The sequence below is a fragment of the Castanea sativa genome, chromosome 4, assembly GCF_040712315.1.
Source record: "Castanea sativa cultivar Marrone di Chiusa Pesio chromosome 4, ASM4071231v1".
NCBI lineage: Eukaryota > Viridiplantae > Streptophyta > Magnoliopsida > Fagales > Fagaceae > Castanea > Castanea sativa.
Window position 1 is genome coordinate 24,268,212 of NC_134016.1, and position 144,179 is coordinate 24,412,390.

At 35.9% G+C, this 144,179-nt stretch overlaps 4 protein-coding genes across 5 annotated transcripts; all 4 read right to left on the minus strand.

Moving 5' to 3' along the window:
* Positions 1-6,102: 6,102 nt before the first annotated feature.
* On the minus strand, positions 6,103-10,853 carry LOC142632014 (uncharacterized protein At4g15970-like). The gene is made up of 4 exons (XM_075806437.1): positions 10,553-10,853; positions 7,259-7,624; positions 6,510-6,991; positions 6,103-6,269 (listed from the first exon to the last, which is right to left on the minus strand). The coding sequence occupies exons 1-4, from the start codon at positions 10,769-10,771 to the stop codon at positions 6,245-6,247; spliced, it is 1,092 nt and encodes a 363-aa protein (XP_075662552.1). The 5' UTR covers positions 10,772-10,853; the 3' UTR covers positions 6,103-6,244.
* Positions 10,854-20,544: 9,691 nt separating this feature from the next.
* On the minus strand, positions 20,545-25,276 carry LOC142630790 (sucrose synthase 6-like). Of its 2 annotated transcripts, none has more exons than XM_075804841.1 (15): positions 25,133-25,276; positions 24,663-24,795; positions 24,421-24,575; positions 24,077-24,269; positions 23,829-23,947; positions 23,524-23,740; positions 23,310-23,405; positions 23,036-23,209; positions 22,820-22,936; positions 22,464-22,630; positions 22,145-22,369; positions 21,482-22,048; positions 21,265-21,403; positions 21,000-21,187; positions 20,545-20,832 (listed from the first exon to the last, which is right to left on the minus strand). In XM_075804841.1, exons 1-15 carry the CDS (start codon positions 25,231-25,233, stop codon positions 20,703-20,705), a joined length of 2,721 nt encoding a protein of 906 aa, XP_075660956.1. In that variant the 5' UTR covers positions 25,234-25,276; the 3' UTR covers positions 20,545-20,702. The 2 variants fall into 2 exon arrangements, with proteins under 2 accessions (XP_075660956.1, XP_075660957.1); XM_075804842.1 differs by having other exon boundaries at positions 25,109-25,228.
* A 5,922-nt stretch (positions 25,277-31,198) lies between these two features.
* LOC142630857 (protein argonaute 1) lies at positions 31,199-38,856 on the minus strand. Its single transcript, XM_075804909.1, has 22 exons — positions 38,631-38,856; positions 36,737-37,431; positions 36,439-36,647; positions 36,191-36,340; positions 35,960-36,093; positions 35,731-35,840; positions 35,460-35,566; positions 35,220-35,358; positions 34,985-35,101; positions 34,644-34,751; positions 34,467-34,538; positions 33,888-34,010; positions 33,635-33,800; positions 33,243-33,502; positions 32,995-33,137; positions 32,708-32,770; positions 32,569-32,632; positions 32,323-32,458; positions 32,164-32,237; positions 31,975-32,069; positions 31,738-31,769; positions 31,199-31,554 (listed from the first exon to the last, which is right to left on the minus strand). The coding sequence occupies exons 2-22, from the start codon at positions 37,421-37,423 to the stop codon at positions 31,337-31,339; spliced, it is 3,207 nt and encodes a 1,068-aa protein (XP_075661024.1). The 5' UTR covers positions 37,424-37,431; positions 38,631-38,856; the 3' UTR covers positions 31,199-31,336.
* A 13,674-nt stretch (positions 38,857-52,530) lies between these two features.
* LOC142632614 (uncharacterized) lies at positions 52,531-53,487 on the minus strand. Its single transcript, XM_075806989.1, has 2 exons — positions 53,098-53,487; positions 52,531-52,998 (listed from the first exon to the last, which is right to left on the minus strand). Exons 1-2 carry the CDS (start codon positions 53,485-53,487, stop codon positions 52,531-52,533), a joined length of 858 nt encoding a protein of 285 aa, XP_075663104.1.
* Between the last annotated feature and the right edge of the window lie 90,692 nt (positions 53,488-144,179).

Genomic DNA, 144,179 nt, shown 5'->3' on the forward strand with positions numbered 1-144,179 from the left:
ACACCTATGTGCAATTCATAAAATTCGTGCTATGAGAAGGTGTAACATTTGCACAAGAAAAATGGTGTTAAAAATAAAAATAATGGATTTTTCTTCTCTCTTTTATATATATATATCCTTGTTCACAAAGCAATCTTGTGCTCAAAAGAAAAATATACAAAAGTATCTATTATGCTTAAATTATGATTGCAAATATTTTTAAGGAGATGTGAGAGTTATAGGATGTACCACAAGGGTGATAGTCCTCATTAAATGGTTATGATTATGATGTGAACGTTTATGGTTTTCTCATAACAATTTTTCCTCATCTTGTGTCACATATGCTTATTTATAGATGTTTTCACACACTTCACACAAGTCTTTGTTACTTTTGTTACATGTTCAAAAGTTGTGTGATTTGGCCATCTCAAGTGATACATGTGTTAGTAAAAGCATGCAAAACTGTCTAGACTTAATTTCTATATTAAAATTGGATAGAATGTTTAGTGTTGTATGCTTAAGAGTGTAATGCTTGTTCAAGATTGATGTTTGAAATTTTCATGGTTTAAATTTTTAAGAGTTGGTTCTTGGTGTTAAGTATTTGTGGTTGCATATGCTTCATGTACGTTCATGCTTGAAAAATCTATTTTTAAGCCTCTCGATACTTTCTCAATCTATCAAGCATTTCCTCAATACCTAGCTAATCCATCGAGCTTCTTAGGATGAATTCTAGGTTTTCTCCAAAGCTATCTTGATACCATCTTGATCTATTGACAAAATTTTTTCCAAGTTTCTTTTCGCTCAATACCTTCCTCGATACCTTTTCTATCTATCGAGCACTTTTTCCCTCAATAGCTCCTTGATCCATCAAGATATATGTATATATATGAGGATTCAGCCAGCTCATTTCAAACTCTCTCTCTCTCTCTCTCTCACACTTGGCTTTTCCTCAATCTCTCACGATCCTTCTTAACTCAAACCATTAAATCAAGCCTTCCAACCTTAATTTTGACCTTCTAACTCCATCATTTCATCGTTATGTGGTCTAAATCCTTTCTTTTTCTTCAAATTTCATGCATTAGACCTACATTTTCAACTTTTTTGAGATTTGGGGGGGGGGAGGTTTGTGAAATTTTTCATGTTTATAATATGGGTTTTGTTGTTTATCACCAATATTGCCATGCATTGCATCTCTATTGCACTTTTACACATTATCATGCATTTTCTAGGATTCTATGGTTGATTATGTTGTGTTATAGTGTTGGAATGACTTTTTGCCCTGTGAAAGTTGCTTAACACTCATGACACATGTTCATGCATTTCATGCATTGCTCTTTCATTCTTTCTATCTACTCATGTTTCCTTTGTTGTTCTTTTACTCTTCCTATGGCACCCAAAAGAGCATGTCCCTGTACGCAATCCCATTTCCCCCCTCTATTGAGTCTTCTTCTATTCCCTCCGCTATATGGTTCTATGATTCCAAATGTTGAAAGGAATTTGAGGAGAAATTTTCACTACGCCAACCTCACATAGAGCTTTAGATTCTCCTGTGTAAATTATTAGAAATTGTGGTACTAGAGACGTTTAAGTCTCATTGATGGGAGTTCCTATGTGGACCACCCGCTAACTATTCCGAGGTGTTTATAGAGGAGTTTTACTCCAACATATACACCCTCAATACCTCTGCACCCATGTTCACCACACATGTTTGAGATACACATATCTCTACTACACAAGAGCTTATCTTTGATGTACTCCATGTTTCTAGGGTAGAGAACCCTAACTACCCTGGAGCACTGGAGCTTGCATCCCTCTCTTGTGATGCACTAGCCTTTTTGTTTTGTGGATGACCGTCTACTTGGGGCCATATCCTAAGTATGGTGACTCATAATTTTTTCTGAAGGCCCTAGGCTTTTAAAAATGATTATGATGTTCGTCTTTACTCCTATTTCTCACTATAACACTATCACAGAGACTTGTGCTTGGTTTCTTTATTGTTTGCTAGAATGCCCATCCATTGACTTCCCATCACAGTTGATACTATCTATTCTAGATACACATCTTGATACTGCAAACCGTGAGAAACTTGTATTTCCCTCCACTATCACTCATATTCTCACTCACTTTGGTGTCAGTTTTCCTTCTATAAGCCACTTTCATGTCATGGGTACCCTTGGGAAGGGAATTATCTCTAAGAGCTCTTCACAGCTGACAGCTAAGGCTAAAGTGGCCTTCTTCTGGAGTAGAGGTTACTTTCACTGCCATTCTTGACTAGATGAATCTCCTCCAAGATGAGATTCGAGAGATGTAGACTTCACATGATCCTCATCTAGGACATCTTGCTAATGAGATGTATCAAATGAACACTCATATTAGACACATCGCTTGCCACCAGTCTCGCCTTGAGTGATGCCTCTTTAATTTCCTCTTTTGATGTTGATGATGATGATGATGATGATACTTCTGCTTCTGACAACGAGGCTACTCCTTCATAGTGATCCACCTTTGTCACTCGTGACAAAAATGGGGAGTAGTCGTAGAGTAGGTGTAGGCTTGTTGTCAGTGGATAATTTTTAGGGATGTAGTGAGGATTCTTGATGTAGTATGGAGGTTTTCATGTACTTATGGTGTTTGTAAACCTTTGACACACAGTTGGTCTTATTTTCAGATACACACACACACACACACACACACACACACACACACACACACACACACACATATATATATATATATATATATATATGTTGATGTGTATTTTCTTTATTCCACGTGTTATTCTTTTCTTTATCTCTTTCATTTGTTGAATATTTACATAACTTGTCTTATTTTATACTTGATGCCTTGATGTACTTTTTTAGTGTATTTTAGTTAAAGAAGGGTTGCGAAGTTATACTCATAAATGAGCTCTCGTCTTGCAAAGTTCTTCAAGAGTTCAAGATTTAGAGTAGGTCATTTTTTGTGTTATCTTAAGTAGAATGTATTTTACGACATTCAATATACTCTTATGGTTTTGTAACGAATTGCCAAAGGGGGAGGTTGTAAGAGTCATATTTTTAAATTGGCAGATCCCAAGACAAAACACACTTTATGTGTGATTGAGTCTTAGTTTCTATTTTTGTTCAAGACTGTAAAGTGGATATACAAGTGGTATTATTGAAGATACAAGAACACTCAAAAAACTGCTTAAGAAAGGCTAGAACTGCAAATCTCGACACTTGTTCGATACCCTTCAATCTATCGAGATTTAATGAATCTCAATACCTATCTCGACACCACTCGATCTATCAAGCTTCGGGTATTTTGATATTTCAAATAAGTTTCGGCCCATGATGGCAGTACTTTCCTAGGGTTTCATGTACTAGGGTTTCAGAGCATATAAAAACTATATTTTATAGTCGTTATCATACACATACAGAGATACATGCTTAATAGGAGCTACTGTGACTTTTTGTGCACCTTAGGGTTTTGTACTAAGTTTCTTCTAGATCTTCAAAGCACGGATTGAAGAATTCTGCCAAACCTAAACAATTATCAAGTTCCTATGGTGTTAGTCACATACTAGGTTCGTGCAAAGTAGAAGTCTCTACAAAAATAAGTCCAATTGAGTATTGGAGCTAACACTAGTATAGGTTAGTAGGTTCTATTGTAGGTAGGTACTTTGGGATATTCCAGTTGGGGTAAGATTTCTTATATTTGTAATTGCTTGATTCTTAATTAGTGGGTTCTTCAGAAGTGTTGACCTGATTCACTTGGTGGGATTTTTTGCATGCGAGGGTTTTCTTTATCATGATCAAATCACCGTGTCAAACTTATTTTCCGTTGCACTTAATTTAGTTTAGTGATTTGATTTTGACCTTATCTAATTTGCATATAATTTGACTAAGGGTATGCTTGGTAGACTATAATAGGCACTATAATATAATAGTTATTCCTCTAGTTTAGTTATTCAATACTTTGGTTATGTTTTTATTACAGGGGAATAGACATTCCTTATAGACAGACATTCTTTAAAATGAGGAATAACTATTCATCTCTAAAAGAGTTGTAATAGTTATTCCTTAGTAGGTGTATTAATTTCTAAAATTAATATATTTCCAAATAAATAAACTTTCCATATACACATAACAATTATGAAAATAAAAAAAAATTAGAGGACTAAAATAAAATTTGAAGAAATTTAGAGGGTCAGTTTTGCATTTTACCCTAAGTATTACGTTACAACATCATATATTCTTTGTAATACCTATTCCTATTCCTATGTAATTACCGTTACAATCTACCAAATGTGCTCTAATTAATCAATTTATATAATCGAATTCAATATATAACCCAACAAAATCACTCTTAGGCATGGGTGGCACTAGCCATAGCCCGGGGGTTCAAATGAACCGCATGACTTGACCATATATATATAATTTTAAATTTGAACACTTTACCACTAAAATAACCTTAAATATAATCCTCTTACCAATATCTTGGCATTAAAAAAAAAAAAAAAACACAACCTAACAACAAGCCAATTTAATATAAAACCTTGAAAGTAACAATTAGTTGTTGAATCTAAAGTGCTTTTAATTTGTTATTTGTTGAGTGAGGATTGAGTGCGTGAGACAGGCCAAGAGTGAGTGAGTGAAGACAAAAGCAAATCTTAACATAATAAAAAATTTCTTAGTATTTATTTGGGAAAAATTTATCTAACTTTTTGCTAAAAGTATAAAATAAGTAAGAAATCACATGAGACCTGCAAATAGTAAGAAAAAAGATGAAGTACTATGTTGGCTTATAATTAAGGCCCAAACACACTTAATACAATTACAAAGAACAATAGTTGTCAAAGTTGAGAAATGTTAAATACAAGAATTGTAAAGAGTTAAAACAAACTAATAGAAAAAACAATTTTGAGCAATAATAATTAAAAATCACTTAGTGATAATAATTAATATGTTTATTGTATTTGAAAACAATGGATGATTTCCAAGATTTTATCTTAGTAATAATAATTAGTATGTTCATTGTATTATGAAACTATATGCCAAATGAACTAATAGTTTATATTTTATTTTCTTGCTAATACTATGAAAAAATTTGTAATAAAGAAACATCCTAGCCCACAAGATTCATTTTTTATCTAAGATTTATCTTCTTATTGACCCCCCCTAGAAAAAGAAATGGAGCCGTCACTACTCTCAAGTTAGTAATGTGAGATTCAGTATCATTAGTAATAATCTCAAGTATGGTTTTTGCCCTGCTATATATGCACTTACTAATCTCAAGTATGGTTATAGCCTTGCTCTATATGGACCAAGGTTGAGTTAGAATAAACATGGCATGGAATGTTTGATTTTGTCTAATCATAAGTTCATAACTCAACAAGCATGTCAAAATATAAAACGATAACTTCAAAAATTAGTTAAGATATTAAAAAGTTTAAGAGGAAACAGAAACTTATAAAACTTAATCTTGCATAGATTCTTTTTTCTAATGAATAAAACATGCATAACTTTTGTTTTATGTATAAATTATGCATATCTTCCTAGAAGCTTATATATTTTTCAGTCGCTTGCAAAATCTTCCAAGAAGTTTCAAACAGAGAGAGCCCAAACCGTAACCGGTATATGTGCTGCAGCAGTAATTTTGAACATAGAGAGTATTTATACTTTGATTGCTTCCTTTTCTAAGAGAGCTTGGCAAAACAGTGCTTAAAAATGCTTAATTAAAAGCAAGTTCGAATGAATGAAGCAAAATGAAGTAGGCAGTGAATTGACTAGAGAATTAATTACATGTCTTTTTAATCAACTTGGTTCGGCCACTGCTTTTTAGTTTTTACTATTTGCGATCAAAGAGGAATGCTAGAGTTCGTACTAGTAGAATCAAAATTAAAGAAGCTGTATTGAGTCTATGATCATAGCAGACATCAGAGATTCATTATCATACGAAGAAAATTCTAGAACTTCATACCTGTGCTGCATATGGATTATGGAATGTTCACATAAAATTAAATGTTTTTTGGTAATGACTAATGAGTTAGGAGTATAAGTTTATTTTTTGGCAGCTATTTAAAATTTGAAACTGATAATTTTATTTGTTTGCTACCATTGAAGTAAGATGAGTATGGTTTATAATGCAACCTTCTTAATGATTATAACATAAAATAATTTACCTCTATTTTTTTTTTCTTTTTTTCTTTTTTGAGAACTATACAACAAGCGTATTGCCTGCAATTAATTATCGTTGCTTTGCCTTCTTGAGCCTCCAATATTCGTCATTTATGGTGACCAAAGGATGACCTTCATGATAAAGACAAGACGAAAATAAAGAAATAGTAAATTAACCACAAACATTTTAAATTTCCACCAAAAAAAAAAAAAGAATGTGACATTTATTTATTAGTATTTAAAATTTATAAAATTTATAAAAAAAAAAAAGGAAAAAGAAAAAAGAAAAACTAAGACCAAAATAGATCATTGGCCATATATAAGGGAAAAATAGTGTGATGTTATCGCCCACCTGAAAGCATAGCATACTACCTGCAATAATCTGGAACTGTCCATGAGGATGGTGATGATTCGTTGGTATTTGGGGGCAATGAAGTGAATTTGGTCCAATCCTCGAGCAAAATCTTAAGGTCATGAACTTTGTTGGGTTGACCAACGCAACAATTAGCATGCATTGTACAGACTAAGTTCAAATCTTTACTAGGCTCACAAAACCCACCAAAATAGGCAGTATCAAGGAACTTCATCCTTATTCCAATCTTCTTGATGAATGGGTGGCTTTTGATCTCATTCAAAACATCTTGATCGTGCTTGCCTTCATAATATTCTCTCGATTTGTACCAAAACTTGTAAAATGGAATTGTCCTGTTATTGGATATTACATAGGTAAACCCTCCATTTGGGAGGTTATTTACATCATCAGGGTTCCCTACGTATCTATCACAAGCAATCTGGAAATCCGCATTTGAATAAAATCGTGGAAATGGATCTCGGAACCACATAACATCAGCATCCTGGAATTTTTAAAACAAACTACTGTCAAATCAGAATTTGGCTCCATTAATCATATTTCATCCTAGCTAGACTTAACGAAAACAAAGCTATGAATTCATGCCTGTACCTATCTTCTTCTTCTCTTCAATTTTTTTGTCCCACAATATTTGTATTGATATATGCATTTTTTACCATCTAATTTTCCCTAAACCTAACCTTCCAAAACAGTCTTTCTTATCCAAAATAATAATAATGTAGATAGATAGATGCAGAAATTGAGTACGTACCGTGAATACAAAGTTGTATCCCATCTGAAGAATAGAAGCCAACAGATCAATCCTTGTCCACATCATCTTTAAGTAGTTCGGGGTCATGAAGAAAGCCTCATTTGTAAAATTGTCTCCTCTACTTCGAAGATCATAACAATGAGGATGTGAAGCTAAGCAACGAGCATATGCCTTATCGTCCAAGCATATTATTACCAAGTGATTCAAAAGCCACTTTGTTTGGCTCCCAATCCGAAAACTATGGAGAAAGAGATCTAATACGGAATTTGGTTCTGCCCATGCGTCATTTAGAGTTGTCAAAATAACAGTTCGGTCCTTCATTGATGCATTTTTTAGAACTTTATCCAACATAAGATCACCCACTTCCTGATACAGTAAATAAATTTGGTGTTAAGTGAGACCATTTTTAAATTTAAATATATCGAGACTAGGAAATATCAAAGTGGAAACAAAATATTCCATTCCTTTTTCCTGTATACTTTAAACTTCTGACTGAGCCAGCATATCATCATATATACTAACTTCGAGTGCAAATGTTGCATAATCCAGTCGATGGTGATTAACAAAGTTACCAGCTTTTGAAAATAGGGAAAAGAAAAAAAAATTGCTTATAACTTGATTGAGATTTTTTGTATGAGAAAAAAAAAATTGAAGATCCTTAATTAAATATAAAGCGTTATTAAGTGAATACGTTAGAAAAATAATAGACTAGTTTTTGAGGTCAATTATAAAATTGTAGACTTTTGATGAGGTCAATTATAGTATTTGTATTGGTTTGCTGACATGTTTTTTTTGCTAATTGCTAATAAATATTAAATAAACAAAAAATGCTTAGCTAGGAAACAGTAAAATACAATCAGACAATTCCCATTGGTCCGTTTCAAAAGCACTTTTCTGTTTTTTTTTGGTTTTTTTTTTAATTGATATTCACTACCTCCGTGAGTCTACACTCTACTCTACGCTTGAATACTGAAAAAGGGTGGTAGAAAATGAAAATTGATGCCTCTTAAAATTCCTATACACGTTTTTATCTTTAAAATGCCTATTAAACCTCTTTTCACTAATACTACAACCCTTGTTAAAACTTTCAAGTCTGTCAATAACAAATTTATGAAAAATCAATGCTTTTTTTCTTGTATCTAAGATATATATACATACATACACAATTTATAAGAGGATTCATTTTTTTAGACTAAACTTTTATGTGATTTAGAAATATCTTTAAATCTTACGTTTAACAGGAAAAAAACTTAAAAACAATCAATTAAAAATATATTTTCAACTCTACCTAAAATGCCTACAAAATAAGACACTCTCCTTCTTATAAAAATAAATAACACTATCCTACTAATTCATATCTTCAAAACAAACTTATCCAAAAAAAAACTAAAAAAAGTCTCATTGCATTGCATGCTCTTTAAAATGCCTACAAAATTTATACCAAACATGTAAGTATTTTATATTCTACATATATATTTTTATTTTGTACATTAGCAAGACGCATTCAGTGTTTTCATTGAATAAAACTTGGTTTTGTTCATAAAAAATTAAAAGATAAGGTATTGCCACAAAATTACAAAAATCTTCTCATAAAAAAAAATAATAATAAAATAAAAATAAAAAACTCTTAGACTACCACATTTATTGTGAGACCATAACAACAGCAGGAATTTTGTATATATCAAGAAATTAATAGCCGGGTTTAGTTTGGAGATAAGCATTGTTGTTATTGATAGGAAGGTAAAAATTGAAGGGAAAGGAGAAAAAAACTGAAAAGGAATTAAGTAGTATTCATCCCTTTTTTATTGTAAGTTTATCATAACAGCTGGACCCAATTATTAATTTGCAAGGATGAGTTTGAATTTGATGGGATAGGAGAAAAAACTGGAAAATAAACAGCAGTATTCATCCCATTCTTGGGTACATACTATATATATATATATATATATATATATATATAATTGTTTGGTTGAGATATGAGGCAAAATATAGAGCTTTTCTTTTTCTTTTTTCTTTTTTTAGAAAGGGGAAAAATAAAGAATTTTTTTTTTGAAGGTGGGGAAAATAAAGAGTTTGGCAAGATAAAATCACACCATTGTCTTGTCCCTTTTCTTTGTTTTTTACACTCAAGAGCAGGAAGACCTGATTCTCTAAAAAATAATAATAATAATAAAAGAAAAAAGAAGAACAAGGAGGACAAACTGAAAAGATACAGAATATACCTTAATGAAAGTTCTTGTAATACCCAAAAAGCCCTTACTTAAAAGAATGGACAACTAAGAAAAACACTTTTCTATTTGTCCTTTTCTTAATTTTTTTTTAATTTTTTTATAAGGGATTGAAACTCCCCTGGAGCCACTTGATTTAACAATTAACTTATTATTTATAAATTAAAATTTTCTTATTGAACAAACCAAACGCATGTCTCTCTCACTGTCTCACGTCATAAATCGTATTTCTCCCACGTTTCTAGATATGAACAGCTTCCCCAGTTTCACGTAAGGATTTTCCACAGCCAACAAATAAAAGCTAAATTTAATCCCAAAAAAAAAAAAACAAATAAAAGCTAAAGGATTTCACTTTTTCGATTTGGAGAACCAAAAAAAAAACTATTTAAATTAATAAAACTAAGTTAAGACTTACAGTGATACTTATATATATATATACCGTTTTACATGGTATATAAAATCAATTTACCCACCAAATATAAAAAGTATATATAATCGTTGGACAATCTTCTAATCATATTAGTGTTTGATTTTGATTCTATGAGTTGATTTAATCCTGTTCAGCAACAACAAAAAAAAAAAAAGAGTTGATTAGATCAGCACATTCGTTGCAAAGTGGTGATCGCTGCTTACACTCAATTGTTTCTCCCTCGTCCACTATTTTTTTTTTTTTTGTCACCTTCTAATGTTTTATACTATGCAAGGAATATTTGTGCCCTCAAAACAGAGAGATAAATGGATATAAGAGCAAAGTCTTTAATGGCGTCAACCTATTCCTTGGTTTCAAATAATTAACGCAAAAGAAAAATTAAACCCAGCTAATATCACACAAAATACTAGTGCTAAAAACAAAACAAAAAATGAACACGAAACATCTTCTTTTTTTTCTTTTGTTGGAGCATGTAATTTGTATAGTTTAAGAGTCTTATTGCTTAACTGATTACGTATTAATCTTAATTGAATTTATCCAAAAACTAAATAAATAAATTGGATAGCATTGGTAGCAAAGAGTAATTAAGAAAAAAAAAACATATATAGATAGATTGAGAAAGAAAAGGGAACTCACTGACGATGAGGATTCAGCAGAAAAAGAAGTATAGAAATCATAGGAGGTAGGCAGAAAGCTGGCAAAAGGATTGGCGTTGTTGTGAATAACTAAGGCTAAAACTGCTATTCCCATGAACAAAAGCGTGACCTTAACAACCCGCCGGACGACATGATTGTTGTTTTCCGAAATCAATGGCTGGTCTTCGTTTAAGCCCTCCGCCGAATTGCTCATAGTCATTGCTTATGTTCTGTGATGTGATTTTTGATTCTTTGGGCTAGCTACATGTCCGGTGGGTGCTCTTTATATCGCTCAAGTCAATTCTTTTTTCTTTTTTTTTTTATTTTTCTTTTTTTTATATGAGTCAATTCTTTTAGTTCTTAACTTCTTATAGCCTAAGTTAACTCTCTGCCTATTTTGCTTTTACTTATCTTCGGTTACTTCTAATCCTTCAAATTAGAAAAATTATTGAATCCTAAGATTTCATTTTGTAAGGATTCTCTCACATGTGGCTGGATCCAACCTCATTTATGAGGGGCATTAAATTATATTCATTTTTTTAACAAAGAACTCTCTGTTGCATGATAAGTCTTACTATAAATTAATAGATATAACCTATTATTTATTATTAAGGTTCCGTTTAAAGGTTAATCTTATGACATTTGTTTATTGATCAAAACTTTTAATACCATTTTTATGAAAAATATAAAAAGTTATTAAAAATGATCAATTACCTTAAAAAAGTTTTTAAAAATATTTCCTAAACTAATGTCCTCAAAGCATCCCTTAACTTATTATTATTATTATTATTATTATTATTATTATGTGATAATAATAAAATATTACTTGCTAATGTAATATATATTGAAGAGTGATGCTCAAATGTAATAAATATTGAAGAGTAATGCTAGAAATACTATAGATAGCTTACAATATATGTGTCACCAATCAACAGACGAAAAAAAAAAGAGTCAAACATTCATTTATTAAAAAGAAGTGATACGTTCATAGCTTTTTTTCAACAAATTACAGGTGGTTAGTTGTTATTAGCAGTAATTTGAACATATCATTAAAATTACTTTTTTACCTATCCAATAACAACTTATAATAATCTGTCACGTAGAACTTATTGTGAAAATATTATAAATATAGCATTTCTCTTTATTAAATAGTTGATATTTATAAGTCACATTCATATTCATATAAGTTTAATGATGTAAATTTGATAATAACTTAAACATTTTCCAATATTAAGAGAGAGAGAGAGAGAGAGAGAGAGAGAGTTGCAAGTTGAAAATAATAGTAAGAATTTGAGAAGACTTCCTCAGTTTTCGGTTACTTTGTCAATTGATGCTTGGAGTTTGCTAAATTAATAAGATAATGGTTTCCTATTCATTAAATATTATAATAAGTGGATAATTGACATTAACATTATTGAGGTCCCTGATGTTTATCTGGAGAAGTGAAAATGGGGGATTTGGAAGTCTCATTCAGGGGAGGGCTATGCCTATGCCTAAGACTAAGATGAAGGGAGTTTTCATGTGATTGGTAGTCAGGGCGAAGACTACAAAGAACTAAAAATGATTAAATACATACCTGATGCGGGGATTATATGTGTGTTGGACTTGGAGTTGGAGGACTAATTGCCAATTGGTGCGACTCAATCAAATCAAATGCCAAAAATAAAACGAAACAAAACAAAAACAATTAAATAAATAATTTGCTGAAATGGTGGATGCTTACAAAGTCTTGCTGCTTATCCAATAGTCGTAAAGTAAAACTTTTCGTATATTCTTTTCTACTTTATGAGATATATCTTATTCAAACCACATTCATGCCCTCCTGGAAATTCACTATGACAACTACTCATCAGTACCTCCTATTCAAATAATTATAATAAGATGTTGCCGATCCATTCTTGTCAATCATCTTGTCATTCTTGGCCTTGGGATATCCGATATCCTCCCATTCTTGCCCCTCATCATCTTCCCATCTTTTGCATTATATGCCTAACAGCATCAACCTCAAATCCATTATACCCCTTCTTCGTGTTGTTGTTTAGTTTACTATTATTTTTATGGTTATCAAAATTCCAATCTAAATCTTACGATTTTATGATTTTATGATCTCACCTGCCCAAAACGATCCGGATCTTTCAAAGATCTTTGCGATCATTCAAGATCGGTAGGATCGTATGATTCTAACGATCCCAAATGACCTTAGTTTCTTGTAATCTTCTTTAACTTAACAAAATGTTCAGTTGAACCTAAATGAAAAATAAAATCCCAATAGACCAAATTTTTCCACTCTAATGTAGAGAGTGTCAGTTGGACCCAAATAAAAAATATTCCAATAGAGTGTCACATTTTGAGATTTTTGGCCTCTTTAAATGATCCTTACAAATAGATGTAGTGATGTATGGTAATTATATCAATGAATTTATAATTTATGTGATTATTTAACATACCAATGTGTATTTTTTTTTCTCAAATAATGTAGGATCTTCCGATCCACGATCCGATCCTATGATCTACGATCCCGCCTACTTTTCACAATCCTACGTAGAATCCCGATTTTGACAACCTTGATTATTTCTACTTCTTTATTGGTATAGTAGTCTACCAAACCTTTTCATGTTGCTCTCTTTCACTTGTAATTCTTTATTTGATTAACAAGTAACAACAATTAATCAACTAATTATGTTTGATTAAAGAATAGCAACATACTCTTTGGTTTACAAATAATTGATTACTATATAGTAACAAATAATTCTTCATTCCTATAATTGAATGTGATTTGTTTTTGGGAAACTTATTTTTGAAGCATGTCATTTTGATTGAGAATAAAAGTTGTAGCCAAGTCAATGTGAACGTAAAATGGTGCAAAGTAATACAATTCAATAAGTTTAAAGACACTATTTTTCACAACTACTCATATGATTTATTGTAATTTTTTTAAAGAAGAATATTATCAATTGTAACTCATGCATAATAGAAGTGATATCCATGATAGATTCAAGAGAAAAAAAAAAGTATGTTGTTTAAACCCCAATAAATCATTTCAACCATTGTGAAAAATGCTGTCCTTGGCATTACATGGCACAATGATCAACACAATATGTGAAGCCCAACAATCCATAAAATAAGTCTTGGTTCACTTCTTAAGCCCATTTCCAAGCTAGAGCCCCAAAGTAGTGCATGTTATTCATCTTCTGGCATACGCTAGTGTTCGGTTGGTTAACGCCACTAAAGGACAGAACCGTTCTACTTCTATGTTATGAACAAAATGTGGATATGCAATTATACTAATGAAAATATCTTGGGAAACTTTTTTTTTTTTGGTTGTTAAATATGGAAATATTTCATAAACTAACCAACAATGCCTCAGGCACATTAGAACATATTCTGTTGCAATACAAGATCAAAATTGCAAAAACAGAATGACAAGAAGAGGGAGCATCATAGCGAAAAAAGCCACTAGTTAGATGACTCCCCCTAATAGGGATAAATCCCAAAAGCAGACGAATCCAATTTGCAAAAGCAATAGTAAGCATGGGTGACATCGTCGAGAGAGACGGTTTGGATAGCCCAACAGTCAAAGAACCTGTAGACAAAGTCATGTCTTGAATGGAAGGCAGAGAAATGGACGGACTTGACGGAGACGGGTGGCAAAGCCACTTGGCACTTGCATGGACTAAGTGGTCTCCAAGAATCTTAATATGGAAATACCTTGCATTCTATGCACAACCATAACCAAGGGAATCCTTGCAAGGAAAGGATCCCACGAAATACAAGCATTAATGAGGATCTTCCCTATAAGGAAATACCCTCTTCACCAAGAAATTAAGATCGATTCTACACTACTAAAAAAAACTCCAAAGCCTTCACAAATCAAGGTACGCATAACGATACCTTAGCTCTGGCATTCTAAAGTGATAGAAAAATTTCTTTTCTAACTTAACCTTCGGAGGGTTTTTGGCCGGTACCACACCGGTACTCCCTGCAAGGTTTTCTTTTTATTTGTGTTGCATAGGTTTCCAAGGGCACGTGAGGACTTTTTGGCTCACTGGCGATTTCCGGCATCATCACCCCTTATTCTAGCTATCAGCACAAAAGTTTGCTTCCCAGAAGCAGTGAAGCAACCAAACCTGAGGCAACTACAATAGAAGATCGTTGTAGTCATTAACAAGGGCAAACAGGTCCCCATTAGAATCAATATTGCTAGAAAATAAGGAAATGCTGCATCAAGCTCAAGTTCCACAGCCTAAGCATGAATCTCAATGCACAAAGATAAGCCTTTTCTTAAGGCCCATAGTTTGGCTACAATGCTAGAGGCAACACCAATGGGGTTAGGAAACTCCACCACCCACTACCCCTCATAGTTTTTTATTAGACCCCCACAACTTGTGAGGCCATTGGATCCCATCACGAAGTCATCCGTGTATTGTTGAAGACAATATGAGGTTGGTTTATTCCATTTAACTTTGTTGAGAGTTTTCCCCAACATCTACAGCATAGTACATACACTCTTTAACTTGCATATTAATAGGAACAACTAGGTTGGGATTAGCCACTTGTTGCTTGAAGGTTTTTCAATCCTACTGTAACCACAAGTTCTAGATTCCAAAAAGGAAAAAAAGAATTCCAAGGATGATCTTTAGTAAACACAAGCGAGCATGGGGCAGTGCACTCATAGACATATTAAGTTGTATGATTGATGTGACATGACATTGGTTACCATAGTCTAGAAGACTAGTTTCACTGGGTAATGTGGTTGTCTATCACCTTCCCATCGTGTAACTTAGCTTTCAAACCTAGATCAAGGGTTCATAGACTAGTTTCTTCTTTATGCAATGGTAGATTTTGTACAGTATAACTAGGTTCAAAACCATGTAATTTTTAGATTGTATCTAAGACCAATTCCTTGTAAACTCTTGATATAAGGGGAAAATGTGAGACTGTCATTCTAGGAGTCACCAATGTGACTCAACCAGTTCATATCGGTTTGACCCAATTAAGAAATTTAGTGGGCTAGGGGCACAATCTCTCACAATCACACACATGGGCTTCATTTGTGGGTTGTTTCTCTTGGTTTTGACACATGGGTTGAAGCTCTTGTAGTAGGCCTAGCTCTTGGGACTTGTTTTTTGAATTACACATGTTGATGTGGCTTCTTGGGCCTTTGCAATAATTTTTTAAAGGCTTTTTAATGAAATGACATAGTTGTCATGGGCTTTAACCATGTGCTTTGTCATGGGCTTAGGAAATAATTTTCCATGGGCTTTTGATATAAATTGAGATTATGGACCCAATTTTTGACTTGGCCCAATAGTGAGATAAAATGAGGTAGACATTGGGGATTTTGGACTTTTTTGTAATGATGGGTTTTCCGCCCAATTCTATAGTGAAGTATGAGATAATTTTTAGCGGCCCAAAATTATTTATGAAGGGTTTTTGTGTATTTTTAGTGATAAGGTAAATGAGATCCAATGAGGTTGGGATATGTGGCATATGGAAAAAAATTGTCTCTCAACACTCCCAAGATAACTGAAAAAAATAAAAACTCTCTATTCCTGGAAACAAATGATAAAGAATTACCTATGTCTTCACTTAATTAGTGACTTTATTTTCATTGAACTTCCTCTGTTTATCATTCATATAAAAGTGAAGAGTGCATATTATGTCTAGATTTGGTGCAAAACCCCTATTTTACACCCTCTAATTGCATTGTGCCACATCAATTTATTACAAATTAAAGAATAATCCTTACCATGCACAATCAACATATCTCTTTTTACTAAAATATTTTCTTCCTCAGCCTCTCAAACATCCAAGCCTCTTAAGTCACCGCCCCAAGCCACTAACGACCTCGCTAGATTCACCTTCTCCTTTGCCTCTTTCCCCTTTTATCTTCAAGTTGGACTGAGTGGAGTCCATCTAAGTCTCCCTGCTCAGATCCAATTCAACAACCAGATTAGTGTCCTTCAAAATCTATTTTTCCTTCACTCTCACTTTCTTAGAGAAAGGGAAAGGATTGAATGAGAAGGAAAAGTTGGGGAAGAGAGAGAGACACAGACTGAAAGTGACATCTATGGGCTACGGTAAAAAGCTCAAAGAGAGAGAAAGAGAGTTTTGGAAGAATTTAGGTTAGGGGTGGGGCAAAGCTTGGTTCCAGGAAAGCAAGATGTTATTGGTGATGGACAGAGCAAGGTGGTTGGTCGGATCCGTGAGAAAAAGCTAGAAGCAGATTTGTGATTTAGTGTGTTTGTGAGGACTAATTGTGTGTGGCACTACCTATTTTACAACTTGTAAAATGCTGATGTGTCATGCCAAGATTGGACTTGATTGAATTTAAACTCAAAAGGGAAACTGCATTTAATGGAGAAATTAGGTGAGAGGGCCTTTGGACATAGTGGCGCTCTGGAGGAGCTAAGGAGGAGCCATGCCCCCCCCCCCCCCTCTCCCTGTCGCTAAATTTTTTTAATTTTCCATTAATAGTAGCCTGTATAGATTATTAAATCAAAATTTTAAATAAAAATTTTCTTATTGGCCCCCCCTCAAATTGTGAAATTTGATCTCTAATTACATAAAATTTACCATAAACATTTATAACCATTAATTAACCCATCAAAAATTTGAAGTAATCCAGAAAAACCCAAAAACATAAATTGCTAGAAAAAAACCCAATAAACAAAATACTCATCAGATAGCCCATCCCTCAACCTATGGCTCTCCAAATACTATCAAAATCCAATTATTCTTAAACACATTCCAAATCACTAGAGATTAACCCAAAAAAAAAAGTCAAAAGCAAATTTGTCTACGTTATTATGTGGGAAAATTCTAGTGTCACGTAATTGTACAAAACTTTGGGCACAACTCACTATGTGGTGAGTTGTGAGTAGTAGAGGTGTGGATCCACATGGACTCTTTGAAGGAAATATACATGTTTAAATCTCATACAAAACATACGCATCGGAAAAACAACGGATCTACTTCATTCATAAATGTTAACATGCACTATGTAAGTTTCAAAATATAAGAACAAGAGAGTGTACCTTGGAGCGGTGAATTTCAAAACCGAAAATCAGAAGCACTTAGGAACACTTTCAATCTTTACTTCAATTCTCCTAACGCCCAAGATGTGTGGTCTCTTAATCAGTTCCAAAGGAAGAATGTTAAAGTGTCTAACACTTCTTACACCACTTCGCAATAATGTTCTTTTCAATTCTCTACAGAAAATTCTATATGTTTCTCCCTTTGTATCTAACTGATTATCTAATTGGGTTAGCCTTTTAGGCCTTTCCAATTAGGCTTAAATGTGTAGCTTGGAGTGGGACCAAGAAGGACCAATAAGACACTAGCTCCAATGGACCATGGGCTTTTCTGTCAACTCTTAATAAGTCTAAAATTACCATTAACTATATTTAATACCACTATATAAATATAGTTGCACTCTAAGCCTTATTTATAAATTATATCTCAAGACTTTATTGTACATGCAACCCTTTCATAAAATATTCGTAGTAACACAAAGTCATGAATGTAGACTGCTACTTTGTAAATTACTACATCTTATCCTTGAGTACCCAATTTAATCCTTTAAGTTATTCATCATATATTTATGAAATCCAATTTCATAAATATATACTCTAGTAACTATTTACTAAAGTAGTTAGGCCTAACATTCTAAATAATAAGCCCATTAAACTTATCTCAATGGAATATTTGGTATCTCTGTTAAGAGACTATGAATTTCATCTTGAGAATATATATTTCATCAACACTAAATGCGATTGCCCAACATATTGAGATTGTGATCGTTTCTTTAGACCTCATTCCTGATATATCAAAGCAACCTACACCTCATGATCAGGTCCATTATTCTCTCAGAATTAAGAGTTCATGTAAATATAAGTCATGGGTTTATTATTCATTTGATAGTCGTTAGGAGAATAATAAATCTCACACCGGTCCAATTCAATATGTTTTAACTCTTAAAACATATCAACTAGAAATCTTCATTTCCATGATCAAGACAAATCATCTTAGCTAATATGTTATAGTCTTCGTAGATGAAATGCCCAATTTCATCACCGACTACGAACTACAATTCTAAATTTACAAAGAACTTGTGATTTATATCTTTTGTGATTTTTCACATAAATCACATACTATGCATCTCATGGACTATATGATAATGTCCCAATATTCATGTTACTATTATTTTTAGATAATAACAAAACAATTTTATTAAACACAACATTAAGTCATACATAATGTCATAAATAATAACATACATAACATAATACAATAAGATTTAAGGGCACTAATCCTAACACTCACCATCACAACTCTACCATTTACAACCCGTCACGTGGCGAGTTGTGGCCAAAATTATGTACAATTATGTGGTCCTAGCATTGCTCTATTGTGTGTGTGATATGCACTTGCCTCTTACGCCACCAGTTGTTTCGCCATGAGTCCTTGGTTGTCCACTTAGCTTCAGCCTCCTACTCTAGTCTAAATCGGCAACCTCTAGAATATCTCTCTCGTTGTTTATCTAGTTACTGTTACTGCTAAAGACTAAAAGAACTTCAATTGACTTTCCAGATTCCAAATTAGAATAGAACCAATCAAGGAAATTTAAAGAGTAAAGTAGTTTACTCACTATTACTGTGTGTTGTTTATAATAATAAGAAAGTATATTGTGCGCTATGTGTTGTACAGTTGTTACTATTTTACTAGTACTTGCTTTTATAAGTTTTTCCAATTTTACAACTCGTGGTTTAGTGGCTATCTATCTAAGAGCACTAGCATCAAATGTGTCAAATGTCAAATATTTGACATTTGGCACACTAAATACTAAAAAAGCTTTCTCTTTTGATGTTTCAAATTCTAAAACATTTAGCATAGGTGAACAGTACCATTTCAAATTTGGAATGGTATTGTTCAAAAATTGTAAAATTTTTATTGTTTTTTTATATTCTCTCTTCTCTCCTAACCTATGGTTCATAAAAAGTACAATTTTTATTATTTTTTATTAGGATGAGTTTTAAGTAAATATTATTTTAATGTGTTGTATATATTATTATAATGTATGGAATTAAAGAATAGAACTTGTGATGTATAGTGTATTACAAAATGATGTACTAAAATAATGAAGTAGGCATTTTAATGTGTTAAAATGTCATACTTTTGCAATAGCTAATACTAATGCTCTAATAGTTATAGCGAAGTTTATTATACATTTATTTCACTTATCTAAATGGCATTTTACAGTTATTCTTCACTCAATTGTTTGATCACCATATTAGTTGTGACTCTGATATGGTGATCAAGACCCCATCAGTGAGGAGGAATCTCTTTTACCATTTGGCCATATCCCTACTTCAGCCAAAGCCAATAAGATGCTAGTTGTAGTATTGCTTTCTCTTATGTCCAAAAAATTAGTAATTCTATTGCTCACAACCTAACTAACATACTCGACATGTTAGAGGTTTTTTGATGTGGATGGAGGATGTTCATCCACACTTTTATTCTATACTCTTAGCCAATTATGGTTAATTTTCTTTAATGAAATTCAAAGCTTTCATTCTCAAAAAAATAAATAAATAAAATGTTTTCTTTTTTCTTTTGCTTTATTACTAGCTCACAAAATTCAATACTTAAGCGTCAAAGTATGAGTAATTTGCGGAGGAAGCCATTCGAAACAAATTCTAAACTTTAGATTTTTTTTATTTTTTATTTATATTAGATGCAAAAACTTTAAATGTTCCAACCAGTTGTATTTGTGAAGCAAAAGGTTAACCCCATGACAGATTGGTTCCTTTACCGTGTTAGGCTCTTTGTATTCATCATCATGTTCACTCTCCTCAGATTATTCGCCAGCTGTCACATCTGTTAATTTGCATCTTAAACTAGGCAAGATGATTATTATTATTATTATTATTATTATATAGCACGTAAGTATAATCTAAAATTAAGTAACCTTTGGAGGAACGATCCATGGACTGTGTACAATTGGCCACCCCATTATATTGCAGGCAAAGCGTTGAATAAGCAATTAACTTGTCTCAGATGGAAACAAGACACATTGTTATTATTATTATAATATTATAAAGAGACCTTTACAAATTGATCAAGTAATTTAAATGACCATTCTTGTCACTTCAGTTATGTGAATGAAAATCAAACTTCCTTAGGACGTAATAAGAGACAAAGAGAGAGCCAAGAATGAAGCACCACCAACTCCAAGGGCAGCGTGCTTGTGGCTGGCCAAGCTGCTTCTGGTCTTCTTTCCTGTGAATGAAAATCTGTTTTCAGTTTATGAAGATGAGCATATATAATGCTAAGACCATTTTGGTTTCAGCAATTAACCTAAGATCATCTATGTAATTTGATGGGTTTTAATATTATATCAAACCCATCAGTTTAAGTCATATATGAACTATATATATATAAGTTACCTGTCATGCTTTGGTGTTGGCTGAGGTTCAATTTTAGATGTTGACACTGGTTGCTGAGGTTTAGATATCACTGCTGGTGTTGGTTGTTGGGGTCCAGTTATTGCCGCTGGTGCTGATTGTTTGGGTGTAATTATTGCCGCTGGTGTTGCTTGTTGGGGTACTTCACTAGGGATGGGCACATTTCTTGCCTGTGACAAATTAAATATTACTTCATCAATTGTCTATGATTTGAATATGTCCAAAATAAATTTCAAAACAAACTTACCAGATTCCTGAATTGGAGATTGTAAAACATGTGAATGTATCTTTGTGTAGCTAGCTTCTGTTCCTTGTTCAATTGCCTCCAAAATCCGTAGATTGCTCCCATGTTCAACACCTTGTTTGCATAAATCTTCCATGTATAGCTGCAAGGCAAAAGTAACCAGATATAGAAAATGAAAACTCACCAGCAGGTTCTCTATATCCAGGCATAATATAATTACCATTCATATATACGCTGGAGTCCAGCTTTTGACATCTTGTTCCAATATTCTGCATCCATCTTGCATTTTTCAAAAAAATCAGCAATCTTATTGCTGGATTCATCTCCATTGTTGGGGTCAATATGAAAGCCTGAAATCCCATCAACAATAATTTCTGCTGGACCTCCTTGATTTGTTGCAAAGGTGGGTAATCCACAGTTCATTGCCTCGATGACTGTAAGACCAAAAGCTTCATAGAGTGCAGGCTGCACAAAAGCACCCTTTGTATCTGCTATACAGCGGTACAGCTCTCCATTGCGATATCTGTCAGTTTGAGCTGCTATCCATCTGATCTGGCCCTTAAGTTGGTATTTCTCTATCAAGGCATGCATCTTTTTTATTTCTGCAATTTCTTCTCTATCCTTCGACTTCGTTGGATCAAAAAATCCTGCTACAATCACAAGATTTACCAAACTTCTCAGCCTTTTGTTCTTTCCATACCATTCAGCTAATCCCGAAATGTTTTTCACTGTATCGAGTCGTGCCATTGAAAAGATGATTGGTTTCTTCCTGTCTGCCAAATATCCTCTGTTCCAAGCATATTTTAGTTTCAATATAAAACTATCGTGATAATACTGGTTATAGTGATGTGATGCGCATAAGATAAAAGGAACCGAGACTTACATGTGCTCATTGTTATCCTCCTTACTGTACAGCAATTCTTCAATGGCAGGGTGAAAAGAGGTTATCCGACTTTGTCTCTCCGTGTAGGGGAAGTATACAGATTGATCAGCCCCAGGGGCGGCGATGTTGAACTTTGGATCAAAGACATTGATGCCTGAGACCACCCGATAAAGTCCGGGCATGGAAAATGCTTCATGGCTTTCATATTGTCCGGGCCTATCCTTGCTGTAGAATAAACATTTCTTGAGTTAACAACATAACAGTCACAGTAGTACTTAGCCGTGTGTTTTTATTCAAGATAGTAATATGAAAGTCTCACCTTCCTGCAATTTCTTGATATGTGCTTGTTATGATGAAATCAGTTGCGTTCATTGAGATTATGTCAGCCGTGAACTGACATGAAAAGTGGTACTTGGTTTCTAATTCCTTCCATTTGGCATCTGAATCTTCATATTTGGTTTTTTCCAGGGCATGAGCAATAGTTCCCTGGGTTTTGAACATGTCAAAGTTCAGATTTAGTGTAAGACATGCCACAAGACACTTAAAGTAAGGCATAAATGAATCAAAAGTTCAAACTTGATCTAGTGTTTCTAAACTAGACAAGGTTATGTTTGTTTAGTTTATATATAGAAGACAAAATCTGATTAATAAAATCAAACAAAAGATGGACTAAACCTGAGTAATTCCAAGTTTGCTAGCCATCAAAGATGCAACCAAGTTTCCATCACTGTAGTTCCCAATAATGAGATCCGGTTTGCGTTCCATGTGTTCAAGGACCTTAGCAGTAGCATCCTAGTGATGAGAAGAAAAGGAAGAGAAGACAATAATAAGAAATTTTATTTGGAAAATAAAAGTTTGATGGAATAAATGATAGATTGATTGCAAATATGCCTCGGCAAATCTCTCAAGGTAAGGGTAAATATCAAAACGAGAAACCCATTGGCGGAGAACCCCATTCTGCGTCTTAAATGGGACTCTAAGGATGTGAGAGTGCTTAGTGTTGACAATAGGCTCCAACTCCTGGTTGCACTTTGTCCCTCGAGCATCTGGTATAAGCCTCGTTACCTGTAAAATAATAAAAGTTAAGAAAATTTAACACTAAACTAAAATTTGATCCTTTCATCAAATTACTGCTTGCAATCATTTGTAATTGTTAATAGCTTACCACAAGAATCTGAGGTTTCACAACAAGGCCTTGCTGCTTAATTCTGAGAAGCAATTCTTCCTCTAAAGCTCTTACTTGATCAAGAATGTAAACCACCTATTTTAAATTAAAAGCGACATAATAACCTTAGTCAAGGTTTTACCTTTACAAGATTTTAAACTTCATAATACATTAGCATTGTTATTGAATAATGATGATTGGATGCATTATAAACCTGGCCCCCAGTATCTGGCAATCCGAGGACATCTGACTGCCCAAAGTAGCCATGAGGAGAGAAGATTACAACATTGAATATGATGGGCAGCCTGCTAAAGAGTAACTCCAATTTTGCTGGGTCCGGTGCTTGGAGTACCTCAGAAAGTAGCCTTATTGTCTCCTTAACCCTTTCTGCTGTATCCCCCCATCCTTTCTCAAATCCCCAATCTTTAAACCTGATAGAAAAAAGTTTACTATCCAATGTCAACCTATCCATGGAATTTTTTTTTTTGGGGAACAAAAAAAAAAAGGAATGACAGAGACCTCTGCTCAAAATTCTGATACGGTGTGTCTTTCGGGAATGCAGAGACCAATAATTCAGCTTTAACCAGGGCATTTTGAAGCTTAGCCACTGTATCCAGATTTGCATTTATGATAAGATTCTGCAAAATTGGAACAGCATGCATAATCACGGTTTAGTTTCTATTACAATCTTTTCCACTAATACGTAATATATTGGTTTCCACCATATATTTTCTCCGTGAGTGCATATATGTATGCTATGTTTGTACCTCTCCATGATGATTTAAAGCTTGTAAGTACTCTAGCAACAACTTTGAGTAACCACACTTCCCATGTAGCCTTGAGGTCATGAACGTCGAGATGAAGCTGGCCCCATTTCCGATCGAGGAGGAAAGGGTCATTCGTGGAGTGGAGAAGTCAATGGCTCCAAAATCTATTTCCAATGCATTTTCATCGTTCGCCCTACACATCAAATTAATCACGTTCTAAAACATTTTGAGCAACAACATGGTATACCATTTTGTTCATATATATATATATATAAGACTATACTTTTGACTGATTCTAACTTATGCATATAATCACTCTAACCATTTTTCTAACAATTAATTACCAGTTCTCATCGAAGATGGTTTCTTTAAATTTCAAGTATTCCGAAGCAGAGATAGAATCCACTGTGAGATCGTTGGAGTTCACCTTAACGAATTCCCAGAATCCAGGATTAGGTCTCACAGCTAAAGCTACATATGGCGGAACGACCGCTGCCTCCTGTATATAGATGAAAAAGGTTTAAATGACCCTGTTGGCTGTGGTTGAGCGTATGTGCATGAAAGAGAGAGTTGATATAGAAGAAACCTGAGTAGAATTCAGGATGTAACCAAGTAAACCCTCCAACACCTTGCTTCTTTCGTGCTTGTCTTCTATTGATTTCTCCACTTCCTCCATTGTGTGTTGCCGTTTCATTAACCGTTTTCCCATTGCAACAAAACTTTTTTAACACCACAAGGAAATAAAGATCATATTCTTTTCTTTTTTGCATGGTTCAATGATCAATATATACACCCTTTTTTTACCTACCCAATTAATTTTAACAGTTAATACTTTTATGTTCAATATAAATAATGAACATTTTTTTTAACAAAATAGAAATTCTACTCTAACTCAATCCAAGTATATATATGTACGTGAAGCTCCCTCTTAAACCCCAATCTTTTCCTCTATGTAGTTAAGATTAAGTAGATACGGTAAGAATATAAAAATAAAAGAAGAAGAAGCAGAAAAGGAAGAAGTTTGTAGCTTACGTAGAATCATGTATGAAAGATTACCTAGCAAAACATCTCTTCATATGATAGCGGCTCTGCTTCAATGCATCAGGCATGCTCTCTGCAATAGTATCTGATCGCTTGAGGACTTGTTCAGAAGCCATTTTTTGCCAAAACTAAAGAAATACAATATATTCTCTTGAATTCAGAAAGTGGTTTTTGGTTGATGTATTTAAAGAGAAGTTGTGAGAGAGAGTGAAAGATATTAGATATGGGGAGGAGGAGAAGGAACATTCTTTGGTTCCTTTTGTGGGGAGAAGACACAGAGTGAAAGCAAGTAAGGAATATATTTATGCAGCAAATTCAGAGTTGGAGGAGGGAAAGAATTTTAAGGAATTTCTGGTTGTCCTTTAAGATGGATTACACTAAAATTTCGTATTCTTTTCTTCCCATCTCAATTTGGACGCTGTTAAACTTAAATGCCTTCATTTCGCTACGCACTACCCTTTCCCAATATTCAGAGTCATGCATCTTCTCTTCATGTTGTTTGTTATACACACTTTTATTCTGGCACATGATAATAAATTAATATTCTGCCATAAAAGAAAATTTTTATTTTTTGCTGAGTAGAAAAAAAAATACTAAAAATAATTAAGGAAATTATTAAAGGTTTTGCTAAGTAAAGAGGTTAAATGAAAGAATACTCTTATTTTCTTCTCATGGAATTCATCCTATAGCTATGACAAAATCTTAGGCTATTACAACTTTGAATAAAATGTAGGCAACACATTAGTCTAGGAACTTGGAATAACACATGCTAGACACCTTTTATTTTGAAACTTTATCAATCAACTCGTTATTATACATACTTGACATTATACATCCGCAAGTCATTTATATCGCATAATGCCATTATTTGTGTTGGATTTTTTTTTTTTTTTTGCTAGGGAAGATATTTATGTGTATAAACCCAGTTAAGTGGATGCCCAAAAGTTTTATTAAAATATATGGATATGTGGAGCGACTAACAAGAGGGACAAAGAGAGCATCAGCCACTACTTTCTTAGCGATCTGCTAGCATGCAACTTGAAGAAGTTTGGGCAAGTATACCTAGCTCCACCATAGAAGTGACAAAACCACTGAGGTTTGTATTGTTTCTTACCTACCGGATGAGCAGGCTACTTGAATTTGGTGTCACTTAGATCTACCTGGATTCTCCTAGTGGCTAGAACTTCTTCCTTTTGAACCCTTACTACACTATGGAAATAAAATTATTTATTTGTTGTAGAATATAAATAAATAATAAAAATTAAATAATGCCTTAAAATTTTTGCTTAAGTAGAAGTATAAATGAATCAATGGAAGGTTAAAAAGAATAATACATATCTTCCATTTAAAAAAAATTCTAAGTGTATGGCTCAATTCACTTATTGAAGAGAAACTTGAGGGGGGGAGGGGAATATGGAGTAAGTCATGAGATCAAGACCCACTAGTTACATGTACAACACAGCAAAAAATAATAATAATAAGAGTTTCAGTTGTATAGCTAATTAGATATTTGTGTGGTGTATAGAATGACACATGGCATGATGGCACTAATTAAAAAATGAGATGGAATGCTAAATGAAATAATTCTTAAAGAATTAATCATATAATAAGACCTCATGATGTCGCACATGATATTTTTGCTAAAGAAAAACAGTGTGTGCTTGTTGGTTGAATAGAGAATTTACTAAAAAATAATTAATGAAATAGTTAAAAGTTTCCCATTGTCAACTAGTAAGGGAAAGCTAATGTTTTCTACCTAGCTTTCCATCCTTCTTTCTTTTCAACTCAACCAAACATGGGGAGGAATGAGATTTAAAGTTGAATTGAGATCAATCAAGATTCCCCCCTTGGCTGTATACGTTGTGAGGATTTTTTTTTATTTTTTATTTTTACTTTTGATAGGCTGTGAGGGGTTTTTTAGGATGGTAAATTGCTAAGAGGGAGGACACTTGATCTAGCCATTTTGTTGCAGTGTGGCCGATACCGTACCGGTACCGGCCGTACCGGCCGGTACATACCGTACCGGCCAGTGCACCGGTACCGGTACACTTCTATATTGTACCGGAAAAAATACCGGCCGTACCGGCCGCGTACCGGCCATACCGGCTAATTTCGGGCAATACCGGCCGGTACCGGGCGTACCGGCCGGTATAGAAAAAAGCTTTTTTTTTTTTAGTTTTGTAATTTTTGAATTTTTGTAAAGGCATAATGGTAACTTATTTACATTAACTTCTTAGTATTATCTGTTTTCTTAGTATGCAATGAACAACTAAACTTTTCTATTTTTTATATTGTGTTTTTTTTTTCTTTTATTTGATACTAAAGTCTAAAACTATGAATAATTTGTTCTGAATTGAGGTAATGTTTTATAATAAACTTTTATATTTACTATAATATAAGTGAAATATTATATGTTTATAAACATGGTTCTAAAGATTTTGGTGTGTGTGTGTGTGTGTCTATATATATATATATAAAATAGCGGTAAACCGAAACGATACACCGGTATTGACCGGTATCCGAAATATATCGTACCGGTGGCCAAACCGGTACAGCCTCCGGTACGGTATTGACTTCCTTGTTTTGTTGTGGTTCTAGCTGTTAATGGATGGGAAGGATCTATGTGTCGTTAGAGTTTGACGGGTTCTTCCCTTTTGTGTTTGTGAGGTTGACATATCGTGACATTTTATTAGTGTGGTTTGCTCAATAACTAAGTTTTAAAATTTTCCAAATAAAAAAAAAAGTAAATTACAACTTTTACGTTGATTTTTTTTTTTTTAAAGCCCTTCACGAGTTAAGTCTTTTTTTTTTTTAAATATTTCCATTCTATCAATTTCTCTTAGTGATGTATCTATTAGATGTTAACTAAACTTGTAATCTCAACTGTTGCTTCAATTAAAATGCACCGTACCATTTAAAAGTTACAAGTCAACAATTAAAAATAGAAATCCCTCTACCCAAAGCATAACATAGAACCAAAAATAAAAAATATCTCCTGTCTCTATGATATGCTCCTTCTACTTCTCCTTCTCGTTTCCTCTCTTTCCTTCTCACTCTTTCTTCTCTCACACTCATGACGACGCAAGTGGTGGCAGAGTCAGAAAATTTTTCTAGGGAGGCCTATCAGATCATTTGAGTATATGATTCTGGAGTTGAAGTTGACAGACTACAGTTAAGATACTAAATAATACTGAAGGAGTCAATATCATTTTGCAAATCAATTTGGTTTGGTTAAAGAAACAAAATATTTCGATATCATTCAATATCGGTTTACCATTTTGGAATTATTTCAATATAAGTTTTATCCTCAAACTCAATGTGGTGAAATACTGAGAATTCCCACTTCCAAAACAGGGGTTGTCTCGGATAAACTCTTATGGAAACACTCGAGTTCAGGGGAGTATAGTGTAAAGAATGCCTATAACCTACTGCTTAAGGACTATAATAAAAACTCACACATTCAACTCAAACAATGTCAGACCCCACCAGAGGTGTGGAACTTAATTTGGAAGGTGAATGTGCCCCATAAAGTTAGTCTTTTTGTATGGAAGCTAATGCATGACAGTCTCCCTACCTTAGTCACTTTAAAAAACTGAGGTATTCCAACCAATAGCACATGCCCTATGTGCACGGAAGAGGAGGAATCTGCTTCCCACTTGTTCTTACAGTGCACTTTTGCTAGAGCCTACTAGCATGGATCTACACTAGCAGTTCACAACTCTAACTTAAGAGATTCTTCTGTGCAGACTTGGATTAGTAATATCCTGAACTGCTACAAGAAGTTGGACAAGATATGGTGAACTATACCCAAGCTATTTTCACCTACCTCTAGACTATCTGGAATCATAGGAATCTTGTTATTCACAAAGGCAAGAATCCAAATCCTATGGAAGTTATACTAACTACTCATAATTTAACTTGCAGGTTTCCAGAAGCTTTCAGCAAAAAAAGTATGCAGAGAAGAAGATCCGTTCAACCTCATTTTGCAAACCAAAACCTTGGAGGACCTTGGGATCTGTTAATCAAAGTTGTTGGACTTAGGAAAAGGACTAGAAGAGTTTCTCTTGCCTATGAAGCCATCAATCTTCAAGGACTTGCCATTTTCTCGGGTTGTACCAGTTGTGTAGTTGCAAATACTAGTGCAGCAACACAGGAAGCACTTGTGGAGGCAGCCTTGACAGCTAGAAGATTAGGATTCTTTAGATTTTTTTTTGTGTGTGCGCGCGCGCGCGCGTGTGTAGCAACAGTAGTATAGTTCAGGCTAGTAATTCAAAATGTACTACCAGTTGGTAGGAAATGACTATGGTTGCAGACCTTATAGCTTTACAACAACAAGGTCTTGTATGTAAAGCTTCTAGAGCCGTAGCATTGGGGGGTGTAAATACCCCCCAGTTGCCATTTTACAACCAAAGACTCAAAAAAGATGCTTTATTCGGGTATGAATTCTTATAAATTTTTAGAACATGTGAACAATTGGTTCTTATATATAGAACCAGTTGTATTAGCGTAGGATATAAAAAAATATTATTATTTTGTTTAAAATATCTCCAAGCTCTCTCTCTCTCTCTCTCTCTCTCTCTCTCTCTCTCTCTCTCTCTCTCTCTCTCTCTCTCTCAGTGGCGTTGGGCTTTGGTTTCAGGGCTTGGGCTCATATCGGTGGAAGGTGGCGTGGCGTGGTGGCTTGGGTTGAAATCAGTGGGTTTAAATCGGTGGCTTTCTCAGTGGTTGTGGGTTTCTGCAGGCATGGGTGTGGTGGCTTGGGTTGACCGATGCTGGCTTGGGTTGATCGGTGGTTGTGGGTTGCTGTTGTTGTAGTGTCTTCAGTAGTTTCGTGGGTTTGATTGATGCTATAGCCACTGTTGTTGGTACCTCCGCCTCTGCCGCTGCCGCCACTCAACTCAGCTCCTAGATTGAAGCTCGATCCTCGTGTTCATCTCATTCTCCATTTTTTTTTTCCCACAAAAGGATTTCCCTTTCTTGTCTTTTATTATTGTTTTTTGGAATTTTGGGTTCAGACCTGAGCTGCTAACATTTTTTTGTGTGATTTTCATTGTAAGATGTCTGATTGTGAACTGTGGAGTGTGTTAATATGATTTGGATCGGATGTGTTTTTTGTATGTGGGTATTCTTAAAAATTTAAGATTCTGTGGAATCTCAGTGATGGAGGTGGTAGTGGTGGTGATGGGTAGCTTTTGGTGGTTGGGCTGAGTATCAATGTAGGTAGTTGCTGACTTTGGTGATTGCTGGTGTATGTGGCGACTGCTGGCCATGTGCTTGATGCACAGAGATAGAGCGAGAGTACAAAAGAGAGAAGAGAGCTGTTTTTTTTTTTTAATATATTATTTATTGGTATAATTTATATTATTTTAATGAATTGTACCTAAATACAGATATTGAAATGAGATTGAGTTGTAAAATGAGAAGATAAAATAAATAAAGTACACATTTTAGGGTATAAAATACAACTTTTTTGCATTCTCATATGCTAATGCTCTCAGAATTCCCAAAACCATTTTGAGCTCAGTTTATTGTATAGCTGATCTAGCAGCAACCATTTCTAGACATCACAGCTGGGTTCTCCCAGATATTTTGTAACTGTTTGTCTTTTATTGGTATAAAAAAAACATTAATACATTTATTAGGGTCCATAACATTAAGACCATCAATATAATTCTTCAAAATATTGAAATATTTCCCCCTCGTTTCCCTCCGGGAACACTCTTTTTACTTTGCAAAAGAGTATTATAGCTCACCAATAGCACCCATTGAACCCTTGCTCACACCATGACCATAAAACACACTTCAAAATTCACCCAGTTAATGAAACCCATAAACCAGATAAATTTGCGAAGCACAATCACATAATTGCTTTTTCGCGCACTCTCACCTTTGTGCTCAATCACATAATTACGAAGAACAAACCCAACTTTTGCACTGCAACTATGCTCGCTCACAACTCACTAGTAACCAGCCTGCATCTAATCTGCTGAATAGCATCACTAGTCACTACATATACTTGGGGCAGCAATGCAAGGAACAGGAGCCCCATAGATGATAAAAACATACATGAAAACAGATCTCTTGGACAGTCAATAGTGAAAGACAATAAAATCCATCAGGGTAAATTAACAAACTGCAGTCCTAACTTTCACATAGATAAGTTTAATATAAAGCATTAGTTAATCTTCCACTAGGAAGTAGGATTAGGAACCAGCTAGCCTAACAGTAAAACATAACCCTCTTAACATTCTCTTTAAGTGCAGGTAGGGGTCTCACAGCAGCATTAGCACCTGGTGGACGGGTGCTTCGTGGACCTCCTCCGCCCATGCCACGTCCAGCAGCAGCACCACTTGTCATTGAACCACTATCTGACGTCTCTGGCTCCATATAGAACCGAGCTCGGAAAGCAGCAAGATGGGCATAGTACGCAGGGGGCACTGCCAAATTAAAGACCCAATCAATAAATGGACAGTATACAGAAAGAAAGAAACAAAAGTACCAAAAAATTAAACCAATAATCAACAGCAAAGGATAGTCATGAGCGAATGTGTGAGCAAATTTACAATACATATGCCTGTCTATCTGTGTGCACGAGAGAGAGAGAGAGAGAGAGAGCTCACCAATAGAAACAGAACGTGTACACCTTGCATATCTGGAAAGAAAGGGGAAAAAAAGTTCATATTAATACCGTTTTTAAGAGCAGGAAATCCAAAAAAAAAAGTCACTGCAACCAAAACCATATAAAACAATAAAAAATAACCATGAAGATAGTGGAGGTAACTCCTTTTGAGAGAACAAAAAGGAAAACAAAGAAGTCCACTGATATTAAAAGTTAAAACAACTATCATGGAACTTACGTGTAGCAAAGATTATTTGTAAGGGACTGCAGCCCATCAGCTGTAAACTTGTTCTCATCCCAGAGGACATGATAATGAGCTGGACGACTTGTACCCTGTTTGAAATGTTGTGTATCAGAATTACAATCCTCATCAGCAAACAACATAAATAAGCCAATATGGCTACAAAAGAATATATTAGAGCATAACCTGAATTCCAGCATGAGAACAAAGATAGAAATCAAATTCAGTTGGGTGACAAATCTTAGAGTCTACAACAGTACCTGTAAAATTCCAAAAGAGCTCTATATCAGTAAAATGGAATCATAGCGACATAAAATAAAATATTTTCAAATTCAACCTAGTTACCAGGCAATATGTTTCCACTCTTATCAACTGCATTACGGTCATGATGGTTATTTGCAAACAACCTAGTGTGATGGCGTTTTTGAACCACAACAAACGTGACAGGTGGTTGATAGTTTGGCTCCAAAGAAGCACATGCCTAGAAATAAGTCAAGCAGGGAAGATGGAATGAGCATGGCCCAAAGATTTCTTAACTTCTACATAAAGAAGCAACCAAAAAACAGTGAAAAATAGAAGACCAAAAAGTACCTTGCGAATAGCATCTAGCTCATACAGCAAAACTTGATAGAACTGGCCTTCACTCACACCATCCCTGCAAATAATATACTTTTTTAGATTTCAATAAAAAGAATCTAGGAATAACACAGATAAGAAAATATGACAAGACCTGTAAAATATGATTCGTTTTGGTTTCTGCCCAGTTGCTCTCCGAAAAGATATGAGTAGTTCTCTGTAAAAAATCGATAAACAAATAAAACTCAGACCTAACACCACAAAAGCTCCTTTGAGAAATTAAAACAAAACAGATATGGACAAAATCCTGTCCATCTTGCAGGATCCTACTACCCAGCCATGGTTTTAACCACCTATAGTCAAAACGGGGGGAGAGAGAGAGAGAGAGAGAGAGAGAGAGAGAGAGAAAGGGGGGGGGGGGGAGCAGAGGCTCAATCATACTTGATCATTCCACCAGAAACTGTCCCCCGAACAGGATCTTGCCATGTCTTGAATAGATCTTGGATCAGCTCTTGTCGATGGGCTTGTGCACAAACCAAACCAGCATACTTCGTGACTTCTGGCCAATCTTGAGAAGCCACAACCTGAGTTTCAAAAACATCATTGTATGTTAAGAGTTAACAGCAGACAGTAGGGAAGATTGAAATACAAAAGCACAAACCAGACAATAATAAACTGAATTAACATACAGCTGCAATCGATGGGCTCGAATCCTCTCCCGGATGAGGATGGGTTACATCAGCACCAAAAATTATAGTAGGCCGGTCACTGACTAAAGGTATACGCCTTGACAATGCATCAACAAGCACGGTATTCCTGCCCCCCACCTTGACATTAATCTTAAGTGCCACATTTGCCAAATATTGTTTACTCATTCTAAATACATGCTTTGTCAAGCAGCACTGCGAAACAAGTCCAAGATCTGTCTCACAAATCCGTTTCAAATCACCTGCACAAATTTAAAACAACATAGAGGGACCGCAAGACACAAATCAGTTTCCAGAGAAGAAAATAGGGCTCTCTTTTTTTTCTCTGAATAAGAGTAAGTGAACGTGATTCATGGATTAGTCAAGTTTCCAACCATAAAGAGAGCCGTTGTTATCTGGCAAAATAACAATAAGTAGGTCAAGCTCCTTCCCCTGAGGCTGGACTTTAGTCATGGCATCATGGTAACGAGTTTTCAGGACTCTCTCCACTTGATCAGGACGAGCACTCAATGGTGGAAGCACAGGTTCAGGATTAAATGCCTAGATACACATCATATTCAAAAGTTAATGGGACCAAACAATATAACATGTGTTTGTAATGATAATACAGGTCCCTCAGCACCATACCATGCCAGAAATGTAACACATTTGTGCAAGTTCATAGCAAAACCCACGGGCTACACTGTCTTGCACATTCCTCGAAAAATTAATGCAAATCCAGTTGTTAACTGTTCCCCCATTGACCATTTTCTGCAATAAAAAGATAACATAGAAAAATCATACCAAGACATTAATATTTCAATCATCTGACATGATAAAAAGTAAAACTCCAATAAAAGAACACAAACGTATAGCCAAAGCATTTATTTATGCGCGCGCGCGCGCACACACACACCCATGCATTCCCAAGCAATAAATAAATATGCATAATGCTGATATTAGATACAGTAAAATAATAATCAAGGCCTCATGCACAACAGGCCGATGTTGACAACACTATATTTATACCAAATCACTACTACACAAGAATCCCTAAACCATTACAAAATAAAACTCAAATGCAAAATATCCCCAAAGCTAATCTAACCCACATGCACTGGCATAGTCTCATGTCTAATCAATATACATTTGAACAAGACCTCATCATTGGCATATTGCATCAAGGTATTTTAAAATGCAGGAAGATAATTACAGTGCTAGAGATACCTTATTCATCATGTTCCATTGTCCAACTTGGGGCAAGCAATCCTTTTCTCTGCCTGTATCATGATACTTCAACTGTACAATGCAATGGACATATCCAGTATGACAATATTGAAGCTCATTTGAAGCTTTAGGGAAAATATTGAAAAACTAACAGTAAAGGAAATACAGATATAATACCCATGGCGCAGGAAGGATGCGAGCTTCAACTGAAGCCAGCCTCTCACTGATTTTGATTCCAAACTCCTTTGCATATGGGTCATTATGGTAAGCATTGTGTTCAACAGTCTGAAAAGTCGCAACATTAAAACATTGAGAAAACAAGCAATACACAAAAGCTTACAGCACATCAAAAGTTCTCAGTTACACTACTTAAACATAACATTGCATACTTTGGTGATCTAAGCATTCAAAACCAACAAACAAATTCAATAACGAGAAATGAAAATCATACAAAAGATTACCAAGAAAAAATTGCACACTCATGACATAAACAACCCACAATTTCCACATTAACCAACCTGCATTATATCACGCTCTCTCTCTTGAGGACGCTGACAGGTCACCTTCAGCAAAGCGGTAATCTGCCTTTCATTCAACCTCTTGGAGTACCTCTGACCCTCAACAATCTTGCAAACCTGATGACCAACAGCAACTTATTAGCATCCGCATCCATACAGTATCGGTTGTAGCTATCCATATGGACTGCATATATCCATTCCATACGAGAATTGACACTAATAATTATGAATTTACCTCCATAGGCAAATAATTCGGCCTCTGTTGATTCCCCACTTGCAGACAAGGCCATTGCGTATGTTGAATGGAAAAACCATAAGTTTCGTAAAAGTACTCAACTACAGATTTCATTGTACCCCTTTCATCAACAGGAAAACTATAGCAATAAACAAACAATGTCAGATAAGAAAGCTTATTTTAGAAAAACAATCAAACAGGATGGGTGGAGAGAAGACAACATAAGATACTTATACGCACGTCAGCTCTCGTGTTGCCTGTGAAGTTAAACCAGATATACGGTACTTCCTGCGCATATTTCCACGGTGAGTAACCTCCACTTTGACTCCTCGCAGAGCCTTTTTGATCTGTTCAAATAAGAGTAAAGCAATGATCAAGACGATCATAACATATAACTTGAACAGTAAAGTTCACCATTCAAAAACCACAACACATCCAGAATGTTTGTTGCTTGAAAGTCCACCAATGATGCATAACAATCACAAGACTAAAGCAACAAACAAAATCTAACCTTCACACGATCAGCATCAGACAATGGTCGGGAAGTGACATCCCTATTCAGCAGCTGTGTCACAAATTCAATTACTGGCAATGGCTCAATGAAAGCAGTAGAAGACATATCTGCAACATTGATAAATTGTCACCATAACAGGAAAACAAATTCTTAAGATCCTATAAAATGAAGGAAACAATTATAACAAAACACAGATGAAAAGGTGCTAGTGAAAGACATTACGTACCAATATTCAGAGACAATCCCATTTGAGTTGGACGAATACTTTGATAGAAACCACGCCAACTCTCCAAACCCTCACCCAATGGCTGCCTCCTTCCAAGATCAGGTGAATAAAATGAACGACCCACGGGACAGTACCTATGATCAATCACATAATATTATAACTCCAACAATTCAAAGACTTAAGATGTGCTAAAAATGTAATATTATTAAAGGTGAAACTCAAATTTATTACCTAGTAGTGGGCAATTCACGCAGGACAATATCAAGAACTTGAAGGGCTTCCTGGGGTGCATCAGCTTGCCTACCCTGCAAAAAGAGTCCTAAATGGTGCAGGTCCGCACGTGCAGCCAGTTTTATCACAACTTTAAATTCTCTTTCTCTCCTGCAACAACAAAATGACCATTATAAGAAATTACAAAAGAAAGAAAATGAAACTATTAGGAGGGGAGGGGGAAGGAAAGATGACACTCAAATATGAACCTCTGTCCACCCGATCCATCATCTTCGTCAATGAGTGGGATTTTAAACTCCTTCGATAGAAAAGGGAGAGGCCCAGCAGTATATAGACTCTTTCGCCCATCATAGGCAGGAAGCCTCTTTCCAAGATGTGTCTCCTTATATAATTTCACCAGTTGCTCCATTACCGCCCGGTTGACTCCTCGTGATGTCACCTCTGGTGTGATAGAAACCTAACATGCATTAAGAACATATATCAACTCAACTGAACAGAGAAAACACAATATCACAAACAAACGGAGTAAATGGTGAGGGGCCTCACATCATACTGGTGCAGATCTTTGTCTGGTAACTCCGCAAAGAAGTGGTTAGCCTTAACCATACATTTTGTTCCAGTGCTACCCTTGCCAGGCCGAAGGGGGAACCTCACTGATTTACTAGATGGTGGCACAGGTTGAATCGGCTGGGCAGGACCAGAAACTTCTTCGATTGTTAGTGTATTAAAAGATGAGACCACTTGAGATGACTCAGGTGGTTGGGAAGATGAACTAGCCTCAGATGGCAGCATGGACTGAGGTGGAATCACCCCAGGCTGATGTGGAACCTGGGTTGCTTGGTGCAGTTCGGGAACTTGTGGTCTGGATGGGCCGCCAGAAAGAGGTCCTATGCCACGGCCATTGTGGCCACCACCACTATACCCTCCGCGACTACCTTGCTGGGGTGGCCCTCCCCTTCCCCTGCCTTGATATTCAGGGGGCCCACCATACTGCTGCTGTGGTGGCATTCCACGACCACCACGACCCCCTCCATAACCTCCCCGACCTCCTTGAGGGCCCCAACCTCTACCCCCTTGGTATCCTCCTCCTCCCTGCTGCTGTTGCTGGGGTGGAGCACTCCTTTCAGCTGGGCGTTGCTGGGAACCCCGACCACTACTGGCCCCACTGCTTTCCTGTTGAGACTCAGAGCTTTCACCCCCACTAGGAAGCTCGGTTCGTCTCTTCCTCACCATGATGATGTCTGCACACCGAAACCCATAATACATTAGCACTGGCACAACAATAACGTATAACACAACCACACACCAGGACCATCAATGTCATTGTAGTCATAAAAGGAAAAAGGAATGTTCGTAAATTATAATAGGAGAAGCTAGTAAACATTATAATGCAATCACAGAAATACCTTAAATCTTAATCCAAAAAGATAAACCAATGTGTTCTACTGTTAAACACTTATTGCCTATGTAGTACTTCACTTATATTAATGAATTTCCCTTTTCAAAAAAGCAAGAAACAACGCAGTACCCATTCAATTATTATCCATATACATTCAAACCATCCATTAAAAACCACCATTTCTTTAGCACCCAAAAAGAGAGACCAAACCGTTGATAAAAATTAAGAAAATAGAATACATTCAAATAACAGAAAATGTGCCATTTTCACCAGTAAATATAGAAATTTTTCAAAAAAATATTCAACAAGGAAAGGGAAACCTCCCATAATATAAAGAGACCATATACTCTTAAGAATCTAAACATAATCAACCAAAATTAAATTTAAATTTAAAAACAATAATAATAACTCACCAGAAAAATAAAAAGCAAAGTGAAAAAATATATATGTATATATATATATATAAATATAGTACTATTTAACCAACAAAATCTCTTCATTAGTGCAAATACATAACCAAAGAAAAATCCCAGGTAATATACAGTCACATCGTACCCAACAACAACAAAAAACGAAGCGCCAAAACCCAAACCCCAACCTCCGAATCAAGTCACAGACCCACAAAATATATCCCCTTTTGTGATCCTTAAAAAAATTAGAGTCCAAAAATATCACATACACATCAAAGATCAAACATTAAAAATAATAATATATATATATATATATAGAATCAAGAAGCACATATATTTTTTTCACCTTGTATCGTTTAATCAAAAAAAAAAAAGACAAAAAGACGAACGGTAAAAGCAGATCGGAGTGAAAGCGTGGCTAAAATCACTCAGAACAACATCAAACACAGTGAAATAGGGCAGATCTACAGGCATTACCTAGATAAAACCAAATATAAACGGAAATAAACAAAATAAACAAATAGTCCTAAGAAAAACAAAGAAACAACTGAATATAAAACCAAACATTGATAAGACGAAGGAACATAAAACGTTAACAGAAGAGGAGAAACCCTAAAACCACAAATATTACCTCGGAAAGAAACCGCAAAAAAGATGAAGTAGAATACCGCTTCGTGTTCCGCTTGAATAAGTATATAAAAAATAAAGAATAAAGGAAAGCAGCAAACCTCTCTCTGCTTTTCACTCCAGAGAGCGAAGCAGTGTTTTTGAGAGAGAGAGAGAGAATTGAGAGATGGGTGAGTCACACTCACACTTTACTCTTTTAAATATTTATTATTAAGGTAAATTTTTTTTTTTTTTTTTAAAAAGAACATTTTTGAAAAATTAATGCCATCCACGGCGAGCCTCACTTCTCTCCTTTAAATACTTATAAAAATGGTAGTAATAATAAAGAGAGTGGGTAGGTCACTGAAAATGACCACTCAGTCCCTACCCTATTATTAGTTAGTAGTACTACTACTATATATGTGTATTTTTTATTTTCAGTAGTAGTACAAGTTACACAATCTCTATTCCTCTCGGTTTTGGGGTTTTGGACACATCGCTCTCGTTAGCACTGCACAATAGGCGCTAGGGTCTGTTTGTAAGATCATTCTGATCATGTAAAAATTTTACCATTTATAATTTTAGAACATTATTTTTACAATTTTTTTTAGAGTGTATTTGGTTGAGTGAAAATGAAGAAAAATAAATAGTAGAACCTGAGTGCTTTCTCTTCAGACCAACCAAACAGTTTCCTACTTAAAATGATGAAAAAAAAAAACTAAATGGAGAAAATGGATTACTTAATAGACAAAAATGCTCATGTGCACTTGCACATGGGCAATTCGACCCGATCTTTTCTTCTTTCTTCTTTTTTCCTTTTTGTGCTTTCATATGCATGTTGCCTCTTCCCTTTTTTTCTCTCTTTTTTTTCCCCCTTTCCTAGACATTGCCTTTTTTTTCTTCTTTTTCTTTTTTTCTTTCTTTTTTTTTTTTCTAGGTTGTGGATGTGATAATTGTTTTTTTTTCTTTTTGTTTAACTAGACATGATTTTTATTTTTTAATAAATTGGGTGATTGCTTTTTTTTGTCACTTTTTTTGTTTTAATTGGCCATCATTTTTTAACAAAGGTATATGAGTAAATTTATACAAACTCACTTTTTCCATCCCTCCACTTTTCAACTCCAACCAAACAAAAATAAGAGAAATTAAAATTTTTTTTTATCCTCTTACTTTTCCATCTTTCCACCATTTTCTTTCCTCCCACGTTTCCACCCCTCCAACTAAACAAACCCTAAGCATTGAAATTCATCTATTTTAATATAAGAACCTACCTTTTTTATTTTGCATACTCACTTTTCAAAAAACTCCAAATCAAATTATCTATTTTACACAAAATAAAAAAAGTATGAGAGGAAAGAGAGTTACCTAATCGTGATTTGTGAGAGGGTGAATGAACTATAGAGTACCATTTAATTTCTTTCAAAATTTAATAATTTGCGTCCATTATAATTTAATATTATTACATTTTCCAATCACAAAAAATCTAAGGGTGTGATGACAAAATTATTTCACCCACAAATGCATTATAATGGAAAATGTAAAAAGTATGTATAAATATATTCTTATATTGGTGGATAAGAATAAAAACTTAACCAATGTTTCATTTTTCTTCTATCATGCTGTCAAAACACAAAGTAGTATATGTCAAGGCTAAAAAAAAATTCAACCCAACTTAACCCATTATTAATCCACAAAAATATTGAGTTAAGTAAAATTTTGTCAAGTTAATTTCATTTTTCTTTTCTCATGCAGTCAAAGCACGTATCATATACAGAAGTAGTATATGTCAAGGCTAAAAACAAAACAAACAAACAAAAAATTCAACACAACCTAACTCATCAATCTACAAAAAAATTTAGTTGAGTAAATTTGTCAAATTGATTTCATTGTTATTTTCTCATGCAGTCAAAACACATATCATATGCAGAAGTAGTATATGTCAAGGCTAAAAGCAAAAACAAAAAATCAACCCAACATAACAATAAAAAATAAAAAAGATTTAAGTCAATATTGTCAAGTAGATGAGTTGGATGCAATGGAAAAACTAACAACATGAATTCTCAATAAATTAGTTAGGGTCGATAACACGTAATGTTTTACATTTGAAGTCATATTTTCAATTTGCTTCTTTAATTCATCCACATGTATGTTACTTTAATTTTTTTTTAAAATGAAAATAAATAAATAACCAGAATAAAATGTATGGAGAAGTAGAGTACCAAAGATGGAGCTGGTAGAACTCCTAGCAACTTGGTTCTTGGCAGCATCACCTATCAAGCGCTCATTGTCAGTGAAGGCAACATAGGAAGGCGTCATTCTGTTGCCTTGCTCATTGGTTATTATCTCCACATGATCACATTGGCACACTGTCGTGCATGAGTACGTCGTCCCGAGATCGATACTGATTACAGGACCCTCTTCTTCACCAACCATTCTTATTTTTAATATGAACACCACACACAATTTGTCTCGATTGTCTCTAAAGATGTAGATGCAAAAGAATAGTTAAGTCTTTTTTTCCTTTTCTGTTTTTGATTGGAACGGTTTGTGTTTTTGGTAAGCAGTAAAATTAACATGGTTTTATATGTAGTGTTTTTAGGAACTATCTCCACTTCCTAAAAAAGAGTAAAAATAAACTATCTTCCACTAACCCTGCAATTACACAGTTACCTACTTTTAAAATAAATAAAAAAACTCTTCCTCTAACTACTAAAACACAACCCCACTACCTTAAGACTAAGAAATGTTTTAAACTTTTAACCCACCTCTTTGGCCAAAAAAAGAAAACTAATACTCTAAATTTAGACTTTTTATAATTATTTTCTAATAAGTTACTACAAGTTTATCCATTTCCAATTGGCAAAATTTATCCATCAAATTCTAATCTCATTATATATAATATTAAAAAAAACACACCATGCCCATCAAAATTTTCATATGTAAAAGTTTCAAATTTATTACATACCCCATTTGTGGGTAACATTGAGTTTTTATTTTTTGAGAGAGTGGAAGGTGGTAAGATTGAATAACTGGTTGGTTGTATGTTTTAAATTATACATGGGTTTTTTTTTTTCTTCAAAAGATGGATAGTGGGAATTGGGATTGTGGGAAGGTTTTTTTTTTTTTTGTGGAATTATTTTTTGATGGGAACGGTGGGTTATTGGTAGGGGTGTCAATGTTCGACCCAACCCGCGAACATGACACGAACCCGACACGAGTTTTTTCGGGTTAGGGTTGGGCCTTAATGGGTTTGGGTCATAAACGGGTCGACCCGAAAGCGATACGATATGAAATGTGTCATAAGCGGGTTAACCCATGTAACCTGCAATAGACACGTTTGGCACGTTAATTTATTTGTGTCAACCCGAAATGACCCACTTAATACAACTCGTTTAACTCGTATAACAAATAAATATTCATTTTATTTTAAATTTGTCAAATACCTTTTATATCCAACATATATTTTAAATTTAAAAAGAAAAGTAAGTAATTAGAAAAATTTACAAATGATATAATTGGAAATTGAAACTTTACAAACCTTAAATCTCTAAACCTTTTTATAAATATCTTTTTTTTTCTATTCTTTTTTTTTTTTCCAGCCATCCTACTCTCCTCAAGCCCAATTCTCAAACTCAAAGTGTCAACTCTCAAACCGGTTATCTCTCTCTCTCTCTCTCTCTGAAGTGTATGTACTTCTTTTGGAATGTAAAGAACTCATTTCTAGATGAATGTTATATTTTCATTGAACTATATTATTTTGAATGTGGGTTAAAGACTTGAAGTGTATGCACTACTTTTGGGATGTAAAAAAATTATTTTTAAATGGATGTTATATTTAATATTATGCAGGTTTAAATGGGTTGTGTTACATTCGTGCTAACCCAACACAACTCGTTTATTAAGCATGTCAAATGAGTTGGGTCAGGTCAACCCGCCTAATTAACAGGTCGGGTTAGGGTTGAAGGATCATGACACGATTATTAAATGGGTTGTGTTAGGGTTGAGTCATTTAGTCGAATACCCCTACCTCGACACGACATGAACCCGACACACCAACCCAAATTGACACCCCTAGTTATTGGAGCTTTTCAATCCTATTTTATAGCAATGTTTTCGCAAGAGTTAAAAAATGTAATTTTACCAAATTATCTTTTAGTTTTGTCTCTACTTAAATCTAGAGAAATATGAGTATTTTGGAACCAAAAAAAAAAATCCGGTCCAAATAGGAGAAGCCCCTTAAATAGTAGTATAAATTAAAAAAAAAATTATATGCAAAGGGAATATTGTAGCAACTTTGCAAATTTACACATTTTTTAGCTTGATTGATGTGAGTGATTTTGAAAGTTGAATGTGTAAAATTGATACATTTTTCTATTTTACATCATTTGATGCAAATGCTCTTAGCATTAGGGGTATAAATTGCCCCCCCCCCCCCCCAAAATTGCTATTTTAGATCCAGATGCACCAAAAATTAAGTTTACATAGGTTGCTATTACTAAAAATTTTATACAACCTACTATTTATATGTTCGTGTACTTATTATATAATATTTTATTTTCTCTCCCTCCAAATAAATTTAAAAAAAACTCCTCTTTCTTCTCTCTCTTCTGACTCTCAATCTCATCTCTCTCTCTCAAAACTACCAGTCTCTTTGCCTCTCCTCATGCTGTTGATCTCTCTTCCTTTCCTAATGCCACCGATCTCTCTCAATATCACCTTGTTCGCCGATCTCTCAACTTATTTTGGTAAAATTTTATGGTTGATTTTAGGTGGTTGTGGGTTTGAAACTTGAATTGGTGGTCAAATATGTGGTAGGTTGCAATTTTATGGGTTGCTGTTGGGTTTTGGGTGTTGTAGTGGTGCTATGGTTGTGGTGGCTTGGAGGTTGTGGGTTACATGGGTTGTGGGTTTTGTAGGTTGCTGCTAGGTTGTGGAGTGGTTCACTAGTAGTGGCATGGTTGTAGATTGTGGTGGTATAGGGTTGAAGGCTGTGGGTTTTGGTAAGTGTAAGACGGTGGATTATGGTAATTGTTGCTTTGGTGTGGTGGTAGTTGCAATGGTGGTGTGGAAGAGAGAAGGAGATGGTGGCCAGTTTGATATGTGGGTGAAGAGAGAGAGAGAATATAGTGAAGAGAGAGAAAGTGAGTGAAAAATAATAATAATAATAAATGAATAGTATTGATTGTGATTTAAAAAATAAGAATTGGGATGTAGTGTAAGTTGTAAAATGGAATTGTAAAATAAATATAGTAGGTTTTTAAATGGTAAAATTAGTACTTTTTAAGACACCCAAATGCGAATGCTCTAGAGATGGCAATTGGGCTAGTTGGGTAGCTTTTAGGTCAAGTAATAAATGGGTTGGATATATAGTTATCCATTTGTTACCCGTTTAAATATAAACATTACTCACCCAACCTATCTAATCCGCAACCCACCCATTTAACCCATGATAAAATTAAAAAAAAATTAGACAAACCATTAATTAAATCTAATGAATTAAATTATAGACGACTAAAATCCAACTAACCAAATTATAAAAATAAATTTTTTAAAAAAAACATTTTGATTTTAATCGGTTAAATAGGAGCAAAAAAATAGTTCAAATCTCATCAATAAAAGAAACCCAATAAATCAAGAAAAGAAACTCAAATGAGTTTTCATCCAAATTACACATTCAATACAAACTTAAAAATTAGCTCTCTCTCTCTTTCTTATTTTTTCCTTCAATTTTTCTTAGCAACCAAACAACACACACAAACCTGAAATTGAAATTATACAAAAAGCCATGTTGGAGATCTACGAATTTGACCCTCCATTCTTCTTCGATTTGTAATTGTCATTTTATTTTTACATGTAACTATCATTTACAATACTTCCTCCATACGATTTCTTCTATTTTCTTTTTTTGAGCCTAAGTTTTCTCAGCAACCAAACACATTTTTTACAAAACAAAAAGAAAATAATCAGATAAGCATTTTATAGAAAAAATAGATCAACTAGATCTAGCTCCTCAAACTCAATCCAAACACTAAACTCCACCAAAGGACAATGCCATCGATTTGGGTTTCCTAGTGTAATCACATGCAAATGATCCAAACATGAATCTCGATCGATCTCCACAAGTAATAGAAGAAGCTGCAAACTAGTGTGAAGAAGAAGAAGAAGAAGAAGAAAAATGACTACAAGGCCAAGTTGTGGAGTTCACTCTCTCATTTATTGCTAGTACAATTCAATTTGAGAAGTTAGGCAGTGTTTGGAGGAAAAGAAAATTTTGAAAGGAAATGAAGGAAAAAAATGAGGAGAGAGAGGGGGGGCTGGAGGTATGACTTTTAGATTAGGTTAAGAGCATTTTGTTTTTTGTATTTTTCTTTCCTTTTAGATTTAGATTTTATTTTAGAAGTGAAAAAGAAAAAAAAAAAGGGTACCTATTGGATAACCGGTGGGTTTACCTATTAAGACTCGTTTAATTAGATTACCTAATGGGTCTTTAACCATTTAACTCAAATATTTAATTAGGTTGGGTCAAGACTCAAATTAGATGGGTAATTGATTGGTTAATGGGTTTAGGTAAAAATTGTCATCCCTACTGGACTCTGTTATAGTAGGATTACAAATACTGCCTCTCACTCGACCCCTTTGAGCAGGTCCCACTCTCATATCATTAATCCTTCTGGCAACTTTTACGTGTTTGCCCACCTAGACTTATCCTCCACTTTCAATGCTTATCTTGCTCATGTGCCATATCACCTCTTTTTGTTTTTTAACCCAACTATGTGTTTCAAGGATGAGAATGTAATTTGACACAACTTAACGAGGTTTTAGACTGGAAGTGGTAGAAAACAATAATAATATAATAAGTGACTCGCATATGTTATCAAGTTTTGGCCAAGTGTATTGTTGTAAAAGAACTATTTAAATGAATACATTCAACTTTATACTCTATTAATCACAATTTTAAACACTATTCTATTTTTTTCCTTATAAAATAACTATAAAAAAAAAAAAACAAACAAACACATAGCATAAAATGGAATAAAAATTGTGGGATACATGATTTATATTCATGACATTAGCGATGTTGTCTACATAAGTTTTGTAAATTGATTTGTCGTCAATTGTAAAATCTAGTTTAAGCATTTATTTATTATCTAGTTGAAGTGGTACCAATCACATCATTGTCACATAAAATTTGTAATAATTTTAACAAAATCCCTATACTTTTGACCACAATTCTCACTTTTCAAAATCAAACAAGGCATTGAATTGTCAAGGGAGTAGTTTGATGGTTCACTTGTTCAATTGTTGGATTGATAATTAATTTATTTTAGTGTGTGTGTGTGTGTATAAGTTAAAATAATTACTTAAAAAAGATAAACTATAAAGTAAGAGATGATAAATATTCAAATATTCAATCAAACAAATCAATATTCAAACATACCAAAAATTGAAATTAATAGGATATTATTTTTTAGAAAATGACTAAAAGTAGCATATTTGAATTGATTTTTAGAGTCTAAAAAATCACTAGTTTTTCATGATTTAATCATTTTTTTTATGAATCTGATCCATATCGAATTAAAATTTGTGCTTGATTTAACCACTAATTAGGTACAATTTTGATAATTAAACTTTTGGCCCTTAAAATTTGAGAAAATCTAACGTCGCAACTTTTGTACGATAACTTGTTGAAGTAGTCAACTATGAGTGGTGGAAAGTGGTAGATCCATATAATAGTAATTGCTCATACCAAAGTTGTGTTCATAAAAGAACATTTAAAATTGGGAGTTGTTTTTAAGTTTGGTTATTTAGAGCATTAGTATCAAATATTTGAAAAAAAATTTATATTTTAACACATCAAGACTTACATTTGCTACTGTAATATAGCATTTGACAATATACTCTACATTTCAAGTTCTATTTTCACATCTTAATCATTTATTTATTAATTCTCTTTCTTCTATCTCTTCCTCTTATTCTATCTCTCTATGTTTGAAACTCACTAATATCAAAATTAAAAAAAAAAAAAAAAAAAAGCGCCAAGCTCTCAAAACCATTCACAATCCATCATCTCCATAACCCATTCACAATCACAATTACCAAACTCATTCCAAAATCAACGATCAACCACGCTGATCTCCACCAGCTAATCTCATCATGCCGATCTCGATCTCCACCATGATGGGGGCTGATCTCTATAGACCTTATCTTTCAACTCTCATTTAACCTCACTTACATTGCATTAAATGTCATCACTATTTCATGTCTTTATGACAAGACTGTAAATTTGACCATTTGATCTCCAAATACATTTCATGAAATGAATCTTGAGGTCATAATGATCAAAACGATAGTTCATGAGTATTAATTAGACAACTGAATTAAAAGATATCAAAGAAACATGTTTTAATGATAATGTGCACTTACATTAATTAGGTCTTGACCATATGTGATTATGATCTTTTAATTTTAATTATTCTAATTTTAGTCCAAATTGAATTTAATGATGAGTCATAATGCTATTGGTTGAGGATAAGTTTTATGGTAAGGTTGCATGCATCCAATTTAATCTAAAGTCAAAGCATTTATTAATTTATGGATAGAATTCTAGAAATTGATAAATAAATAAATAGAGTTTTTAAAATTAATTTGCTAACCTTGAGGATAAAGAAAAAAAAAAAAAAAAAGTCAAAATTTAGGAGAATTAGATCCCAATTGAAAAGTAAAACTTACATAATGGAAAAGGAAAAGATCTGGAGGATCTGGGACTAAGTGCCGTCAGAACCTCTAGATTTTCTTCCCTTTTCAATTCGCCTTGCTCCCCACTCAAGTTGACTTTGATACCCACCTTTTTTCTTTAGAAAACCTAGTTTTTCTAGAGTCCCACATTGCCTCGAGATTCATCCTTAGCTCCCCCACATCTAGTATAAATACCCTTCTCTCCATTAGTTCCAAAAACACACCGAGTAAATCAAAAACTCCAAAAATTCTCAAAGCTTCCTCACAAACTGATATTTCTCTCTCTCTCTCTCTCTCTCTCTCTCTCTCTCTTTATAGTTAGTAGTAGGAAGGTGTGTTTATTGTTTTGGGCTTCCTGATCTCAATTCACTAGAGGCGATAGTTTAGACCACCTGATCTCAAGCTATGAACTTCCTACTTACAAATCCCCCTTTGCACGCACCCACACCCACACTTGTGAATTGCATGGCCCGTTTTCTCTTTCCTTTATGAGTGGCCAATTGGTTTAGGTCTAGAAACCAAAATGGAGGTTTATGTATCAAAGACTAAGTTCAGAGTTAAGTTATGGGGATGAAAAGGTGTTAGACACCCAACCCTACCAAGCATATATGTGACTGCACCGTCTCGCATGGCTTATTCCCTTAAAGGGAAGTATGCCTCAATTGAGTGGACTAGAGGCGAATATTTGGGAATTGCCACCTAGTTTAAGTCTAAGAACCAAATTGGGCATTTTGGGCCACTTACTTACATGCATAGGTCTACATACCAGATTGTGGGTTTGGAGTTTTGGTACGACTTGCGAAGGTGTTAGGTACCCAAAACTACCCGACTTGTGGTTTGGCCTTTATTATGTGTTGCTAGGCCATGTTTAAATAAAGAAGTTATTAAAAGAGCCATAACCTTGATCCTAAACATACACCATGCACTAAATGAAAATAGCTCAAATAACATGTTAAATATCACATCACAACAGAAAAGGGAAAACATCAAAACACAATCAAACATATATTAAATATGGAAAGTTGACAATTAAAAAAACACAAGATGAAAAAAATATCAAATTAAACCTAACATGGCAATATTGACCAAATAAAATATGGAAAAAAATAAACATAAATAATAACCTAAACTGAGTCAAATAGAATCAAAGAACGCATGGAAAATGATTAATTAAATAAAAACAAGAAATTTACCCCAATCTGGGTTTAGGGTGTGTACACATACTCAACCATGTGTACATATGGTCGAAATCATGCGTGCTTATACTTAATGATGTGTATGCATCCTTAGCACAGAACCTAGAAAAATCACATTTTTATAGATATAATTAACCAAACACAAAACAAAAGAAACACATGAGAAACCCTAAAAATAAATATGATCAACTACTCAAAATCAGATTAACATAGAAATTAACATGACAAGAAAAGGAACATGGAAATTAAACACAAATTTTAAAATAAACTACATTAAGAAAAACACATAGATATATCACAAGAAAGAAATAAAGGCAAAAACACAATCAACCCAAGACTAGATTAATACATGTTATAAGAATTATAAAAATCAAACAAAACAAATATAACAAGCTAAAGAAACTGAATCAAGAAACCCATGGTAATTATAATAAACAAAGTAGGAGTTCATGGAAAGAACACTTACTTGCTTAGGATCACAAATTTTAGGTTATTTAACCGACCCCTAAGTGCCTACAACACAGGAATTAGATTGAGAGAACAAAGATAATCAAAAGAAAACAATAGTTTAAGTAATCTTAACTCAAGAACAAGGAAAATAATTGAAAGGTTTTGAAAACGATTTAGAAAACTAGTTAATGCCTTCGTAAAACTACTAGAAAAAGGTTTTGAATTAGTAAAAAAATGTGCAGAAGTGTTGTGTTGGTGCAAGGTACCGACTGGCACACCCAATAGTGGGCCAACTCCTTGCGCTTTTCCAACGTGTTTTTTTGTTGTTGTTGTGTTTTTTGAAAATATTCTCTCCGTTTGAGACCATGAAACACTTTCCTAGTCAGCTACAAACTCTTGAAACTTATTTAAACCTGGTTAAGGACTGAGGTAGCTTATTTTAGCATCTATCCTGCAAGCACATCTTTGCATCAAGGTTAGCAAAACACAATAATCACAAGCAAGAGTTATCCATGGCTTACAACCAAAATTTTTCTCATTCAACAATTCATGATATCAATAGATGGGTTCGTAGCTTTGATTTTAGTACCAAGACCAATTTTACAGCCTACAAACTAGATGGAATCAAAACTTTGAGGAATGTCAAGATCAAGTGGGGTTTCCTCCGTGCTACTGTGAAGTTCTGGGATATTGAAGATCATGTATTCCGGTTTCAAACTACTAAACTTTTTCCCACAATTGAAGAATTATTAGCTATTCTAGGTTATGATCCTAGCAAGAAATACAGTTTCTTGTGATCCCAAGCACAAGGAAATTTTGCTTAATGCTTTAGGACTTCCTACTTCAATTACCAGTAGCATGATTGAAGGGCACATGGTGAATCTTTGTGCAGTTCTTTCAAGACTGATTGATAAACATACTCACAGAGTGACTGACAACATGTAGAAGAATTTTGGCTTAGCTCTTGTTTCATGGGAAATTTTTTACTTTGCTTTGGAAGAGTTGGTTTTGTGGATGATCGAGCCATAGGTATTATGAGTCAAATTAAGGTTGGTGATAATCTTGTTCCTTTGATCTTAGCAGAAACTCTTATGGGATTGGACTCTGTATTTCATAGTGGAGAGTCACAAAACTTTCTTAGGGGTCCCTTGGCTTTGCAAATATGGTTGATGGAAAGATTGGACATGATTGGCACGCCTATTGTTGCTAATTATGGTCCTGGCAATTTCCTTAGTAGGACTGTTCTCAAAATCGAGTGTCAAATTGAGAACGAGTAGGTGAAATTTCTGAACAAGAAATCCAGTGTCTCAATTCGCTGGAATTGTTATTGGTGGAAGTGCCCACTTTGTTGCGGTCTCCAGGATAAGATCACATCTTCCTAGTTGGATTAAGGAAAGCGAATTTCTATAAGGCGAATAGACTCTTAAGGCAATTCCAATTTAAGCAGGGAATGCCTGGTGGAAAAGGAAGAAAACCTTTCACGCCTGTGGACACAAATCCTACTTCTATAAGGAACATGTTGTTGGGCTTGGAGATGGCTGACCGAATGGATCAATATTTTGTTAAGGTTCACTTCCAAAAGATGACCACAAACTATTCTAGTTGGTTGGTGAACAAGATTGTGGACAAGGAGGCTGACATGGTTGTTATGAGAAAACAATTCCTCAAAGACAATTGAGAAAGGCACGAGGCTAACAACTACGAGTTTAAAAGGAGGGACAAAGATGACAAAATACTTAGCACAGATGAAATCAATGAACAACCAAAGGAGAAAAGACTAAAGAAAAAATGATCTTCTTATTTTTTGCCTTTGAACATGTTTATTAAAAAAAATTGATGTGAAATTCTTAGGTTTAGGACTTATTTAGGAATTCCAGGTTAAGGGTTCTGTTTAAGGTGTAGTTTTTTAGGGTTTGGTTTCTTTTTAAGGTTTGGTTTAGGGTTTGGGTTCGGAATTTTGTGTAATGGCATGGTTTAATGGAATGGTTGAATTTTGGGAACAACATCAATTTTTTTGCTTAATGGGTAAATGGTGGGTTTGGGGAAATTGTGACTAAACCAATGTTTGGTTGCCTATGTACCTCCTTGACAGAAGGATCAGGTCATCACGTAATTCAATTTATTTGCCTTAACTTTTGCCTAGGCCACCCTTTTGGGTTTTCAACCTAGCAGGATCTCTCACTATTTTTTTTTTTACTATCCTTTTGCGTAGATTGCCCTTTCGAATTTTCAACCTACCCTTTTTTTATTATATATTTTTATATTTTTTTTGGACAAACCTAGGAAATGAAATAACATAATTTACAACCACTTCAAATGTGGTATTTTCAGACTACCTCCTTAGACATGGTATTTCTTTAATTGATCCATGTTGGTTGGTTTAGTAATAGGGTTTGCATCTAAATCTATCAACTTTACTGCTCTCCCAGAGTATATTTGCTTGATAATATATGGGCCCACCCAATTTTGCTTGAACTTCCCGTTTGTATTTTGAACTAGGGCTTAGATTTCTTTCAGCACTAAATCTCCTAACTTCAAATCTCTAGTTCTTGTCAAAAAATTTCCTAAGCCTCCTTTGATAACCTTGAATGTGTTATAAGGTCTTGAGTCTCTTTTCATCCATCATGCATAATTGGTCGCATCTACTTTGCAACCAATCTACTTTAGGGATTTCACTCTCCAGTACTGTTCTCAACGAGCGAACACCTATTTCAATGGGAAGAACTACTTCTATCCCATACACCAATGAGTAAGGAGTGGCTCTTATGGAAGATCGAATTGATGTTCTATACCCCCAAACTGCATAGGGTAATTGTAGGTGCCACTCTTTGTAGTTCTTTGTGCTCTTCTTCATAATTTACCCTATGTTTTTGTTTGCAGCCTCAACTACTCCATTAGTCTAGGGACGGTAGGATAAGGATTTTGTTGGAAAAATACATGTTTGTATCGCATACTAAACATACGCAGTGGAAAAATAACGGATCTACTTCATTCGCAATTGATAACATGTACTATGTAAGTTTCAGAATTTAAGAACAAGAAAGCGTACCTTGGTGTAGTGAAATTCTAAACAATCTGAATAGAAGTACTTGGGAATACTCTTAATCTTCACTCCAATTCCACTTAACGCCCAAGAAGTGTGGTCTCTCAATCGGTTTCCAAGGAGAGAATAAGAGAGTATCCAACACTCACACACAAACCATTTCATTCCAAGTATGATCTTAATGAAAAGACCCTTATGAAAAGTCTCTTATAAAATTCTGTATGTTTCTCTCCTTATATATATGACTGATTATCTAATTGGGCTAACCTTTTGGGCTATTCCACCCATTTAGTGAAATAATAAATAGTAACAAGTATGAATTCATGGCCATTGGATGTTGTTGGATGAATCTTTCCAATAATATCTATTCCCTATGTAGAGAACGGCCAGGGTGAAGTCATGGTGTGTAATGACATAGGTGGCATGTGTTTCAGATCTCCATGGACTTGGCATTGATGGCATTTCCCAATATGAGCTGCGCAGTTTGCTTCCATAGTAGTTCAGTAATAACCTTGTCTCATTATCTTCTGTGATAGCATATGTGTATTCATAAGTGGCCTATAACTCGACTCATGAACCTCCTTAATTATTTGTTGTGCTTCCTTAGCAGTCACGCAAAGAAGATGAATTCCATCATATGATCTTCTATAAAGCCTCTCACCACAAATAATATAATTAGTGGACAACCATCTGATGGTCAATTGGTCATTCTTGTCTGCAGACTTTGGGTATGTCCCATCTTTGAGGTACTTTAGAATGTCTGAATACCATTCATCTTCTCCATTCTTTTCCTCACCTTCTTCTATTGACATGCAATAAGTTGGATCTTCTTTTTGTTCCACCACTATTGGTCTAGCTTCATCCTCCTTAGGTCCATCCATCATAGATGCCATTGTTGCTAAAGCATCTGCAATCTGATTCTGTATTCTTGGCACATATTGGTACTGAATCTTGCTGAATTTCGAGGCCTATTTTTGAAGACATTTATGATAAGGCATTAGCCTTTCTTCCTTGATCTTCCATCTTTTTTGAATCTGAGCAATTATCAAGGCTGAATCACCATATACTTCCAACTCTTTGACTCCAAGACCTAGGGATGCTCGTAACCCCATAATGTAGGCTTCATATTCAGTGGCATTATTAGTGGCAGTAAAGTTGAGCCTACCAGAAAATGGGATGTGTGTCCCTTTTGAAGAAATTAAGAGAACTCCAATGCCACTTCCACTTTGATTAGTTGCTCCATCAAAATACATCTTCCATAATTCTACCTCGATTCCCATGATATTCTCATCTGAAAAGTCCCCTTGGATTTCTTTAGCTTCCCCAGGTGAATAGTGGGCTAAGTGATCAGCAATTGCCCTCCCCTTTACAGACTTCTGAGTTACATATTTAATATCAAATTTCGATAGATTCAAAACCCATTTAGTTGTCTTCCCATCTTGCATAGGCTTCTCCATTAGATATTTCAAATGGTTCATTCTTGCAATCAATAAGACCTTGTAAGCAAGCATATATTGTCTAAGTTTGCGAGTTGCCTATACAAGTGCTACACATGTCTTCTCAAGTGGTGAATACTTCTCTTCATAAGCTAACATCTTCTTGCTGGCGTAGTAAATTGCATTCTCCTTTCTAGTCTCCTCTTGGTATTGAGCAAGCAAAGCCCCCATTGCTGTATCTGTAGTTGTGAGATACAACAATAATGACTTTTTAGATACCGACGGAACCAGTATTGGTGGTTTCATAAGATAATTCTTAATATTCTCAAAACCTTCTTGTCATTATTCATTCCACACTATGAGAACTTCCTTCTTGAGCTATCGAAAAATTGGTTCACATGTCTTGGTAAGCTGAACAATGAATCTGCTGATGTATTGTATCCTCCCTAAAAATCCTCAGATTTCCTCTTTAATCCTTGGAGGCTTCATCTCTATAATTGCTTTGATTTTGTTGGGTCAACTTCAATTCCCTTTTGACTTACTATAAACCCCAACAGCTTTCCAGATGTGACGTCGAAAGTGCACTTCTTTGGATTCAACCACAACTTATAGAATTGGATTCTTTCAAAGAACTTCCGCAATGCTGGTATATGCCCTTCACAGTGTTTGGACTTCACTATTATGTCATCAACATAAACTTTTACTTCTTTGTGGATCAAATCATGCAACAAAGTAGTGGCTGCACGTTGGTAAGTAGCACTAGCGTTCTTAAGGTCAAATGGCATGACCTTGTAGCAATACGTTCCCCATGGAGTAATGAAAGAAGTTTTCTCCATATCTTCGAGAGCCATCTTTATCTAATTGTACGTTGAAAATTCATCCATAAATGATAGCAAGGCATGACCTGTTGTGTTATCAACCAAGATATCAATGTGAGGCAAAGGAAAATCATCTTTCGGGCTAGCCTTATTCAGATCTCGGAAGCCTACACATATCCTCACTTTCCCATCCTTCTTCGGCATTAGAACCATATTAGCTAACCATTCTGGGTAGTTGACCACCCTAAAAAATCCTGCATTGTATTGCTTCTCAACCTCTTCTTTAATCTTAAGAGTCCACTTTGGCTTCATTCTTTTCTACTTCTGCTTGACTGGCTTCATGGTTGGATTTGTTGGAATGCAATGCTGCATTATATCTGTCTCAATCCCAGGCATGTCTTCATATGACCATGCAAATACCTCTTTGAATTCTATTAGCAATGCCACTAAAGCATCTTTCTTAGAGGAGGTTAAGGTATTGCCCACTTGTATCATTTTAGGTTCATCATTAGTTCCCAGGTTAATAGGTTGGGTTTCTTCTTTTATAGGTTCTAGATGCCTTTATTGTAATTCCTTATTATTAAGAGTTTCTTTACCAACTGCATAAGCATATGCATCTAGGCATATAGACAATTTTTATCCAAGTGTGTGCGCATGTGAGTATCTAATCATGTGGGTGCACAAATGCACATGCATGTGGAAATTAAAAAAATGGTTGAATGCTTAATGAGAATTAATGATTAATTCTTATGAAAGCTTGACATTTGGAGTGGAATCTTCATTAAGTTTTAAATTTTTTTCTGTAATAACATAACATCAATTATTAACACATGCTCTTAATCTTTAAATGTTCTTGATAGGCCAAAAACGTATTGACCCTTATGATGAATTAAGTTGATTAATTAGCCAAGTTATTAATTAATCAAATTAACATGCAAATGCGTGGTAACACAAACAAATCACCAATAAACTAAAGTATGCAGCGGAAATAAATGACACGGTGATTTGTTTACAAATGGGGAAAACCTACACGGTAAAAACCCCACCGGGTGATTTTAAGGTCACCACTCCTGAAATTCCACTATTATCACAACAAGCGGTTACAAGTAAAGGAATCCTAAGTACCTTACCAACCTACAGTTGAACCCTTACCCCAATACCCAATTGGACTTGTTCTGTAGTGACAATTTCTCATTTCAATGCATGGCTCCCAAGTACGTGACTAACCAATTTGATGCGCGGATCCCAGTACGTGGCTTACTCCTTTGCACGAATCCCAGTACGTGACTAAGTCCACAACAACCCTTTGATTGTTGTAGTTGATTTGCAGCAGCTTCACATAGAAACACCAATAAGATCTTCAATGTTGGTGCAAGAGATTTTCCTTGGTCACAAAACCCAAAGATGTACAAGAAACGCAGCAAGAACTCTTTCTTCTGTAGGAGGAGGCTAGGGTTTCAAAAAGAAAACTTTATGAAACTCTCTAGGGTTAGATGTTTCTTTTTCCACCTCTTTTAAATAGGAGCTTAATGGGCTCTCCTATTCCAAATAGGTTTACACAAGCCTTGGATTTTCCTAGTCCAATAAGAATTATACAAACCCATAAACAAATAGCCTTTTAGAGTAAAAACGTTGCTGGCTATAATTTGAAACCCGTAAGCTCAATCGATCGGGACATTTGTCGAGCTTTAATGAATCTCAACAGATCGAGCTTCTGTCGAGAAGGTATCGAGACCTACAGTTTGCACTTTTCTTGAGTAGTTCTTGAGTAATCTGCATGTCTTCAATTTAACCACTTGTAATGATCATCTTGAACCTACTTAGATTTACCCAAATACAAGTAAAGTGCGTTTTATCAAAAGATATGTCAATTACATAAAAATATGTCTCCAACAATCTCCCCCTTTGGCAATCCGTGACAAAACCACAAGAGTACATTGAATGTCCTAGAATACATTTTACTCAAGATTACATAATAAATAAGCCTAGTCTAAAAGATCTGAACCTTGGAAGTTGCTGCAAGAAGAAGGTTCAGAATCTTGACTTGGCTTTAACTTATCTTTCCTGAAAGGTACTAAACAAGACATATCAAGATACCATGTGGAAAATAATGACAAGTTAAATAAACAAGAAACATGTGTATAAAAAGAGAAAAGAAACAACACATGTGAGATAAAGAGTGAAACACATACATCATCACATATACCACTTGATAAGCATCATGTATGTAAAAATGGTTACAAAACCAAAAGATACACAACAAAAAACTTTCTTCCCTTTAACATGAAGTTCTCCTCCTAAGTCTATTACTCCTCCTGAGGAATGACATTCAATTTTTAAATTTCTCCCCCTTTTTGACACGATTGTCAAAGGGCATAAAAAGCCAAAAGACTTGACCAGAGATAGATAGAAAACTGATACAGAGGGAACGAGGAGAACAAGGAACCATAGACCTACAAGAGAAAGAAAAACAAGATGCTATGGACAAAAAAAAAATGCAAAATAAAGAAAAATGAAATGCATGCAAGGATATCTCGATCGATCGAGAGGTGTCGAGAATCTATCGAGAAAAAGCCAACCTCAATGGATCGAGAAGCTATCAAGAATTTATCGAGGGGACATAAACTTTCTCGATCAATCTACCTAACTATCGAGAGGTGTCGAGATTGCGATAAGATGCAACTGAAGAGCTCGATAGATCAGCCAGGCATCGAGAGGTGTCGAGATGGCTTAAAAACAGTTTTTCAAAGAGGAGAAAAACACAAATATGAATGCAATCAAACATGCAACTCAGCCAAAGATCCAACCAACATTTTAACCTCTCAATAAAAAATTAAACATTTAGCTCCCAAAAACTCACACACACACACACACTAAACAAGCTTAACCAATTTTATATTTCAAAAATAAGTTAAGACAGTTTAGTGAGCATACATCAACACATGTAAACCTTGTGATGGCCAAATCATATTGTACCTACACATGTATCAAAAGTAGCAAAGAATATTGCGTGTTGTGTGTGAAAACATCGCAAAAATGCATAAGTGTCTCTAAGTTATGATGATTTGAGCTATGAGAAAATCACTTTAACTTACACACAATTATAACTGTTTGATGGGGACTATCACCTTTAAGGTACATCCTATAACTCCCACATCTTCTAGAAAACACGCTTACAATCATATTTAAAGCATTTTGTTCTTTTAACTTTTATTTTCTTTGCATATTTTCCTTTATTAAGCAAATCATGCATGGGTATATAAAAGAAAGAGAAGAGATACCCAATTATGTTGAGCTTTTGACATTGCACTTTTGTTATGCCGAAGCATACAGATGTCATTGACATTGCACTTTTGCTATGCCGAAGTATACAGATGTCATATCATGATTGGCGGGTAACAGTGATGAGATGGTTATTTGTGCCTTTCTCTTAGGATTTTCTAGTTCTACCCGTCAAAAAGAATGATACGAGTGTTAAGTTCAAGAGATCGCTTAACCTTACTCATCACAAATAAAGAACCATAAAGCTCACTTGCTTAGTTGTGCATAAGAATGCTCATCTAAGTTACAAGAGGTACAAAGTTTAGAAAACTCTGTTTCAAATGCCATTTTAAAGTTCATAAGAACTGATGTACACATACACACACTATTTTTGTATTTTTCAATTTTTCAATTTTTTTTTATTTTGAAAACAAAATAAAGCAAAATTGAAAACAAACAAATAAAAACATGTTAAACAAAGCAAAACAATGCATAAAAGAAAGATGCATATGCATGAAAGCAAGAAAGGAAAAAAATGCAGATGCATGAAAGCATGATTTCAAAAGCAGATAAGAAATCAAGCAAAGAGAGTCCTACTATGGATAGAAAGAATTAAAGCAGAGGACAAACAAAAAAGAAAATTAAGTCTTAGGATCCTTCCTCACCCACACAGCACAAGTCTTTGGCCGTGAAGATGAAAAGGCTCATGTCCTAGTATGACTACTAAAGGACATAGAGGAATTAGAATTCTCCTGAAATTGAGTTAAAAAGCTCAAAACTTTTAATAACTCACCAAGAATAGGTACAGAGCCTTTAGACAAAGGATGAGACCTATTGGACACTCGCTTATGAGGAAACAACTTGAAACAATTAGGCCGAGTATGACAAAAAACCATAATGGTGACAAACATGAGTAGTTTTAGAGCTACTCGGCTTCCTAGAAGGAGGTCTAACCTTAGAGGTTGACAGAGACCTCAACTTCGGACAATTTGGCCTAATATGACCAATAATATGACAATGATGACAATTGGGGACAAATTTAGAATTTTTATTCAACTTAGGAGGAGTTTTAGACATAGGTTTAGAAACTTCAGCATTAACATCAGATTGTTTACCTTTGTCTATCCTAGCAATATTAGTCTTCAACTCTTCATTATTCCTTTTAAAGGGGGGAATATAAAAATATTTTTCTTTTGAGTTAGGCTCAACCATAAGTTTGGCACTAGGTACTTTTTCAACTTTAGTTTTAAATCTAGTTGCTCTTCCAAACTCTTAATGTTGTCCACCTGAGATGAAATTTGATTTTTAAAATTTTTATTCAAATTATTGGCTTCATCCAATTTTGCAATCAAATCATCTTTTTCAAGCTTGACCTTTTTAAATTTAGCTTTTAATTTTGTAGAACATTCAAGAGATTTCATACAAAAATTATAAAGCTTGCAATAGGCATCATGAATATCATCATCATCATTCAACACAAGATCATGCAAATCAAAACAATTAAGAGTTTCCATGACAACAGAGGTCAATGGATCACACAGCAAAGATTAAAACCTAATCAGAGTGTGCCTGCTCTGATACCACTTGATAGGCCAAAAACGTATTGACCCATTGTGATGAATTAAGTTGATTAATTAGCCAAGTTATTAATTAATCAAATTAACATGCAAACGCGTGGTAACACAAACAAATCACCAATAAACTAAAGTATGCAGCGAAAATAAATGACACGGTGATTTGTTTACAAATGGGGAAAGCCTACACGGCAAAAACCCCACCGAGTGATTTTAAGGTCACCACTCCTGAAATTCTACTATTATCACAACAAACGGTTACAAGTAAAGAAATCCCAAGTACCTTACCAACCTACAGTTGAACCCTTACCCCAATTCCCAATTGGACTTGTTCTGTAGTGACAATTTCTCCTTTCAATGCACGGCTCCCAAGTACGTGACTAACCAATTTGATGCGTGGATCCCAGTACGCGGCTTACTCCTTTGCACGAATCCCAGTACGTGACTAAGTCCACAGCAACCCTTTGATTGTTGTAGTTGATTTGCAGCAGCTTCACATAAAAACACCAATAAGATCTTCAATGTTGGTGCAAGAGACTTTGCTTGGTCACAAAATCCAAAGGCATACAAGAAACGCAGCAAGAACTCTTTCTTCTGTAGGAGAATGCTAAGGTAAACCTTATGAAGCTCTCTAGGGTTAGATTTTTCTTTTTCCACCTCCTTTAAATAGGAGCTTAATGGGCTCTCCTATTCCAAATAGGTTTACATAAACCTTGGATTTTCCTAGTCCAATAAGAATTATACAAACCCATAAACAAATAGCCTTTTAAAGTAAAAACGTTGCTGGCTATAATTTGAAACCCGTAAGCTTGATCGATCAGGACATCTGTCGAGTTTTAATGAATCTCGACAGATCGAGCTTTTGTCGAGGAGGTATCGAGACCTGCAGTTTGTTCTTTTCTTGAGCAGTTCTTGAGTAATCTACATGTCTTCAATTTAACCACTTGTAATGATCATCTTGAGCCTACTTAGATTTACCCAAATACAAGTAAAATGCGTTTTGTCAAAGGATATGCGAATTACATAAAAATATGTCCCCAACAGTTCTCTTGTCTTTTAATGACATATCTTCAATCAATTGCCTTTTATTACCTTAGATATCAAATTAGTTTGAATTTAAATATCCAAGTCTTTTAGGAAAGATCATCACATTAATTGCTTTGTCAATTCCTAATCGTCTTTTAAATTCAAATTCAAATATCTCTAGTCAATTAGGCAATATAATCTCTTGATTGTCGACAACTAATATTTAATTATGTCAACTATTTTGGAATTAAAACCTTTAAGCCTTTTATGGAGGAGGATATTAGGATATTCCACTGTTTTTTTTGTTTGCTCTCTTTTCTTTCTAGTTAAAAGGATGCGTAGTATTCCTAGGTGAGTATTCTCATGACTAAGTGCATGTAGCAGTGAGTGCCTTGTAATTTCTTGCAAGAGTGAGTGTGCCCTCCTTAGTGTGAGGGCTTGTGGCAGTACTCTCCCTTGAGAGGAGTCCTCTTTGGATTTTAGAGAAAGTACTAGATGAAGTTATCATGGCGGAGGAGCTTGAGGTGTTATGGAGTAAACTTTCCTTCACGGAGGAAGAAGATGAAGGAATCGAGATTGATGTGAACAATACAAGGGCTGCAAAGGAATTAGGGAAATATTATGTGGTGATGAGGATTATGGCTCACAAAAGTATAAGTTTGGATGCACTTAAGAAAAATATGAGAATGCTTTTGAAGCCAAACAAGGGTATACAAATTTCTAAGGTTGAGGAGGATCTATCCCTAGTGGAATTTGGGGATGGAAGGGATAAGAAAAAGGTAATGGACATCTGTCCATGGAGTTATGAGAAGCACTTGGTTCTAATCTAAGAATTTGATGGAAAGCTAACCCCAAGGGAAATGGAGATCAAGTGGGCACCATTCTGGGTTTAGATTTTCAACCTCCCTCTGAATTGTAGAACGAAGGAAATAGGATGGTCTATTGGGGCCAAGTTGGGAGAGGTGATAGAGGTTGATGTCCAGGACTCTAGGGTTCAATAGGGAAGATGTCTAAGGGTGAGGTGCGCCTTGATGTGACCAAGAAACTGGTCCGGGGTAAAAAGATCACCGTTAAGGGCAAGGAAAGAAGGTGGGTAAATTTCAAATATGAGAGACTCCCTAATTTCTGTTATTGGTGTGGCCTCCTTAGCCATGCATTGAAAGACTGTCTTGACCAAGGTGAGAGCAACACTTGGACTGAGAATGAAGAGCTACAATACGAATCATGGATGAGGGGCGAAATAATGAGGAGATATATGTAGGAGTCACCGAAGCCTGGTATGAGGAGAGGAATAGACATGGCTTCAGGCCAGTGGAACGTCGGCGTCGAATCGAGAAGGAGGTTGGCGATGAACAGGACATATGAGGTGATAGGGGAGGTTGGTGGGGCTCACGAGGTGGGTCTGCCATGCATAAAGCAATGCCCCCTGACACAAACAAAAGCAAAAGATGGGGATTCGGGTAGAGTGATAGAGAGCTTACACGAAAATGGGAAGGTCAACAAAAGGGTGGAAAAGCAAAATGGAATGAACATGGAAGAAGAAAGAAAGACATCAAACCAACCTAAAGACCAGTCAAAGGATGCAGTGGGAAAAAAGTGAAGATCATGTGAAAAGAGGATATATAATAAAGAACTTGGCGCCAAGTCCAGGTACGCTTCTCATATTAGAAAGCCCATTATGCTTGGAGGCTAAACTGGGCCCTTTGACTATGTCTTATGATCAGGCAAAAGGCTGGACTGCAGAAAAATTGGCCCAAATAATAGGCATTGGAAATGGCTAGCCCATGAAGTAAAAAAAGAGAAAAAAAGTGAAATAAAAAGGCCACAAAGTTTCTAAGCGTGGGGGCTCAATCCCACTTAGTGAATTAGATCCTAACATGCTGGAACAAAAGCGTAGAAAGGCAGGGAAACATACCTGTCAAATCGAAGATGAGAAAGAACAAATGGTTGGCGGAGAGGCGATTGTTGCGGGGCAGCACCACCGAGACCCATGACAATCTTGGCATGGAGCTGTCGGGGCCTTGGGTCGGCCCTAGCGGTTCGGACACTCACCGATGAGGTGAGATCAAAAGACCCACTTTTGATCTTTCTAGCAGAAACAAAAACAGGGGAGAGCAGAATGAAAGGAATCCGAAACAAATTAGAGTTCACACAGGGGATCACGGTCCCCAGTGATGGAAGAAGTGGTGGTTTGGCTATGATGTGGAAGGAGGGTTCAAACATCAGATTTAGGAGCTACTCAAACTCCCATATTGACATGGAAGTCCATGAGAGCTCGGCACGAACTCCATGGAAGGCAACGGGTTTTTATGGGCACCCCGACGCAAGTAAACGCTTTATCTCTTAGCAATTGTTGGAAATTCTCAAAAATCAGTATTCTATGCCATGGATTGTGTTTAGTGATTTCAATGAAATAACTTAATCAAACGAGAAAATTGGGTGACTGGACAGAGATGCTAAATAGATGGAGGTGTTTAAGGAGTGCTTGAACAGATGTGAGCTTTTTGATTTAGGCTTCATAGGGCAAAACTATACCTGGTGTAATGGGAGGGGGGTGAGTATCAGACTAAAGATTGGATGAATTCATTTCTTGAGGCAAGAGTGAGGCACGTGGCTATGTCTATATCGGACCATTGTATGTTAATGCTCACTCGAAAGCGTAAACAACCTCAAAAGCGAGGAAAGAAGCGTTTCTTTTTTGAAGCCGTGTGGACAAGGGATGAGAGGTGTAGAGAGATTATGGAAGAGGCATGGGAGCCGAGTTGGGCTGAGGCAGAATTTGGTATAATAGATAGAATTAAGAGATGCCAAGAAAAATTGCAGGGCTGGAATTAGAAGGAGTTTGGTAATGTTAATAAGGTGCTGAAACAAAAAAAGGAGAGGCTCCAACAATTGGAAGTTTAGGACAGTGTTCACGGGAAAGCAGAAGTTATTCAGAAGGTAAGAAAGGAAATCAATGAGATTTAAGTTAGAGAAAAAATAATGTGGAATCAAAGGTCCAGAGCTCTTTGGCTAAAATGGGGAGATAGAAATACAAAATTTTTCCACGCTAGGGCGAGTCAAAGGCGTAGGAAAAACTGGATTGCGGGGCTGCAAAACACAAATGGAGTGTGGGTGGAAGATAAGGAAGGTATCGAGAGCACTATCTTGGACTACTTTGAAAACATTTACCAATCTAACTAGCCAACCAGTTTTGATGCCAGCCTAAACTCAATTACAAATTGTGTCTCTCCGGATATGAACAAAGAGTTGCTTGCTGTTGAAAAAACTGGTTTTGTATCTCATACAAAACACATAGCGAAACCAACAAATAAGTATCTATTTCATTCATGATTGATACCGTGCACTATCTAAATTTCAGAATTTAAGAACAAGATAGCTTACCTTGGTATGGTGAAATTCAAAACCAAAAATTGAATTACTCGGAAATACTTTTAATCTTCACTCCAATTCTACTTTACGCCCAAAATGTGTGGTCTCTCAATCAGTTTTCAAAGAGAGAATGAAAGTGTGTCTCACTCTCACATACACACTATTTCTTATAACACTATTTCTTATATCACTAATAAAAATTCTGTATGTTTCTCCCTTTATAACTAACTGATTATCTAATTGGATTGGCCTATTGGGCCTTTCCAATTGGGCTTTAGTGTGTGGCTTGGAATGGGACCAAAAAGGACCAATAAGACACTAGCTCCAATGGGCCTTGGGCTTTTTAGTCAACTCTTAACAAGTCCAAAGTTACCATTAATTATATTTAAACTACTATATAAATATAATTGCACTCTAGACCTTATTAATAAATTATATCCCAAAACTTTATTATACATGCAATCCCTACATAAAATATTCGTAGTAATACAAAGTCATAAATATAGACTGTCACTTTGAAAATTACTACATCTTAATCCGTGAGTACCCGGTTTAATCATTTAAGTTATTCATCATATATTTATGAAATCCAATTTCATAAATATATACTTTAGTAACTCTTTACTAAAGTGGTTAGACCTAACAATCTGAATAACCAAACCCATTAAACTTATCTCAAAGGAATATTTTATATCTCCGTTAAGAGATTATGAATTCTATCTTGAGAATATATGTTCCATCAACACTAAATGTGGCTGCCCAACATACTGAGATTTTGACCGTTACTTTAGATCTCACTCCTGATATATCAAAGCAACCTACACTTCATGATCAAGTCCATTATCCTCTTAGGATTAAGAGTTCATGTAAATAGAAGTTGTGAGATTTATTATTCATTGGACAGTCGTTAAGAGAATAATAAATCTCACAGTGGTCCAGTTCAATATGTCTTAACTCTTAAAACATAACAACATATCAACATATCAACTAGAAGTCTCCACTTCCATGATTAAGAAAAATCATCTTAGTTGATACGTTATAGTCTTCGCAGATAAAATGCCCAATTTCATCACCGACGACGAACTATAAATTCTGAGTTTACAAAAAACTTGTGACTTATATCTTCTGTGACTAAATCACATAAATCACATACTATGCATCTCATGGACTATATGATAATGTCCCAATATTCATGTTACCATTATTTTAGATAATAATAAAACAACTTTATTAAACACAACATTAAGTCATACATAGCATCATACAATAGGATTTAAAGGCACACATCCTAACATTTGTGGTCTTTAAAGCCAAGGAAGTATGGTGTGCCCTAAGCAAATGCACCCCACAAATGCCCCTGGATCAGATGGTATGTCTCCGATTTTCTTTAAACACTATTGGGATATTGTTAGACCTGCAGTTGTTAATTGTGTGCTCACTGCCCTCAATACAGGCACAATGCCGAAGGGGTTAAATAAAACATATATATGCCTCATACTGAAGGTGAGATCCCCTAAAAAAATTACTGAATTTAGGCCAATAAGTCTATGCAATTTTTTGTACAAATTAATCTTTAAGATTCTTGCGAATAGACTGAAAAGAGTTCTTTCAGCGGTGATTGATGATTCTCAGAGCGCATTTGTGCCGGGTAGGCTCATTACAGACAATGTCCTAGTCGCCTTCGAAACCATGCACTGCATTGAAAGGAAGAAAGGGAAAGAGGCATTTGTGGCAATTAAGCTTGATATGAGCAAGGCCTACGATAGGGTCGAGTGAGTGTACTTAGAGGCTATGATGCGAAAGATGGTTTTTTCATGATAAGTGGATTTCCCTAATAATGATGTGTGTAACTACGGTCTCCTACTCAGTGTTGATCAATAGTGAACCAAAAGGGAGAATAGTTCCTTCAAGGGGTTTGCGTCAAGGTGACCTAATATACCCATATTTGTTCCTTTTGTGTGCTGAAGACCTATCGGCTATAATTAAAAAGGAGGAAAGGGAAGGGCATCTAAGGGGGATTGCAGTATGTAGGAGAGCTCTGAGAATATCCCATTTGCTTTTTGCCGACGATAGCATTGTGTTTTGTAGAGCCACGAGGGAAGAATGTGATAGGGTACTAAGGGCCCGTTTGGATGGAGGGGGGAGGGGAGTGGAGGGAGTAGAGTAGAGTTGGCAAAAAATAGGCTAATTTTGGGCCAAATCTACTCTACTCTACTCTCCCTCCTTCTCCCTCAATCCAAACGGACCATAAAGGTACTTGAAGATTACGAAGGGGATTCGGGGCAAAAACTCAACAGGGAGAAAACCTCTCTATACTTTAGCAAGAATGCTAGTGGGGAGGTTAAAAATTATGTGAAGGAGAAATTGGGGGCAAGAGTAGTCCAGCACCATGAAAAGTACTTAGGGCTGCTACCGTTTATGGGGAAAGGGAAAAGAAAGGCTTTTAACCACATCAAGGACCAGGTAGGCAGAAAAATAGATGGATGGAAGGGCAAGCTCCTCTCTCATGCCGGGAGGGAAATATTAATCAAGGTAGTAGCCCAAGCAATGCTAACGTACACAATGAGTTGTTTTAAAAATCCAGACACGTTGTATATAGAGCTGAACTCTATGATGAGCAACTTCTAGTGGGGCCAAAAGGATAGGGAGAGGAAAGTGGCTTGGGTGTCATAGGAAAAGTTGTGCACCCGAAAGGCGGAAGGTGGTATGGGGTTTAGAGACCTCAAAGCTTTTAACTTAGCGCTACTTGCCAAGCAATGGTGGAGAATACTGCAAAGCCCTAACTCGCTGGTTCATAAAGTGTTCAAAGTGAAATATGTTCAGTTTAGTAGCTTTGATGAGGCTGAACTAGGAAGAAGGCCTTCGTACGTGTGGAGAAGTATATTGGCAGCTAGAAAGGTGGTTGATAGGGGGTCCAGATGGTGTATTGGAAATGGATAAAGTGTCCACATATGGAAAGACAGATGGATTCCTTCCTCGGAGTCTTTCAAAGTGGCAAGCCCGATTAGGGGGCACACTGGTATGGAAAAGGTGTCGACGTTGCTGGATTTAGACAAAAGGTCTTAGGACGTGGCGAAGGTAAAACCTTTTTTCTTCCTCATGAAACCGAGGTGGTGTTAAGCATCCCCATTAGCGGTAGACTCCCAAAAGACTTACTTATGTGGGCATGGACTACAAACGGAAAATTTATAGTAAAAAGCGCATATAAGGTGGCACAAAGGGTTTTAAAAGATGATTGTAGCCGAGGAGAGGGAGGAAGCAGCTCAAACAACTCAGGGATGAAGGCCATTTGGAAGATCATGTGGCGCCTAAACTGTCCAAGCAAGATTAAGCACCTGCTGTGGAGAGCTTGTAAAAATATTCTCCCCACAAAACTTCGCTTGAAGGCTCGGGGAATTGATGTGGATGAGGGGTGTGATATATGTGGGAGTGTGGAGTCCTCAGGGCATGCTTTGTGGAGCTGCAAAATAGCGGAAGCAGTGTGGAGTAGCACAAGCTTAAAGCTACCTTGCTTCCAAGATCCCCCTAGGGACTTCATAGACATTATGTGGGAGATTAAGGAAAGGGGCATAGGTTTTAATTGGGAGCTGTTTGCAATTATCATATGAAGTTTGTGGAACAATAGGAACCATGTAAGACATAGGGGCCAATGCAAAAACCACGAAGTGATAGTCAGGGAAGCCTCTGAGTACACGAAAGAATCCCAGCTTGTAGTTCAAACTCAAGTTATCCCCCCTACACTTGATACGGCTAGGCAGAGGCCTCCAAAACCAGGTTGGTACAAAGTGAACATAGATGGAGCAATCTTTGATGATATAAGGGGTTGCAGCGTGGGAGTAGTTATACGAAATGAAAGGGGTGAGATTATAGGGGCTATAAGTAAGAAGCTTGATCTGCCCCTAGGAGTTTTGGAGGTTGAGACTAAAGCTGTCGAGGAAGGTATGTTGTTTGCAGGGGGACCTTGGACTAAAAGACATCATAATTGAATGTGATGCACAGTTGGTGGCCAAGTCTCTAGGGAGGCAGTGTGTACCCCCTAGTTCTATCTGCCTTGTAGTGGATGGAATAAGGGAGGGGCTGAAGAGATTCAATGCATGGGAGGTGTCCCATATTCAAAGAAATGGGTACAAAACTGCTCACATATTGGCTAGGCAAGCCAAATTTCTAAATAACTGTAATATTTGGGTAGAAGATACTCCGCCCAAAATTGTTGATCAAATTCAAATCGATGTAGCCCAGTGTAATCCTATTTCAAGTTAATGAAAGTTTTGAATGGATGATTATCAAATACCCTTTGACCAACCCTAGAGATTAAGGATGATTTTATTAAAAAGGAAAGAATATTGACTACATAAATTAAATTTTTTTTGGTATTTTAGATATATTAATTAAAACAAACAAATATATATACACACACACACATACAAGCAACAAATTAAATTACATGAAAGAGAAATAAAAGCTATACAACATCATTAAAATAAAATAAGTAAAGAAACAAAAAATAAAATAAAAGATGAAATTTGGGTTCTGCCTAGAAATGTGTATGTAGCATAGTGGATGCATACACATCATTATGCTGGCATATGCGTCTAGATTTCAACTTGATTCCCAAACTCATGTTATACTCAGAATATGAAATTAAAGCACAAATAGACAGCATGTTAACCATATAATCATCACACATATCATGCATCATATTAATAGGAACAAATAAAAAGAACATAAAATGATATAAAATAAATAAAGAAAATCAAGGAGGAGAATATGGGTCTGGGAAAGACCCATATCTCACCTTTTTGGTATTTTAAAGGGATGTGGATGATCGGCCCCTCGGTTAGAATCAGTTATTGCAACTTTGTGTGTAAACCAACTGTTGATACCTCATAGCTGCTCAACCACCCATCGCAGCGACGGCTTGCGCGCTAACATGCGAAGGAGGAGGTGTGTCGTACCGCAAGTGTGTGACTGGAATTTAAGTCGATTTTAAGGATATTACTAAGGGTTAGTGAAATTGCCACCAATCATTGAGTTTTTTCTATGGTGTGATTGATCACCTGACTCTATTTGTTTTTATTACCAATCTTAGGCTAAGAAAAACGTTGTTTTTCCTAATCGAATATGGATGGGTAAAAAATCTTGATTCTTGAGTTTGAAAGTCTAGTTACGTGTGGGGAAGTTGTTAGGCACCCCACAACGCCTATTTAAAGACAGTCATTTGTTTTGGTGAAATCATAATTTTTAGACATTGGCAATTGAAAACAAGCTATTGGCAATTGAAAACAAGCTATTGGCATTAGCTTTCGAGACTTTAAATGTGTTGGGCTTTGAGATTATATTTTGGAATAGGTGTGGTCTTGATCAATGCTCTCCAAGTGTGTTTGAAGTTGTTGCCAAATTTCCACAGTGAAATATAGCAGCATTTTGCCTTATTTTTGTGGCAAAAATCCGGTAGCGCTTTGCCTTAGATGTGTCATAGCATGCCAAACGCTATTCTTACCAAGCTTTCAACGTGAGAATACAGCAATGGGGATGCCCCACTTTCACAGTGAAAATTCGGCAAAGTTTCGCGTTTGGTGTGCTATGGCACACCGGTAGGCTTTAGTGTTTAATGCGCTATGGCACACTGGCAGGGTTTCGCGTCTGTGTATATAGCACGTATCAACATGCTCATACTGTGATGAGCCGAAGTCCTTCAAAGCATCAAGCATGTTGATGAGTGTTGCATACATGGGGAAATGAATGTCACTTGGTGACATGGATCAAGACAATCACACCGCGATGATTGTGCACACAATATAGCATATAGCATGAATATGCACCTAGGCAATTGCCTTGAGCACATACCCACACTACAAGGTCAAGAGCTGCCATGACTAGAGAGGGTCATTCATGTAGCCATGAGAGTCCATCATACAAAATGCACAATCTTCCATGTACAAGTAGATATAGATATATATATACATCATGCACAATGCTATCATACAGAGTAGGAAAGTAAACCAGATATTGACAACATTCTAAGGTATGGCCCAACAAGGTACAGGAAATGTAAAATAGACATTGCCATATCAAGTGAACGCGACCCAGGCAAGGAGCAGGAAAATAAAAGGAGGTAGATGGAGGTCCCTAATACAAGCTCTAGAGAAGAGCCTTAAAGAGAGAGAAAGAGAAGATCGCTCTGGCGGGGTTAGGCCCCCTAATCTACTAAACATTGCCCTTTATGGGCTTGCATCATTTTGCTTGCATCCTTGCCCTTTTTGCTTATGCTTAGGAGGTTGTGCCCTCACTCCAAGCATCCTTGCTCCGTGCGTGTACATGGAACAAACAAGGAAACAAACCAACAGACAAGTAAATGAATAAATAGAAGGAAAGCATGCTAAAAGACAAGCTAGCAAAAGATGCCAAATAAGGGCAAACAAACATGTGAAGCACATGAAAGGGGCAAACAAACATGCTATCAAACAAAAAAGGGTGTCTTTGGAGGACAAATGTAGGTTTGGATCGAGTGTCCGTAGTTCCATTGGATTGGAGTACGAACGACACACAGAGTCATGAATGAAATGTCAACAAGGGTGCATAGATGCCAAGAAGCAAAGAAAGCTAAACGGGTGGCACAAAGCAAGCAAGGCAAGCATATCAATATCGCACGAAGTGGAGAAGGGTGTATATCAAGCACACCGACACAACAGAGGTGTATCTCACAAGTGGTTACATCCAATTAATCCCTAGGAGGGACGGATGCGACCACACAAGCACAAGCCCAAAAAGGGCACAAAACATGGATCTAGAGAGGCAAGAATGGAGATAAAGCATAGAAGTAAACAAGCAAACATATACATGCAAAGGAAATGATCCAAACCCTTTAATATAGGCATAGGTGCATAGATGTAGGCCTAGACTACATGATCTAGATCTACACCCTACCGGAAGGGCCAAAAAGCAAGAAAGAGAGATATTTGTTGGGTTAAAATGAATTGACCCCTTGCAAATTAATTAATTACCCAAGTTAATTAATTAGTCAAATTACATGCAATAGCGTGGTAGCACAAACAAATCACCAAACAATTAGAAAATAAATTTGACATAGGTGATTTGTTTATGAATGGGGAAAACCACCGAGGCAAAACCCCATCGGGTGAATTTAAGGTCACCACTCCCAAGAATCCACTATTATTGATCACAAGCAGTTACAAGTATAAGATTGGTTTTGGTGGTGATGGGTTGTAGGTGGTGATGATTTTTTTCCCTGGAACTAGTGAGTTTCAAACACAAAGAGATAGAATAAGAGTAAGAGAGAGCTTCAAAGAAAAGAGACAGAGAGAAAGAGAAATTAATAAATAAATTATTAGGCACTCATTAAATATACTATTTTATGAAATATTAACTCTAAAATGTTTTGAAGCAATAATTTTACAATTGTAGCAAAAAATAAACATATTATAAAGAGCCATATTACTAATGAAAATAGACAATATGGTCAATATAAAAATAAAATAAATGTAAAGTTATAAAATAGATGTAAAGTTGTAAAATAAAATTTTTAAAACATAAGCCACCAAAATAAAAGCAACCCAAAGAAATAAAAATATAATAGTTAATATATATTGGTAAGTTGCGTATTTTATCCCTAACTTTTATACTATATGTCAATTTGGTCTCTAATGTTTGAAATGTGTCAATTTAGTCTTTAACATTTTGATATTGTATCAAAATAGTCCTTGTCGTTAAGTGATTAATAGAAAATGATGTCGTGGCTAACAAAGATATTAAAATATTATTTTTTATGCCATCTAAGATGCCAAGTGGACTGACATGTGGCTTAAATTTTTTATCTTTTTTAAAAAAATGTCAACCAAGGATTTCATTGAAATCCCTAACTCGACTGAGAGGGAGAACCAAGAGGAGGGGTGGGCATTTGGGATCTAAGAGAACCTAATGCGAACGAGATCAGATAGCAATGGTGACAACGAGGCCCAACAAGGCAAAATCCAGCGAAGATTTAAGCATTTTTGCAAAATCTCCATCTCTCTCTCTCTCTCTCCCCTTCAAATTTGATAACAAAAGACTCAATTTGCTCAGAATTTGAGATTCAAGGCTCTTTCTATTTTTGTTCATGTAAAAATATTTGCTAGTGAGGTTAAATCTATATTTACTATTTACTTCCATAGAAAGTTGAGGAAAATAGATTCTTGGTTTTTGTTAAATGTGTGTAGTTGTTGAGATTTATAAATAGAGTATGTTTGATAATTTTGAAAACCTTATGACTTTTGTTCATGAAAGCCTTTTATATGTAAAAGGTTTTCAATTTTTTTGGAGATTTATTTAATATTTGCCACAATGTTGATCTGGTGGTGTGGGCACAGTGGTTTTCTCTTAAGGAAAGGGAGTACGCCTCTGTCGGTGGACTGGATAAAGAAAAGATAGAGTCGCCACCTAGATTAGGTCTAGGAACCATTTACATAGTGCCCTTACGTGGAAGGACTGATCTTATTACCAAAGTATGGGTTCGGAGTTTAGTTACGATTTTGGGAAGGTGTTAGGTACCCAAAACTACCTGACCTGTGGGTCGACTTTCACTTATTGTGTCTTACGTCTTAATTTCATTAAAGGCATATTCTGTTGGAAAACATAGTTTTGCATCTCATGCAAAAACACACCTTGGAAATAAATGGATCTACTTCATTCATGTGAGATAACAAGAAACATTTGTCTTTTAAAAACAAAGAATAGGAAGGCCTACCTTGATGCAGTAAAATTTAAAAAAAAAAAATGAAGATTGGACTTGATTTTCTGAGCTTCAAAGGGTAGAAAAATTTCATCTATGAGGTTTGAATTCCACTAACCCACTTTGCCATCTATGAGAGAATTAACTGTAGCATTTTCAGCTAGTACAAATATAGGTGATAAGACCCAACCAGCAGCAGGTCTAGGTAGCCAAATATTTTTAAAAATATTTACTGTATTACCATCTCTTATCCCCCATTTTGCCCCCATAGTTATAACTTTCCGAGCTTTAAGAATGCTCTTCCAAGCATATGACCCCATCTTAGGCTTTGTATTAAAAATAGAACATCTAGGAAAGTATTTGGCTTTAAAAACCTTATAGAATAAAAAATCAGTATCATGAACTAGCCTCCAAACTTATTTTGCCAACATTGCTTCATTAAAATTTTCCAATTCTCTAAAACCCATTCCACTCTTCGATTTTGGCTTGCACAATATTTCCCATTCTTTTCCAATGTATCTTCCTCCTATCTCCACTTTGACCCACCAAAATTTGTGAATCATAACTTCAATATCATGACAAAGACCTACAGGGAGTTTGAAACAACTCATAGCAAAAGTAGGGATAGCTTGGACCACAGCTTTTAACAAAACTTCTCTCCTAGCCTAAGATGACAATTTTTCCTTCCAACCCTGCAGCTTTCCCCAAACCCACTCCTTAATATAATTTAGGCTTCCCCTTTTGTTTTACCCACAATCGCAGGAAGTCCTAAATATTTCTCATAATCTTTAATCTCCGAGACCCCTAAAAAAATTTTGATGGCATCTTTTGAAGTTGTAGAAATTGACTTCCCAAAATAGATATTTGTCTTCTTTGTATTTATTTTTTACCTCGAAGCTAACTCATAACTTCCCAAGATAGTCTAAATTATTTGGACCTTCCTTAGCTCTAGTTAGCAAAATAAGAGAGTATCATCAACAAAAAATAAATGAGAAATTTGAAGGCCATCTCCACAAAGAGAGAAGCCCTTGATATCACTTGTAGCCACTGATTTCTGAATTAGGTCATCAAGCCCCTCGGAACACAAAAGGAATAAGTAGGGAGATAGAAGATCTCCTTGACAAATCCCTCTCGTAGGTTTAGTATTGCCTTGAGGTTCACCATTTACTAGGATAGAGTAAGAAACTGAACTAATGCAGCCAAAAATTAAATTTATCCATCTTTCATGAAACCCATCTTCTTCATAAGCTCACATAAAAATTTCCACTCTACCCTATTATAAGCTTTACTCATGTCTAACTTCATAGCCATAAAACCTGATTTACTTGCCTTTTTATTCTTCATGTGGTGCAAAGTTTCAAAAGCCACTAGGGATCTGTCCAAGATTCCATTGCCCAAGGACTTATTGGTGGAGGAGGTCCTCTAAGAAGAATAGGCGAAGGAGTTGGAAGATAGCCCTAGCTTTCGAGAACTCCTAGAAGAGATAGAGGCTCATACTTCTGACACCGAGGTTGTCATTGTGGAGAACTCGAATCTCCATGCGGTTGCTCAGCCCTTAGGGGTTCCTACCACCTAAGAAAACCTTGAATCTGCTCCTCATGTGACCAACCAGGGCCATACTCCTGCTCCTTCAGTGTTCAGTCCGAACCCAACTTCCGCTCCCCCTACTACCAAACAGAGGCCAGACCCTTAAACAGGGCCCGTTAGTTTCGTAGCGCATTATTTATATTATTATCTTTACCTCTTCTTCTTTTTCAAGAAGAATTTTCCTTGTACTTATTTATGTTATTAATAGAACAATTTGCCTTTGAGTTCGTTTAAGTGTTTGTCGAATTTACTTGGCCGACCTCCTTTTCGTGGCATAATGTTGATTTTTTTTAATTTTTTTAAAAAAATTTATTTATGGCTTGACACTTTCTTAATAAAATAAAACAAAAAGGATGTTAGGTCAAAATGAATTGACCCTTTGCAAATTAATTAATTACCTAAGTCAATTAATTAGTCAAATTACATGCAATAGTGTGGTACCACAAACAAATCACCAAATAACTAAATACAGCAGAAAATAAATTTGACACAGGTGATTTGTTTACGAATGGGGAAAACCACCGAGGCAAAACCCCACTAGGTGAATTTAAGGTCACCACTCCCGTGAATCCACTATTATCAATCACAAGTAGTTACAAGTATAAGGAATCTTGCCAAACCCTATAGCCTATCCCGAAATACCAACCTATAGTTGAACGCTTACCCTAATACCCAATTGGACTTGTATTATAACGGCAATCTCTCCGTTCAGTGCACGAATCCCAATATGTGACTAACTAATGATGCACGGATCTCAGTATGTGACTAATTCACCAACTTGAAGAAGATTGTTGGCTACAAAGTTCTTCAATTTATCAACAATGAAGATTAGGAAGCTCCTTGGTCACAAAACCCTTGGCGCAAAGATGCAATAGCTTCTACAGAGAGAATGATGAACTAGGTCACAATATGTTTGTATTCTCTTAGCATACACTTTGCATACTCTGTGCATATGTTGTGCATCATGCGATGACCTTTAAAATAACCCTTATATATGTCTAGGGTTGTGAGAAAAGTAACCCTACACAAAAATATAAGCATATGCGTGTAATCAGATCTGAAAAGTTTGATTTCGTAATTCTCGATAGATGCAACTTGTGTCGAGCTTCAACATTAAATCACGATAGAAAGGATTTTGTCGAGACTTTTGTTGAGCTTTAATGAACAACACTTCCTTCACTTGTTTCTTGGTCAGACTTGCATGGCTTCAATACTTAACTTGAACACTTGTTTCTTGAAGTACTAAACCCATCCTAGATCTACCCAATTACAAGTAAAGTGCGTTTTGTCAAAGGATTAGCCAATTACATAAATATGTCCCTAACAAAGGAGGCGATCGTTTGGCCTAGTTGGCATAACCGCCGATTATTGAAGTGAATATAACAAGGCATATTTGTGCCGCGTTCGGCCTTTAAAGGGCATAAAAATCAATTACTGAGAAAAAAAAAAAACCAAGTGTGTAAGTTTGGCTTTCAGCCCTTAATTGACTCATCCCCAGTCGGAGTAAATTGAATGGTGCGTATGCTCAACATTCGTCACTTAGAATCTTTCACTATTTCTCCTTTTACTTAATTTTCCACCTAGTCGGTGATCGAGGTTATGCCAAGGCTAGGCATCTGTGACTTAGTTAGGTTTCCACCTAGTCGTTGACTGGGGTCAGAACGAGGCTAGGCTTTTGTCCTTTATTAGATTTCCACCTAGTTGGTGACCAGGGTCAGGCCGAGGCTAGATTTCTGTCCTCAGTTAGGTTTCTGCCTAGTCAGTGACCAAGGTTAGGTCGAGGCTAGGCTTTTGTTCTTAATTAGGTTTCCACCTATTCAGTGACCGAGGTCAGACGAGGCTAGGCTTCCGTCCTGAATTAGGTTCCCACCTAGTTGGTGATTGGGGTAAGGCTGAGGCTAGGCTTCTGTCCTTAGCAAAATTACTTAATTTGAGCTAACTTCAAACTTCATCACACATTAAGAGTACAACCATATACAGTGAAATTTAGCCGGGAAAACTTCTAATAATTTACATAAAGTGGGTCATTAAATACATCCAAATTGCCCTTAAAAAATTTGCTAAAAGTTCTTCTTGAGGTTTCTCACATTCCATGGTCAAGGAAGTGACCTTTCCTCTATATAGTATGCTCCAGTTCCTGCTACGATGATCATGTAATACGGGCCCTTCGAATTCATGGCCAATTTTCCTAAGCTCGTTTCTTTCATGCCTCATAGTACCCTTAGTAGGGCAAGGTCTCCAGCAATGAACTTTCTTGGCTTCATGTTTTTGTTGTACCCTTTAGACAATCTCTGCTGGTAGTCGGCTAATCGAATGGATGCTATCTCTCTATTCTCTTCCATAAAGTCCAGTTGCTCGGTTAACATCAGGTTATTCTCACTTAGGGAGAATCCTGTGATCCTCATGCTTGCTAGGCCAATCTCCACTAGTATCATTGTTTCAGTTCCGTGGATCATGAAAAAAAAGGTTCACTAGTAGATTTTCTAGGAGTAGTCTGATAGGCCCACAACATGTTGGGCAGCTCTTTAGCCCATTTTCCCTTGGCATTCTCTAACCCCTTCTTCAGCTCATTAATAATAGTTTTGTTTGTGGCTTCAGCTTGTACATTGCTTTGAGGATATATCGGGGATGAGTATCTGTTCTTTATCCTAAGGTCACCACAATACTTCCTAAAAGCCTTACTATCAAACTACAACTCGTTATATGAGACTAGTGTCTCTGGCACCCTAAACTGAGTCACAATGATCTTCTAGACAAATTTCTTCATGTCGACATCTCTGATGCTTGCCAAAGCCTCGGCCTCCATCCACTTTGTGAAATAGTCGATCATTAATATCACAAACCTCCTATTCCCAATGGCCCTAAGGAATGGTCCTATGATGTCTATCCCCCACTAGGCGAAGGGTCATGGACTAGCTATCGGGTTGAGAGTTTCTTCAGGCTGAAGGATGTTTGGAGACTGCCTTTGGCACTGATCACACTTATAACATAATTCACGGCATCCGTCTGCATATTTGACTACCAGAATCCCTAAGTCATTGCTCAATGGGCTAGGGATTGACCTTCCTATATGGCTCCCACACACTCCTTCGTGCACTACCTGTCCACAGCTTTAGGGTTTACATATAGCAAATAAGGCCCTCCGAATGACCTTTTGTATAACTTCTCCTCTGACAACTAGAACTGGGCAAACTTTCGCTTTATCTTCTTGCCATCTTTTTGTTTTTCAGGTAGAGCTCCATCCAAGATGAATGAGACAATAGGATCCATCCAAATCGATGAAACAACAATGACTGTGACTTGACAATGCCCCTAATGGTCAATGCTTGAAGATTCCAACGACGTCACCATTATGATCTGGGGTATGGAACTCCCCACGAATGAGGCTAAGGTGGCCAAGGAGTTCACGTGGCTGTTTTGCCCCTAGAGATCTGAGTTACTTTTACTGACCCGAACTGTGCTTACAAGGAATGAACCAATTTCAAATAATCTACCATTCTTGGGTCTTTGGCCTCAAAGTCCCCATTAACCTGACTTACCACCAAATGCAAATTTGAATGAATTTCCACATCTGTATCTCCTACCTTAGCTGTTGCTTGGAGTTCAACCACCAAGGCTTCATATTTAGCTTTATTATTTGAGGTTTGGAAGTTAGGTCTAAGCGAATGTTCTAGTCTTATACCTTTTGGTGACTGTAGCACAATTCCTATTCCGGATGCTCAAGTGTTGGATGCCTTATCCACATAGACACTCAATGCACAAATTGACACTTAGCATACCCAGTGTGCCTCTCTAATAGCTAGAGTTAATTGGGTCACAAAATAAACCAGTAGCTACCTCTTGATTACGTTCCTCGGCTTGTACCAAACATCAAAGGATCCCAATTGGGTACCCCATTTATCTATCCTCCCTATAGAGTTCTACTTCCTCAGTAAAGATTGCAGGGGATGCTCGGCCAACACATACATCGTGTGAGCTTGGAAGTAGTGTGAAAGCTTCTTGGTGGCGTGCATTAGGGCCAAAGCCATCTTTTCCAATGGTAGATAACAGGTTTCTGAATCCATCAAGGTCTCACTAATATAGTATACTAGATTTTGCACACTATCCTAAACTCTTATCAGTACTGCGCTCACAGCGTGCTTGGACATGGCCAAATACATGTATAGGTCTTCGACGAGCTCGGGACTAGACAAAATTGGTTGGCGAGCTAATAGAGTTTCAAGCTCTAGAAGGCATTGTCGAACTTTTTGTTCAACTGAAATCCTTTCCACTTCTTTAGCAACTGGAAGAACGAGCAACATTTGTCGACCAACTTGGATACAAATCGATTAAGGGCTGCTATCATTCTCGTGAGCTTTTGTACTTCCTTTTGGTTTCTAGGCGGGTTAAGTTGTTGAATTGCACTGATTTGGTATGGGTTGACCTTGATCCTTCGGCAAGTGATCATGTAGTTGAGAAATTTCCTAAACCCCACTCCAAATGCATAATTGGCAGCATTGAGGTGCAATTTGTGGCACCTCAATATCTCAAACACCTTAGCTAGATCCAGTACATGCTTTCTACCTTCTTACTCTTGACCACCATATTGTCAATATACACCTCCCCTGTTTTGTTGATCTGCTATCTGAACATTTATGTAACCATTCGCTGGTAAATTGCTCCGGCATTCTTCAGACTAAAAGGCATGACCGTATAATGGTAATTGCCTTCAGGGGAGATAAAAGATGTCTTCTCTTAGTCTTTGGGAGTTAGGGCAATCTAATGGTATCCTTGGAATGCATCCAAAAAGCTCATCCTCGGGTGGTCGTAATTGGCATCCACTAGCTGGTCGATATTCGGGACAGGAAAAGGATCTTTAGGACATACTCTATTCAGATCTGCAAAGTGAACGCAGACCCTCTATTTCTCGTTCTTCTTCTTCTTCACAACAATAGTATTGGCCAACAAATTAGGGAAAAATACCTCTTTTATCGCTCCAGCTTGCTTTAGCTTTTCCACCTCTTCCTTCATGACTTCTATATAAGGTTTAGCCAACTGCCTCGACTTTTGCTTCTTGGGGATATAAAGGGTCCACATTCAATTTGTGCACTATAAACTTTGGGTCCACCCTGGGTACCTCATATGAGCTCCATGTGAAGATGTCCAGATTCTAGACCAGCGACAACAGTACCTTCACACACTCTTCGGTCGGGAGGCTTTTCCCCACCCAAAAGTGTCTATCCTCATAGGGTAATATGTAGACCTTAATCAATAATTTAGCATTTTCAACCCCATCAAAATCTTTAGGGCTTTGTAATTTCTATAAATGATCCAACTCTACCTATTCCTTCTACTTGATCTCATGATTAATCATGACTACGAGGCATTACTAAGCTACACTTTGATCACCCCTTACCACTACTACTCTTTGCTCGGTTGGGAATTTCACTTTCAGGTGCAATATGGACGACACGACTCCCATGTCATGGATCCTTGCCCACACCAAGATTACTGTGTATAGGGAGAAATCATAAACCACTATGAAATTCACTAGTACATCATTTCCTTTGGTTACTACAGGTAGTTTGATTTGTCCCGCAGAAATTACCATCTTCCCGTTGAATCCCACCAGTGGGATGTCATACTTTTTAAGGTTTTCATCATTCAAACCTAGCCTCTTATACAAGATGGGGTACATGATCTCTGGCCCACTGCCCTAATATATCACAACCCTTTTGACAAGGAATCCACCAATCATGAGGGTTACCACTAGTGCGTTGTCGTATGGTTAGGTAGTTCCTTCAAGGTCTTCGTTGTTGAAAGCTATTTTCTCCTTGCTTATCCTGGACTTTGTGGACACAACGGGGGGTGTCGCCACTTAGTTTTTGCAATAGTCTAGGAACCATATATATAGCGTCCTCTTGAGGAAGGACATTTTTTATCCTACTACCAGAGATATGGGTTTGGAGTTTAGATATGGTTTTAGGAAGGTGTTAGGCACTTAGAACCGCCCAACCATACGATTGGCTTCCTCTCATTGTGTCTTATTTCTTAACCCTATTAAAGGCATTCTCAATATTGCATTCTAACACACACACACTAGCATACATCTATGCATACAACATAACATCAATCATCCCAAAAGACGTAATCATTCATCTATGATGGCATACCCTAACATACATCTAGCATACATGTCACATCACCCTAGCATTCATCTAGCATGGAATAACATAAACCGTAGCATGTTACTATCATACATGTCATCCACCTAACATTCATCTAACACCATGTCATCATATCATATTCAAGGCAGAAACATAGGCAATAAACAAATCATGGCAGAAACACAAGCATGGAAAGATCTAAGTAAACATATGATTGTATCCACACATCAAGAATGACTCACCCAAACAAACATGTTCATACTCATCAATAAAGCAAGGTCATATTCAAAGATGCATGGTTATGTGAATGCATGACTTATCTCACTTACCTTGCTGTATCTCAGCACCTATGCTGCATCTCACTTAAATTCATGAACATGTGAATGCGTGTTCATGGCATCAAAATAAAGCAAACAAAGATAAACCCTAATTTAACATGTGAAAAGCAAACAAACAAATAAACAATGAGACGAAGACTCATATATATAAAAGAGGATCAAAATAGAAGCATATTTATGCAAAGAAATAAGAAATAGAATTAGAAAACTAGGGTTAGGGTTTCTGGGCACTCGCAACATATTAAACTATTTAAACATATTAAAACATATAACAAGCAAAGAAACAAGATTAAAACAAAAATAAAAGCAAGAAATAAAAAGAATAGCTTAGAACTTAATACCTCAAAACAAAAGCTCTTCAAGATTGATTTTTGACTGTTCCCTTCAGTCAAATCTATTCACAATCAATAAGAAACGTAATTAGTAATCTTAAACTCAAAGATCAATGCCAGAAAAATCCCTAATCAAAAGAAAATTGATTTGAGGATGTTTTGTGAAAAACTCCCTCTTTGATTCACTATTTTTAATGAATCTTAGTGTTTTCTCTTGGGTTTTTATGTGGATTTTGAAAAGGTACCAAGTATGCCTTTTTTTATTGAGAAAATAGAGGTTTGGAACGACTCCCAGACGATGTGGGATTTATTCTAAACCTCAACATTAATGCAGAAAACTTTCCTTTTTTATATTTATGGAACCCTACATGTGCGTGTAGGATCGTGCCTGTGTGTGCATGCATTATGGCTGCCCAAGCAGGTTGATTCTTGCATGCATATGCTGAGGGCTTCTTTGGCCTTATTTTTTCCAAAAAGATTTATTTGCTCATTTAAAAATTTATATTTTTCATTTCAACATTTCTCAAGTCAATTTAACATCTGATTGGGTCCTAAACCAATCTTGGGTCTTAGAATTTTAGCATCATTGGGGGGGGGGGCTCGAGTTGTAAAGGATACAAAATGAGGTGTCTACAAATGTCCCTCTTTTTATTTGTGAGCTTTTCTAATGAAATCAAAAGAATAAGAGACAAAATATTTTGTTTCGACGTACGACTCAGGCCCATCCTATGCACATGATACACATCATGCATACATGGGGTGGGGTTTAACTCCGAAGAGTTGTGTGGGATTCGTATGTTCAAATTTCCACCTTTATTGCTCAGGAAACAAGCAACGATAGGCTCACTATCCCAGAACCTATTTTGCCAATTGCAAGCAAAAGGCGAGTGACTCATTATCTTTTAGAGTCACTTAAAAAAAAAGAACAAGGCGAATGGCTACAAAAAAGGCGAGTGACTCACTATCTTCAATACTTGTCTTCTCCATCTCTATCTTTACCTATTCTGGTGAGGCTCTTACCTCGGGGTGACCTTAGTCTCTATCTCTATCTCTACCTCTTCTAATGTGCCTACATGTTCAATTCCCAGAGGATATGGGCATAATTTCTGTATGATGTGCCTGCATATTCAATTCCCTTAGGATATGTGCACAAGTTCTATATGATGTGCTTGCATGTTCAATTCCTGGAGGATATGTGCATGATTTCTGTATTCCGAATTTGCTTAACTGGTGTGCGGCCTATGCCTACATATTTAATTCCCTCAGGATATATGCACAAGTTCTGTGTTGTTCCTTTTTGATTTGTTTGGGGGGTTTTGTGCCTTCATGTTCAATTCCTATAGGATATGTGCACGAATTTTGTATTATGACTTTCTGACTTGCTCGACTATTGTTTTTTGGATGAAAGATCCATTAAGGATGCTAAAGGACTCACTGGGGAGTGATCTACTGAAAAGATTATTGGTGATGATTCTGGCCTACCATGAAGTCTTGATGGTGTACGACCCACTAGGAAGGGGGTAGCTTACTAGGGATTTCTTGATGGTGTGTTGTTCACTAGGGAAACTTTCCTCCACTGGGGAAAAATCATCTTCTTCTTTCTTATGACCCACTAAGGATTGATGTTGACTACACCCTCGAGGGGGTTTTTATCAACTTCATTAGGGAAATTTCATTTTGCAACTCTTGAGGGGGTTGCTTCTATGTCTTGGACTCACGGGGTAGTCCTTCTATTATATTGAAATTTGCTTGGGGATTTGGTTGACGATCTTGAATCATGGCAGAGTTTTCATGATGATTTTTGATCCACTAAGGGATGCTTTTGATGCTTTTGATCCACTAGGGATGCTTTTGATGCTTTCAATCCACTAGGGATGCTTTTTAGGGTCATTGTGTTCTTTGTCTACTCAAGGCATTTTCATCATTTTTGAGATGTATTTTTGAATTTTCCTTTGCACTTTTAGCCTCCTAGGAACTTCATGGGGATATTTGAATTTTTTTTTTTGTTAAATGTTAAGGACATATTTTATGTAGTTGGCTAATCCTTTAACAAAACGCATTTTACTTGTATTTGGATTGATCTAGGATGTGTTTAATACTTTAAAGAACATGTTGTTCAAGTCTAGTATTAAAGCCATGAAGATTGGACCAAGAAACAAGTGAAGAAAAGGTGTTTACCAAAGCTGGACACCTCTTGGACACCTGTGGACAACTGCTCGACAACTGCTCGACAGATAGGTATCTATCGAGGTTTAATGAGGCTCAACAGATGCTATCTATCGAGGCATCTATCGAGGTTACGGAAATCAGAATTTTCAGATCTGATTTTTGGGCTAGGCTTTTGTATTTGTGTAGGGTTTCTTTTCTCACAACCCTAGACATATATAAGGCTTATTTTGGAGGCCGTCACATAAGAATATAAGGAGAACATATGCAAAAGGTGACCGAAGCCTTATTCTCTCTAAAAGAAGGTACTGTGTCTTTGTGCCTTAGGGTTTTGTAACCAAGTGCTTCTTGATCTTCATTGTTAATGAAGTGAAGAACTTTGTAGCCAACATTCTTCTTCCTCAAGTTGTTGAGTGAGTCACGTATTGGGATTCGTGCAAAGGAGTGAGTCACGTACTAGAATCCATGCATCAAAGGGTGGCGTTCATATATTGAAGAGTTCAGAGGTTCTGAAGCGGTAGAAGGTTTCTGCTGTGAGTTCATCTACGGGGATTGTAGAGTCTAGGGACAAAGGTTTTGTACTAGATCTGAAACTTCTCTTTACTATAGTGGATTGCTTTTCAGGAAGGTTTCCCCCAGGTTTTTTAGTATGAAACTGGTTGGTTTCATTGGTTTTCCTGGGTCATTATATCTTATCCTATTTATTTTTCCTCTGCACTTAGTTTTGACATGATATTGATATTTGTTTGTTTTAACAAGTTTTATGTATAATAAATCTAATTAACAACTTGGGTTTAAAACTTATTAATTCTATCAACCGGGGTCTAAATTTTCCAACATTAAACTACATGTAGTTTAGTAGGGAGTCCTAAACTACATGTAGTTTAGGCACCAAGTATGTTCCCGCCTCTTCATTTTTTTTCTCCAATGGTTACCAATCATTTTTTTTTCATTCTCTTCATCTCCCTAACCTTTTCATATCCTCTCTAACTCCGTCTACCTACAAGAACCTTCAGCCTTTCTCTCATTCCTTCACAATCTGACTCTCATCTCTTTCTTCAATCTCAACTGCTCTCTCAAACTCTCTTATCTCCTTTAATGGCACCTAAGTCCAAGAAGAGTTCCTACATCCTCTCCATTGATGCATTCCATCTCACCCGCTGGAATGGGGCGGTAAGGTTGGCTGGGGCTTCTCCCTTGCCTACAGATCATGACAACATTTTTTTGAGGGTACGAGGGCCAAATCGGTGAGTTTTTACATTTTTTCAATTTTTAAGTTTTTCTTTGATTTTCCATTTTTATCTATTTTTAGGCTTGTAATTGCTTGGGTTTTATTGTGGGATGGGTTTACATGAAAATTTGACACTTTAGGAGGGGTAGGAACATGTTTAGGTTGAGTTTTGATTGAGGAAACCTTGAAAATGTTGAAGAACACCCTCTGTGTTCATTCCTACGTGTGCAGGTTTGGGCCTGCGTGGGTAGACATGTTCTTGCACGCGCAGCTTGTATTCATGCATACGCAGGCTTGTTCTTGCGTACGAGTATCTGTTTTTCAGTTTATGTGCGGGTTTCAACCTACGCACCCGTGTAGAATTCTGCATACGCAGTTTCCTTCCTGCACACGCATGGCGCCTGGCAAAAATCCTAGTTTGGGTATTTGAAATCCTTTTTAATTTTTTTTTTTCAATTTTAACATCATTCTTCACCATTTTTGCATTCAATTGTATATCCCATGTCATACCTCATCCTGTTGTGAATCCAATATCGCTTTCCCATTATTCTTCTCCTAATCATGAATTAACCTTATTCTCTTTTTGTAAGTTTTACCTCTTTATTCTAGTAGAGCAAGTACTAGCCGAGCATTGGTATGGTACAACATCCTTATCGAGGAGACTCAAGGTCACATTTGTACCGCGGGTTTTGAGCTTGTCCTCCACTTACTACCAGAGAGGTCTGCTAGTGTTGTCTTGGTGCAGACCTTAGTTGAGAGGTGGTGGGACACTACGGTTTGATGGAGTCTCGATAAGTTTGGAGGATGAGTTGGGCACTCAATTGGGTGCAGAGTTGCTCGGAGGTACGCCATAAAGATGATCTGCTACATTGACCTTGAGGCAAATTTCATGCGTCGTCCATAGGGGATGACTGAGGAGTGTGCCTAGATGGCTAGGGTCTTTTTGTTGTACCTATTGGGGGTGTACTTATTCACCAATGGTGGGCAAACGGTGTCTCTAAGGTGGCTAGCCCTTTTCCGAGACTTTGAGAGGGCTCGGATTGCCAACTGGGGGCAAGCATGCTTGGCCTAATTTTACTCTTCCTTGGACATGCTGTTAGGATTTGTGCCCTTAAATTCTATTGTATGATGCTATGTATGATATTATGTATGATATTGTGTAGGACTTAATATTGTGATTAATAAAGTTGTTTTATTATTATCTAAAATAATGGTAACATGAATATTTGGACATTATCATATAGTCCATGAGATGCATAGTATGTGATTTATGTGATTTAGTCACAGAAGATATAAATCACAAGTTCTTTGTAAACTCAGAATTTATAGTTCATAGTCGGTGATGAAATTGGGCATTTCATCTGTGAAGACTATAACGTATCAACTAAGATGATTTGTCTTGATCATGGAATTAGAGACTTCTAGTTCATATGTTGATATGTTTTAAGAGTTAAGACATATTGAACTGGACCGCTGTGAGATTTATTATTCTCCTAACGACTGTCAAATAAATAATAAATTTCACGACTTCTATTTGTATGAATTCTTAGTCCTGAAAGAATAATGGACCTGATCATGACGTGTAAGTTGCTTTGATATATCAAGAGTGAGATTGAAAGTAACGGTCAAAACCTCAGTATGTTGGGCAACCACATTTAGTGTTGATGGAACATATATTCTCAAGATGGAATTCATAATCTCTTAACAGAGATATAAAATATTCCCTTGAGACAAGTTTAATGGGTTTAGTTATTCAGAGTGTTAGGCCTAACCACTTTAGTAAAGAGTTACTAAAGTATATATTTATGAATTTGGATTTCATAAATATATGATGAATAACTTAAAGGATTAAGATGTAGTAATTTACAAAGTGACAGTTTATAATTATGACTTTGTATTACTACGAATATTTTATGAAGGGGTTGCATGTACAATAAAATCTTGGGATATAATTTATTAATAAGGCCTAGAGTGCAATTATATTTATATAGTAGTATAAAATATAATTAATGATAGCTTTAGACTTGTCAAGAGTTGACGGAAAAGCCCAAGGCCCATTGGAGATAGTGTCTTATTGGTCCCTCTTGGTCCCACTCCAAGCCACACACTAAAGCCTAATTGGAAAGGCCCAATAGGCCAGCTTAATTAGATAATCAGTTAGTTATAAAGGGAGAAACATACAAAATTTTTATTAGTGATATAAGAAATGACGTGTATGTGAGAGTGAGACACACTTTCATTCTCCCTTTGAAAACTGATTGAGAGACCACACATCTTGGGCATAAAGTGGAATTGGAGTGAAGATTAAAAGTGTTCCCAAGTGCTTCTAATCTTGATTTTTGAATTTCTCCACACCAAGGTATGCTATCCTGTTTTTAAATTCTAAAATTTACATAGTGCACGTTATCAATCATGAATGAAATAGATCATTGTTTGTTACTTCCGCTATGTGTTTTGTATGAGATACAAAACCAGTTTTTCCAACACATGCTTAGCCGGGGGACTCTACGTTGGCTAGTAGGGCCTTAGAAGCTCCTCGAGGTTAGTTTCTTTCCCTTTTCTCTTATAGCTCATGCATTCTCACCCTTAAGGTCATAAATCCACATGCCATTTAAGTTAAGACTATGAACCATATTCTTGCTGATTGCATTCATACCTATATCTTGAAAACTTGTTATCTTGTAAACTGTCATATCTATGCCTTGCAAACTATGCCATAACCTCTTGCAAACTCTCATATTGCAAATTTTCATATCTGCATCTTGCAAACTGTCATGTTCTCTTGCAAATTGTATCATAACCTCTTGCAAACTATCATCTTGCAAAATGTCATGTTCCCTTACAAACTGTATCATAACCTATTACAAACTGTCTTCTTTTCAGCACTGGGCCATGGAGTATGGTCTCATTACTCGAGGGACTTTGGTGGACTTGAAGTGTGTCACCTCGAATTGGGCCCACCTCGACAGGCTCTCTCCAAATGATGTAAGTTAGGAATATATTGCCTTCCACTATTTGCATGCTTCTTAGGATTCTCTTTCTAACCCCATGCATTGTCAAAGATTTTGTGGAGTACCTAGCTGGTGTTGATCCTATAGTGGACCTAAACTTGAAGGGAGCTGCTATTGTTGCTTCTGGGATCTCCCAGCCCCTTGAGAGAGCTGGATTGAAGGTGATCTATTTGGTAGAGAAGGTGTGCTACCAACTGGCAGGTAAGGATGCACCCTAGGTTCCAATGGACCCTTTAAGGTTCATGCTTGCCCCTTGCTCCATGACGAATGCGGAGTACGACCTGTGGGGGCTGGGCATGCCTTACACTAAGCAAGTCACGACTGAGCTAGAGTATGATGAGTTCAGGGGGACTCACCTCATTACTTCCCTTATTATTGCGGTATGTGTTCTTGCTCCTCTCGTTTCTCTTCAATCATTCATCATTTGCATTCTTGTACATTGGTAACATTTAAATGAAACACTTGTGTCAGGTTGGCCTTGTTGCTGGTGCTCTTATTGACCCTCCTTGCCTGCCTTGGTCAGTCTATGCTTATGACCTTGACAGCTTTACTCTAGAGAGTCCCATTGGTTGCAATACAAATGTCACGGGCTACCCTTTTCTTGATGGCATACGAGTGGTGAGTTCTCTTTCGTTCTTGCTCCCTTTACTTTCTGATGAGGGGTGAAGACGCTCAGACCGTCCCTGGACGGTCATCACCTCGGCAGCAGTCCAGGAGTTAGCATCAAGACAAGGCTAACGCGCAAGATCGTCCTTGGGTGATAGCAAAGCTACATCCCTCGTCCAAAGGATGCGCATAGCCCATCCTGAGAGGATTCGTCCAAGTCAAGACTCATGGACGAGGCTTTTACACTTAAGAATTATTAAGCACATTTTACCATTCTGTAATACACGCATAACTTCCGATGACAGTTGTGTGAGAAAATGCAACTATCAGGTGGTTATGGGAGTTATCCAAGAACCCCGGACCTCCTGAAGTTCAAGGGAGGTTACAATTTCAATAACTGCCCCTAGGACACTATATAAACAGCCATTCAGACCAATGGGAGGTACGTTGAACATTTTCCCAAGAAACTGCAACTCCAAGGATATAGAGAGAAAACTGACTTTACCATCGGAGGGTTCTTGGCCGGCGATCCCGGTCACCTTTGATCGTTTTCCTTTGTTTTTTAGGCCATTAGAGAGCGAGTTGTCTTTTCAAATCCGGAGCATCCAGCCTACTGATTTTCCTTGCATCATCACTTTCTATTCTTGCATCCTAATACTTGTTCTAACACCCTTTCCTTCAAAATTCAACCTACTGTTCAGGAGTATGAGGAGCTTGTTTGGCTTGCGAGGAACCTCAAGTTAGAGGTGATTGAGTACTGCCGACAACTGTACGGTGGTGAGGATGTTAGTAACGATGATGACGATGGTGATGGTGGATGGTGGTGGAGGTTCAAAGTTGACTCCAAGCCATCAGCTGAGGAAGAGGCGTTTTTGGTGACCCTGCAAATAGATAGATAGAAATAGACATAGCATAGCATAGCATACTTTTTTTTTTGTTAGGATGTGTGCCCTTAAATCCTATTGTATGATGCTATGTATGACATTATGTATGACATTAATGTTATGATTAAAAAAGTTGTTTTATTATTATCTAAAAATAATGGTAGCATGAATATTGGAACAATATCATATAGTCCATAAGATGCATAGTATGTGATCTATGTGAAAAGTCACAGAATATATAAATCGCAAGTTCTTTGAAAACTCAGAATTTTAGTTCGTAGTCAGTGATGAAATTGTGCATTTCATCTGCGAAGACTATAACATATCAACTAAGATGATTTGTCTTGATCATGAAAATGATGGAAATATGCGTGTGCGCAGCGGAAGAATAACGGATCTACTTCATTCATAAAAGTTAACATGTACTATATAAGTTTCAGAATTTGAGAACAAGAGAGTGTACCTTGAAGCGGTGAATTTCAAAACCGAAGATCAGAAGCACTTGGGAACACCTTCAATCTTCACTCTAATTCCGCTAACGCCCAAGATATGTGGTCTCTCAACCAGTTCCAAAGGGAGAATGTCAAGGAGTGTCTAACACTTTTTTTTTTGCACCACTTCGTAATAGTTCTTACAAAATTCTCTATAGAAAATTATGTATGTTTCTCCCTTTGTGTATAACCAATTATCTAATTGGGCTGGCCTTTTGGGCCTTTCCAATTGGGCTTAAGTGTGGCTTGGAGTAGGACCAAAATGGACCAATAAGACACTAACTCCAATGGGCCTTGGGCTTTTCTGTCAACTCTTGACAAGTTCAAAGTTTCCATTAACTATATTTAATACCACTATATAAATATAGTTGCACTCTAGGATTTATTTATAAATTATATCACAAGACTTTATTGTACACGCAACCTCTTCATAAAATATAAGTAGTAACACAAAGTCATGAATATAGACTGCCACTTTGTAAATTACTACATCTTATCTTTGAGTACCCGGTTTAATCTTTTAAGTTATTCATCATATATTTATGAAATCCAATTTCATAAATATATACTCTAGTAACTATTTACTAAAGTAGTTAGGCCTAACATTCTGAATAACAAACCCATTAAACTTATCTCAAAAGAATATTTTGTATCTCCGTTAAGAGACTATGAATTCCATCTTGAGAATATATGTTCCACCAACACTAAATGTGGTTACCCAACATACTGAGGTTTTGACCGTTACTCTAGATCTCACTCCTGATACATCAAAGCAACTTACACCTCATGATCAAGTTCATTATTTTCTCAGGATTAAGAGTTCATGCAAATATAATAAATCTCATGATCAACTTACACCTCATGACAGTCGTTGAAAGAATAATAAATCTCACACAATCTAGTTCAATATGTTTTAACTCTTAAAACATATCAACATACTAACTAGAAATCTCCATTTCTATGATCAAGACAAATCATCTTAGTTGATATATTATAGTCTTCGCAGATGAAATGCCCAATTTTCATCACCGACTATGAACTACATTTTGAGTTTACAAGGAACTTGTGATTTATATCTTCTGTGATTAAATCACATAAATCACTTACAATGCATCTCATGGACTATACGATAGTGTCTCAATATTCATGTTACCATTATTTTTAGATAATAATTAAACAACTTTATCAAACACAACATTAAGTCATACATAATGTCATAAATAATAACATACATAGCATCATACAATAGGATTTAAGGGTACTAATCCTAACAGGAAATGGAGATTTCTAGTTGGTATGTTGATATGTTTTAAGAGTTAAGACATATTGAACAGGATCACTGTGAAATTTATTATTCTCCTAATGACTGTCAAATGAATGATAAATCTCACGACTTCTATTTACATGAACTTTTAATCCTGAGAGAATAATAGACTTCATCATGAAGTGTAGGTTGTTTTGATATATCAAGAGTGTGATCTAAAGTAACGATCAAAATCTCAGTATGTTGGGTAGCCACATTTAGTGTTGATAGAATATATATTCTCAAGATGGAATTCATAGTCTCTTAACGGAGATATAAAATATTCCCTTGAGAGAAGTTTAATGGATTTGGTTATTCAGAGAGTTAGGCCTAACCACTTTAGTATGGTTATTCAAAGAGTTAGGCCTAACCACTTTAGTAAGGAATTACTAAAGTATATATTTATAGAATTGAATTTCATAAATATATGATGAATAACTTAAAGGATTAAACCGGATATTCAAGGAATTAAGATGTAATAATCTTCAAAGTGGCAGTCTACTTTCATAATTTCGTATTACTACGAATATTTTATAAAGGAGTTGCATGTGCAATAAAGTCTTGGGATATAATTTATAAATAAGGCCTATAGTGTAACTATATTTATATAGTGGTATTAAATATAGTTAATGGTAATTTTGGATTTGTCAAGAGTTGACAGAAAAGTCCTAGGCCCATTGGAGCTAATGTCTTATTGGTCCTTTTTTGTCCCATTCCAAGCCACATACTTAAGCCCAATTGGAAAGACCCAAAAGGCTAACAGCAATTAAATAATCAGTTAGATACAAAGAGAGAAACATACAGAATTAAGCAAGTGAGACACTATTGTAAAATGATGTGTATGTATGAGAGAAAGTCACTCTCTAATACTCCCTTAGAAACTGATTAAGAGACCATATTTCTTGGGCGTTAGTGGAATTGGAGTGAAGATTAAAAGTGTTTCCAAGTTCTTCTAATCTTTGTTTTTAAATTCATTGCTTCAAGGTATGTTCTCTTGTTCTTAAATTCTTAAATTTACATGGTGCATGTTATCAATCGCGAATGAAGTAGATCCGTTAATTTTCCGCTGCGTAGGTTTTGTATGAGATATAAACCATGTTTTTCTAACAATTGGAATCAGAGCGGTCTTTAATTTCAAATTGTATAACATGTTTTTGTGAGTTTTGGAATCAAGGATGATAGTTTCATGATGATAGAAAGTTATGCAATTGATTTTCTACATGGTTGGTTGAAATTATGTTTTGACGAAAACAGATATTGATGTTATGATGTTGTTTAAGTTTGATTCAAGTATGTTAAATTGAACTTTAAGGCTATAGCATCAATGAAATTTAGTTTTGATATCAATCTTTATGTATTATTTTCATATGATGGTTGTTTGTTCATGAAAAACCGTTGAAAATTGCCTTTGAAAATTTTTGAAAATTCGAAGTTCACAAGTTTCGATTGATCAAAAATTGCTTTCAATCGATCGAGTGAAATAGGAGCCAATCTGCTTGATTCGATTGCTAGTCGATCGATCAAATTTTATTTTTCAATCAATTGAGTAGCGATTGAGTATCAATCGAGCCAGGCAGATTGTCAGGTTCGAATTTTTTAATTTTTTCGACTGATCGAGGGGCACATTTGATCGATCGAAAGAAGTAAATTTTGAATTTTTCTAAGTGTTTTCAAATGGATTAAGTGCAAGGTAGTGTGTGATTGGATTACACATTATTTCTAAATAAAAACCTTTCTCTTAAAATATCTAGTGGGATAGAGATATAAGGGTTGGATTTCACGGCCTTCATTGTCGGTTCATAGTAGTATGAAATATATACTTTGTCTTTGCTTTGAGTTTAGCATTCCATACAGAGAGTATTTATTTCATGGCGCTACAAGATTGAACATCCTAGTTTATAGTAGTTTGATTAAACATCTTGTCTTAGCCTTGAGCTTTGTATTCCATGCGGAGGGTGTTTTGAATCATGGTACTACAAGATAAACTTGTTAAGGGAGAAGAAATGTAGCTACACATGACTCTAGACAATGATACACACTAGACTAAATATTATAGTATCTTCTATGTTGAGTTCTTATTATAATAATTTAGAGGCTAAAGGTATAACGACATATTATTAGTGTTTGATAAGAGTTATCATGATAGCACTAATAATGAGAATAGTTCTCAATCAATCATAGTATTTAATATTCACTCTATGCTGAGGGATATTGAATATGAGATTGGGTTGTCGTTGCATATATTATATTGTGGTTTTATTAAGGTTTCATACTATATATTTATATGCTAAATTGATAATGTCCAGTTTACTTATTATATTCATGTTTATTGTTTTCCGATTTAAACCATGGCATCATTTAGCCCACTTGTTGCTATTCTTATTCAAAATAAACAGACTGGATCCAATTATGTTGACTAGAAAAGAAATTTAGACATTGTTCTTACTGTTGAAGAGCACAAATATGTGCTGACTCAACTATGTCCAAAGTTTCCTTCATTAGATGCTTCTCTTGAGGAAAAACAGCGATATGATCGTTGGCAGAAATCTAATGAGATGGCCAAGTGCTATATCCTAGCATCTATTTCAAATGTTCTACAACATCAAATGCAAGATGTAGAACTAGCTTTTGACATTATGCTAAGTCTGAAAGAGATGTTTGGTGAGTAAGGCCGTTTTGTAAGGCAAGAAATATAAGGCAAATTTATAATACCAAAATGGCTGAGGGAACTCTAATTAGAGAGCATTGTCTTAAAATAATCTCTAATTGAATACATTGGAAGTTTTAGGTGCCAATATTGATGGAGAATCCCAAGTGGATATGATACTCCAGTCACTACCGAAATCATTCAAGAAATTCAGACTTAATTATAATATGAACAAAAAGATTTATTTTTTGTCTAAATTGATAAATAAATTGGTAGCAGCGGAAGGCATTCTTGGTATTTTTAGTGTTGATGCTAATATGGCTGAAGCTTCTACTTCTCAACCTAAGTCGAAAGACAAGGGTAAGAAGAAGAAGAAGGACTTCACCAAGCAAGATGGTAAAAAAATTGCCTTAGGAGTTACCAACAAAGGAAAGAAAACCAAAGGAAAGTGTTTTCATTGTGGTGAGAAAGGACATTGGAAGAGGAATTGTCCAATTTTCAAAGATGCCAAGAATAAGGTTATAAAAAGTTCATTTCTTCTTGAAATATGTTTAGTACAGAATCCCACGGATTCTTGGTGTGTGGATTCAGGTTGTACTAATTATATCTGCAATTCTTTGCAGGGGTTCCAGGAAACCAGAAAGTTGAATGAAGGAGAGCTATTTCTTACTTTGGCTGATGGGAGTAGGATTCTGGTTGTAGCTATTGGAGTGTTTAATTTATGCTTTGAGTCTTGAGTTTTAATATTGAAAGATTGTTTGTATGTACCTAATGTTCGTAGGAATTTAATTTCTACAACCTATATAGGTAAACATGGATATTGTGTTATCCTGAAAGATAATGTTGTAATAAAGAAGGATAAAATATTTATCTGGTCTGGCAATATTATGGATGGTCTTTATATTTTAACTCTTGATAAGTATGAATTATATAATTCTGAATTAGATAATAACTCTCATGTGAAATCATTAAAGAGAAAGTTTCATTCTCCTAGTGATGCATATCTTTGACACTTATGTTTGGGTCATATTAATTCAAATAGGATTCAATGACTTATCAAAGATGGACTCTTAGGACCTATGGACTTTGATGGTTTTCCAGTTTGTGAATCTTGTTTAGAGGGTAAAATAACCAAATGACCTTTTAATGCAAAAGGTAGAAGAGCCCAAGAGTTGCTAAAACTAGTACATTCAAAAGTATGTGGTCCTATGTCAATCCAAGCAAGAGGTGGCTATGAGTATTTTATTACTTTTACTAATGATTACTCTAGATTTGGTTATGTATACCTAATGAAACGGAAGTTCGAAACTTTTGAAAATTTCAAAGAGTTTAGGGCTGAAGTTGAGAATCAATTAGGTAAACGCATAAAGGCGGTTCGATCTGATCAAAGTGGTGAATACCTTCTTGGGGATTTCATGGATTACTTGATTGAAAATGGGATTATATCCCAGTTGACTGCACCTAAATCTCCACAACAAAATGGTATAGCAGAAAGAAGGAATATGACTCTTTTGGAAATGGTTAGATCTATGTTAAGTTATTCAACTCTACCAAATTCTTTTTGGGGATATGCCTTAAATACTGTGATTGAATTTGGTTCCTTCGAAGTCTGTTCCTAAAACACCTGTAGAGTTATGGACAGAGCGTAAGCCTAGTATGAGACATCTCCATATTTGGGGTTGTCCAGCACATGTGTTGAAAGGAAAGTATGACAAGTTACAGTCTAAAACAAAAGTGATATTCTTTGTTGGGTAGCCAAAAGGAACGGTTGGAGGTTTATTCTATAGTTATAAAGATAACAAAGTTTTTGTTAGTACAAATGCTAAATTTTTGGAAAATGACTATATGAATAATTTTACTCCTGGAAGTAGAGTTGTTTTGGCTAAATGAATGAACTTGTAGTTGAGCAACTAATAGATGAAACAAGGATGATGTGGTTGTATTCGATACACCACAAGATACTACTCATGAGATGACAAGTACATAGGTGCCTTGTCGTAATGGGAGAATTGTTCAGCCTCCTATAAGATTTATAGGTTTGAGAGAAACTTATGAAGCTATCTTAGAAGAGGCTGAATCGGATCCCTATACTTATGATGAAGCAATGAATGATATAGATGCACATCATTGGGTTCAAGTTATGAAATCTGAATTGGATTCTATGTATTCCAATCATGTATGGGATCTTGTGAAGGCGCCTAACAGCATTAAACCTATTGGTTGCAAATGGGTTTACAAGAGGAAGAGAGGGATAGATGGAAATGTTGAAACCTTTAAAGCAAGACTAGTGGCGAAAGGGTATACACAAAAAGAAGGTATTGATTATAATGAAACTTTTTCATCAGTAGCCATGCTTAAATCTATCAAAATTCTCTTATCCATTATTGCTCATTATGATTATGAGATTTGGAAAATGGATGTCAAGACTGCGTTTCTTAATGGCAATCTAGAAGAAGAAATCTACATGTTGCAACCGGAAGGTTTCATAGCAAAGAACCAAGAGTATATGGTATGCAAGTTGAAAAGGTCCATTTATGGACTTAAGCAATCATCTAGATCGTGGAACATTAGATTTGATCAAGTAATCAAGTCATTTAGTTTTGAATGAAATCTAGATGAACCATGTGTGTACATAAGACATCAAGGTAAAATAGTAATGTTCCTAGTACTTTATGTTGATGATATTCTACTCATTGGAAATGATGTAGGGGTAATGTCATCAGTAAAGATTTTGTTGTCAAGCCAGTTTGATATGAAGGACTTAGGTGAAGCTAACTATATTCTAGGGATCAAGCTTTGGCGAGATCAAAAGAATAGGATGTTAGGTTTGTCACAAGCTGGATATATAGATAAAGTTCTAAAACGGTTTAGCATGCAAAACTCCAAGAAATGATTATTTCCTTTCAGACATGGAGTTCCTTTGTTTGATGACCAGAGGCTTAAGACTCTTGAGGAAGAAAACATGATGAGACAAGTTTCTTATGCTTCTGCATTAGGGAGTCTCATGTATGACATGCTTTGTACTAGACCAGAGACTTGTTATTCAGTTGGCATGGTTAGCTGATATCAATCATATTCTCAAGTATCTTAGGAGAACGAGAGATTATATGCTTGTTTATCGGTGTGAGGATTTAATTTCCATTGACTATACAGATTCATATTTTCAATCGGATCTCGATTTTAGAAAATCCACTTCAGGATGTGTTTTCACATTAGGAGGTGGAGCCATAAGTTGGAGGAGTGTTAAGCAATCTTGTATTGCGGACTCCACCATGGAAGCTGAGTACGTTGCTGCTTATGAAGTAGCAAAGGAAGCTGTTTGGCTTAAGTTCAATAACAAATATTGGCTGACCATGCCAACTGAATAACAAATATCTGGTCTAGTATAAAGCATGGCATACATGAGACTTCCCACTGCAGAAGAATAAATAACTTGTCTCATTATATTTTCTTCCTCTTAAGTCTTAGGCCTTTGGTCATCAGACAGAGGAACTCCATGTCTAAAATGAAGCAATCCTTTCTTAGAGTTTTACATACTAAACCGTTCTAGAACCTTATCTATATATCCAGCTTGTGATAAGCCTAACATCTTATTCTTGCGATCTTGCCAAAGCTTGATCCCTAGAATAAAGTTAGCCTCAGCCAAGTCCTTCATATTAAATTGGCATGACAATCAAACTTTAAGCGATGACATTACCCCTACATCATTCCCAATGAGTAGAATATCATCAACATAAAGCACTAGGAACATTACTACTTTATCTCGATGTCTTTTGTACACACATGATTCATTAAGATTTTGTTCAAAACCAAATGACTTGATTGCTTGATCAAATCTGATGTTCCATGACCTAGATGCTTGCTTAAGTCCATAAATGGACCTTTTCAACTTGCATACCATGTGCTCTTGGTTCTTTGCTATGGAACCTTCCGGTTGCAACATGTATATCTCTTCTTCAAGATTGCCATTAAGAAATGCAGTCTTGACATCCATTTGCCAAATCTCATAATCATAATGAGCAGCAACGGATAAGAGAATTCTGATAGATTTAAGCATGGTTACTGGTGAAAAAGTTTCATCATAATCAATACCTTCTTTTTTTGTATACCCTTTCGCCACTAGTGTTGCTTTAAAGGTCTCAACCTTTCCATCTATCCCTCTCTTCATCTTGTAAACCCATTTGCAACCAACAAGTTTAATGCCGTTAGGCGCCTTTACAAGATCCCATACATGATTGGAATACATAGAATCCAATTCAGATTTCATAGCTTGGACCCAATGATGTGCATCTATATCATTTATTGCTTCATCAGAAGTGTAAGGATCTGATTCAGCCTCTTCTAAGATAGCTTCATAAGTTTCTCCCAAACCTATAAATCTTATAGGAGGTCGAATAATTCTCCCACTACGATGAGGCACCTGTGTACTAGACATCTCATGAGTAGTATCTTGTGGTGTATCTAATACAGTCACATCATCCCTAGATTCATCCATTGGTTGTTCAACTACAGGTTCATCTATTTCAGCCAAAACAACTGTACTCCTAGGATTAAAATTATTCACATAATCATCCTCCAAGAATTTGGCATGGGTGCTAACAAACACTTTGTTATCCTTATGATTATAGAATAAATAACCATTGGTTTCTTTTGAATACCCCAAAAACATGCATACTTCCATTTTAGCTTCCAACTGATCAGACTTCCCTTTCAACACATGTGCTGGACATTCCCAAATATGGAGATATTTCATACTAGGCCTGCGCCCACTCCACAATTCCTTGGGTGTATTGGGAACAAATTTTGATGGAACTAAATTCAAAATATGCATAGCAGTTTTTAGTGCATATTCCTAAAAAGAAACTGGTAAAGTTAAGTAACTCATCATGGACCTAACCATTTCCAAAAGAGTTCTATTCTTTCTTTCCGCTACACCATTTTGTTGGGAAGTTCCAAGTGTAGTCAATTGGGAGACAATCCCATTTTGAATTAGATAATCCTTGAAATCCCCAAGAAGGTATTCGTCACCTTGATCAAATCGAATGACCTTTATGCGTTTACCTAATTGATTTTCAACTTCAGCCTTAAACTCTTTGAACTTTTCAAAGGTTTCGGACTTCCGTCTTATTAGGTACACATAACCATATCTTGAGTAATCATCTGTAAAAGTGATGAAATACTCAAAACCTCCTTTTGCTTGGGTTGACATAGGACCACATACATCTGTATGAACTAATTCAAGCAACTCTTGAGATCTTCTACCTTTTGCACTAAAAGGTCGTTTGGTCATTTTACCTTCCAAACAAGATTCGCAAACTAGAAATTCATCAAAATCCATGGGCTGTAAAAGTCCATCTTTGATGAGTCTTTGAATCCTATTTGAATTAATATGACCCAAACGCAAGTGCCATAGATATGCATACTAGTAGAAGGAAACTTTCTCTTTAATGATTTTACATGAGAGCTACTATCTAATTCAGAATTGTATAATTCATGCTTGTCAGGAGTTAAAATATAAAGATCATTTACAATATTACCAGACCAGATAAACATTTTATCCTTCTTTATTACAACATTGTCTTTCAATATAACACAATATCCATACTTATTTAAGTAAGTTACAGAAATTAAATTCCTACGAACATTAGGTACATACAAACAGTCTTCCAATATTAAAACTCTAGACTTAAAACATAAATTAAACACTCCAACAGCTTCAATCGGAATCTTGCTCCCATCAGCCAAAGTAAGAAATAGTTCTCCCTCATTCAACTTTCTAGTCTCCTAGAACCCCTGCAAAGAATTGCAGATATGATTAATACAACCTGAATCCACACATAAGGAATCCGTTGGATTTTGTACGAAACATATTTCAAGAAGAAAGGAACTTTTCATACCCTTATTCTTGGCAGCCTTGAATGTTGGACAATTTCTCTTCCAATGTCCTTTCTTACCACTATGGAAACACTTTCCTTTGGTTTTCTTTCCTTTGTTGGCAACTCTTAAGGCAATTTGTTTACCATCTTTCTTAGTGAAGTCCTTCTTCTTCTTCTTCTTCTTACCCTTGCCTTTTGACTTAGGTTGAGAAGTAGAAGCTTCACCCACATTGGCTTCAACACTAGAAGTACCAAGGATGTCTTCCGCCGCCACTAACTCATTCATTAATTCAGACAAAGAATAAATCTTTTTGTTCATATTATAATTGATTCTGAATTCCTTGAATGAATCCGGTAGTGACTAGAGTATCATATCCACTTAGGATTCTCCATCAATGTCGGCACCTAAAACTTCTAATGTGTTTAGATTAGCAATCATCCTAAGACAATGCTCCCTCATTGAACTTCTTGCAGCCATTTTGGTATTATAAATTTGCCTCATGGTTTCTTGTCTTGCAGAACGGCCTTACTCACCAAACATCTCTTTGAGACTTAGCATTATGTCTGAAGCAAGTTCTACATCTTGCATTTGATGCTGTAGAACATTTGAAATAGATGTTAGGATATAGCACTTGGCCATCTCATTAGATTTCTGCCAACGATTATATCGCTCTTTTTTCTCAAGAGGAGCATCTAATGAAGGAAAGCTAGGACATGGTTGAGTAAGCACATATTTGTGCTCTTCAGCAGTAAGAACAATGTCTAAATTTCTTTTCTAGTCAACATAGTTGGATCCAGTCAGTTTGTTTTGGTTAAGAATAGCAACAAGTGGGCTAACTGATGTCATGATTTAAATTTGAAAATAATAAACATGAAAATAATAAGTAAACTAGACATTATCAATTTAGCATATAAGCATATATTATGGAACCTTAATAAAATCATAAAATAATATATGCAACGACAATCCAATCCATGTCTATAATTCCTTGGTAGCAAGTTTATTATAAACACATTAATTAGTTGAGAACTAATCTCATTATTAGTGCTATCATGATAACTCTTATCAAACACTAACAATATGCTGTATTACCTTTAGCCTCTAAGTAATAATGACATAGCTCCTTTGGGAGGTTAACATTACACTTAGTCTAGTGTACACCATTATCTAGAATCATGTGTAGCCACATTTCATCTCCCTTATAATGTTTAAACTTGTAATACCATGGTACAAAACACCCTCATTTGGGATCGCGAGGCATATACGTCAAGACGAGGTGCTTGTCCACACTACTTTAAACGGGTAAGTTCAATCTTGTACTACTATGAAGTAAACACCCTCCTTTGGGATCGCGAGGCATATACGCCGAGACAAGGTGTTTACCCACACTATGATGAACCGATAATGGAGGCCATGAGATCCAACCCTTGTATCTCTCTCCCACTAGATATTTTAAATTAAAGGTTTTTAAAATGAAGAATCATAATAATGCTAGACACTTTGAAAACATAATCCTAATCTCATTAGGAATAAATTTCATTAAACTAGCATTAACATATATAAATATATATAACGTAATAAAACCCCTTATTACATATAAAAATCCATATTATATTATATATAATATAATATACAAATTAATATATGTAATATATAATATGTAATTATTACATTATATATAACATTATATATAGAATCATTATATATATATATATATATATATATATATATATATATATATAAATAAGGATTCAAGAGAATCCTTATATCATTTCCTTAAAGATAAGAATGCAACGTGGGCCATAACACATGCAAGACAACGGAATGTTAGAATAGCCATGCCGTGCACTAATTGTTCAAGCCATGAAACAAAAAACTTTCAAACCCGAAACAATGCAAGGAATGAATACACGCATAGGGTAGTTATATATATAAAGAATTGGTCATGAGAATAACTACCCCCATTTCAATAACTATATCAAGACACGGCCTTATTAACTTCCATTCAATCCCACTTGCAATATATATATATATATATATATATATATATATATATATATATATATATATTACAAATTAAGATTTCCATTCCATCTGTGCACTCTTGGTGTAATGCAAAAACAATATATTGCATATATTGATCAAAGCACACAAGGTTTATGGAACAATATCTTTATGCAGAAATTTGAAAACACAAAGATAACGGTTTTCTTGAATTCTAAAAGTCAATCACACCCTATACAATCATGATATAAAAACCTGGGTCTGATACCAATTGTAGGAAAAAACTGGTTTTGTATCTCATACAAAACACATAGCGAAAGCAACAAACAAGGATCTATTTCATTCATGATTTATAACATGCACTATGTAAATTTCAGAATTTAAGAACAAGATAGCATACCTTGGTGTGGAGAAATTCAAAACAAAGATTAGAAGCACTTGGGAACACTTTTAATCTTCACTCCAATTCCACTTTACGCCTAAGATGTGTGGTCTCTCAATCAGTTTTCAAAGGGAGAATGAAAGTATGTCTCACTCTCACATACACACCATTTCTTATATCACTAATAAAAATTATGTATGTTTCTCCCTTTATAACTAACTGATTATCTAATTGAGCTGGCCTATTGGGCCTTTCCAATTGGGTTTTAATGTGTAACTTGGAGTGGGACCAAAAGGGACTAATAAGACACTAGCTCCAATGGGCCTTGAGCTTTTCCGTCAACTCTTGACAAGTCCAAAGTTACCATTAATTATATTTAATACCACTATATAAATATAATTGCGCTCCAGGCCTTATTAATAAATTATATTCCAAGACTTTATTGTACATGCAACCCCTTCATAAAATATTCATAGTAATACAAAGTCATAAATGTAGACTGCCACTTTGTAAATTACTACATCTTATCCTTGAGTAAATTACTATATCTTATCCTTGAGTACCCGGTTTAATCATTTTAAAGTTATTCATTATATATTTATGAAATCTAATTTCATAAATATATACTTTAGTAATTTCTTACTAAAGTGGTTAGGCCTAACACTCTGAATAACTAAACCCATTAAACTTATCTCAAGGGAATATTTTATATTTCCGCTAAGAGATTATGAATTCCATCTTGAGAATATATGTTTCATCAACACTAAAAGTGGCTGTCCAACATATTGAGATTTTGACCGTTACTTTAGATCTCACTCCTGATATATCAAAGTAACCTACACGTCATGATTAGGTCCATTATTCTCTCAGGATTAAGAGTTCATGCAAATAGAAGTCGTGAGATTTATTATTCATTTGACAGTCGTTAAGAGAATAATAAATCTCACAGTGGTCCAGTTCAATATGTCTTAACTCTTAAAACATATCAACGTATCAACTAGAAGTCTCCACTTCCATGATCAAGACAAATCATCTTAGTTGATACGTTATAGTCTTCGCAAATGAAATGCTCAATTTCATCACCGACTACGAATTATAAATTCTGAGTTTACAAAGAACTTGTGACTTATATCTTCTGTGACTAAATCACATAAATCACATACTATGCATCTCATGGACTATATGATAATGTCTTAATATTCATGTTACCATTATTTTAGATAATAATAAAACAACTTTATTAAACACAACATTAAGTCATACACAATGTCATATATAATGTCATACATAATATCATACATAGCATCATACAATAGGATTTAAAGGCACAAATCCTAACATTCATAGTCTCTTAACGGAGATACAAAATATTCCCTTGAGATAAGTTTAATGGGTTTGTTATTCAGAGAGTTAGGCCTAACCACTTTAGTAAGGAGTTACTAAAGTATATGTTTATGGAATTGGATTTCATAAATATATGATGAGTAACTTAAAGGATTAAACCAGGTACTCAAGGAATTAAGATGTAGTAATCTACAAAGTGACAGTCTTCTTTTATGATTTTGTATTACTACAAATATTTTATGAAAGGGTTGCATGTACAATAAAGTCTTGGGATATAATTTATAGATAAGGCCTAGAGTGCAACTATATTTATATAGTGGTATTAAATATAGTTAATTGTAACTTTGGATTTGTCAAGAGTTGACAAAAAAGCCCAAGGCCCATTGGAGCTAGTGTCTTATTGGTCCCTTTTGGTCCCACTCCAAGCCACACACTTAAGCCCAATTGGAAAGGCCAAAAAGGCCAGCCCAATTAGATAATCAGTTAGATATAAAAGAAAAAATATAAAGAATTTTTTGTAGAGAGAATTGAAAGAACACTATTGCGAAGTGGTGTAAGAAGTGTTAGACACTTTGACATTCTCCCTTTGGAACTGATTGAGAGACTAGACATCTTGGGCGTTAGTGGAATTGGAGTGAAGATTGAAAGTATTCTCAAGTGCTTCTGATCTTCGGTTTTGAAATTCACCGCTCTAAGGTACACTATCTTGTTCTTAAATTTTGAAACTTACATAGTGCATGTTAACGATTGTGTATGAAATAGATCCGTTATTTTTTCCGCTGCGCATTTTTTTGTATGAGATACAAACATGTGTTTTTTCTTCACTTTTGGAGTGCCGAACGGCACTTTGAAAGTGCCGAATTGCCCCTTTTTGGGCTTTGGCCCAACGGCTTTCGAGTGACGATAAGGCACACCATTTTTCGACCTTTTTGAAAAAGGATGCGTTCGGATTCATATCCTAATCGTCTATGCCTATTTTTTAGGGTTTTCTGGTCTCTATAAATAGAGGTTAGGTATCATAATTCAGCACATTTTTTTTACGCTCTGAGAGGCATACATTTTGAGACTTACAAATTGCTAATATTAGTTGATCCTCTCTAAGATTTGCTACAAAAATTAGGGTTTTTAAGTTTCAAAGATAACTGCATAAGTTTCTTTGAACCCTAAAACATCCTCTCGAGTAAAAGGGTGCTCATGCAAGAGGTTGCTTTCTAACCCTTTTGTATTTATGTTTCTTTAAACATGATGGTGCATACTTTCTTGTTTTAAATATTTATATTTTGATTTGTTAATTTAGATTATCAAAATATGTTCTAGATTCTTTTATTGTTACTATAATCTGTTTCTTAGTTTTAGAGATTTACATGTACTAAACTAATTTTTCTTCAAAATAAAATGGGTCTACATCTTCTTAAGATGTAGATTTGAATTTTTCTTCAAAATAAAATATGTTCTAGATTCTTTTATTGTTACTATAATCTGTTTCTTAATTTTAGAGATCTACATGTACTAAACTAATTTTTCTCCCAAGTAAAAGGGTTCTTATGCAAGAGATTGCTTTCTAACCCTTTTGTATTTATGTTTCTCTAAACATGATGGTGCATACTTTCTTGTTTTAAATATTTATATTCTGATTTGTTAATTTAGATTATCAAAATATGTTCTAGATTCTTTTATTGTTACTATAATCTGTTTCTTAGTTTTAGAGATCTGCATGTACTAAACTAATATTTCTTCAAAATAAAGCGGGTCTATATCTTCTTAGATGTAGATTTGAATTTTTCTTCAAAATAAAAAGGATCATCTGAATTTTTCTTAAGATAAAAATGGATTTTGTATTTTTTTTTTAGATATAGATCTGATTTTTTAATGCATGCAGATTTTTGAAATAAAGAAAGAGATCATGAATTGTTGTTTTGTTGTTTGTTTTGTTTGAGTTATATAGCATGAAATTATTTTGTGAATGAGATCCTCTACATAATAAAAACATATCTTTTTCAAATATAAAAACATATCTAATTTTTCTGTTATATAAAAAAAAAACATTTTTTTTTCATCATCACAAAAACAGATTTGATCTTTTACAAAACTCAAAACCATCTTTTTTATCTCTTAAAAAACATATTTGAATTTTCTCTTCAAAAATCTTTTTTTTTACACATACAAAACATATCTAATTCTTAATAAATCAAAATTAGTTTTTTTTCCTAATCATCAAAACAGATCTAAATTTGTTAAACAAAAGAGGATACATTCATAAATGGTTTTGTGTTGTTTAGTTTATTTCACCTGTTCAACATATCATACATGACATGCATAAAATGGTACATTGGTCATAAGAGTCTAGAAGACCAGACTCTGTCTGGGCGAAATAAGTGTCCAACACCTTTCCATTCCGTAACTTAGCTTCCAGATTTAGGTCTTTGGCTAAGTAGATCTAGCTTTATCTTTACTTTTTATTTTGGGTAGATTGTAACTAGGACAAAAAGCCATGTGGTACCTAAAGCCATGTAAAGTTCAAATTTGTATTTTTTTTTTATTATTAATCAATGAAATGAAATGATTCAATCATGTATTTTTATTTAGTTTTTCTTATTTTTTGTACATAAAAAATAAGTGGCGACTTGACACCATTTATCCAAAAAGAGAAGTGCCCTAAAAAGCACACCACAAAAATCTTTTTTTTTTTAGGGGCACTCTCAAGCGAGGTCTCTCATAGTGGCGACTCCACTAGAGACACTTCAAATCTCTCTTTTTTGGGAGGCACTTTCGAGGTCTCTCATTGGGTATTTAACCTAGCAGGTTTTTTTTTTTTTTTTTTTTTCTTCAGTTTTTTCTTCTTCAAATGTTGTATCTTCGAAGTCAATCCATATTGATTGGTCGAAGCATCTCTTCTCCTTCCAAATTTGTAATTCTCGTAGCACCTCCTAGCATGATCTTCTTAATAATAAAAGGCTCGGACCATCTTCGCTTCATCTGTCCTCTAGGATCAAAAGTTTCGTCTCTAAGCACTTTTTGGACCAAGTCTCCTTCCTTAAGGTTTCTAGGTCTCACCTTTTTGTTAGATACTCTAGCAATCCTCTTTTGGTACCCTTGAGCATGGTATTGTGGCCTAGCTCTCTTCTCATCTATCAAAGCCAATTGCTCATATCTTTGTTTCGTCCAATCTTCCTCTAGAACCTTGGTTTCTGCTAGTACTCTAAAAAATTGTATCCCCACGTCAATGGAAAGTGCCGCTTCACTACCATAGACCAAAGAATAAGGGGTTGCCCCAATCGATGCACATATAGAAGTTTTGTAACTTCACAAGGCAAATGGGAGCTTTTTGGCACAATCCTTGTATGTCACTACCATGTTGGCTAAGATGTTCTTGATGTTCTTATTGTTGGAAAATCTGGTTTTGTATCTCATACAAAATACATAGCGGAAGCAACAAAGATAGATCTATTTCATTCATGATTGATAACATGCACTATGTAAATTTCATAATTTAAGAACAAGATAGCGTACCTTGGTGTGGTGAAATTCAAAAAAAAAAAATTAGAAGTTCTTGGGAACATTTTTAATTTTCATTCTAATTTCACTTTACGCCCAAAAAGTGTGGTCTCTCAATCAGTTTCCAAGGGAGAATAATTGAGTGGCTTCACTCACACATACACACCATTTCACAATGATGTCTCTCTTTTTCTCATTCTCTAATAAAAAATTCTGTATATTTCTCCCTTTATAACTAACTGATTATTTAAATGGGCTGGCTTATTGGGCCTTTCCAATTGGGTTTTAGTGTGTGGCTTGGAGTGGGACCAAAATGGACCAATAAGACACTAGCTCCAATGAGTCTTGGGCTTTTCTGTCAACTCTTGACAAGTCCAAAGTTACCATTAATTATATTTAATACCACTATATAAATATAATTGCACTATTATACATGCAACCCTTTCATAAAATATTCGTAGTAATACAATGTCATGAATGTAGACTGCCACTTTGAATATTACTACATCTTAATCCTTGAGTACCCGGTTTAATCCTTTAAGTTATTCATCATATATTTATGAAATCTAATTTCATAAATATATATACACTTTAGTAACTCCCTACTAAAGTGGTTAGGCCTAACACTCTGAATAACCAAACCCATTAAACTTATCTCAAGGTTATATTTTATATCTCCGTTAAGAGATTATGAATTCCATCTTGAGAATATATATTCCATCAACACTAAATGTAGCTACCCAACATACTGAGATTTTGATCGTGACTTTAGATCTCACTCTTGATATATCAAAGCAACCTACACCTTATGATCAGGTCCATTATTTTTCTCAAGATTAAGAGTTCATGCAAATAGAAGTTGTGAAATTTATTATTCATTTGACAGTCGTTAGAAGAATAATAAATCTCATGGCGGTCTAGTTCAATATGTTTTAACTCTTAAAACATATCAATATATCAACTAGAAGTCTTCACTTCCATGATCAAGACAAATCATCTTAGTTGATACGTTATAGTCTTCACAGATGAAATGCCCAATTTCATCACTGACTACGAACTATAATTCTGAGTTTACAAAGAATTTGTGATTTTTATCTTCTGTGACTTTTCAAATAAATCACATACTATGAATCTCATGGACTATATGATAATGTCCAAATATTCATGTTACCTTTATTTTAGATCATAATAAAATAACTTTATATATCATAACATTAAGTCATACATAATGTCATACATAGAATTATACAATAGGATTTAAGGGCACACATCCTAACACTTATTAGCTGCTTCTACTGCCCTATTGGTCTACGGTCGATATGGTGAAGACTTGTGATGCTCAATGTTGTATAGTTCCACGATCTTTCTAACCTCTTCCTCAAAGTGGGAACCGTTATTGGAGATAATCTCTTGGGGTACCCCATTACGACAAATGATGTTATTCTCTATGAATCGAGCCACATGCTTGGCTTTTAACACGGAGTAGGAGGCCGCTTCCACCCACTTGGTGAAGTAGTCAATTGCCACTAGGATGTATTCGTGTCTATTCGAGGTCTTAGGGGCTATTCTTCAAATTACATCTATGCCCCAAACTGAGGCCATGGAGAGGTGTTGTATAGCTCACTAGGGAGCACATGATTCAAATTCGTATGTGTTTGGCAATTGTGGCAACTCTTCACAAAGTCTACACAATTGGTCTCCATCATATTCCAATAGTACCCTATCCTCAAGATCTTTTTGGCTAACATTCTCCCATTCATGTGAGGGACCATAAATCCCTTGTTGAATTTCTTCCATGACCTTCTCAGCTTCTTTTTTTAGACAACAAAGATGTATGCTATCATAGGATCTCTTATAAAACTGACCTTCGCATAAGATGTATTGCATTGCTGTCATCCTAATCGAATGACGCTCTCTTTTGTTGGCACCATCTAGATGTACCCCTAACTCCAAGAATTTCATGATGTCGTAATACCAAGGAACCCCTTCCTCTTCTATAACTAAGATTGAATCTTCGGCCCTCTCTTTGTGTACCATCCCATAACTTTGTTCAATCTCTAAGGGTCATGTCCATACTCCTTCGGGTATTTCAACCATGGAAGTTAAAGTAGTTAAGGCATCTGCAAACTAATTCTGAGCCCTAAGGATGACTGTATATTCAATCTTGTCAAAGGTTTTCATCAAATCCTTTAAATATTGTTGATAGGGCTTCAAGTGCTCTTCCTTCACTTTCCACAACCTTTGTGCTTGAGGTACAACCAAAGTCGAATCTCCAAAGACCTCGGCCTATATCACCCCCAATTCTCATAGAGCATCCATTCCTATGATAAAGGCCTCATATTCTACCAGGTTGTTGGTTGCCTCGAAGTTCAACGTAACTGCCAAGGGTATGTGAGATCCTTTGGGAGTGATCAAAAGAAATCCTATCCCATTCCCATATTGGTTCACAGCTCCATCGAAATACATCTTCCATGCCCCTAGATCAATGGCCAAAATATCCTCATTCGGAAAACCTTCTCTACCACCCTTTCCTTCCACGAGGTTCTCGGCACAAAAATCTAATACGATACTCCCTTTGATAGTTTTCATTGCCACATACTTCAAATCGAATTCTACTAATAGGATCAACCATCTCGATAGTCTTCCACTCAAAGCGGGCTGCTTAAACAAGTACTTTTATGGATTCATTCTAGCTACTATCCATATCTGGAAAGGTAGGATAATGTGTCTCAATTTTTGTACGGCCCATACGAGAGCAAAGCAAGATTTTTCTATGGGTGTGTATCTAGTCTCATAATCGTGGAACCTTTTGCTCAATAGTATACGACGCTTTCATTCTTATCATTGTCCTTTTGTTCAAGCTTACTTCCAACCGCATCTTCTATGATAAAGAGATAGAGAAGGAATAATTTTTTGTGCATCATGCGTACCAAGATAGGTGGATGGACGAGATATTCTTTAATGTGCTCAAAAGCTTTTTACATTCATCATTCTATTCATGAGGTTCATTCTTCCTTAGGAGCTTAAAGATGGGCTCACAAGTGGAATTGAGTTTGGCAATGAATCGACTGATGTATTGTAATCGGCCCAAAAATTCCCTTATCTCTTTCTCACTCTTAAGTGGAGGCATTTCTAATATGGCTTTGATCTTTGATGGGTCAAGTTCTATTCCTCTATCACTTACCAAGAAGCCCAACAACTTCCCCATGGTTACCCCGAGGCGCATCTTTGTGGGTTCAATCTTAGTTTATACTCCTTGGTCCTCTTGAAAAACTTCCTCAAATTAATGATGTGACCCTCTCTCTCCTTGGATTTTACAATCATATCATCAACATATACTTAAACCTCATTATGCATCATATCATGTAACAAGGCTGTGGCCATTCTTTAGTAAGCTGCACCCGCATTCTTGAGCCCGAATGGCATCATGGTGTACCAATGAATTCCCCATACTGTAGTAAAGGTAGTCTTGGTCATATTCCTAGGAGCCATCTTGATTTGGTTATATCCCGAGAACCATCCATAAAAGACATCAAGGCCCTGCCAGTTATGTTATCCACTAAAACATCTATGTGTGGAAGAGGGAAATAATCCTTAGGGCAAGCCTTGTTCAAATCCCTAAAATCCACACCCATTCTTACCTTCCCATCTTTCTTGGGTACGGGCACGACATTGGCTATCCATTCGGCTTGGTGTACGAGTTTGATGAACCTAGTTTCAATTGCTTGGTGACCTCTTCTTTGATCTTTAGAAGCCATTCGATTCTCATGCGCCTCAACTTTCGCTTAACGGGTACCATGTGAGCATGAGTATCAATGTGGTGTTGGGTTATCTTGGAATCAATACCGGGCATTTCTTCATAGGACCATGCAAACAGTTCTTGAAATTCTGTAAGCATCTCCTTGAGATATTTTCTTTCTTTTTCACTTTGGATTAAGCCAATTTTAATTAAGTGTGGATTCTCATCATTGCCCAAATGAAGAGTTTCAAAAGTTGATTCCATAGGTTCAATTTTCTTTTCCAATTATTTGTTAATTTCATTTTCCAATTCATTAGAATCATTTAAGTGTAGAATTTCAATATTATGGGACACATCAAAATAAGCCAAATCAAAATTCATCTTATTAAAAATGTTGAAAAGTACATTGGGACTTGCATTACAAACTTTCTTTCCCACATTTTCAAAAAACCCAACCCAAGTCCAATTATTAATTTGCCTCACAATAGACATGATGAACGCAGAAGGGTCACTTGGTTCCTCATTGGTGATGGCGAACACGTCCCCTTCCATGTTCAATATAGTCTCCATTGCTTCAACATCCATGTAGTCCATCCAATCAACTTCCTCTTGAACTTCCTTGAACACCACTGAAGGCTTCTCCTTGAAAGTAAGCTTGTCATTGAAGAATATCTCCCAACTAGGATACATTTTTCCATCCTTACCTACCCAAATTTTGGGAAAGCCACAAAAAAGGAAATCTCCTCCTTCTTTCACAAAGGTCCCCTTCCATTGTCAGTTTTATGGCCGGATTTCTAGTGGTAGTGATAATACTCATTGAGATTCCAAGTAGGAGGCATGGAATTAGGCATAGGTGTGGATCTAGAGGTTTGATGAATCCTTTGGAAGTCAAATTTTTATATGCTTAGGCAAGGGTCATTCCTAGGTCAGAAAATTCTCGACAGGCTTTCTTTGTGAAGCTTAGGTAAGCTAGGGTGTTGAGGTATGATGGCACTTACATTCATAGGATTGGGTGCTTTAGAGGCAATTGATCCTCCTCCATACGTCTTCTTGATTGGAGGTTTGCTCTTACCCTTCTCTAATTATCCATTGTTGATGGCATCCTCTATCCTAGTTCTACAATCACACAACTCTCCAAAGAAACTAATAGGTGATGACAAAAGCCTACTATTGTATGTCGGGAGCAAATTCTTAATGATCATGTTGATACAATCTTTCTCATTTGGCCTATTAATCATCCTAGATGCCTTTCCCTTCCACCTCGTCATGTATTCGGAGAATGTTTCCCCTACTCCTTGCTTAGTGGTCTCCAAATCTCTTAAAGTCACATCAATCATAGTATTGAAAATGAACTAATCCAGAAATGACTCCACCAACTCATTCCATATCTTAGTCTTGCTATGATCCAAACTATAGTACCATCTTACTGCACCTCCTGTAAGCGAGAGAGGAAACGCATGCAAAGTTTGCTTCTCATCCAACCCCTCCATTTAGCAATGCTTAGGTATCTCCTAACATGTTGCTCTGGATCCCTAGTTCCTTTAAACTTTTCCGCATCAAAAATCTTAAACTTTGGAGATAGTGCAATGGGAGTTTTGGAGCTTATGCTCCCCATGTTGTAGAGACAATCATCCGTCCCTTGGGCCTCGCAAAAGGCTAGTTGCATTTTTTCCATCTTCTCCCTCGTGACTATGGTTTCTACCATGAGTTTCTCAAATTACTTGTTCCTTTCATAATCAGCTTTGTTCCTTTCATCCCAATCTTCTACTTCTTCATCATTAGGAATGTCCACACATGTGGTTTTTTCGACTTGGCTTCTTCTAGCTAGGTGAGGCTACTCCCCATCTTTTTGAGAACGTCACTTTGTTCTTCATGCCTTGAATATATTTTTTGTGATTTCATTGCTAATTAGAGTGGCCATTGTCACTTGAGATGATTCCCCTAGTCAAAACACTTCTTAACGTGTGTCCTCGAATCCAAATTGGAGCGGGGACGTGTTTTCTTGACCTTAATGGTGCAATGATGCCTGAAAAAATGTCCCATTTGCATTAAGTCCATGTCCCATTTAAAAGGTTCTTTTTAGATTTTTAGATGTTATTAGAAAGTCTTTGAGTCCATTTTAATGAAGGCCCAATTACAAAATCACTCCCTTTCCTCTCATGAACCTTGCCTCTTGGTTCGTTGGGCTTTGGTTCATTTACGATAATGCTCTCATCTTACTCTCATGGCCTTTCATTAGAATGTACTTAGAGATTTTCAACCCTTTGTCTCAAACATTGGCTTACAATATATTCATTACCTTTGGGCTCTTCCTTTCATTTCATTATTATCATTTTTTTTTGAAGTAGCTCTTTAGCTAGAATATATTGTAGCCTTCCTCTCAAGGTCCGTGAATTTCTCATTTTTGAACCTAGGCATACAAAAAAGAGGCCCAAGATTAAGGAAATTCATATTGACTTTGTAGGATTTTGGATGCTAAGTTCATAGCATACTTGTCATCTTAGAACTAGAGTCCTCTTTTTTTAAACGACTTTTTTATTTAGACTTATGATAGCAATTAGGATATGGTCTTATGAACCTTTCAAGTTAAGATATACCCTTGGATTTAGGGATAAGCCTCTTACATGTGAGAACTTCCTTTCTTTTATTCCAATTGTCTTAGGGTATGCCATAACTTTAGGGTCATCCTTCCATTTTTACATCTTTTAGAATTAGGTAATCACAAGATATATGGTTAAACAAACACAAGATATAAAAGGGTACCCTCTTTTGATAAGATCTACGATCTCTCTAAATGTAGGTCAACTCTTTAAAGCTAAAAGGATAGATAAGTAGGTCACTCACAACTAGGTGGACCATGATTCCAACCAAGAGCCTCAGTGGACTTTGTAGATTGGTGGCAAACCTTTAACGTACTCAAAGCCCAAGATAGGTAATGGCTCCGATTATGAGTTGGTGGGATGAACTTCAAAAGACTTGGGCCCGAATGGAGCCTTCAATCTTCCCACTCATCACCAACCAAGGTAAAGGGAAAATAGAACCAAGTGAATGTGTGTGCAAACAAGTATTGAATAAGCCTTTATTAAGGTTAAGACATAGGACACAGTAATTAAACTCATTATCCCTAGTAGAGTCGCCACTTTGGACACAACGGGGGAGTCGCCACCTAGTTTTTGCAATAGTCTTGGAACCATACATATAGCATCCTATTGAGGAAGGAACTTTTTGATCTTACTACCAAAGATATGGGTTCGGAGTTTAGGTACGATTTTAGGAAGGTGTTAGGCACCCAAAACTGCCTAACCCTAAGGTTGGCTTGCTCTCATTGTGTCTTATGTCTTAACCCTATTAAAGGCATACTTAATATTGCATTCTAAGTCACACAAAACTAACATACATCTAAGCATACAACATGGCATCAATCATCCGAAAAAGACCTAATCATTCATCTATCATGACATACCCTAACATACATCTAGCATAAATGTCACATCATCCTAGCATTCATCTAGCATGGCATAACATAAACCCTAGCATCTTACTATCATACATGTCATCCACTTAACATTCATCTAACACCACGTCATCATATCATATTCAAGGCAGAAATATAGGCAATAAACAACTCATGGTAGAAACATTGCATGGAAAGATTTAAGTAAACTTATGTTTGTATCCACACATCATGAATAACTCACCCAAACAAGCATTTTCATACTCATCATCAAAGCAAGGTCATATTCAAAGATGCATGTTTATGTGAATTCATGACTTCCTCACTTACCTTGTTGTATCTCAGCACCTATGGCATAAATGCATGAACATGTGAATGTGTGTTCATGGCATTAAAACAAAGCAAACTAAGATAAACCCTAATTTAACACGTGAAAAGCAAAAAAAAAAAAAAAAAAAACAATGAAACAAAGACTCATGTATACATAGGAGGATCAAAACAGAAGCATATTTATGCAAAGAAATAAGAAATAGAATCAGAAAACTAGGGTTAGGGTTTTTGGGTAGGATCATGCGCATGCATGAATAAGCCTAGGTGCACATAATCTAGCTTGCGTGTGCAGGTGGGATTATGCACACGTGGAATCCACCCCAGAAACCCTAACAACACAGAAAATAGAGCACGACATCAAAACAATAAATCTAACATCCTAACATGCTTTAAAACATAACAACTACCTAAACCTAAACTATATAAACATATTAAAACATATAATAAGCAAAGAAACAAGATTAAAACAAAAATAGAAGTAAGAAATCAAAAGAAAAGCTAAGAACTTAATAGCTCAAAACAAAAGCTCTTCAAGCTTGATTTTTTATCATTCCCCTCAGTCAAATCTATTCAAAATCAATAAGAAATGTGATTATTAATTTTAAACTCAAAGATCAAGGCTAGAAAAGAACCGAATTAAAAGAAAATTGACTTAAGGATGTTTTGTGAAAAATTCCCTCTTTGATTAACTATTTCTAGTGAATTTTAGTATTTTTTTTTCCTTAGGATTTATATTGAGAAAATAGGGATTTGGAAAAAGTCTCAAACAATATGGGATTCATTCCAAACCTTAGCATTAATGTAGAAAACTTGCATTTTTTATGTTCCAAACCTGAACATTTTGCCTTATTTTCTTAACGGAAATCTGGCAGTGTTCGCCTCAGATGTGTCATAGCACGCCAAACGCTATCCTCACCAAGCTTTTCAATGTGAGAATACAACAATAGGGATGCCCTATTTTCATAGCAAAAATCCGGCAGAGTTTCGCATTTGGTGTGCTATGGCGCACCGGTAAGGTTTTGTGTCCGTGTATACGACGTGTATCTCCATGCTCGTATTGTGATAAGGCAAAGCCCTTCAAGGCATCAAGCATGTTGATGTGTGCCGCATACACGGGGAAACCAATGTCATTTAGGATAATAGGATTAAACATGGTTTGAATCTCATATAAAACATACGTAGCTAAAATTTAACGGATCTACTTCATTCACAATCGATAACATGCACTATGTAAGTTTCAGAATTCAAGAATAAGAGAGCGTACCTTGGTGTGTTGAATTTCAAAACAAAGATCGGAAGCACTTGGAAATACTTTTGATCTTCACTCCAATTCTACTAACGCCCAAGATGTGTGGTCTCTCAATCAATTCCAAAGGGAGAATGTCAAAAAGTGTCTAACACTTCTTACACCACTTCGCAATATTATTTTTTCAATTCTCTATAGAGATTTCTGTATATTTCTCCCTTTGTATCTAACTGATTATCTAATTAGACTGGCATTTTGGGCCTTTCCAATTGGGCTTTAGTATGTGGCTTGGAGTGGGACCAAAAGGGACCAATAAGACACTAGCTCCAATTGGCCTTGAGCTTTTCTGTCAACTCTTGACAAGTCCAAAGTTACCATTAACTATATTTAATACCACTATATAAATATAGTTGCACTCTAGGCCTTATCTATAAATTATATCTCAAGAATTTATTGTACATGCAACCCCTTCATAAAATATTCGTAGTAATACAAAGTCATGAATGTAGACTGCCACTTTGTAAATTACTACATCTTATCCTTGAGTACCCAGTTTAATCCTTTAAGTTAGTCATCATATATTTATGAAATCCAATTTCATAAATATATACTCTAGCAACAATTTACTAAAGTAGTTAGGCCTAACATTCTGAATAACAAAACCATTAAACTTATCTCAAGAGAATATTTTGTATCTCCATTAAGAGACTATGAATTCCATCTTGAGAATATATGTTCCATCAACACTAAATGTGGTTGCCCAACATACTGACGTTTTGATCGTTTCTTTAGACCTCACTCCTGATATATTAAAGCAACCCACACTCCATGATCAAGTCTATTATTCTCTCAGGATTAAGAGTTCATGCAAATATAAGTCGTGAGTTTACTATTCATTTGACAGTCGTTAGGAGAATAATAAATCTCACACCGGTCCAGTTCAATATATTTTAACTCTTAAAACATATCAACATACCAACTAGAAATCTCTATTTCCATGATCAAGACAAATCATCTTAGCTGATATGTTATAGTCTTCATAGATGAAAAACCCAATTTCATCACCGACTACAAACTACAATTCTGAGTTTACAAAGAACTTGTGATTTATATCTTGGCGTAAATGCACTTTTAGTCCCTACATTTTGACGTTTTTCCATTTTAGTCTCTACATTTTATTTTTACCACTTTTAGTCCTTAAACCAATTAACGCGTGTCATTTTAGTCATTTCCATCAGTCAACCGATGGAAATAGCTGAGGTGGTAGCCGGATGAATTAAAATATTATTAAAAAGTGCCACATCAGCATTTAATTTAAAAAAAATAATTTGACAATTTTAACTAAATAAAAAAAAACAATAAACAAAATTAAAAACAATAAAATCAAATCTCTGTTAACACAACAACACAAACCCAGAAAATCAAACCAAGAACACAAATCAAATGCCGAGGAAATTAATACACAAACCCAAACCCAACCCTCAATCTCTTAGACCTCTAATTCTCTCACCCACACCCACAGCACGGCGGCTCCCTCTCTCTCCCCCACACCCATGGCACGGCGGCTCCCTCTCTCTCACCCATACCCACTGCGGTTGAAGACTCTTTCATGGCCGAAACCCATTTTTTCGTCTACCATCTTCCACTCTCTTCTCAAATCAGTGCCATGGAGACATTTGGCTAGGGATTTTCGAGCTTCACATCACCACCACTGCTATTGATCCTTGCCAATAGCTCTGATCTGGTGCCAAACATGTTTGTGTCTTTGTTTTTGGGTTTGGATCTCTATTTCTAGGTTTGAGTCTTTGTTTGTGTTTGGTTTTGTGTACCCATGGCATGGTGGCTCCCTCTCTCTCCCCTACACTCATGGCACGGCGGCTCCCTCTCTCTCACCCATACCCACAGCGGTTGAAGACTCTTTCATGGCCGAACCCATTTTTTCATCTACCATCTTCCACTCTCTTCTCAAATCAGTGCCATGGAGACATTTGGCAGGGGATTTTCGAGCTTCACATCACCACCACTGCTATTGATCCATGCCAACAGCTCTGATCTGGTGCCAAACGTGTTTGTGTCTTTGTTTTTGGGTTTAGATCTCTATTTCTGGGTTTGGGTCTCTATTCCTAGGTTTGGGTCTTTGTTTGTGTTTGGGTTTGTGTTTCAAACGTCAAGGAAACGTTTGATAAAGACCCACAAGCTCTGCCACCACCATCGGCGACGCCACCACTGGTGGCTGTTGATCTCCATCTTTCTCTGTTCTAATTTTCTTTTCTCTTTTGGTTTGGTGGTTGTCGATCTCCACCTCGCCGTTTCTTCTTCTACTTCTACAAATGCAATGAGGGGTTTGGAGTTTGGAGTTGGATTGTGTTGTGTTGTGTGAAGGTTTTTAATTTTATTTAATTTTTTTTAGAGTAAATAGTTTTTGTTTGTTATTGTGTTCTTTGTGTTTTTGAATTTGAGTTTGTGTTTTAATTTCCTAGGCATTTGATTTGTGTTCTTGGGTTTGATTTTCTGGAATTGTGTTGTGTTCACAGAGATTTGATTTTATTGTTTTTAATTTTGTTTTTTTTTATTTAGTTAAAATTGACAAATTATTTTTTTAATAATTAAATGCTGATATGGCATTTTTTGTAATATTTTAATTCTTTCGGTTGCCACCTCAGCTATTTCCGTCAGTTGACTGATGAAAGGACTAAAATGACACGCGTTAATTGGTTTAGGGACTAAAAGTGGTAAAAATAAAATGTAGGGACTAAAATGGAAAAATGTCAAAATGTAGGGACTAAAAGTGCATTTATGCCTTATATCTTCTGTGACTTTTCACATAAATCACATACTATGCATCTCATGGACTATATGATAATGCCCTAATATTTATGTTACCATTATTTCAGATAATAATAAAACAACTTTAATAAATACAACATTAAGTCATGCATAATGTCATACATAATAACATACATAGCATCATACAATAGGATTTAAGAGCACTAATCCTAACATGTCACTTGGTGACATGGATCAAGACAATCACATCATGATGATCGTGCACGCAATATAGCATGAATATGCACCTATGGCAATCGCCTTGAGCACATACCCACACTACAAGGTCAAGAGCTCTCATGACTAGAGAGGGTCACTCACGTAGCCATGATAGTCCATCAAATAGAGTGCACAATCATCCATATACAAGCAAATATAGATATACATACATCATGCACAATAGCGAGAAAGTAAATTAGACATTGTCAACGTTCCAAGGGTATGACCTAGCAAGGTACAGGTAAATGTAAAATAGACATTCTCATACCTAGGGAACGCTGCCCAAGCAAGGAGAAGGAAAATGAAAGGGGTACATGGAGAGGGACCCTAATATATGCACTAGAGAAGAGGCTCAAAAAAGAGGAAGAGGAGACCGCTTTGGAGGGGTTAGGCCCCCTAATCTACTAAACATTGCCCTTTGTGGGCTTGCATCCTCTTGCTTGCACCTAGGAGATCGTGCCCTCGCTCCAGGCGTCCTTGCTCCATGCGTGTACATGCAACAAACAAGGAAACAAACCAACAAACAAGTAAAGAAACAAATAGAAGGAAAGCATGCTCAAAGACAAGCTAGAAAAAGATTCCAGACAGAGGCAAACAGACATGTGAAGCATATAAAGGAGGCAAACAAGCATGTTATCAAACAAAAGAGGGTGTTTTAAGAGGAAAAATGTAGGTTTGGATCAAGTATCCATAGTTCCATTGAATTGGAGTATAGACGAAACACAGACTCATGCATGAACATGTAGGCAAGCGTGCAAAGAAAGCCAAACGGGTAGCACAAGGCAAGCATATCAAGATTGCAAGGAGCAGGGAAAGGTGTGATCCAAGCACACCAACACCACGGTAGTGTGTCTTGCAAGTGGTTACACCCAATCAAACCCTAGGACGGACGCATATAATCACACAAGTACAAGCCCACGAAGGGCACAAAGCATGGCAAAGCCTAGATCTAAAGAGGCTGACATTGAGATAAAGCATAGAAGCAAGCAAGCAAACATGGATATGCGTAAAGGAAATGATCCAAACCCTTTAATATAGGCCTAGGCGTTTGGATGTAGGCCTAAACCACAAGAACTAGTTCTACACCGCACCGGAAGGCCGAAAAGCAAGAAAGAGAGATATCAAGGGATAAGGGGCTAAAGTATCACATGACATAGCAACCAACATAGATGTAAACACACAAGCATAGCACAGAGCACATAAACACATAGATCTAAGCATAGGAACATAGATCTAAGTACTGACATGTAGATCTAAGAAAAAAACATGGCAAAGAGCGCTTAGGCACGTAGATCTAAGCATAAACATGGCAAGGATCCTATCATGTGCATCTAAGCATAAACATGAAACTTAGACATATCCTAGCCCAAGAAGGCTAGGCCAACAATATCAAAGCGATAAATCATGACATAAGCAAGGAAACATGCTATAAAAACTAAAGAAACATGCTAGGAAGCAAGAACCTGCTAGGAAAAGCGATAAAAGCATATTATTAAGTAAGATAAAGCTAGGAAAAGCACCAAAGAGAAAAAAGGTGTGGATTGTAGCTAAAAAGCTACATACACAACCTTAAACTTCAAATCCAAGGTATAGAACCAAGAAGAGGAAGATTGGTTGTAAGAACACTACCTTGAAGATCGTAAAGAAAATGTGAGAATCTAAGGTGTTTGAAGGTGTTTTGATGTGTTTAGGAAAGAAATTAGAGAGAGAGAGAGAGAGAGAGAGAGAGAGAATCTGCCCAAAACTGCCTAGAAAATCGTTTCTTTTTTACAAAATGAGGGGTCTGGGAGCATTTATACTGAAGAAATGACCCTTTAGCTTCTAGCGCACCTTGTAGGGTCGCCGGCCACCTTGTTGATGTCAGCAATTCTGGCCTTTTCCTAGTTTAACTTTAGATGCATATTTGAAGGCCTTCCCTGACATGGATTGAACTGATCTTATTATCCTCAAAAAGATATGGATGTCTAGTTTCCATAACACTAAAGAAATTAAAAATCCAACGGTCGGATAAAAAGTTATGGCCTCGGGAAGTGTGCAGACATTTTCTTGATATCTCAACCGTTTTAACTCCGATTTCGGCCCATGAATAGTCGTTGAAATGGAAATTTGATAATCTTTGCAATGGAACTAGTCCCATTCCGTTCTGATAATTGGATCAAAATTAGGGTTTTTGGTGCTCCCATGAGTCAACCTCGGGTCAAACTTGGTCAAAGTTGATAAAAATCACCGATTAGCTTGGGTTTGATGTAGAAACTTGAAAAATGTTGTTTTGGGATGATTTTGACCAACTTTAAGTTTCGGTAAACCCAGGGTTAGCTAGGGGTATTTTTGGGTCAATTTGACCTTAAATGACACTTCGAGTTCTCCAATGCCTGAACAGGTTGTGCCACATCAATCTAGATGTTTCCGTAGCCCCATGGTGAAAAGATAATATTTTTGAAATTTTCGGGTCCATTACGCAAATTGAGGGCGGACCAAATACGGTGTCTACACTCATTAAAAAGTTATATTTTTCATTTCAACATTTCTCAAGTCAATTTAACATCTGATTGGGCCCTAAACCAACCTTGGGTCTTAGAATTTCAGCATCATTGGGGCACGGGGGTTCGAGTCGTAAGGGATACAAAATGTGGTGTCTGTAGGCTTCTTCCTAGGGTGAACCAATGTCTTTGACTCCTGCTGAGGGGTAATTCTAAGTATCCCCCTCGTTCAACTAGTACTTACCCCGATTGACGTAGCGTAAATGACTTCAATGATGTCGAGGGGAGGTGGCATTGTCCTTCCTCTACTTCCTGATGCTTATCCTGTCGCATTCCCTCCTTGGCCAACTATACTCCCTCAGATGCCCTACTCTGACTAACTACTCCATATAGTCCTTAGAAGTGTTGCATTCCTCGGTAGTATGCCTCTTCTCCCGATGGTAGGTGCAGTACAAACTCTGGTTCCTCCTGGCCGGGCCTCCACTCATCTTTCTAGGCCAGTGAAAATAAGGCTCATTCTTTATTTTTTTTTTCTAGGATCTTATGCACAAGCTCTTTGAAGGCAACTTTCACTCCATCTGGTCGGCTGACGGGGTTTTGTCCCACTTTCTCCCTTCTGGGCCTTTGTTGAAGGCCCTTAGTTCGGTGCTCCCTTTGGTATTGGGGCATAACAGGGGCCTTTCCTTTACCTTGTAGTCTGTTAGGACATATGTGTTTCACCTGTTTAGAACATATGTCATTCTTTTATGTAATTGGCTAATCCTTTGACAAAATGCACTTTACCTGTAATTGGATAGAATTAGGATGTGTTTAATGCTTCAAGAAACTAAGTTTCAAGATTAAGTGTTGAAGTCATCAAGTCTGTCCAAGAATCAAGCTGAATAGTGCAAGTTCATTAAAGCTCGACAACTAGCTCGACAGCTAGCATGTGTCGAGGTTTAAAGAGCTGTTCCAGCCCCGTGGCTCGATAGCTACTTGACAGCATCTCGATACCTCTATCTGTCGAGGTTTAAGAAAAACAAATTCAGAGTTCTGTTTTGATTCCAATCCGTGGATGTGTCTTTGGGCCTTCTTTTCTCCTAACCCTAAACATATAAAAGGATTATTTTAAGGGCCGTCAAAGTGTGGCAAGTTGCACAAGCATTGAGAAATCCTTGTTCATGCAAATTGTGATTTAAGACAAAGTTCTTGCCCTAGTTCATATCTCTTATGAAGAAGTTGCTGTGTCTTTGCACCGTAAGGTTTTGTAACCAAGCATCTTCTTAATCTTCATCGTGTGGATGAATTGAAGAACTTTGCAGCCAACAATCTTCTCTAGTTGGTGATTGAAGTCACGTACTAGGATCCGCGCAATTGGTTAGTCACGTACTTGGGAGCCGTGCATTGAAAGGAGAAATTGTCACTACAGAACAAGTCCAATGGGGTATTGGGGTAAGGGTTCAACTGTAGGTTGGTAAGGTACTTAGGATTCCTTTACTTGTAACCGCTTGTTGTGATAATAGTGGAATTTCGGGAGTGGTGACCTTAAATTCACCCGGTGGGATTTTTGCTGTGTAGGTTTTCTCCATTCGTAAACAAATCACCGTGTCATTTAATTTCCGCTGCATACTTTAGTTTATTGGTGATTTGTTTGTGCTACCACGCGTTTGCATGCTAATTTAATTAATTAATAAACTTGGCTAATTAATCAACTTAATCCATCACAAGAGGTCAATATGTTTTTGGCCTATCAAGTGGTATCAGAGTAGGCACACTCTGATTAGGGTTTAATCTTTGTGTGTGATCCATTGACCCCTATTTGTCATGGATAGAGGTCAGTCTCTTATTATACCTCCATTGTTTGATGGTACTAACTATGCATACTAGAAAGTACGCATGAGAGCTTTCTTGCAGTCTTTAGATGAGAAAGTGTAGCAAGCTATGGAGATAGGCTGGACCAAGCCTAAAGAAGCGCCGGCCGATTGGGATGAAGCTAAGATCAAGGTGGTAAACTTCAACAGTAGAGCATTGAATGCCTTATTCAGTGCGGTCACTAATGAGGAGTTCAAGAAGATATCCTCCACTGAAACTGCTAAGGAAGCATGAACCATCCTCTAGACAACCTATGAGGGAACAAAGGCTGTCAAAGATTCGAAGCTACAGAGGCTCACTACAAGCTTCGAAGAAATTAAGATGGATGAGGATGAGTCATTTGATGAGTTCTATGCCAAGCTCAAGGACATAGTGAACTCAGCTTTCAATCTTGGGGAAACCATTCCTGAACCCAAGATTGTGAGAAAAGTGCTTAGATCTCTGCCCGAGAGATTCCATGCCAAGATCACGGCAATAGAGGAATCAAAGGATATTGAAAAGATTCCTCTGACTGAGCTGGTTGGCAATCTGCAAACCTATGAGCTAGGGTTGACAAGAATTGGCAAGTCGGGCAAAGGCAAGAGCATGGCACTGAAGGCCAAGAGCAGTGAAACAGATGAGTCATTAGACAATGAAGATTCTAAGATGAAGTCCTACATCATCAGGCAATTCAAGAAATTCATGAAAAATGCCAATGGAAAAGGCTTCGACAAGGACTGTAGGTAATCTAGCTCTTCTCAGTTTAAGAGCCAAGATAAAGGGAAGAAGGATGCTACGGATGGTAGTCAGTACACTATTCCAACAGGACCTAAGTGTTTCAGGTGTCAAGGCTTCGGCCACATGAAACAAGAGTGTCCCACATATCTCAAGAGCATTGGGAAGAGCAAGGCACTAGCTGCTACTTTGAGCGACACTGAGCCTAAGGATGATTCCGACAATGAGGATGACAGAATTTTGAATGCCTTCACTGCTACTGTCAATCCTACTAAAGGGATTGTTGCAGATGTGGATGAAGAAGAGGAATTGGTGGAATCCAAGTTTGAAAAGATGGATGATCAAGATGATATCCATAAAGCCTATGAGAAACTGTACAAGCTTTTTGAGAAGCATGAGAAACTCTGTAGGCTAGCCACCAAGAAGCTCAGTGATGTGGAACTTGACCGTGAAGAGCTTTCCACTAAGTTTGATGCAGCTAATCAGACTATTGAGGAACTGAGATTCGAGAACAATTTCTTGGCTGAGAAGACCAAGAAACTTGAAGTGGAGCTGTTTCAAGTTAGAGCTCAATTGGAGAGGACATCAAGTGCAAAGCTGGATGCAGCATTAAACACATCCTAATTCTACCCAATTACAAGTAAAGTGCGTTTTGCCAAAGAATTAGCCAATTACATAAAAGAATGACATATGTTCTAAACAGGTGAAACACATATGTCCTAACAATTTCCCCCTTTGGCAATCCGCGACAAGACCACAACAAACAAATGAACATATGAGAAAAGTCATAAATCACTCAACTCATACTCACTTGTTGAATACAATAAAATATGTCCTAACACAAACTCTTGAAAAACTTTGCAAGAAGAGAGTTTATGACAAGTAGACTTTGACAACCTGTATTTCTGAAACACTTTAAACAAAACTCATCAAGGCATCTTAGTGTGAAACAGAAATAATAGATTGCATACAAATAGAGAATCATGTGTATAAAGAGAGAAAAGAAACAACACATGTAGAGATAGGTGAAAGAAACATACATCATCACATATATAACAAAGATAAGCACAATGTATGTAATAATGGTCACAAGACCTAGGTATAAGAAGAAAATGTATCTAAAGTGGAGAAAAGAAAAAGATACAAGTAATCCTTACTACATCCTTCAACACTCAACACTCCCCCTATCAAAAATGTCTCTGTACATTCAACAAGTGAGTATGAATTGAGTGATTTATGACTTCTCTCATATGTTCATTTGTTTGTTGTGGTTTTTTCACGGATTGCCAAAGGGGGAGATTGTTAGGACATATGTGTTTCACCTGTTTAGAACATACGTCATTCTTTTATATAATTGGCTAATCCTTTGACAAAACGCACTTTACTTGTAATTGGGTAGAATTAGGATGTGTTTAATGTTTCAAGAAACTGAGTTTCAAGATTAAGTGTTGAAGTCATCAAGTCTGTCCAAGAATCAAGCTGAATAATGCAAGTTCATTAAAGCTTGACAGCTATCATGTGTCGAGGTTTAAAGAGCTGTTCCAGCCCCATGGCTTGACAGCTGCTCGACAGCATCTCGATACCTCTATCTGTCGAGGTTTAAGAAAAACAGATTCTGAGTTCTATTTTGATTCCAATCCGTGAATGTGTCTTTGGGCCTTCTTTTCTCCTAACCCTAAACATATAAAAGGATTATTTTAAGGGCCGTCAAAGTGTGGCAAGTTGCACAAGCATTGAGAAATCCTTGTTCATGCAAATTGTGACTTGAGACAAAGTTCTTGCCCTAGTTCATATCTCTTATGAAGAAGTTGATGTGTCTTTGCACTGTAGGGTTTTGTAACCAAGCATCTTCTTGATCTTCATCGTGTGGATGAATTGAAGAACTTTGCAGCTAACAATCTTTTCTAGTTGGTGATTGAAGTCGCGTACTAGGATCCGCGCAATTGGTTAGTCACATACTTGGGAGCCGTGCATTAAAAGGAGAAATTGTCACTACAGAACAAGTCCAATGGGGTATTGGGGTAAAGGTTCAACTGTAGGTTGGTAAGGTACTTGGGATTCCTTTACTTGTAACCTCTTGTTGTGATAATAGTGGAATTTCGGGAATGGTGACCTTAAATTCACCTGGTAGAGTTTTTGCCGTGTAGGTTTTTCCCATTCGTAAACAAATTACCGTGTCATTTAATTTCCGCTGCATACTTTAGTTTATTGGTGATTTGTTTGTGCTACCACGCGTTTGCATGCTAATTTGATTAATTAATAAACTTGGCTAATTAATCAACTTAATCCAACACAAGGGGTCAATAAGTTTTTAGCCTATCATAGTCTATCATCCTCTAGCCTTTTGTGCTCCTCTATCTGTCTCATAAGTTGGTGCATGTTTTCAAAAGGCTTCATAGTTAAGGAGTCTTTCAGCTCGAATTCTTAAGGGAGCCGTAGTCTAAAAGTGCTTGCGGCCACCTGCTCGTTACCTCCTCCAATCTCGTTATATAACTCCTAGTATCGGTTTGTGTAGGATCGAAGAGTCTCCCCACTCCCTATCCTCATAGACAACAGGGCATTGATAGGCTGAGGAACTTGACTGCATGTCACAAAGCGTGCCCTAAAAACCTGGATTAATTCCTTGAAGTTGTAGATGGAGCCTTTCCTAAGGCTGTTGAACCATCTCATTTCTGTAGGTCTAAGGCTAAAAGGGAACATTTTGCACAAAAGTTTTTTGTTCTGAGAATAAAGAGCCATGAGCTAAGTGTAATGACTTACATGCTTTACCGGGGCTGTCTTACTATCATAACAAGTAAACGGTAGATGTGTGAAATGTCTCGGCATCTCAGTATGCTCTATTTCTTCAGAAAATGGTGATCAAGCTGTCTTCCTATGTGCTCGGCTCATGGCATCCATGGTGGCGTTTCGGTGTTCCTCCCTTTCTTTTCTTGGTGATAACGAATTTCTATCTCTAGACTCATTTAACCTTTCCCTTGACCATCGATTGCGACTTTGGTGAGACGATCTTTCTATATAACTACTACTTGAGTCCAGGTCATGGGAAAATCTCTCAAGAGTCCTCTTTCGGCGCCTTCTTGGTGCCTCCAACTCCAACTCTTTAACCTACTTACGTAAACTCTCCATCTCATGATCCCGATCACTATGATATGAACCTTCGGGTTCATACGAGACCATCCTTTCTCCCTCAGACGAAGCTGTATGCGAGTCGTCCTGAGTCTCATAACCATTATGGCCACAACGCTCCCTCCTCTACTCTTGTTCCACCTGCCTAAGAGGAGCCCCTGGATTGGTTTCCACTAGATCCCACTGAACCTTCATTTGCATGTCACTCCACCATCTTGTAGTCTCCGCCACCATCTTTAGACCTTTAGCATAACAGGAATTTCTCACAGACGATGCCAGTTGTGATGGCCTGAACTCAATCACAGTGGGCTTTTGGGCTCAAACGCTCAATATATTTATGTTCTGAGTTGGGCTTCTCCCTTAATGGGATGTCCAAGAAGTGGCTTCCCCATTTACTGATATAATAGAGATGTTATTTTAGCCCTTAATTTCCCTTCTCATGGCCTAGCCGAGGTCACAATCATGCAGCCATGCCCTTTCCCTAAGATCTGAGAAAGATCTCTTTGTTCTCGAGGTAGATGTTTCCTTACTTCACTCGTGTTTCTCTCCCCAATTTTTCCAACCCCGTATCCCTATTCCTCTTTTTCTATTTATAGCATCAAGGGTTGTCAAGATTGGTGGGGGGGGGCAATTTCCCATATCAGTGGGTCCCTCTGGCCCATATTCTTGATCAGATGGGACCTACTGCCTACTATTGATGTGACTTCCTAGTAACCTAGTAACTTATGCTTGATGCCGGTTGTTGCCCAACGGGCAGATTCCACTAAGGCATTATTCCTAGTTCACGGTAAACTCTTGGTGTATGTGGGCCAAAGATTCAGTAGGCCTTTCTTGGCTCTGCCTATGGGTCGGGATAAGCCGAGCACATCATTGCATGGGCCTACCTTTCGAGACTGGGCTGACATTCTCGGTCCGTATAGGTATGAAATAAGGTTTCTACACATATATCGCTATCCTCCAATGAAATGATGAACGTAACTATGACTTAGCTATTTAAAATTAGCTATAGCACTTGGAGGTACTTTGCTGAACTAAACTCCTGCTGCACCTTTCAAAGTTGTCAGGAATGCTCTACACATGACTTCATCTAGAGTCATTTGGAGGAGCATCAGTGTTTTGTATAATTTGATGTGGTCTAAAGGGTCTTTCAAACCAATGAATGATTCAAGTTGTGGGAGACGAAATTTTGGAGGCAAAGGAAGGTTCAATACTTCAGTCGTGGAGGGAGAATGGGTTCTTCTTATCATTCCATCTAGATTCTTAGTTCGTCCATTTCCTTCCTCATATGGCAAAGTTCATCTCTGACTTTGGTTGAATTTTCACCTTCTGAAATTTCTCACCTCTTGCTATTTATTGAACTAGCTATTTCTTCTGCAATCTGATTATGGTTGAGTCTCCCCTCTCCTTAGGGTGTTTCATTTTCATTTCGAGCTTGGGAAATTTGCCTAAGCTCCTCACTTTGCTATTTCAATTCTTCTATGCTCACGGTAAGAGCTTGAATTTGTTGCTCTGCCTATGTTGGGTCCATCTCGCTATGTAATAGGCTTTTGTAATTGGGAAAATAGATGGTGATGTTGCAAAGAAAATCAGTAGGCTGGATGCTTCAGACTTGACAGGACTGCTTGCTCCTTCGATGGCCTGGAAAAGAAAGAAAAGTGATCAAAGGTGACCAGGGTCGCCGGCCAAGAACCCTCCGATGGCAAAGTTAGTTTTCTCTCTATATTTTCGGAGTTCTAACTTTTTGGGAGAAGTAAAAACATACCTTTTTCTGGTTTGAATGGGTGTTTATATAGTGTCCTAGGAACAGTTATTGGGATTGTAACCTCCCTTGGATTTGAGGAGATGCAAGGGTTCAGGGATAATTTCCACAACCGTTTAGGAGTTATATTTTCTCATACAACGGTCACTGGAAGTTATGCGTATGTTGTGGAGTGGTGAAATGTAGTCAGTAATTCCCAAGTGTAAAGGTCTCGTCCAGGGGTCCTCTTGTGGATGAACCCCTTTAGGACGAGGATGATAGCTTTCCTAGGACAAGTGCTGCGGGTGTGTTCTCGCCTATGGACGACCATGGGCGTTAGCCTCGTCTTGGTGCTTTCTTCTGGATGGCTGCTGGTGTGGATGACCATGGACGGTCTGGAGTAATTTAATTTTTTTTCATTCCTCATCAGATGGTTTAATTAAACGTCCTCCTAGACGGTGCCAAATTGATAATGCAGAAAATCGTCAGTTGTGCTCTTTGTCTATGTGGATGGAAGGTTACAAGCTGTTCCACTTATCAATCTGCAAACAAAGACCACGAAATGATAAAACATCGGTGTGGTGTTGGCCAAAGGCCCTCCGCTGTCTAAGTCAAGTCAAGGTGAAAGGATTCACTTACTTAAATTAGAGAGCTAAAATGGTAAGAGTTGTGAGTATGAAATTGTGTACCTTTCTCACTTCTAGTTGTGTGGGTTTTATAGCCCTTGTATTCATTTTCTAAATGAATATTTGCATTTATGGGATTCGGAGCCGTTGGTAATAAATGTTGGCCTTTTATTACTTGTCAATGACTATTCGGACGTTACTCCTTAGTTGTCTACATCTTTTATGGCTTGTCTATCATTATTGACCGCCTATTATGACTCACATTGAATAACATTTAATTTGTCCATCCGTTAGATGAATGGTTCTGATAAATTTACACTCTTCAAAATCTATCCCCCCCATTTACCGCCTTAAGCATGTTGCCTTGGAGTATGTCTCATCAACTGACCAAAGGAAATAATCTCTAGTACACTCAAAAGCCTACCCACCTTGTGTCCCATCACTTTGCAAGTTTGCAGTTGATGGTTTGAGTAGTAATAAGCAACATTATTACTTGAGTGGTCTCACCCAACGTCAAATCTGGGTTTAAGTAGGCTGGGGTAGTGACCACACTTACAAACATCTTTTTCACACTTTGAAAAAAGAAAAAGAAAAAAGTACACTCACGCGGAAGGATTTTCTCTCTATTAATGTTGTTTGGACAACTGGGACAATTTCCCCATGTTTCATCCCTTTCTTTTGATCCACAACCCACCTACACTTTCCTATTCGCAACAATCAACCATGATAGAACGTGATTTTGCCTCGTCAATATGTTTCTCATCAGTGCAATGGATGACCTTGAGATCCTGTATGAGAAAAAACACTAAGTAGATAATGACACTGGTTTGGGGCCTGTAAAGGGCCCTCCGATGCTTAAATTAGTTTTAACTCTTTAGAAAATAGTAATCTATAGAGCAATTTGTGTATGTTGATTAAGAATCACTTACTTGTCTCTCCTGGCTTTATATAGCCTTTGTGTGAGTAAGTGTCCAATTTGTTGGCCTCTCTTTACGTTGTGCCTGAGCTGGAGGATTAATGGCTCAACTCAATAATGACCACTTAATCACAACCCTTTAATGTTCATGACGGCCATTAAATGCACAGAATTGGACGGTGGTAATGGCTTCATATTCATTTTTCATTTGATCATTAAATGTTGTTTGGGATTAATGTGTTAACGCTCGTCCATACTTTTACTTGTCATTGGCTTGGACGGTTTGCAATATGGATGAGCATTTTATCGCTATCCATCAAACCACTCAATAGTCATTCGTTCCATGATCTATCACAAATAAAGAATGAAGTCTAGCACTTATTGGAGGACTCATCTTTATATATATATAAACCGAAACCTCTGAAGCTCCCATAATTTTCTACGTCACCACTATTTTCTTTTTCTTTTTCTTTTAGATTCTTTTTATTTTAGGTTTTATATCATATATATTTATTATTTCTCTTCAACGTATAATTATCTTATCAAGTGTTACAATAGTTTAGTTTAAGTAAAACTCTATTAGATATATGTTTCAAGAGCTTGAAAATTCTACTTCAACTAAAATTCTATATCTTTCTCAAAAAAAATAAAAAAAAAATAAAATTCTATAACAAAAATTTTAGTTTCACATCAGCCGAGTGGTTTCTCTCTTAGAGCTCCAATTTGGGTCTAAAAATGTTCTAAGAACTTCAGTTACGTAAAGTTTCAGCCTCAAGATTTTAGAAATAAATCTAGGTCGCTCTGGGTGTGAACTTCAGCATCAAGATTCCGTCAAGTTTCAGCTACAATCTAGGTGTGGAATTTTGGGTTGATCAAGGTATGTGCAATCTTGTGTGTGAAATTTTGAATTTGTGAATTTTTCTGGTATGGAGAGAGAATAATCAATAATTAAATGGAATAGTGATAGATTGTTGAGGTAGTTGTAAATTGTAGATTATCAAAAATTGAAAAGTGGGATTTTTTTACCAGATTTGACAATAGGAGTTGATTTAAATACTCTAAGAAGAATTCGATGTTTATAGGAGTTAATTTCACTGCTAGGAGTCTCTTTTCCTCTTCTCTATGAATTTGACTTCCTTTGCCTTTGGTTTTTTTTCTTTTTTCCTTTTTTTCTTTCTTCTCCGTTGCAATTTTTGTGCAATGTAAATTCCAAGACTGAGGAAAGAGCCACCTTTTATATAAAGAGGGGTCATTGTGTTAAATTGTTTTTTGTGTGTTTAGCATGACTGCACAAGTATGAATTATATATATATATATCAAATTTAACCAAAAACCTAGCCACCGTACTCTCTCTACATCAATATGGTACCCATTCTCTTTGAATCTCTATATATTATGCTTCAATCTCCATATTGCTCAAATCTCAGTACCATTATTATTATTATTATTATTTTTTTTTTTGGTTTCGTTCTAGGCTTATGGTTATGGGTACTTTTTGGCTATGATATAGCAAGATTTTGTTTGAATTTTTAGATATTGTTGTATAAAAAATTGCTAGAATTTTTGTTGTTTGATTTCTTGATGAATTATATTAACATTGCTGAATTATGCAATGTCCCAAGCTTTTGGCTTTTTGGTAACATAGTTGCTATCATGCTTTGTAAGGTCTAAATTTGCTGAATTATTTGATTAGTTGCAATTAATGTCCTATGTTACTTGCTAATTGGAAGAGTTAAGGGAACAATCATATTTGATCAAATATCTTTTGTTTTAAGTATGCTTAATCTTTTAGAATATTTGTATGGATCTAATCTCTAAACAATGAACAAAAGAGAATTAGAAATTTTCATAGAAAGAAAAACCCAAAAAGACACTGAATAAAGCTTGAAGATACAAGCATAATTATATATTATTTTGTTTACTTATTAAACCAAATGTAAGAGCATGTTATAATTATTGTAATATTTTACTCGATAATATTTGTATGTTTCTCATATTTAATGTTCTTATGTGATAAGATTTTGACAATTTTTCATAAGAAATGTTTAAACTACATCTTTCATCTGATATTGGAGCTGATTCAACTTTCAAATAGTTGAAATTAGGAAAATGTTTAAACTAAAACATTTTAACATCTGATTTAAAAGTTTTTCGTGCATTGCACGGGGTTAGCGACTAGTTTTAATTAAAATAGGCTAGGAAGGCGACACTTTAATTATTGCTGATATACAGGAACTACCTGTCCTACACATGATCCCAATCCCATCTTTAAGAAGCTTTGCCCTTTCCTTTCTAGTTTCTACAATTCTACCACTCTTGGTCAGTCCGTGGTGGAAACTATGACCACTAACTTGTGATGCTAATGCTAGGAATAGAATACCTCTAAAGTGAAGTGTCTTTTTTGTCTTTAATGTTATGGGAGGGATGGCACCCGAGATTCAGTAGTGAGTAGTCATCAGTGGACGGAACATATATGTCTACTCTATATTTCTTTTCTTTTAAATTTTTTTTTATCCCAATCCTCAAGTACTCACGAAAAAATATTATACAAATTTTTATTTCAACCTTTTGGCGTTGCAGAATTGTTTGTGCTGGTGAAGAAACAAATAATAAAAGAAGAAGAATGTAGTACAAAACACAGAATTTAATATGATATTTATTATTTATACCTAACCCAATAGTTAAGTGCGCGGGGGAAGGAGAATGAATCAACTATATAAGCAGATGCTAACATTAGCAATGCCCCCCTTAAAAGGCATAAAAATTCTTCCCCAAAATGCACTCATAACACGTACTTTTACCTTTTATTTTATTTTAGAAAAAATTATTTATAATTTATAAATAATTTTTTCTAAAATTATTGATTACGTGAACAGGAAATTTCGTGTATGCAAGTTGGTGAAATGATTCCATGTGAACTAACCCCCCACTGGCTTTCAGATTATAATTTATATGGTAATGTGTATGTGCGTAAGGTATCATCGCAATGTCTACGGATAAAATAGTGATCAGTGCTTTGTAGAGTTTTAAAAAAAAAATTTAAAAAAAAAAATCTCACAACCATTAAATTGGGGGTTAATTGGTTGTATGAATAATTTGCTATCTAGTATAGTCAAGTGTTTTTTTTCCCCCAAACTTTTCTCTTTTGTTTTTTATATTATTTTATTCAGCAATTGTTATATTATTATATCCTATAAAAGAAATTGTAATATTATGATATGATATACAATACAGGATAAGGTGAAGAGGTAGGTAGTAAGCACGATTTGGGATTTTATTCCGTTAGCCTATTTTGTAATTGCCAATTTGTCGTTGTCTGTATCTACTATGAGTATATGAAATAGAGTTCCCTATTAATACTATAATTAACACCCCAAAAAGATATTGATCTGATCTTCTTGGCAATAAAACTTACTACATGTAGTGCCAAGGGTATGTATCTTAATTACAATTGACACATTGATGTTTTTAATAAAGAAATTTAGAATTTAAATATTTGTCTGTCAACTGTCATATATATATATATATATATAAGTGGAATAGTAACAAGGGCATCATTCTTTACCTCACAAGAATTGTCATAATAACTAGAAGTAGTAATAAAAATTAAATATCATAAGATAGAAAATTCACCACCACATACCCTGAGTTCTATGGTCACTCAACAAGTATAAGTGCTTATGAGATGCAGGTTGTAAGGGCTGGGGTTCAAGTCTACAGGAAGGAATTTCACACACATATACATTTATGTTTTGTTTGGATGGAGTGAGAGTAAAGGGAGGGAGAGTAAGTTAAATTATTTTATTTTGATATTTTTTAAGAGAGGAGGGGGAGGGATTTGGAGGGCAAATAACTACATCTAACCACTTATTTTTAATTCTCCCAAATTGGAGATATTTGGAGGGAGAGTAGAGCATATAAATATTTGACCAAATGAATTACACAATCTACTCTTACCATATTAACAAAATTACAAATTATGTTTCCCGCTACTCTCTCATTTCCCTTACTTAATTTTAAAAACATCTAAACAAGGTAAGGGATAACCTATCCCCTCCACTCCTCCTCACTACTCTCCTTCCCTTTACTCCCCTGTACTTTTCTCTCCCTCTGAACTTCCAAACATATCATTAAATTATATTAAATTAGAGTAGAATTTATATCTTATACAAATGATAAATAAAAAAATAAAATAAAATAAAAAAGAAGATAAAATTCCATTTAGTTTAGAGGCTGCCATATTGGATGTCACTTCCACCCTCCATTAAGTTTCAGATTTAGTTCAATAGTTGGCCATTATAATAGGATCTCAAAAATAATGGCAGCATATACACCAAACACCAATCATTCGCCATTAGAACAACCCCAGCAAAGTCAATTCCCCAATCTGAAGGTGAGCCTAATTATTAAATTCCTCATGATTGAATTGTTTACTAATTCCCGCAAATGGTAACCTCTACATATATCAAGGAAAGGGAGATACAAGTCAGCATGCACATGAAAAAGGAGAAAATAAGAGAGATTTTTATTTTTATTTTTTCTAAAATCATCCAATGGAAAAGAGCCATAGAGATGAGCCATATCAGTTATATATATTTATTTATTTATTTATTTATAAGTAATTCCACTGAGACTTTATTCGTATCTTTCATTCATGACTTTCATAAAACAAATCATCTAAATAGACCGGCCAAATTTCACAGTTCACACAAACTAATCCTCTTCTATTATACACACGTATAAATTATGTATAGTTGGTTGTGAGGAGTTTGTTTTATTTCATTAAAATTTACATGACTTCCAAAACTAAAATAAAGATGAACAGAATAAAATACACACTATCTATCAAGGGCAAGGCTAATCACACGTCCATTGGCCGAGTGAGTGGTCCTTCCTTTGCATCGCTAACCCCTAACAAAAAGTCGTCTAGTGAAGGAAAGGGCCTAACTCCTAAGTTGCAAGTCTCAATATAATCGAATCTCTCAAGTGATTTTCCGAGGCAACAATTTGATTTATGTAACGACACTCAGAAAATTACCGGTGAAAACAATGACCGGTATGTTCATTTTAACATATTTTCAAAATCAGAATCGTAACACCCAAATTGGAAAAGGTGTATTCACTGTAAATCACTATAAAAGAGGTCTCAATTTTCTCATGTACAAACAAAATACACATACCCATGCCCACAGCCAGCAGGTTAGTGTCAAAAAAGCCTAGGATTGCAATCACAAACGGTAATATCTAGACTAATTACAATTAAAATTGAAAACCACAGGGCGTCTTTTACAATAAAAAACAATGACGGATCTTCACTCAATTTTAATAATTGAATTTTTCCCAAAAACAGAAAGTTCCAACACACATTGATCATATCTAACAACATTATTATAACGATACTATTGTTTAAGGTCTTTTTGTGTCCGTTACAGTATCGCATTTTGATAAATTAGTGGTCAGACTCTAGTTGTTTTGGGGTAGTTGAGTCTAGTATTCACGTAAATGGGTCGACTGTTGGGTGTTGGCCACTGCCATTGTATTTTCTCCTAGGCAAACAGACAGTTAATGAGTGGTTGTGTTATTTCATGAACGAGTTTAAAAAGTTAGAGCTAATAACTACAAATTTTTGTTTTCAATTCTGGATGAACCCAAGTTTTATATGGACATGTACCCATGAAACTTTGCAAATAGTAAATGGACATATCATGCCACTAACTCATTAAACACAACAAAAAATAAAAGTTGCTATATGTAAATTGTAAGGACACCTAATGTACTAACTCATGCTACATGATTTTTTTTTTTCTTTTAGGATTAATTACCACTTTGATCCTTAACATGCCATGTGTCAAAATGGTTTCAAACATTTTAAATGTGTAAGTGGTTAAGTGGTGGGTGAAAAAAAATGATGTGACCTGAAAAAAAAATTTATATATAAATTTTAAAAAATTTATGATTTTTTTTATCTTTAAAAAAAAATTGTAAACACCTTACATTTTTTTAGGCCCAACATAATTAAAGTTTGGAAACAAACATGGTTGTAGATAGGATTACAACTTTACTCCATATATATATATATATATGAATTTTGACAAATTTACGATTAGATTACATTTTCTTCTTATATCCTCTATACTTGCAAAATTTCAAGAATTTAAAAGATCAATAGCTTAATTATCAATCCAATATTTAAATTTTGAGTTTTTGTAGTCTAAAATTATATATATATATATAAATAATTTTATGGATTGAATAATAATTAATATATGATTGGTATGAAATTTGATGTGTGTTTTAAAAATATAAAAACATGCAATTCAAAAATTAGATTTTCAAAATATTTAACCATGTTAATTTTACAAGCACCCATCGAGGCGACACTCACACGCTAGTTGCACTTTGAGCTCGAGTGCTTGTAAAATGAGGGGCGAAAGGGATACCTCTAGTGTGTGACTTGAATTGAGTTGATTTTAACCTATTATTACCAAAGGTAAGTGAAGTTGCCACAAATCATTGGATTTTTTCTAAGGTGTAATTAGTCACCTGACTTTATTTGATTTTATTACCAATCCTAGACTAAGAAAAATGTTGTTTTTTCTAATCTAACATAGACGGGTAAAAAATATTAATTCTTGAGTTCAGAAGTCTGGTTACATGAGGGAAAGATGTTAGGCACCCCAAAATGCCTGTCCGAAGATAGTCCTTTGTTTTGGCAAAATCTTAATTTTCGAACATTGGCTATTAAAAACAAGCTATTGGCATTAGCTTTCGGGGATTTAAAAGAATTAGGCTTTGAGGTTTGATTTTGTAAGGGGTGTGGTCTTAATCAATGCTTTGCTAGCACATTTGGAATTGTTACCAAATTTCCACGACGAAAATCCGGCAACATTTTGCCTTATTTTCGTGGCGAAAATCCGACAGCATTTCGCCTTAGGTGCATCATAGCACACAAAATACTATTCTCACCAAGCTTTCACTATAAGAATACGACAACAAATGTGACCCATTTTCACAGTAAAAGTCTCGCAGAATTTCGAGTTTGGTGCACTCTGGCACACCAGCAGGGTTTCGTGCTTGTGTAAATGGTGCGCATCAACATGTTGATGCATGTCGCATACACGAGGAAACCAATATTACTTAGCTGACATTGATCGAGACCGCCATACCGCGATGATCATGCACACAATGTAGCATGAATATGCACTGACAGCAGTCGTCTTAAGTGCATACCCACACCACAAGGTCAAAAGCACCCATGATTACGAGAGGGTTGCTCTCCCAACCATGAGAGTCCATCATACAAAGTACACAACCACCCATTTACCAGATGTGTGTGTGTGTGTGTGTGTGTGTGTGTGTGTGTGTGTATATATATATATATATATATAAACACACACACATACATCATGCGAAATGCAAGCATACAAAGTAGTAAAATAAACCAAACATAGCCAACGTTCCAAGGGTATGACCCAGCAAAGTTTGGGAAATATAAAACAGACATTGTCATACTCAAGGAATGCGGTCTAAGCAAGTTACAAGTAAAGATAATGCATACATGCCTACATCTAAAGGGTATGGCCCAATAGGATATAGGAAATATAAAGTAGACATTGCCATACCCTAGGAATGTGGTATAAAGCTAGATACAGGAATGGGAACCCTAAAAAATGGTTCTTAAAGAAAAGGGGGGGGGGGGGGAGAGAGAGAGAGAGATAGAACCACTCAGGGAGGTTAAGCCTCCTATCTACTAAACATTGCCCTATTTGGGCTTGCGTTTTCTTACTTGCATTTGCCCTTTCTAGCTTGCATCTTGGAAGTTGTTCCCTCGCTCTAAGCGTGTACATGCAACAACAAACGAAAACAAAGCCAGTAGACAAGAAAAAGGAAAACGAAGAAACAAAGAAAGCACACAAAGGGGCAAACAAATGAAGAAAAGCACATAGAGGGGCAAGCAAATATGTTATCAAGCAAAAGAGGGTGTCTTAGAAGGACAAATGTGGGTTTGGATTGGTGCTCGTAGTTCCATTATATTGAAGTATGGACGACACGCGTGCCATCAAGCAAAGTTCCTAAAGGGACTCGAGATCTTATATGCAAAAGACGGGTGTGAATCCACTCGAGATCGTAAGTGGGAACTAAGCTTAATGACACAAACAAGCATACAAAGACACATGCATGAACATATAAACAAATGTGCAAAGATGCAAAAAATTAACAAAAAAACAAAAAAAAAATGGCACAAAGCAAGCATAGCGAGCACAAAGGAAGCAAAACATGTTATCACACAGAGGGGAAGGGTAAGCATGTTATAAGGCACATAAAAAGGCTAACATGATAAACCATAACATGCAAAGCTAAGCAAATGAGAGAAAGGCGAGCAACAAGCAAGCCAAACATCATGAATATGTACTCCTAAACATGATTGCATCCAAACAAGCCACCAAAGGGGCAAATGTAACTAAACAAGCAGGTGGCCCCAAAGTCCAACAAGCAAAAAACTCACAAAGGGAAAAAAAAGCAAGAACATGGCAAAGAGCCTAGATCTAAGCAAACAAGCATGAATCTAAAGCAAAAAGCATGGAAAAGGGGTAAATGAAGCATATACATGCACAAAGGAAACAATCCAAACCCTTCATTGAAACATGGGTGTATGGATGTAGGCCTAGACCACTAGATCTAGATCTACACCCTACCCAAAAACCGGACACAAGAGAGGCAAAAACAAGAGATTAAAGCTATAAAGCACTAGGCATAGCTTCTAAATAAAGCTTTAAGCACAAGAACATGTAGATCCAAACATATAAAGATAGCAAGAAGCATGTAAGCATATAGATCTAAGCAAGAACAATGCAAAAAGCACCTAAAGATATAAATCTAAACAAAACCAAGGTATTTAGACATATCCTAGCCCAAGAAGGCAAGGCCAACAACATCAAAGTAGTAAAACATATTACAAAACAAGTAGACATACTAGGAAAGCTATAAAACATGCTAGAAAGCAAGACAAAACAAAAATAAAGCAATAAACATGCTAGGAAATTAAATGGGTGTAGATAGTAGCTAAAAGCTACATCTACACCTCTATATCTCAAATCCAAGGTTCCAAGACCAAGAAGAGAGGGATGTGAGCAATAACACTACCTCTCAGTGTTGGAGAAAAGCAAGAAATCAAAGGTTTTTTGTATGTATTTTTGGAGAGAGAGAGAGAGAGAGAGAGAGAGAGAGAGAGAGAGAGAGAGAATTTGTGACTGTTCAGCTACCAGTGCACCCTTAGGGGCCACCAGCTAGCTTCGGCGGCCCTTTAGGGTGCGCTAGGCTGGTATGCTGACATCAACAATTTCGGCCTGCTCTCACTTAACTTCATATGCGTATTTAAAGGCCTTCCCAGCCTTTGATTGAGCTGATTTTAGTATCATTGGAAAGGTATGGATGTCTAGTTTTTAGAACACTAAAGAAATTGAAATTTTAATGGTCAGATCAAAAGTTATTATTTCAAGAAGAGAGATAACACGCCTAACACGGTTTTCAAGATATCTCAACCAATTTAACTCCGATTTCGACCAATGAATAGTCATTGGAAAGGAAATTCAATAATATTTACAATGACATTAATTTCAACCTGTTCTAATGATTGAATCAAAATGAGGGTTTTGGGAGCCTTTAAGAGTCGACCCCAGGTCAAACTTGGTTAAAGTTGTTCAAATGTGCCAAAATTCTTTGAATTGCTCGAGTTTGATGTAAAAACATAAATAAAAAAATGTGGTTTGGGAGCGATTCTGACCAACTTTGACTTTTGGTCAACCTAGGGTTGACCAGGGTCAGTTTGGGCATTTTGACCTAAAAATGTACTTTGAGGTCTTCAATGTTTAAACGGGTTGTGCCACGTCAATCTAGATGTTTCTGCGGTCCCATGGTGAGAAATTGATATTTTTGGATTTTTAAGGGTTTGTCACGCAAATCGAAGGCAAACAAGATACATTATCTACAGAAGGTTTGCGTATGCAGCCTCATGTCTGCGTATGCAGCCTCATGTCCCTACGTACACAGGCTTCTGCATGCATATGCAAGTTTAGCACAAACACCCAGATTCATTTAATTTTGTTCTTATCTTGTTACATGCATGTTTTAGCTTTTTGTTGTTCTTTTTATAGTTTTTTTAGGTCTTAGATCAGTTGTATAACATGCTTTAATTGCTATTTCTTAGATTGTATGATTTGGGTTTGTGATTGAATGAACACTAGCAGCATGCATTGATACACAAGTGCTATGATGCAATGAGGTAAGTGAGCAGGGGCAGAGCCATGAATTTTTGTTTGGGGGGTCAAGTTGCAACACTGATATATTTATCAAGATAATCCCCCCCCCCCCCCACACACACACACTTTTTTTATTTGATAAGTTATATATATACACACACCCAACAAAAAAAGAGTTTAGTATTTTTCAATTAAAATTATGTTTGATGATTATCTTTCAAAAAAAAAATTTATCATTTTCTTAGTGAAATTCTTAAAAAGTTTTATTTACAATACAAATTATCAAATTTTATACTAAAATAAGTATAAAAAAAATTCAATTGAACTAATGAAATTTTCAAAAACATGAATGATCCAAAACTTGGGGGAATAAGTTAGGTTCCAAATATATTTGAAACTATTTTGCTCTAACCTATTATGTGGCAACTAAAGAGACATTTCATGTGTAATTTTAGTGACAAGATTATTTTAAGGAGTCAATAACTTGTTAATAGCCACATAACGTGTTGAAAAAGATAAATCCAAACATGTTTGGTGCCAAACTTTATCACATAATTAACAAATATAAGAATACATTTTACAATAAAAAAATAAAATTGCAAAGAATAAAGTTATGTCTCTATAACTATTAGATCAATTTTTTTTAGGAGCACCATTGGACTAATTCAAGTATTTGGGGGGGGGGGGCCAACTTTTATTTTTGTAGACTAAATCTTTAAAATAATTAAAATAATTATATATATATATATGTATATATTAAAGGAAATTTCAAATTGGGGGGGGGGGGGGATGGCCTCCCCACCCTTGTACATTTCTCTGCTCCTATAAGTGAGGTAAGTTATGCATATGAACATAAACATGCATTTAATTGATTGGCATGAGTTGTTTGATGAAAATGATGAATATGCTTGATTAATGCCATGCTTTGGTATTTGGATGGCTTGATATTAACATTCCATGATGCTCTTGCGTTGGTATACTTGCTGCCCTTGGATAATGGGATTATTAAATGTTGTGATAGATGAATGCTAGTGTTTTGGGACATTATGCCATGTTTGTGTGGTTATATGCATGTTAGTGTGTGTGTGTGTGTGTGAGAGAGAGAGACTAGAATAGCCTATTGGAAAACCATTTGATGTAATTAGGATTTTGAACACAATGAGTAGAGGCCAACCTACGGGTCGGGTGGGGTTAGGTGTCTAACACCTTCCCATCCCCATACCTAAACTTAGGACACATGCTCGGGTAAAGATCATTCCTTCCACAAGGGCACTACATATATAATTTCTAAACCTAATCTAGGTGGTAACTTCATTTTCACCCTCTTCTTGGTTCACTGTAGGACGAGGCGTACTTCCCATAAGGAGAGCCAACTCGTCATAGACACTTCTGCCTACAATGGCAACCCTACTAGGGACTGAGAAGTTTGACTCCAATGTGTATTATTTCCTAATCCTAACAAAGACTTTTTAAATATAATTTTGCACACACTATCACTTGGTTCTTTTGTCCCTTTGCCATGATTGGAGATGAGTGGGAAAGTGGAGGTTCCATTTTGGACCAAGACTCTTCGAAATTCATCCCTCCAAATCACAATCCATATCATTCCCTATGATGGGCTTTAAGTACATTAGAGGTTTGCCACCAATCCATATGGGCTCCACTTAGGCCTAATGTTGGAATCATGGCCCACCTATATCCTAGATTCTATCAAATGAGGGTGTACTTTTATATCTCTTGTTTGTTTAACCATATATCTTGTGTTCACCTAATTCTAAAGGACAAATAAAAAATGTAAAATTGGGAGGATGGCCCATAAGCTATGGCATACCCTAAGATTTTTGGATGAAAAGAAAAAAAGTATCTCACATATAAAAAGCTTGTCCTGAAATCCAAAGGTATGTCTTAACTTGAAAGGTCCATAGGGTCATAGCCCATTTGCTATCATAAGTCCAAATCACAGTCTTTTCGAAAAAGAAAGTCTTGGGTCTAAGGTAACAAATATGCTATGAGCCTAACATTCAAGATCCTACAAAGTCAAATGAATCCCTCTAGTTTTGGGCCTAACATCCAACATCCAAATATAATGTCAAAAGCACACCCTTCCTTGCAATCTGTCTTCTACTCCAGGTTGTGTACTATGGCCTCCATCATATTAGTCTTTTTTTTTTCTTCTCTTGTTTTGGTTGTCTCCTCCGCCTCTCTACCTCTTTCTTACATTTAGCCCCTCTTTTATCTCCAACTACTATAGAGAAACCCTAAGAGAATCAGGAAATTTGGATGGAAATTCGCCAGATTTTTAGGCCCATATTGCAGGATGATTGTATTCTTCAGATTTTTAGGCCCATGTGAAGAAAAAAAAAAAAACTCTTGATTTTGAAATTTGATTTTTTAATGTTTTTTTTTTTATCCAATTGCCTTCTTTCCTTAATTGATTACGCTTCACAACATCTTTAAGGTATTTGAGTTTGAGTTGGGATCAACCAACTTGAGTTAGAGTTCATCCTTATGCATTAGATAAAGCCTATTAGCATGTAAAGTCTCCATTGCTTATATAAGACATAAATAATTTATGCTTAGTCATGAAAAAAACATAAAAGTAAGGTTAAATATGAAAATATATGAGAGTAATTTAATTTATATAATTCATGCATTAGTATGTGGTGTTATGCAGTTGCAATTGCCTTCCTTTTGGTTATAACAGAGATCGAGTGGGGACTCATACTCAAGTTTTGGAAGCTTCTCTTTCTTGAATTTTACCATTGTGTACTGTTGCAATTAAAATAATGCAAACCCAAGATTATATTTTTCACAAGTTATATTATCTCGGTGAGTCAGAGGTTGATCCACAGGGAATGATTGACACTAATGTAAAAAGCTCTATTATTAAATAGTAAATAAAAAAAATTGTTTGTTTGTTTTTTCACCCAAAGATGAAGCAAGATAATATTGAAACTACAATTGAAAATAGCAAAGTAAATCTAAGAGAAATTAATGGATAGAAACACTAGGAATCCAAGGATCCACCTAATATTTTATCACATGAACTTGGATTATTTTTAACTCAATTAGGGTAGAGAGCCAACTCGCCTATTCAGAAGATAAAATAATAAAGTACTCAAACAAGGTATAAAGTAGATTGAATATGAGTGATTGAGCAAATCATTCAATTGACATGTTATAGGGGAGATTAAGCATTCAATATATTCTCAAATCATAACGAATCAAGGAGTTCAAGCATTCAATATAAATAAAAATCATATTAAATCTTAAAAACTTATCAACATGCAATGATTCCAAATCGTAAATCAATCCCAAAATTCGATCATCAATTCATAGAAAGCATGTATCTAAGAACACATGATAAAAATATTAGATTTCACTTCTAACCCTAGCTAGAGATTTAGCCACACATAGTTATGCAAAAGAAATCCATCAAAAAAATTCTGAATGTCTAAAAAAATAAAATAAAGCAAGAGATGAAAAAGATTCTAGGGTTTTTCCTCTACTATAACCCCAGCCTCCTCCAAAAGAAAAAGAGAAAATCCCTCAAATTTAGGATGGAAATCCCTTAATTTTCGGAATATTATCCGCTGTCAGCTTCCAACTCACTTTTGACCTTCAAAACGATTTTTCTGGAATTTGCGGTAAACTACAAAGTTGTAGATCTTCAAGTCTTCTTTCCGTGGCCGCAAGAATCAGGTCAATCGGACATCTGTGCAAGAAATTATGGCAAAAATACTGAAACAGTGCAGGATGTTTCCATATCAGGATTTTTCCAATTTTGGTTTGGACGAATTTCTTTCTTCCCTTTTTTATTCTCACACGTTTTTTACTTATTTAATATTTTAAAAATCATGTTCCAATTGATCTTGACCCTTGGATTCTCTTGACAGCATGTCTGTATGATTAGATGAATGGTTTTAATCTCCTGCAAGAGAAAATTACACATAATGAGTATATTTTTTGTAAGTATTTCAAACTCACATATGTACGTGTAATTAAACATGAAATTGATGTGATATTGCCTTCCAAGACTAAGATAATAGTGTATTTTAAGCAATCAACGTGAACTTGTTTCCACTTACAACTATTAAATATGAATTTGATTGTTAGTTGATATTTTAAGTACTGGTTGCCCTTTGGAGTGATTTTGGATTTTGACTCACACTCCAAAGAACAAAATTTGAATGATATTCTTAGAAACTTGATGGAATTGTTAGTAACTACCACTCTGTTTGTTTCGATAGAAAACTTTGTGTAAAGATAGTTTTCTTTATTTTCTAGTGTTTGGTAGCATAAAAAAAATATGAGTCAAAGAAAAACTATTTTTGATCAACATAAAAGATATGGCTTATTTTTAGAGATTGTTTTCCATTAATTTTTTTTGGAAAACAGCTCTATCTTACAGTAAGCTAAATAGGAGAAGTTAGGAGGTTGTTTTTCAACTCATATAAAGTTGCTACCAAACATTGGAAAATGGGATAAATTTATAGAAAATTATTTTTGGAAAATGATTCATTTTTTAGAAAACATCATTGTTGAAACAAACAGAGCGTAAATGAA

Bases quoted from the DNA above. Each gene is read 5' to 3' on its own strand.
- LOC142632014 (XM_075806437.1), bottom strand. From the start codon at position 10,771: ATGACTATGAGCAATTCGGCGGAGGGCTTAAACGAAGACCAGCCATTG. The intron at 6,992-7,258 runs GTACGTACTCAA...TAAAAATTCCAG, and splicing joins GATACAACTTTGTATTCACG to GATGCTGATGTTATGTGGTT. The intron at 6,270-6,509 runs GTAGTATGCTAT...TTTATCATGAAG, and splicing joins ACAGTTCCAGATTATTGCAG to GTCATCCTTTGGTCACCATA.
- LOC142630857 (XM_075804909.1), bottom strand. From the start codon at position 37,423: ATGGTGAGGAAGAGACGAACCGAGCTTCCTAGTGGGGGTGAAAGCTCT. The intron at 35,567-35,730 runs GTTAGATTTTGT...TTATTTGAACAG, and splicing joins CTGATGCTGATCGTGTGAAG to ATCAAAAAGGCTCTGCGAGG. The intron at 32,459-32,568 runs GTACTTTTTGGT...ACTTATTTCTAG, and splicing joins AGCTAGATGCTATTCGCAAG to GCATGTGCTTCTTTGGAGCC.
- LOC142630790 (XM_075804841.1), bottom strand. From the start codon at position 25,233: ATGGCTTCTGAACAAGTCCTCAAGCGATCAGATACTATTGCAGAGAGC. The intron at 23,406-23,523 runs GTTTATAATGCA...AATTTAAAATAG, and splicing joins TGCCAGATACTGGGGGCCAG to GTGGTTTACATTCTTGATCA. The intron at 21,188-21,264 runs GTAAGTTTGTTT...AATTTGTCACAG, and splicing joins ATCTCCAATTCAGGAATCTG to GCAAGAAATGTGCCCATCCC.
- LOC142632614 (XM_075806989.1), bottom strand. From the start codon at position 53,487: ATGGAGAAGCCTATGCAAGATGGGAAGACAACTAAATGGGTTTTGAAT. The intron at 52,999-53,097 runs GTATATGGTGAT...CTTCAAAAATAG, and splicing joins TTGGAGTCAAAGAGTTGGAA to GCCTCGAAATTCAGCAAGAT.